The 143,085-nt window shown below is 42.5% G+C and overlaps 6 protein-coding genes across 7 annotated transcripts in view; 3 read left to right on the top strand and 3 right to left on the bottom strand.

The window, feature by feature from the left end:
* The first annotated feature begins 35,021 nt into the window (after window positions 1–35,021).
* On the top strand, window positions 35,022–77,516 carry CASR (calcium sensing receptor). Its single transcript, XM_042031208.1, has 6 exons — window positions 35,022–35,455; window positions 43,517–43,823; window positions 46,666–47,547; window positions 67,675–67,905; window positions 71,323–71,446; window positions 74,340–77,516. The coding sequence occupies exons 1-6, from the start codon at window positions 35,271–35,273 to the stop codon at window positions 75,788–75,790; spliced, it is 3,180 nt and encodes a 1,059-aa protein (XP_041887142.1). The 5' UTR covers window positions 35,022–35,270; the 3' UTR covers window positions 75,791–77,516.
* Window positions 77,517–79,713: 2,197 nt separating this feature from the next.
* Window positions 79,714–84,955, top strand: LOC121666116 (cystatin-B-like). Its single transcript, XM_042031215.1, has 3 exons — window positions 79,714–79,890; window positions 83,660–83,761; window positions 84,134–84,955. Exons 1-3 carry the CDS (start codon window positions 79,825–79,827, stop codon window positions 84,260–84,262), a joined length of 297 nt encoding a protein of 98 aa, XP_041887149.1. The 5' UTR covers window positions 79,714–79,824; the 3' UTR covers window positions 84,263–84,955.
* A 211-nt stretch (window positions 84,956–85,166) lies between these two features.
* Window positions 85,167–91,436, bottom strand: LOC121666115 (cystatin-A-like). The gene is made up of 3 exons (XM_042031214.1): window positions 91,293–91,436; window positions 87,148–87,249; window positions 85,167–85,380 (listed from the first exon to the last, which is right to left on the bottom strand). Exons 1-3 carry the CDS (start codon window positions 91,356–91,358, stop codon window positions 85,252–85,254), a joined length of 297 nt encoding a protein of 98 aa, XP_041887148.1. The 5' UTR covers window positions 91,359–91,436; the 3' UTR covers window positions 85,167–85,251.
* Window positions 91,437–97,882: 6,446 nt separating this feature from the next.
* On the bottom strand, window positions 97,883–105,908 carry MIX23 (mitochondrial matrix import factor 23). Of its 2 annotated transcripts, XM_042031212.1 has the most exons (5): window positions 105,825–105,908; window positions 104,668–104,793; window positions 104,032–104,178; window positions 101,686–101,745; window positions 97,883–98,179 (listed from the first exon to the last, which is right to left on the bottom strand). In XM_042031212.1, exons 1-5 carry the CDS (start codon window positions 105,873–105,875, stop codon window positions 98,129–98,131), a joined length of 435 nt encoding a protein of 144 aa, XP_041887146.1. In that variant the 5' UTR covers window positions 105,876–105,908; the 3' UTR covers window positions 97,883–98,128. The 2 variants fall into 2 exon arrangements, with proteins under 2 accessions (XP_041887146.1, XP_041887147.1); XM_042031213.1 differs by lacking the exon at window positions 101,686–101,745.
* A 16-nt stretch (window positions 105,909–105,924) lies between these two features.
* On the top strand, window positions 105,925–114,265 carry LOC121666113 (protein FAM162A-like). Its single transcript, XM_042031211.1, has 5 exons — window positions 105,925–106,201; window positions 107,233–107,352; window positions 109,574–109,682; window positions 112,788–112,896; window positions 114,002–114,265. Exons 1-5 carry the CDS (start codon window positions 105,925–105,927, stop codon window positions 114,086–114,088), a joined length of 702 nt encoding a protein of 233 aa, XP_041887145.1. The 3' UTR covers window positions 114,089–114,265.
* Window positions 114,266–115,695: 1,430 nt separating this feature from the next.
* The window catches only part of KPNA1 (karyopherin subunit alpha 1), a 41,770-nt gene continuing 14,380 nt past the window's right edge, over window positions 115,696–143,085 (bottom strand). The window contains exons 6-13 of the mRNA XM_042031210.1: window positions 141,697–141,785; window positions 140,310–140,409; window positions 139,583–139,746; window positions 138,353–138,431; window positions 136,015–136,140; window positions 123,319–123,446; window positions 122,416–122,594; window positions 115,696–121,493 (exon numbers count right to left, since the gene is read on the bottom strand). Of these exons, the coding sequence (XP_041887144.1) occupies window positions 121,306–121,493; window positions 122,416–122,594; window positions 123,319–123,446; window positions 136,015–136,140; window positions 138,353–138,431; window positions 139,583–139,746; window positions 140,310–140,409; window positions 141,697–141,785 (1,053 nt within the window). The 3' untranslated portion in view covers window positions 115,696–121,305. The remainder of the gene's footprint in view (window positions 121,494–122,415; window positions 122,595–123,318; window positions 123,447–136,014; window positions 136,141–138,352; window positions 138,432–139,582; window positions 139,747–140,309; window positions 140,410–141,696; window positions 141,786–143,085) is intronic.

Genomic DNA, 143,085 nt, shown 5'->3' on the forward strand with positions numbered 1-143,085 from the left:
AGACTCCTTTCCAGCAGCTGCTGTCCTCTCTCCCAACCTGCTTTGGACTGAGTTACTACTGCATCTGGGCATCTGATGGTACACAGCTGAAAACTGTAACAGCCCTTCAATCAAACAACCCTCTTACAAGAGGAAAGTAACTGTTTCTGAGCATCTGTGAGACTCCCTCGTAGCTTCCCAAAAGATCACCCACTGACACCGCAGGTGTTTTTCTGTCACAAGGGACCTGCTGCAACTTGACAGACTGGCCTGACAACACAGCCTTTGATCCTTTGAGATCAAACCCTGAAGGCCACAGTGCAGTAGAGGTGAGCACGCTATCGTGGAAGCCAGAAAGTCTCTTGCCATCTCAGCTTTACTCTCCTTTATCCTTAGGTCTGATAGTCCATCTCAGCCCTTCCCAGCATTTCCTTCTTTAACCGCTTGTGGTATTTCCAGGATATACTCAAAGGTAGGCTTGACTTGTAGTTTCAAAGGAACTAAGGTTCAGTAGTTCTGTGTATTCCTTTTCCTTTTGCTCTCACATGTGCCTTTGAAGTAGAAGTGATTCTCAGTATTTGTTGGTATCCTCCTTTCACAGGCATTGTATCACTGAGCTACTGATGCTGTTTAGTATTGCAATAGAGAAGGAATTAAATAAAAAAATAAGATATTTTGATTTTACTTGTTATTTTTATGCTGTATTTTAAGTGTTTGTTGTATACGGCAAAGGCAGAGCAAAACTGAGATGTAAAGACTTCCAAATCAGGTCACTACTGAAACTGGCTTGGGTCCAGAGTCTCTACTAAAAATGTCAGCTTCATCTGCAAAGGGCAATAGAGTCAAACCCACAATTACTGTCATTAGCACAGGACTCAGAGTGTTAGTATTTCCCTGGTGTAAGTAGCTTACTCTTTCTTTTTCCTCCCACCTAATTCAAAGTAAAAAAAAAGCCATGTGAATCAAAATGAAGGATAGCATGGGTTTGAAAAGGGCAGCATAGGTAATTCTTCCTCTGGAATGCTCCATGGCCAGCTGTTTAGGTCATTTCCTTGCTACGTGAGAGATGTGGGTTCAAATGTGCTTAGACACAGAAGGAGCTGAACCTTCTACATCCTGGCTGGGCCCCCCAGAACACTGGGATCTGAGGGTACCCTGACAAAGTGCATTCTGGTATGGCCTGCTTGAACTCTGTAGGTGAGAAAGAGGAAGAATGCCTGCCGTGCTGCTTAGGCTTAAATACAAGGGCCCTGAATGGATGTCATCCTACTACCTTGGCTTCTGTTGATGAGTTCTAGAAGGCAAAGAGTTCTCCAGCAAGATCAAAGACTGTCCCAGTGAGCTTGTCCTGCTGCCTCTTCCTTGTCTGAGTTTTATTGGTGGAAACAGTTTTTGTTCTGTTGCTATTATCATGGTGGAAGAAGCCATTGCAATGTGATAAAATTAAAACTAATGGGGACATACAATTAATATTGAGAGAAATTAAAAAATAAAACTTTCTGTTACCTTGTTTTCTATTTGATACAACCATGCATGAAGTACTGGGCCACAAAACCCCTGTGGCATAAATTGCAAAGTTGGCTTTGTGGGGGTAGTGCAGCAATGAATATAGCTGATTTACAGATTTACAGTGGAAGAAGTTTGAAGTTTGCCATTTTAAAGGTTTTCTTTCATCTTTTCTGTCTCTGGCCCACAACTACATGATTACTTAAAATAACCAGCTTCCTGTTCTCCTCAAGTTTCTTCACAACAAGAGAACGGCCATAAAAAAAAAAAAGTTTAGTTTCGTTGCCATGCTACAGCATAGCCCTGAAGAACCTGAGTCCAAATACTTGGTGTATAAAGAAATCTGTACTGTTTCTTCCAACAAGATTTTATTTTGATTTAGGATTTGAAACATTAACACTTTTGACTGCTGCAGGGGAGTGTTAGGTTTTCTTGAGGCTGTAAATCAAAGTTTAATATAACATTAGTAGGGAATTCTCTGAATTTGTAGACCTTGTATCTGGAACCATCTCCAGTTAAGCATAATTAAGAATTAAGAAAGCTATTTTTTCACCTTTGGAATCAGTAATTTTTTTTTTTTTTTAATCTGAAAAGTATTTGCTGTCATTTTATTATGATTCTGCAACTATACTGTATTAACTATCATAAGGATGAAGATCTATTTCTTGAAAAGTTAGTGTACTGTAGTAGAAGTAGGAAAGGAACAAAATTAGCTCCAACATAATACATGAAATGCTATTTGAGTACCTAAGTGACTTCAAGTCTGTGGGTAATTATACAATAATACATCGATTATACACAGACTAAAGTTAGGTCTCATGGATCTCCTTCAGAAATAAAGCTCTTCAAGGTGAAAATACAACACACTTTTAATACATTCTAAATGTCACTCTCACCAGTATACTGCAACTCTAACAACATTTTTGTTGCTATTATTTGGCAAAGGAAAACTGTATTTCTCAGGACAGATCCAATCCTCTAAGGCTGGGTTGCAGAATGGCACCAGAATCTGAGTATAGGGCTACATGCTACATTTCCTTAAAAAAAGCATTTTATGGGGTTAAGAGTTTTTAGATACAAACTCTATAATGATCCCAAAACACAGTGTTGCTCTCAAACAACGTTGACAGATTTTTGGGCTTGGAAAGCAGTGTAATAGTGTGCTACCATATAATAATGAAAACATTTTGTTCTCTGCATTTCAGTTCTTAAGATCCGAATCAACTGGTGGGTATAGCAGATCTGTAGCTGTAAAAATCTGCATAACCACATCACAGTTTAACTGTACAGAGCAAGATGAGGATTTTCATCTTCAAGAAATACAAGTCTCTGATGCCTTTACTGTGCGAGCTTCAGGTACCAGGAAACAATATAACAGGAGATCAAACTTTTTCATTGTGAGCTGGAAGAAGACCCCAGTCTTGAAAACTAAGCGAGCAATGCTTTCTTCAATTTTTTTTTCTTCCCTCATAGTAGCGTCCTGCTGCAGGGTTAAGTACCCGTGTGCCAACCTGTCGAGTGCCGCTGCACGGGGAACCGCGGGGTCAGCCGAACCCCGAAGCCTGGCTGCGGGGAGGCTCATGGAGAGGTATCCGACTTCCCTGAGCCTCCTGGGCGGTACGCGCGGCGCCCTGCCCGGGGACGCCGCTACCTGCGGGGCAGCGCGGGGCGGCGCGGAGCGAGGAGCGCCCGGGCGGATCCCCGCGGTCGCCGCCACCGCCCGCCCCGCCTTGCGTGGCCCGTGGGAGCGGGCCCGGGTGCCGGAGGCGGCGGGGAGGGCTGGGACGGGGCCCCGGCCAGGGGTTTCTCTCTCCCCCACCCCCTCCTCCCCTCGCCGCCGGTTCCCGTGAGGCTGCAAGTGCCGCCGCGGCAGCTGGGGGGCCGGCGGGGGATGCTGATGCCGCTGCCCTGCCCAGCGCCGGAGTGAGGGCAGGAGCTGGTGGCGGCAGGAGCAGCCCCGGCGGCGGGACGAGGTGAGCGGGGCGCGGGCCCGCGGGGCAGGTGGGTGCGCGCCTGGGATGGGAGCGGGGCCGGGGCGGGCAGCTCTCCCGCCGGGACCAGCCCGCCAGCGCTGGGGGCACACGGGGGAGCGACGGTCGGGGAGAGCTGCGCAGCTCTGGGCTCTGGCTTTGGGGTGCAGAAACCTGGAGCAGCAGAGCCCCTGGCCAGGCGGGCTGCGGAGCGAGCCGAAGGCGGCAGGGAGCCGGGGGCACTTCGGGCTGAGCACGGCCGGCCATGCCAGAGGCAGACGTAATTCCACGGAGGGACCCCTCCGCCTCCCCTCCCCAAATCTTGGGCAGGGTGGTTTCTGATACATGTAGGATCAGGCGAAAGGAGAAATTTCCGTAGAGCTCTGAGGTGTTTTCTCTGGCTGAAGTGATCTAGAAATAACATTGAAGGGGAAGAACAGTAATTCGTAACAAAACTTTAAAGAGCAACAAGTTGTTTTACTGAAATCACACGCTCCGGGAAAAACAAATCACCTCACTGATCCTGATAGAAAGTAGCTAATGCCAGGATCTTGAAAACCGATTTATAACACAATTACGAGTTTCTGGAGCCCCTATCACTGCTCAAAACAAATTTCACCACGTGTCTGAAGAGAGTTTTTGAGAAGTCCTGAATCTGCCCTTGAAATCTTCATTTTTACCTATGTAAATATAGGATATGATACTTAAAATTATTTTCGTGTTTGTTTGAAATGTTTCCCTCTTTGCTGATTTTTTTTTTTTTTCCTACTTGAAACAGGTGGTCCATTTTGCACCGCCCTCCTGCTCCCTCTCAGGCTCTGTCCCCCAAAACCACCTCTGTGTGCCTTTCTGTGCGGTCATGGTGCAAACTAGATTAATCTTGTTGGACACTCTGGGCTGGATTCAGAGGAGCAGAGGAGGAGGCTAGTAGGGCAAGCAGCCCTACGTCTCCCAGCCCTGGCCAGTGCAGTTCTCCTGTTTGGTCATGTATCATGGAGGAGAGTGACTTTGCAGGCTTTTCCCGATTTCCCCTTTTGAGTAGCGTCTCTATCACAGTCGAGACTTTTTTGCCTCCTACTCGAGTTTCACCACCTGGTGTAAATGCAGAGAGGATGTGCTGGGAGGGGCAAGGTCAGGGGAGTATCAGTGAGGCGTTGCTAAGGCTATTTCCCAGGCACTGTAGTGCCCCTGAAGGTGTTTATGCTAATTGTGGAAACTAGAGCCCTTAACTCCTGTTCTTGGTTTAGTCTGAGGCTGGGCACTCTTTTCATTTACTGTCCTATGCTTCTCCCCTCACCATGCTGTAGGACTAAGCTCTCTTTTCAATGAGAAATAGAAGTTCCAGCCCCAAGAACCAAATCTGTTTCTGTGGTCTGTGTATTCACTGGGGTCTGGCTATTGATCCCTGTGTTGTGAAGACTGAATTCTTACATCTCTTCTAGCTGTGAGAGTGGAAAAATTAGTTGGATGATTATTAGGAATATGTTTAACTGAGCAGTGGTGGTGGCTGTTCAGATAAAATGATAAAACACTATGCCAAAATCTAGTTCGCATTTAATTGATGTAATTGAAGTTGTTAAAAAGTAATTATTTTTAAAGAAGATTGACTATGGCAGCTTAGTGACTAGAAACCATACAAAGCATCCCAAAGTAATTTCTTTTATTCTAGGACATGACAAGGCTGATGTTTGGAGACATCTATAAAATTATTAGATCCTAATGCTGAGCCCAAGTGTGTGTCAAATCTCTTCCCAGTATTTGACACCAGACTGTTCTACCCTTAACCTCTCAGAAAGGTCAGTGATGGAATGGGTGATATGCAGGCAAAATTCCGACATCATTCTCAAAGTATCAATAGAGAGATATTGACAGAAAAGGTTGAACAGCTACCTCCTGTGTTAAACTTTATGGCTCAATGGAAGAATTCAGATCCCAGGTCTGTCAGCCTGACACCCTATCCACTATTCTCAAACCCCAGTATTTTCTTAGTATTTGATAATATTAGTAGGATTATCTTCTGAATTATGAGCAAAAATGTCAAGTGAAAGAGGGGGACCTTTTCAGTTCGCTCTCATTCCATCTGCATGTTGGTTGGAAGCTGTTGCATCTATTGTTGGTTTCAAACAACCTCTTCTGCATAAATTGACAGCTTTTCTCAGTCACTTATTAACTGCAAGAGTGCAGAATTCTTTACCTGTGCTAATTTGTGCCAACGATTTTAAGAACATTATTGACACCAAGTAGACTGAGGGAGGACATTGACAGAGAGGAGGTAGCTTTAGAACCAAAATCTTCTCTGCTGATGTTTCAGGGCTAATTCCATGTAAGCACATTTTTTTGTTCAGCTGAGAAAGTTAGGTGAGATGAACTGCCCAGCTCACAAAACAAGAGAGATTATAACCTCTTCATGCCTACATGAAATGATGGTGAAGGCAACATGATCTAGTGACTCAGTGGTAAAGGCCTTTCCAGAACCTGTTCTGGGCTTGGACACTGACCTCGGACAAACCATTTTCTTTCTGTTTTCCTGTTTCAAAAGTGAGGATAAGAACTGTACCTCACAGGGCCTTGTTAGAAATACCTGGGTTAGAAACAAGGGTTTCTAAAGCACACTGGAATTTCAATGCAAAACACTTTGCATTATTTTATGGTATGGTTGACATATGAGAACAGGCAAAGCAGAGGGGCTCAAAAGTATCTGATCCTTTTTCCCTCCATTTTCAGGACGATTCAACTGACTGTTGTGGTGCAAAAGGGTTGGTTGACCACTTCTCTGATGTGCAGCCTTCGGGTGGTCCTTATAACTAGAACCCCTGGGTCTGAAACCGACTTTACTGATCTAAATCCATTTTGGAGTTAGAGGGAAAACTTTATGGTACTGAACTTTTAATTTTTATTAAAAATTATTTAGTTATTTTATTAATAGTTAGTTTGGGGCACTTGGGGTTGGGATATTAACCTGCCTCTTCCTCCACGCCTGGAATAGAGACTACTTAGTGTTGAATACTTTGGTGGACAAGATACAGAGCAGCTGGGTGAGTGTCTGATATGGGTAAAGCAGTTAGTAAGTGCCTGGGTCGTGATTTTTGATTCTTGAACAATACCGGGGGGGGGGGGGGTGGGGAAGGAAGGGAAGGGTGTATAAAACCCAGCTGTGACATTGCAGATACAGATATGCAATATTCTCTTGAGCAGAAAGTGAGGGCCATTGTGTGCTCAGTTTGGAGACAGACTTGAACCAGTGCTCCTCTGGAGCTGTCAGATTGCAGTACTTGTGGTTAATGGTGGCACTGTGCATGCTACAGTGACCATTCCGACACAGTGCACAGGGAGTGGGAATCTGTGATGACACACGCAAAGAGAAGAAAAGGAAGAGAAAAGAAAGAAGGATGGGGAAGGGAAAAGAGACAGAAGGCAAGGGTGGCAATGATCCTAGCAAAGGGAACATTTTCCAGTAAGCAGTTCTGAATGTGATGTAAAAAATAACAACTGAAAGTTTTATTTTACTACACAGAGCCCAAATTCTTCCTTTGATCTCTGTACAAGCTTCCTTTTGGCATCTGTGGGAGATCAGTGGAGAGTAAGGAGTCTTGAATTTATGATGCAGCCTGTAGACAGTCATGAAATGAAATTCAGTCCTCTCAAAAAATGATTACATAGCTGTGAGTCAACCAGAAGGTACATGCATGGTTCTGAAATAAATAATAAAAGTCAGTCACCACAAAGACATCTCGCAACCAAAATAGGAGGTAAGTTTGAGAATAGTCTGTTCATTGCAGCCAGACTGTTGGCGTCTGTTTGAAAAAGTTAACTCGGTGACCATGATCATGTCTACAGGGATTCCTTGATGGACTTTTTTTTCTGTAATAGTTTGCACAAATACACTATTTTTGAGACATTAAACAGTATTCAGCATCTAAAACCAGTTATTTCAGCTTAATATGTTTAGGAACACATTAAGTGACCTCTAATGAGTAAAAATAAATTCTCTACAACACTTTCTTAAATTATGGGATCTGTGTAGTAAATTTTAATAATTAAACTTGCTACTGGAAAATAGCAATATAGGAGCTTTAAAAGATAGATAACAGATGCACCAACCTGTCAGCACACCAAATACACAGGAAATCATTAAGAGAGTTGATTTCAGGATTTTTTTCAAATGTTTAACATGAATAATCAAAATATATATAGGTCTATTAATCTACAGAAAGATCACTTTTACTTTAAAGAATTTGACCTTTGATGTTTCTCTTTGCCTATTGGGCTGTTGCTATACTTGAACACTTGATGTCTTGAATTAAAACATTGAGAAACTAGGAGTCTTTACATACATCCTATAAGAAGCAGAACACTTAGTGGTAATTCAAAGTAAAATCTAATATTGAAGTGTTGCTATAAATCATTCCTGCTGTAAGCAGCTCTGCTGACTTTCTGCCTTCAGTCAGCAAGTCCTTCCAGCACCACTACGCTGCTCGGAGTCTGCTGGGTTTTGTAAGCAATGGGGCTGCTCACCTGATACTTGTCTTCACTTAGGAGAACATATTGTAAACTAGAATAGTGGTCTACAGTATGCTCCGCAAACAGAAAAGAGAGCTGGTTCCTGCCATAGAGTGCTGAAGTTGTCTTAGGCAGATTAGATTAAGGAGATTAAAGACTCTCCATCTTTCAATTTCATGTCATCTCCACAAGGCAAAGCTGAACAGTTGTTGTCCTTTCCTCCAAGAAGTACTACCTAACCTGTATTTTCTGCTTTCTGTTCTCTGTGCTTTCTTTTTACCTTGTAGCCCTAATCTTCTGGAAAAGGAGGACATTTATTCCCCATTCCTGTTTTTCTACCTTCTGGCTCACCCATGGCCTGGCAGCATTAATTAAGCATTTACTTGTGAGGTTTGTTTGAGAACTGCCTGTGTAAAGGAACATTACTAAAGACAAGTTGTTGAATGAATGTAATACTGTGGGGGGATTTCCTCTAGCCCCATTATTCTGGACTCCTCGTCTACCAACTAGACATGGAAGCATAAGGGGTGGGAGCAGACTGGTTGTTCCAGTGAATGCAAGAGATATTTGTCTCTCATACCCACTGTTAGTGTCAAATTGTTCACCAAACTCAGGAGCTCCATGGAACCATCTTCTCATGGCTGTGTGCACATGAGCCATTGCACAAAACTCCACAGTGACAAGGGAAAAGAGAAGTTGAGGTCTGGTGGTGATGGAGTTCATCAGTGAATTTACAGATTAAGGACCTGGGTATCACACAGGTTTTTTGCACCCTTTCATCTTCACAGAAAGATTCAGGTACCTTTAGAATTTTCAGTGAGTACCATTTCAGGTGCAGAGAGTAGGTCTTTTGCAGGTCCTGTGTCGCATCTGTCAGATGCTGCAGTTATCTCTGACGTTCTAGCAAGGCACAGTGTAGGCAAGTTTAAATGTCTGGACTAGTGCCTCAGTAGCAGGTGCTTGCAGCAGGGATTACTTTGTTATTCCCATTTTCTTCCACTTTTCACCTCACTGCTGCCTTTGCCACACACAAAGCACATTTCTGCTCAGTTCTGTGACACTGCCTGTAATCCTATTGTGGGAAGTCTTGACTGAATGGGTCCACGTGTACCACACTCGGTCTGCTAGGGTAGTTGCTTCCAAGATGACCCATTTAGCTCTATATGTTTTTTAACATTTTGAACTTATACCTAATCATAATTGGTACTCACTGGGACCTTTTGACTAACCCTGGGCAAGCCAGCTGTCCAAGCCCTGCAACAAAGATCCAGTTTTCAGATCCCTCTGTTACATTTTAGAACATGTTCTACATTTAGCCTTTGAGGGGAATTTTACCTAAGCCAAGTACCAAGGAGTACGCTCTACACCAGATACCATTCTTTCTATTTGAGTGTTCTGTAAGTACTTTGAATTGTGGAGGTAGTTCCTTACAGGAACTTTGTGTTGGAAAGACAACAATCTGCTCAAAGGACAACTAATCTATGCCACATATAAGTCCCACACATATTTTATGCTTTCTTCATAGCCATATATTTTTTAAGACTGTCATATTCTTGCACAAATTATTAAATGTCATACCCTGCTGATGAATTTCCTCCATTTAGTGGCCTTCAGTATAGGAAAAACACATAGATGTATAAACCAAGCTGTAATACTGAATCTTCTGCTGCCTGTGTTTATTATTTCAGGGAACCTGCCTACAGTCCTTATCTCTCCTTAGGGCGGCAACTGTAATTCTCCTGGTTTATGTATTATTGAGATTGAAAGGGCTGGATCCAGTTAGTGAATGACAAACTGAGTATAAAAGTCTGGTTTCTAAACAACAGAAATAGGTTCCACTTTTTGTGCCACAATGTCTTTTAAGTACATTACTCCATATGATATCCTTGTCTAAAGCATTGTAATGAGGTTACAAACACAAACATCATCAGTGAAGTGTGAATATATATATGAGTGTATAAATACAAATTCTTCATATCATTTAGACTTCTGTCTTTAATAAATGCACTGATGGCATATTTTGCTGCTTTTACTTCCCAGGATAGTCCTGGTTTGAGTAATTTCAGCAGCTAGCTAGGGTACAATTACTGCTGCTTTCATTTCTTAGGAAGCAGTGTTTACATAGTTAATGGCCTCTGGTGTGTCATGTCCATTTTCATACTGAAGCCTTTGAAGGCATCAGTCGATCAGAAAGCTGTACTTAATCTTAACCAGGCCTTTATCCTCCCTTCTCCACAGTTAGACCACATACTTTAAATACTCTGCCTGGGAGCTTTCAGCTGAGAGATTTGAGCAGTGTCTCTCCACGAAGTGGTGCAGGATGCACAGTATCAGTGTACTGGCTTGCAGAGATGAGATCCCAATCCTCCAGGCTTAAGTAGCAGCTGAATGACACTTCTGGGGCTGGAAAATTCTTTGTGCCTAAAGAGGGTGATAAGTATCTCAAGAACTTTCGAGGACCTGAGCTTCAGTTCTTCAGTGTTAATAACTGCAACCCCTTCCTCTTCTGGAGCTTCTGCAACACTTGCTGTATTTGTTTTACTCTACTTAAACACTGAAGTTTTGGTTCCCAGCCATGAAAGGCAGAGGTTTCTATTTTTAAATAGAAAACTGAGGTTCAAATGAAACACATGTTGTCTGATCACCCAAGTCACAGGTACATTCTTGCTGAGTTTGGGCTCTGACCATGGGTGCATCAGGAACTCTGTGGCTGGAATCGGACGCAGGTGTGACCAGTCACCGTATACTGGGAATAGCCAGAATGAAGTAGATTAAGTATTTGGTCGTTGTTTTGCTTTAGTTATTTTCATTGCTTCCATAGGGTCTATTTCAGTTTTCAGTTGGTAAACAAGCATTTTATGAAGGACAAAAAAACCTGGACACTCTTAATGGGAAGGAACTCAGTACAATCAGAAATGTCCCTACCTTCTGGTTGTTGTCAGAGGCGAACAACATGGAGAGAAATGCAGTGGTTCTCTTGGACTTCCTGTGTGCAGTGACAGAGCTGAAAGTATGAAGGTAGATGCCTGGATCAGGCCATTTTCCCCTACTTGTCATACTGGAATTGCTCTAGCTGAAGTAGGACATGTCTGATGTTATATCATCAGCACACAGCAGGCAGCACAGTGCAATGAGAGATGCTGCAGAGCTAGCACTGAACTCAGCAGCAGTGAGAGGATCTGGAGCACATGTGGAGACCTGACAAGAGGCAGCAGTGGGGTGGGAATTGAGGCAGACAGAGAGCTGGCACTGTCTGCTGTCTCACAGACCTGCCTAAGGGAAATGTGGGAAGAACACCGTCCCTGTTGGAGTGAATAGGGTCAACAAGGTGAAACAAGGGACTGTGAGGTTGAGTGCTCCCCATTTGTTGTTTGTATGAGGATGAGATGCTTTCCCTATGCCCATTTCCTTTCTCCCCTAATAACTTCTTTCTTGCATTATGCATCAAAATATATTTGTAGAAATAGACTTATTGCCTGCTAGTGACGCTGAGGCATAGCACTTAATTTTCCTTGGTTCTAGATAGGGACTATTGCTAGTTATAGCTGCAGATGATCATATTTCTAAGAACCTTTAGGTTGGTGACGGTGCCCGGCAGATGACACTGACAATCCCCGTGACATTCTGTGAGAAGAGACCATTTACAAAGATTGTTATTGAGGAACAGATTATTTTAATGCCACAATATCAAAATAGTGTAAATGACTTACCCTAAAATTATTTCTTTTTCCTTGAAGTGTTACAGTTTTGCCAAAATGCCTTTCCTATACGCAATGCCATGACATTGTTAATATTTGCAGTTTTTAAAGAGAAAATCTTATTCTGGAGGGGATTTGTAGCAGTCTCATTTTCTTACTCAATACGTTCATTGCGATGTTTATCAGGGCTATAGCTGCAGTTACTAAAGTCTAAAACAAATCTTGGTACTGTAATTTCTATTAACGTTGCAAAACAGGCAGAGCTGACACAACGATTTATATCCTCTCTCTTCCTGTACCTTGCCCAAAGAATTACTGACTTGTAACTGAGAACTGTTGACAGTTGTGCCAACAACCCGGGGGATGCAGAAGACTGTAGGTGACACCGAGGGTGCAGTTTGTCCTTACAATTTCCTGTTGCTGTTAGCAATTTACAAACTGGCAGGTAGGTTTGGAGGGATGTCCATTAAAAACAATAACATCTTGTAAGTTATAAGAAATACACTTGCACGCAACACATGTGGACTATTAAGACTTTGTTTTTATAGGCAGTGTTTGAAACAACCCTACATTATATGGCCTTGTTTGAAAGGTCTCTCATAGTAAATCAAAACACATTGAAATAGCTGTCTCAGAAATAAGAAAGCTTGACTTGATAGAGCTAGAATTTAAACATACAATTCCAGACAGTAAAAAAGTTGACAATAGCTTGGCACCCAGATATTGTGTTTCATCCAGAGATCTGAAAGAGCTTTTAAAAATGTCTAATTACAGTGTAACAAGTTCCCATTTTGTATGAAGGATTATCAAAGTAGAAAAAATGCACAACTATAATTTTCAGGTTCAGATTTCTATTGTTGGGTGCTTAGGTTCGCATTCATGTGATTGATCAAAATATAGGTTTAAATGGCAACTTACATTCAATTTTGAAAAATGATCTGATTTCTAGGCCCAGAGATTGAAAGGAGGAATTTTTGATAAGCATTTGAAACATGCAAAAGCCTAAATATTTTGTTTCTCACTGGGATTCCTCCTTTTTTCTTCTTTTCTTTTGATGATTTTTCTCTGGCTTTAGACAGTAATTGCCAGTTAATGTATCTCTGTGATGCTCACACTAATATTACACCACCTTCTTCAGAAGCAAAGCAACTATAAAAATCATTCAAGTATCTAATAACCTTACAGCTAGGAAGGAGAGTTCATAAGTCTCAGTTAAGCATGGAATGTAGCAGTGCTGCTGTGTACCTAACAATGCACATTTCCTTGCTAAATTAACAATTTTAGGTGAGCAAGAGCTCACATCCTACTGGGGAAAGGGATTATGAGACCTGCATCTCTTAATTAAGAGAACATGATTTCACTAAAAGAGCTGGCAGTAGGGTTAGATAATTCATGGCTCTCATCTTTTCCTTTCGATCCTGAGGGCTGATAGAAATTGAACACAGTGACCTGTGGAATCATGGAATGGTTTGGGTTGGAAGCAGCCTTAATGATCATTCCATTCCAACCTCCCTGCCATGGACAAGGGCACCTCCCATCAGACCAGGGTGCTCAAAATCCCATCCAACCTGGCCTTGAACACTTCCAGTGATGGGGCATCCACAGCTTTTCTGGACAACCTGTTCCAGTGTCTCACCACCCTCACAGGGAAGAATTTTTCCCTAATATTTAATCTAAATATTTTTCAGTTTAAGACCATCTCCTCTCCTACGGTCACTACATCCCCTTGTAAAAAGTCCCTCTCCAGCTGTCTTGTAGCCCTTTTTTCACTGGAAGGCTGCCATATGGTGGTCCTCAGAGTTCCCTGTTCCAGGCTTCTTATGTCAGAGGCCCCAGAGCTGGATGCTGCACTCCAGGTGGGGTCTCATGAAAGTGGAGTAGAGAGGGAGAACGATCTCCCTTGACCTGGTGGCCAGCCAGGATGTGGTTGGTTGTCAGGGCTGGAAGTGCACATTGCTGGGTCACGTCAGTCTTCCCATCCACCAACGCCCCCAAGGCCTCCTTGAGCTGCTTTCAGTTGCCTTGCCTGTGCACTCTGCCTGTCTTGCCCATATACTAAGCCTAGTTTAAATTAAAGTGCTCTAAGTTAATATTATGGCATTGTTTCATTCAAAAAGTTCATGGAGGAGAGTTTTTCAGTTGAGATGTTTCTAAAATCCAGAGACCTATTTCCTTGGTACTAGCTGGTTCACTTAATGTTTCCTGTACTTGGGGAAAACACCTGAGGGAATTAAAGTTCACCTTCTTCCTGTGGTCCTCAGTTACCAAATACCCTGCTGGAACCACAGGCAAGTGGGTGATTGATAGAGCAGTCCTGTCGCTACACTGTGGCATGCAGGGCTGGGGCTGGCCTCTCTGTGTGTTGTTACTTTTGGGCAACTACAAGGATGACATAAAGCTATTTTTGTTTCACCTTTGCTGGTCTTATGCCAAGAACAGCTTGGAGAACCTGGGCATGACTTGTACAGCAACATTTACTTCTGTGTAATTGTTTGCTGCAGCACATAGTCTCTTCTCAGTCAACTGTTTAAACTATGGGTGGTAACAGATGCTTAGAGTCATTGCTTTCTGCTATCTTTAATTTTTATTAACAAAGCAATAAAATCCTTATCTGTATGGATTGTGTAAATCATAAAGAGGCAAAAAATAAACCCCTCTTCCACAGTTTATTTAGTTTGAAAAGCCCTCTGCAGTCCTGACATCTGTTTAACACGGTGCATGTTTACAGTGCAACTTAAACAGTTAAGACTAATAATTACATTCAAAAATATACAGATGTCCTTACTCTGAACAAAATTCATAACTATATCAAATTGCAAACCTTATCCTAATTCTCACTCACTATATCTCTGGTTTTCCTAAATGCCTAAAGAAAGAGGATCAATTTGATAACTGAGCTGTCCTTCTTACATTATCTTCTTGGACCATTTCCATAGAAATATTCTGCATGTTCCAAGACTCTACATTGATACATATAAAACTACAGTAACAGCTGCTTGACATGATATTATTCTAGGAATATTTATGACTGTGTAAACACAGATTGTGTGATAAAGTGGCTCTCAGTTGAAAAATCAAAAGGTCATTCTCGTTCATTCTATACTGAGATGAAAAAAATTGATGAATAGAGCAGTACAGACTTCAGCTCATGTTGTGAAAACGAGCTAGTTATTTCTTCAGCCCAGTCCTAGATCATGTGCTTCCATGACAGAAGTTATTTCAACTCATTTATATAAAATAGCAAAGTAATCCTTCAGGTTCAATTGTGATTTGAGGAAAAACTCCTGCTCCCTGGCTACAGGGTGATTTAATCACGCATAAGTAATTGGGTAATTACAAAAGAAATATAGGTAAAATTGAAGGCAGGTTCTGAAATTTTAATTAGCTTTACACAGATTTTAGTATTTGTTTAGAAATTTGTATTGGGAATCAATTTAGTATACAGTTCTTCAGGTAATATTAGCTTTTCCATGGTCTTAAATTGTTGTTAGTTTGGAAATTAGAAAGCATGTGCATGACTAGTGGATCCTTTTAAATCACACAGTATCAAGAGAAAGGAAGCTTGTCAAGTGTTGTTTGTCTGACATCTCTTTTGCACTCACAATTAGAGCAGAGTTTGAACCTTTGTTCAAAGCTATGTCCTCTTTTAATCCAGCTCCTGGCTTCTGGGACTCTGCATTTTTCAAACGCTGCCCCTGCATTTCCTGTTGTCACACCTTCCCCACACTGCAAGTTTGATTCAATCCTCTTGATGTGTGGTCTGACCATTGGCAAAGCATGTGTGGAGGTTCATGCTCTGCAGGTAAGATATGCGTTCTTCAGCCCAGGTTAAAACACCAGTTTTTGAGACCTGAGCCAGGCACCTGAGCAGACTGCCAGCATATTCACAAATCAAAACAGCAGATTCTTGTGGTTCTCTCTGAATAGGAAAGAGGGAGACTGAGGATGTTGTGGATTATACTGCTCCAAAGAAGAAGTGAGGGTAGGATTTGACAGAGAAAGCGAAATTATGTAAATCAAATCGTGGAAGTATATAAAAGTTATATAGGGAATTTCTTACTTTCAGGTAATTTCTTCATTTCCTATTATCAGTCACTGTAGCTGTCTTTATTCAGCAATGTGTTTTGCTGTTGCTCTATTGGAAATAGATCTATATTTATAGATCTACACATTTATAGGTCCATATAAGACACTTTGGCTTAGGGAAAGCTGATCTAACAGCAGTGATTGATGCGTTTCAACAGGTGTCAAATGCATTAACAGTAAATGGTGCTTAAACAGAAACCTGTCTCAAGGCCTGAACCTCTTAATGTGATGGACCTGTGTAACCATACTGATTTGGAATCGCTGCCCTTGCAAATGAGACATTGGGGTTTTTTCCATAAAAACTGTGTTGTTTTAAAGCTGCAGGTTTTCCTAGGCTGATATGATGCAAACTTTATTCAACATGGCTACATCCTAGAAGATGCAGCAGAGCCGATAGGAACAGGAGGCTGACAAGCACTCAAAGACACATTGATAGGTTTATGCATTTCTAAATACATAAATACACGAAATACCTGAATATAAACCTATGTTTATAAATTCAGAAATATTAATCAGCCAAATACAAAAATATGAGCAACGGTGGAGTCTGATTCATAGCTCTCAGTTGAAGGTATGATGACAAACAGCCATGGTAAGCACAATTGACTGAAAATTTGTTCACCTTTGAAAAAGAAAAAGGAGGAGTTGAACTTTGGTTCCTGGATTTTAGCAGAGCAGTCCTCATTTTTTGTCTCCTGAGTACAGTTTGAACATTGAGTCTTCCTGATGGTCTTAACATGTGCACAGTAATATGGCTGGGAAACATACCCAGCTACGTCCTTCAGTCAGGTTAGACAGAAAATCAGTGTGGGTTTTTGAAAACACCCTTGATATGTATGTCAGTAAGTATGTCAGAAAATTTAACCACTGAAAATTTACTGGCCCAAGAATACGGCAGGCTTGCCAAAATGGGTTTTTTAAAAGTAATGATGTTTAGTCATAGCAGTAAGAATATTCATTGCTAATGATGACACTTACTGATAGAAACGTGAAGTCCTTTTGCCTCAGTGCTTAGAGAACTTAAAACTGTTGGAGATGATGATGGGACCTGAGGTGGGAGGTTAACTATCCCAGTTCATTGTGTCTTGTTCTGAAATGAGCAGTGATGATTTCTGCCAGAGAGAGAACATGGGCAAGTTATAGATAGGTGAGAATACATTCTTTTTTTTTCTGTTTGTATATAAATTTTGGTGTACACTGTGATACTGGGAAGCTACTAATAAAAGTAATATGCTCTTGTAGTTGTCACCTCTTAATAATCTCTCTCTAAAATAAATCATGGATTTTTTCTTTCTGGCTCTCCAGAGAACTCTTTGCTGTTTTCCTCTAAACTCTGAAGACAAGATCCCTTGATACTGATGTTCCAGACAGAGCTATTAGATCTGAGCCTCCAGACACAGAAATTGAATTTACAGGCTTGATATTGTAAGGCTTCAAAGAGCCGAAGGGGTGGAGAGAGAAATAGTACACTTTTTCTCAGTTTCACTTCTGGGAAATTAAATAAACATTTAGAAATAAAATCATGAAAGCATTTTTTTTAATTAGATGTGCAAGCATTAGCTGTTCATTACATTCTCCCACTTGCAAACAAATTGTAGCAAAGTATCATTTGTCTTCCAAGAGCATGGTGGCAAGGATTAATTTCATGTTTGTTAGGAAGTCTTAAATCCATGGAGAGAAGCTATGAGAGGTGTACACAGATCATTATCATAATTTTATATATAATAACACTGTATCCTTCTATTTTGCTGAGGAACAATTATTCAGCCTCAACATCCTCCATCCTCCACAAAAGAGGTCACAGCTAATTGTTAGCTATTTATTGGCTAGGGAAGCAGAGCTTTCTTTTGCTGCATTCAACATTGCACAAGAAGTAAGTGACTGAGCAAGAAATTAAGCTGCCAAGAAATTAGGCATATATGATTTTGAACACTCAAAATCTGCTGATGTAGTTGTTTACTGAAGTACCTCCTATTACTGTTTTTTAGCAATGTTTCTGTAGCTAATGTGTTTAGTTCAGAAAGAGGTTACAAATGCTAATGGTAGTTTTGAGCTCTCCTTGATTCCTTGCAGAAGGACCCATAGGGGGTGCTTTGTTTTGTTTGAAATTGTTGCCTTCAGCTTTGCAGATAGCGAAAGAGGCAAATACGCTGTCTTCTGAAATTTTAGGAGCAGTCTGCCTTGACATTTTGTAATTTAGAAAGATGATATCATTTAGTCTCTAGCAAGACTCTTTAACAATATTGTCTGACATAATCAAGGTTAGCAACAACAAAAGGGTTGAATGATTTGATTAAAATTTGCTGTTCCCAGTCACTTTGTAAGCGTTTGTTGCCTTGACTGTTGTGGTGGTGCTTTTTTACTGCCAGTCTGTTGTTTTAATAGAGTTTTCTAGTTTACAGAAATCCAGATTTGCTCAAGTGCATTCCTGTGGTACACCTTAGCCCTGTCTTTTCAATAGTGGGAAGGGAGATCCATTATTAGGTTAATTTTAGAAGTATTCCCTTCCACCTTGTAACATATTGCTCTTTTAGATGGCTACAGATCTGGTAGGTTTGGTCTTAGCAAGGGTGCATTTTGTGTATTGAATCTGTACAGTCAAAAGCAAGAGAAAGTCAGACATCGCTTCAGTGAGTGTTTGAGAATACATTTCCAGGTTCAGTGTTTGCTTATCCCCTTGTAAGTGTGGGCAGCTCTCTGAAAAGTGAGTTATCAATGAAATAACCTCTTATTCATCTGTATTCATTCTCCTTTGGAGGCCTTGTCTTTGCTCTTCAGGTGTAAGTCAAAACAAGGCATCACACCATTGCTAACACTGCAGGTTTAGCCTGCTATCTGAACATCAAACCAGGCTTGTTCTGCTTCACTACAGTAGCACCCACAGGAAAAGGCCTCTAGATCTGGAACTTATCAGGGCTTTTTGTTTATGCTTGAGACAAGTATACATGTGACCTAAACTTCAACTTTTGCTGTGCTGACACTATAGGAAACAGTTTCCTTGTCGGTAAGCTGATCTGTCAACACCAGAAGTAGCTCTAAATAGTGGCTACTACTTTTTAGCTGGTTTTCTGGTCATTTTGGTTAGATAGACTCTAGGAGGATTGCCTTAAACAGCTGAAATATCTAAGTGAAGAAATTCCTCAATAACCAATGTTTAGATGGTCTGCAGCAGAATTCAGTATCACATTGTTCTCATTTTATGACAGTGGCACATCTACAGCACCATCTCTACACACTGTCTTTCCTTGGGTCCTGAGGCTTGTGTTGTGTCCTGAGGAGCTCTCAGTACAACTGTTTTAAGATGTACAACATCACACATACCTTTGCCTTACCAAAACACTATGCATGCCTTCTGCCCCACACTGACTCAGGAGAATCAAGCCTCTGAGTCATGCAGTGATTGCATCCCCTGAAGAAATATGTCCCTTTTTATTTTAAGATCTTGTAAGTCTATTAAATCTCTGGGTTTAAGTTTGTTATTTGCATCTCCCTGTACAAGTCTAGGGAGATAAGGAGAGAAAACAGTGAGTTAGCTGCACTTGGGATTCTCGCCAGTCTTTGTGGGATGGAAAATTCCTTCCTAATTCCATATCTGACTTTAAATTTGACCCTCAGCGTGTGAGCAAGTTAGACCAACACACGCACTTAAGAAAAAATAGATCCTTTGTGTCCTAGCAGGACACTGGTGCAACTTTTTCAGGGTCTCAGTCTAGCTACTGCCAATCAGTGAAGCTTTGTCTTCTTTCAAGCATCCTAGAGCGTGTGGGTAAACTGGGCATCAGAAAAAAGAGCTGTCCTCTCCCTCCTGCAGGCTGTCCACAGAAGCCTTGAAACATGAGATTGAGTTATAGAGTTATTTCAATGCAGAGCCACCAGGAAGATGAATATGTTGAGCACAGTGCCGAAAATCACTGGTGCCCAGGGGAAAGCTGAGTTTTGTATATGCCAACATTAGTGATCAATCATACATTAAAACTGTCTTCTTCACTGCTAGCTTTTGTGTTTGTATCAGCTTTAACAAACATGGCTTCATTTTATGGTCTAGAGGACTGATTAAAAAATATGGAACAGGTTCAGAATGAGATTGATCTCTGAGTGGTGTCTTTAGAAAATACTCCTCTCATTGATACCATCCCTTAAACAAAACCTTTAAGATCTATCCATAAACTAGTTTTGAATCTATTAATTGCAACTTTTAATCTGGTCAGTCATACACCTTGGACATGTCCATGATATACTCTATATAGTTGTCTGTATCTAGTTCATCATTTCATAAAAAGAACAGTGGGATATTTTAAAAATGTGGTTAGAATTAGTAATATTTTATCCTCATTGATTTTTAGAAAGAATGCTGTCTTAATTCATTTCATTATTGTACCCAGATTGATATTGGGATATGCTGCCTATAATTTTCTGGGCCTTCCTTCTTTATTAGTTATTTAATAACTGCATACACTTGCAGTTCTCTGACCCTTTGAAATTTTCCCATTTTTCCATGAGTTGTTCAGTATCAACACTAGTGATTCGGAGAACTCCTCATTTAGTTTATGTAAGACTCCAGGCCTGTTGATTTGAAAACATTTAATTTTAGCAGATCTCGTCTCACATCTCCTTTTATTACCTACGGTGAATTTTGTTGGGCTGACGTAATATGGGATGATACATTCTACAGCTTCATTCCAAGGACAAAACAATGTGCGAAGGACAAAATGTTTATTCGATATTTCCGCCTTTTTTGGATTGTCATTTACAGTTCTACCACCCGCATCAAGCAATGGGCTCATGGCCACTCTCAGGCACATTTTATATTTATAAAAATATAATTTTTGTCTCTTTACCTCTGTTAACTATTTAGTATTTCCTTGATCTTATAAACCTCCCTCATCAATTCCCTGCATACTTAGAATCTTAGAATTTGTTAAGGGTTTTTACTTTTCCCTTTCTTCCATGCTACAAATAAGTGGGTTTTAGTATTTTTATTACCAAGTTTTATTCCAGACAGCTTCTGGTTTAGTGTAAATACTTTGGTACCTAGAAATGCATTTTTGGTCCATGATTGGATAGGCTTAACACTTTAATTTACATTTCCCATTTGATTTTGCACTACTAGTCAGTGGGTGTGATGATTGTCCTATTTAAAGCTTCAAGCCTGGCTGGAACCAGCCCCCTCTTATAGGCTGATGCCACATTCTGCTTGCACACTGTAATTGTAACCACATCACCAGTATTGGTACCCAGGCAATTACTAGATGAAGGCAAGCACTTAAAATTTCTAGTCCATCAGAAACAATTCTGTGGCTGAGCTGTTTGAGCTCCCACAGGGAAATTTTTATGTTACCGCTAGACCCCTGGGAAACTTAAAAATCATCTTGTTGCTGGCCACTTGACACATACATCAATTCCCCCTCAACACAGTTTTTTTCAAGTTAGCAAGGAAATTGTAATAAGAAGCACGCAGGAAACGTGAGTAAAAAATTATTAGGAACAATTCCAGTGAGTTTCCCGAAGGAAGCATGAGAGGTTGCCTGAAAATCCTTGAATTTTTTTTCCTCCCACTGGCTGCTCCTGCTTGCTCCATGCTGTTTGCTGCCCCTGCTGTTGTGTTAGTGGAAATGTTTATAGGGCTGTGCTGTAAATAAGAGCACCAAGGCCCAATCAGACGTTTGAAATGTTACCAGTGAGGATGTGTTCTGATTTACAGCAGAATCCTCTGGAAGTTTTATCAGCCAGATATCTATTCTTGGAAGTTTTAATACTAGACATGAATAAAGCACAGGATATTTTCTACCAGTCCCCAAGGCAGAGAGCTAAAATAGATATAGGTTTTCCTTTACACAGTGGCAAGTATAGAGCACTTCTGTAACTTCAATACTGTATGAGCAATTTTGGCTCCAGCTTAAGGAGACTACTCTGACATAATATAGGACTCCCACTCAGAGAGGAAAGGGAGGAAACAAAGTCAGGTAAACAGGTGGGATCTCGTTGGGGATGGTGAAAGCTCATAAAAAAAAGGCCATCCAGAAGGAAGGCTGCCCTTTCCACCGTGAAATAAATTTTTTAGTTTATCTTTATTACTTTAGGTGAAGGGGAATCTGGTTCATCCCCTGGTCTTACACTCTTGTTGCTGATGAAGAATAGATCCTTAAAGGAAGAAGTTCCTCACCTTTCGAAACTTGTATTTCTTTCTTTCTGTCTGAGATTTTCTGAGGCAGGGAGTACCATGGTATTCTTTGAGTGGTTTATGGGATGCCAGTAAAAAATATTGGAATAATTCAAAAGAGGATAGGATGGTTTTCTTTGGGTAGGTAGCAAGATTCCTCTCGGGAGAGGGGGAAGTATGGCTGAGAAATGGTGAATGGACATTTAGCTAATTGTATGAGCTGCTTCCTTTGCTGTTCCTGAAATGGTCACTCTTGTCACCTGCCTTTCCTCTCACCTTTTCTCCCACTCACCTTTCCTCTCCCACCTAGATAAGGAAAGCACCCATTATCTCAGCCCTCACTAAGAACTAAGTGGGGATGGAGTGAAGCCCTTTGGGTAGAGGGCTGGCTGCTGTAGAAAATTACTGAAAATTATCCAAATCTGACCTTCTCCTGGTACTCCTTCATTTGACACGTTAATCCTGCCACCTACACAACTAGTCAGCATAATGCCCCATTATAAACAAAACTACACACATAAATATCTAGTCAAGGTAGAAAATGTGGGGTTTCCTTTCCTTTTCCTTTCCCTGCCCTGCCTTCTCCTCTTCTCTTCTCTTCTCTTCTCTTCTCTTCTCTTCTCTTCTCTTCTCTTCTCTTCTCTTCTCTTCTCTTCTCTTCTCTTCCTCCACCTGCTGAAATAAGCACAGCGGAGCTGTTTCTTTATCATGCTCCTGCATTTTTGCAACCCAATTAGGCCATTACCAGGGCTAAATGAGGCATAGAGCCTCCAAAAGTCACACCATCGTCCCGGAGATGAAGCGCGTAGAGCTGCAGAGCTGGCAGGCAGGCGAGGTGGCTGGGGCTCACCGGAGTGTGACCCCAGGTGTTTTTCTGCTTCAGAAAGATCACCTTCACAAAGGAATGAGGGGGAAGTCAAGAAACAAATACTATTTTTAGAAGTGCTCTGTTAACAAGAGGTGTTTACATTGTGGTCAATTAACACCGTTGTGTTTCTCAGGGATGCACAGAGGAAGTGGGTGGCCACGGTGTCTTCTGATTTCTGGACAGTGTGGCAGAAAGGGCCATGAAGACCATGAAAGCTTTCATGTATCTTCCAGTGGTTCTGATATCAGTTTTTTGCTTGCTGGTCAAGAACTCCATCCTTGCCCTTAGGTTTGTGGTGGGCAATTCTGCTCTCCTGACAGACAGCTGGTACTCCAGCATCCAGGCTCCCTATCCAGCTGAGAGCCTTTAATCATTCGTATCATGCCAGTTTGTGCAATAAAGCAGGGTGGTCTTCAATTCTTTCTGTGGCACAAACCCTGTATTTGCTTCTATTCCCAAGCTGCTTGGAATTCTGTGTTGGATATGGAAATGATGCAGAGGAAGTCATCTCTCTTGCCCTGAAGCTCTGCTATCCCTCCCTAATTATGTTTAAATTATGAACTGGAAAAAATTATATTGTAATGTCTAACACAATGGGAACACGCTTTATTTAGAAAGGCGTAGGACACACAGCCTAGCAATTCAATTCATTAAAGCCTGGGATCTCCTGCTTTATTTCAGAGAGGAGCTTTGCCAGAAAGGATGATAATTTTCCATCATATGCCCTTTCAAGAACATAAGGTGGTGTGTGCTGAAAGAAAAATAACGTGCACTTCTATGGATTTTATTTTCAGACAATGAAGAGAATGGATTAAGTACTTTGTGGTGAATACAGATTATTTTAGAAGCTAAATAGCTTTGCTTGTCCCTACCTTCACTTGAGTTCTGTCTTTACTCTCACTGAGCATCTCATCTTTACTCTCATCTTTACTCTCACTTAGTTACCAGCTAAATCATATGAAAATTCCTGAAGAATGTGATAGTAGTAATAATAAATTCCCAACTAAATAAATCTAGAAGTGAGAAAGGTACAATTCCTAGCCGTTTTCTGGTTTAGGAGCATGACAGTAGACTTGTTGAGATAAATGCAGTCATAAGAAGCCTACACTTGAGCATTATTAGACATGTTCCTTTGGATTTAGTTATTTGAGGTGCTATTCTAAAAAGACCATGCTCTTAACCTGGGCAGTCTTCCCAGCAAGTGCCACGCTCCTGGTCTTCCTCAGTACCAAATCCAGCTGATCTGGTTAATTGCATGATCACAGCAGTTTAACCTAAACTGCCAGAATTTGCAGGAGAAACCTAAGGTTCAAGATCTATTTTGATGACTTTTTGGAGCTCCTTATGACCTCCAATGATGATGCAATAAAAAATCACATGACATTGTGGTATCTGTGGTGATTGTATCAGCTGAGGAGAGTGACAGGGAATTTCCAACAGGGGAACATCACTCAGGGATATATATTTTGTTCATGGGAGCGTTTGATTTTTTTTTTCTTTTATAAAATTAAGGCTGGTTTTCACAAAACTTTGTCCTATTTGCATAGGACATTAATCAACTGCTAGCTAGTGGAACTAGACATGCCCTTTATAAGAAACTTGCCCTGTAATTGTCTAACACAACATTTTTGAAGCAGGTATCACTGAATACTGCTGGAGGCTGGTTCTTATACCAAATGGACTGTGATTTGAATCTGGATGGCCATTTCCAGCATCCTCTTATATTATAGGGCAGAAAACCTGCATCTGTAGGGTTCAAGATGAATTCTGTGAAAAATTGAGTAAAGTGTTTACATTTGTTTACTCCATCTTTTACAAATCATCATGGAAAGTTTGCTTCCTATGAACTTATAAATAATATGATGTATCCCAGAAGAGGGCAGGTGGAGCAATAGGGGAGAGCGATGCTGGCTGCTTGCAGTGGTATTGCTACTTGCCAGTACTGGCTGCAAGTCACAGGTCTGTGGTGTCATCTTACTGTCATCTGCAGCTGCAAAGTGCAGCCACACAGGCCCAGCCAGCATTTCTTAGGTGAATAAAGTAAATAATCGTAACTCATAAACAAGTTCTTGCATATCACATTGATTTTCCAGCATGTTGCATAGGCAGATGAGGGTCACTGCTCCAATTCCAGGCGTCAGGGTATGGCATACAGTATTGTATTCCTCCCTGTGCCCCATTCCATGGCACATGCTAGCACGAGCCAGCTCTGCAAAGAAAACTCAGCAAAACTTGCCTTCTCTCACTGTAGGACTAGAGTGGGACATGTGCCTGTCTGTGCCCATAACTCACCTCCCCTCACTCCTGCAGTGCTACTCTTGAATTCCTTCTGTGCCTTTCACTGATCTATTTTAATGATTTTATGGGTTTAGCAGAACTTCTGTCCTTGCTAGAGTTTGATACTTCTGATGACCTTTCCAAGACTCCCTTTACATTGAATCTGTTTTCTTCTCCTGGGGACCCTATTCACTCCTGCCTTTTTGAACAGGAAGAGTTACACATAGTGTACAGGCAAAAAAAATATAAAAACAGAAAAGAATGTTTTGGTATTAGAATGAAAGGAGGAGAGAGAAGAAAACTGGTGAAGGAACAATAATTATTTCGTTCAGAAAATCATAACAAAGAGAAAATAAGCAATGAGAAAACATTAAAAAAAAAAAAAAGAAAAGGCAGCCAGTGACAGTGGAGAACTAGAAATATAAGAGAGAGGATTAGGAAAAAAGGCCACCAAAAATCCATAAGAATTTATTAATAAATCATGCTGGACTCAGTATAAAAAGAAATTATCCAACACAAAGAAAGTGTTTATTTGTTTTTAATAGTAGTATAAATGAGAAAGGAGCAACCAGCCAGAGGCTGCTTTGGTCTCTGATTCAGCGAACCACTAAAGTACATGCTAAGCTTTTAATATCTACTAAATTTCATGAAAGACGAGTCTCACTAAAGTTGAGCACATACTCTGAGTGTTTTTTCTGAATTGGATTTATGTTGAAACTGGCTCAGAATTACAGTTGTCCTTATTGTTTGGTTCACTGAGGTTTCTGCAGGGAAAAAAATGTGATCAAATAAAGCATTTTACTTAAAGCGCAGATGTTTTTTAAAAATAAAATCAAGTAAAATTAAAAGAAATTACTAAGCAAAATACATTTCCCCCTTGTAAGCAATTTGACAAAGCTGGATTTGAAAAAGTGTTCAGCTCTCAGATCTGTTTTTTATTTTTTTGCTAGGGAAAATCCTGAATCAGCCTTGATTCAGCTGATACTCAGTATGACATCTGTTGACATGGACAAAGCATAGTTGCAATATCTTTCTAAAATTATTTCTGGACACTATTACAAGTTGGGAAGCAAAGTCTCAGATAAAGAAAGTAATTGGCATATGGCTGCCCAGCCAGGCAGGAGAAAGAAGCAGGTATCGTGTCAAGGGTCCTTCCGCACACCAGCTGTGGGAGAACACCACTTCCAACAAAACTGTATCAAATTGTAATCAGAAATATTCCAGTTTATTTAAAAGCTGCACTTAACAGACAGGTTGATTTTTCCAATTGCACTTAATCTTGATTTATCACAGGTTTTGGAGATAAGAATTTTGCTGATACAAATCCGATTCTTCTCATGTTTATTTACATGATCTGAGCTTATTTGCTCTTGCTGTTTTGTAGAGGAATGATCAAAAATTGGTTGATTAACTGAGAGAAATGCAGAAAGATAACTATACATTGCCTTGAGTATTCTTCTTCTGTTATTTCATGTTCCCTGACCTTTCAGCTGGCTAACCAGCAGATCTAATGCTGGCCAATCAAAAAGTGTGATATCTCTTTTGAATAACGCTCCACTAAATTGCATAATTTTAACTATTTACAAATGACTGACTACTTTGGCACCTCCCTCACCCCTCCTCTGTTCTTTTCTGCCTCATAATGTAGCACAGAACAAAAGGCAATTCAAAATGTCCTATCCTGGTGACCAGTCCTTCTAGCCTATTATTTTCTAAAGCAAAGATAGAGAGGCAAATATTAGAGAGAAATGTAAGTATAGAGCATCCAGGAGTGGATAGCAATGATAGTTCCTCCTTATTTTTTTCCAGACAGACTACAGAAACACAGTTTCATAAACTCTATTCTTTTTGTTATATTATATCATATTAAAGAATTAAGCTGAAGACTCTTTTCATTTTCTTGTAGAAAAGCTCATCTTAAAAAAAGTGGCCTTATGCAAAGAGTGTAACACAATCATGTTGTTTTATGGGCATGCTGAGCAAGGAAAAAGGACTTTGCTGGGGGGATTCAGTCCTTTTGTCAGCCCCAGAGATGTTTCTTGTAAGAGAGGAGGAAGAGCTGGGAAAGATGAAGAAACTTCCCAGTTACCTTTTCAGGTCATTCCGCAGTGGTGGACTTCACTTCTGTGGGCTGTGAACACAGCACCTGTTAACACTTCTGTGTGTCCTAAGGCCAGACACACAGAAAAGATGAATTCTGCAAATTAGGAACTAAGAGCAATTCAGCTGGGTGACACTTGCTGGCACAGCTCTGCATTGGATGTCGAGGAAAGGCTTGCTTTCAGTGCAGGAATGTACATATGATATGCAGGAATGTAAGGTGCCCTGAAAGGCACATAGGGTAAGTGCATGGCTGTTTCACCTGCAGGCAAAAGTCTGAACAACTCAAATTTCAAAAACCACATCCCAGTGCCATATGCACCATGCCACAAGGATGTAGATGGTCTTCATTCTCTAGAGTATCCCCCAGGCATTCTTTCTCCATCTGTTCAGGAGGGTCTAGTCACATCCCAAAAATAGGGGATGGGGCAAAGTATCTCTCACTGAAATGCACACTCCTTAGCAGGGTAGCTGAGACTTTCTTTAGGAGCAAGGAAAGGTAATAGAAATGAATTTAATAAAAAATCTTACCGTAGCAAAGTATTTCACTTCCTATTTAATTGCAACTCTTAAGGGTCTCCCTTAATCTCCTCCATACATAAAGACAAAAATCATTGAAACTACCAAGAAGCCTTTAGATTGGCATTATATCAAAGGCATCTTTTCATCTGCTTTGAACAACTGATAAAATGATGGGCTTTTTAACAGGAGGGGTAGGAAACAATCAAGTTAGCAAACCATGGCACAGCAACAGAAGGTCGGAATCTGGAACACAGAGAGGGAAAACAGGACACCTTTAATACGTAGGCAAGATGGATTAGTAGTATCTAAATCTGAGTAGTATCTAAATCTGAGATTGCTCAAGGGTCCAATGCAGCTCCCAGCATAAATTAGAGTAATCAGTAACTGGTGGGTTTATGGCAACTTCCCAAAAGGCTGACGATGAGCTGCTGTGGCTCTGGAACTCCCTATGACTTAGAAATCCCTCCAAGCCCACCTGTTCTTCATGGATCCTGTTTTGTGCTGGAGCTCCTTGTCATGTCTTAGCAGTTCTAATGAATTTGTCACAGGTTGTTTCTTGTCTGAGATGCCTTGATAAACTCATGCATTTCAGTGCTCCCTTGGATGTGTACACACATGGGCTTTTCACACTTGTACTGAAGAAGGCACAGGAGTGGAAAGATGAGAAGTTGTAGAATGTCTTACTCTTTTCCAGTATTTGTTTCAGAGGTTTGTGATACGTCTTGTAGAAACAAGCCTTAGCTCTTACTGCAGAAACACTTATCCTTCAGAGGAGCAAAACCAGTCACACCTGTAGGGTCCCTGGAGCTGCTTCTCAGGCTGACTTACAGCCATACCTGTGAAGAAATGACTCCAAAGACATAAGTCACCCTCCACATGGATTTCCACCAAGCACTCACCACTCAAAAACCACTTACAGCTCTGTGTTTGCTTATGGTGTTCGCTCAGTGCATCCAATGAGTCTCTAAGGTATTTCCTATTGCCACTTCTGGTTTTTGCTTCCTGCCATCAGCCAACACAGAATTATTTCCACAAAGGGATATCACATCCCAAATCACACTGATCAGGGATACTGAACATGATACTGATGCAAGTTACTTGAGAAATATTATGTGAACCCCAAAGCCAGGTACAGTCCTGATGGAAAGGTGGTTGCTACAAAGCTGTGCAATCGCAGCTACATGGCTTGGCATGGATTTGTGTGCACTTTGTGAGCCAGTGCTGAAGTGAGAGGGAGATCAGAGGCCTTGTAGTCCCATGTTAAATCTGCACACAGTAAATGGTGCCTCTGGGCAGATTTGGATTTTTACTTGATTATGCAACAGTCAGGAGCCGATGCTCTTTTGACTGCTGTTGCTACAACCAGATTTGTTTGAGACTCCTTGAAACAAAGCGTTCTGCTTATTCCTGGTTCCATTTTCCACATCTGCAGTTCTCAAGGGTCTTGGACATCAGCCTCTAACAGTTTAGGCTTCCTTGATCTCAAGTTTCTGGGTTGAGCAAAGTGTCAGCAGTGATGTCCTAGGCATACTTCTGTCACTCTGGTATTTTGTAGTGCTAAACAGATCAGGGTGTGGCTCCACACTTTCATAGTAGGTTCTGTGTTATTTGGACACCAGTATATGACTGTAGGAGTAAAGGAAAGCTAAAGATATGGCTGCTACATAAAAAAAATCTTATAGATATGAAAATTCTGGGAACCTAAATGGTAATTCTCGAACAAACTTGACAATGTTGGGTTTATCAGATGTAGCAGAATTAAATCTGTTACAATTGCCAGGTTTATTACATTGTTTTTAATATTTAGTTTATCCTGGAGAATTGAGAATGTTACTCTAGAACAAGTGGTCAGATTTTTCCCGGCCAAACTAAGTTCTTAGGCCTACCTCTCCTCCTGCAGTCTCTTCCTCCCTGTGCTAAGTACATGGCTTTCTTCATTTGAACAGGTCAACTCTTGTTATTTATGAGCTTCAGAAGCTTCTTCAGTACTGTGGTTCATTTATGTGCTGTGGTTTTGGCCTCGTCTTAGAATTTGCAATGCCAGGTGAGACTGTAATGTATCATTTTTTTAACACACATTTTCTGTAGTGTAAAAGTATATTAATATCTTGATTTCTGCCAGAAAAATTTCATCTGTAGCAGATAACATGCCCTTAAGCTAATAGGAGGGCATGGAAATACTGTCCTGGTGACCCTGATGGTCTTGATGATTTTGTAAAACCCTTTTTTTTGTTAGAACTCTTCAATTCATGTTTAGTATTAGCTCAAGACCACGTGTGTGGGTAGTGTTTTTAGAATAGAATCGTTGTTCTAGATTTGAATTTTTCTCTACACTCATATGAACTCTCCAAATTTTTCCAAGGCTGAGATTCCATCTCTCAATCATGCTATTTGCCCAGATAAAAATCTCCTTATTTTAGGAAGTGTGTTGTGTAAGAATTGTCTTTTTCTGCATTGGCAAAAAGTTCTTTGTAGTAAATTTTCAGTTAGCACTTGCCTTGTTTAAAGACAGAGCAGTTTACAAGCACAGCTCCTCCTTTGGAGCATACCAGCACTTTGGTTTTGATTGCATCTTTGATGCCCTTGTCCCTCATTTTCACCAAAGAGGGGCAGGAAGGTTGAACTAATGCCTGCTCTGGTGACAAATGTGAACAATTTATTTTTCTCATCTTGTCGTGGTACCTCAGTACTAGAAGTCTGATCTGGTCTTAGAAGTGTGAAGACTTACATCCTGTGTCCATTGTCCACTTGACAGAAGTGTCATTCTTCAGCTTCCTTGGGGCATCCAGGCCTCCCAGAAGAAGAACAAACCTGCTGTGTGGGAGGCCAAGGTCTCCTTGAGTCTGGGACAGCCCTTTTTTCATGACCATAACCAGGAATCTTGTCTGGCTCTCTGATGTAAATAGGTCCTGAAAAGCCCAGGAGACTTAGCTGAGCTTCTCCATGCTGGTTCCTTGTTGGTGTCCAGGATGATCATGTAAAATTTAGCAGAATCTACCTTTGAACTGAATGTGAGGGAAAAGCTTTTGGAAAATGATAATTTCTTGCGAGGTTCCACGGCCTTGTGAATATAAACATGCTGAACTTTGCTTTCTGTTCAGCTGATGATCTACCATAAGTTAACAATATCTTGCTGTTCCAAAAAAGACAAATGCCATGCTGAGATGTACAAACAGGGCTGTAGCCTGCAAGACACACACAGTAATTCTACTACTTTACTCAGTGCTTGTAAGGGCCAAACAAGGACACTGTCCATTTCTGGGCATTGGTCTGCACTAAATGTGGAGACATGCTGGAGAGAGGCCAGAGAAATGAATTAGTTACAATCTGAGCTCAGAAAAGCATCTTTATGAAAAAAAAAATTAAATTAAATTTGCTTTGTCTAAAAAAAAGAGTAAAAGGGGAGGTGAATCAAATCCCAAATAAGGTGATTATGAGCAGGGAGGCACTGGCCTGCACGTGGTAGATGGGAGAAGAAGACATGCTTAAGTTGTAACAAAAAGCACTAAAGGTAGATGTGAGAGAACGTTTTCTTTGTAAGAGCAGAGAAGCCTTGCAGCAGGCTGCCCTGAGTGTCTGATGGGTCTTCTTCCCGACAAGGTTTCAGAGAAAATATGCCTGGAACTGCACTACTATTGCTGAGCCCTTCTTGGGCTAAGGGGCTGCTTCATGGTCCCTTGAGATCCTTCCCATGCCAGCTATTAGATGAACCTGAGTACTGCTGTTGAGAGTTGTGGTTAGTTACTGTTTGATTAGTAAGTACTTCATAAGTAATGCATGCCATGAGTGTGCCAGTCAGCTTTTTCCACCCAAAATCCCAAAGATGTATTGAACATTTCTGGCTTTTCTGCATGATTTAGTCTGACAACTAAAACTTTCATTCAACTGGCAAAATGGTACCGGTTGCTGCAAGCTTTTCAAACCCACAACTCTACCCTGGGTACCATCCCTCCCCACCTCAGCTACTGCTCCTGCCATGACAGTAGTTGCCTGATAGCACATCCTGTTCCTGGAACCAGTTCAAGTTCCTCCACTGAAGCTTAGAAACTCTCTTCCAAGACAGTTCAGAACAAAAATGTCAGATAGTTGACAAAACAGAGTGGGAAAACTGTTGAGGATTATTTTTAAAAGGGAAGGGGGATTAAAAATCAGGCCATGTTAAAAAAAAAAAGAGAAAATTGCTATTCATTTTTTATATTTTTCTTGCAAAAGTAATCTTATGGAATTGTATTTGCTGAATATATGTACAGCAAAAATGTGTTCTGCATTGAAGAGTTCATAATCAAAGAATTTATGTGCTAATACTAAATAATGTTTTACATGCAAAAACATTCGCAAAGGAAAAAAATAACAATGGATTACAAACTTCCATCTTAATTCAGTTGCTTGTTAATTTAATCTTTTTTTTTTAATTTATTATCTGAAAACTGCAGGACCACAGTAATTTGTTCTATTAGTAGTATAATTTCCACCTGTAGTATACTAAGTTTTATGTCTGGAAGCATACATCAGCAGGTAATTCAATCATTGACTGTGTAATGCTCTCCTTTAATAAGGAAGAGGCTCATAATCTTAATCTAATTGAAGAAAAGAGAACTGAAGAAAAATTTGCCACAACAGAAGTTGATACTGGAGGATATTATCTGGGCCACTGGCAGCAAGCCCACAACTATTCATCAGGAAACCAGTATCTTCAAATATTTTCATCTTTAGATGTGGAGGGTACTTGAAAGCAGCTGGCAGTCCCATGTCTCCCATTAAATGAGAGGTTTTTTTCCAGCTATAGCTGGATTTCGGTATGGAGAGTTGTACATTTGGACACTGAGATTTATGAGGAGCTGAGCATACACTTAGTTTTGCTTTTTTGTGCCAGTGCATCTTTGGACATTTATCCTTCAGTTTGCTGCCTCAGGGATGTGCTTTATATATACACAGCCCATCTTATTCCCAGACATCACCTCTGATGTTATTTCAACTCTATGTCCTCCCTGAGAACTACGAGTTCCAAATTATACAGGGGGATACCAACTATTGCCCTGTACCATGAATTAATAATTTTGTTTTCATTGTCTCTTCCACTGTCATGCTCTTGAATGACATTTTGGACTAATAAGTGCTGCAAATGCTGTTTTAAAATTGAGTGTATTTTACCAGTTTGGATCTTTTGACTTTGTCTGCTGTGAGAAAAGAGAAATAAGAATGTGAATTTAATTTTTCTACACTTCATACTTCAGCCATGTACTGTCTGGTGGTGAGAGCTCCTAAATATTCAGTAGCATCAGCCCAAACCCCTCCACAGCATCCCAGCAAACTAAATTATATTGTCTGGCTGCTGCTGATGGAAATAGTTTCCTTTTTCATAAGCAAATAACCCCAAAGGCAAAAGAAAGCCTTATTAAAGTAAAAGCAGAAAAATAGAGTAGTAAATCAGCAGGCTGTGGTCTTCCCACAATATGTGGGGGAGTCACTGATCCCATCCCACCTTGGATAAGTCCCACACATGGTTCCTTGCCCACTCTCCAGAGACCCCATCCCTGCACCTGTCGGGGCATGCAGTTCCCCAGGTCCCTGCCATCCCAGAGGGAGCTGGGGGAGGGCATGAGCTGGGCTAAATAGCATTAGTCAGACCACCCCATGCCTTTGCAGTGTCTCTTTAGAAATTAGTCTCCCTCTTTTAAACGTCTCACCTCTAAGTGCTGGCCTTGCCTGTGCTGGTCCTCACCTCAGGACACTGTATCAGCACTTCACTAGTGTTTGTATCTTTCCTGAAACCACAGGTGATGGGAGGAAGATGACATTTCTCTGACTGAAATATAGAAAAGTGTTTTGTTCTTTATTCTGTTGTGCACTGAAGGAGCCAAAACCACTGTCCATCTGCCAGGAAAGATCAAAACCCAAACCTTCGGGACACTCACTCGTTGCGCAGCTCTGTCCCTTCCTAATCCTGTTTCTGGTTAAAATTCTATCATCCAGCTGTTAAAGGGCCCCATGCCAATACCTAGACATATTTGGATATCTAGCCAAAGATTTGATTGCCCTTGCCAATAAAAATGCACTTGTTCAAGCCAGGGCCAAAGGATAGTTTAGAGTGGACCCGCCACAGAGAATTGCAGTGTCTGCCCAGCTGTCTAAGTGCAGTGACCACAGAGGCATGAGAATAACAGGAGCTTTGTCTCTCCTCTCTCATTGACTGCTGCTTCCAGACCTTCATTGTAATGAAAATGTATGAAATAGTTCCACATGCTTGGTGGTCATGCAACATGCATGATCATCCAGACAGGCTATCAGAAGAAGCCTCGTGATCACAGTTTTTCCCTGCAGTAGCTCTTTTTTTGACCTAGGTGAAGATCAAATCCATCTCGGTGCATTTAGTGATAATAAGTCATCCTCATAAAAAGGTTCTCAGCACTTAAAAACTCTTGATGACTTGCTTCAGAAATTAATTGTCCTCAGGATTAGCAATTTATGCCTAGCTTCTCCTCTAAATTTGACTAACTTCAGATTTTTGCTAGTAGCTTTTAGACCTGTTTCAAATAGGCTGAAGAGCTGTTAATTGTGAATTTTCTGTGCCATCTCCTCTCCTGTAGCCATAGTCATTTTCATATGCCATAATTAAGTTAGTTCTTCATTTGGGAGGCCTGTAGATGTGCTGCAGAGAAAATGTATTGAGCATGGAGAAGCTGCAGTTATTTTTCATCCCCAGGAAACAGGCTTCAAAGGCTGCTGTAGCTAAGCTTTCAATGGCGTGATTACCAAACCTTTCAAGCCTTCATGATTTATTATGGAGAAGTATCTTGGTTTCAAATGCTTCCCTGGAATTCTTTCTCCTTTTCAATGTGGAAGAACCCTTTCTGGTGACCCGGTTTTATTTTCATCAAGGATAAGTTCAAACCAGAGGGTTAAGAATGATCAATGGCCAGGAGATGATGGATCAACACTAAAAGATTATTATGGTTACTTGCTTAAGAGAAAGGCTTGATTCTTACTATTTTTGATGCTTCCTTATTCCCCAGTTGCCCACCCAGGTCTCCTAGTGTGCTCTACTCATGGACATTGATCACAGGTTTTACAGCATCCGCTATGGCCAGAGTCACACAGAACCGTAGGAAGATTTAGCAACCCACATTGGGTATGCAGCAGAAAAACAGGCATCTGACATTGAGGAGGTGTGGCTGGTGTCACCGGGGTGCCTGGCTGACTTTGCCAAGGTTGTGATATGTCCCAGGTGGGTTGTTGAGTGGGGGCAGCTTCAGGGGCATATTGAGGGCTTGGTTTGACAAAGCAGAACCATCATGGCAAAGTGGGGTCCTGGTGTATAGCTGGAATCACTTTTCAAATCTTTCTCTTACAGTTCGCAGAGATGGGCTCTCCATAATACTTCAGTTATGAAGGAAGAAGGGCAGCTGAATTGTTGTTTTGCAATGGAGAAGACAGAGGGAGAAGCACCAGCACTGTGGCACCCACCTTGTTGCTTATCTCCCTGCAAACATGTGCCCCAAATCCTCTCCGTGCTGTATTAAGGAAAGGAAAAGCTTCAACATCTGCTCTCTTACATCATCTTTTCCAATTTTGCATCCTATAACCCCCTGGTGAAAAGAGGAACAATGACTTCATATAGCTGCTGCTTGATTCTTTTGCTGTTTACCTGGAACACTGCTGCCTATGGGCCAAACCAGCGGGCACAGAAGAAGGGAGACATTATTCTTGGAGGATTGTTCCCCATTCATTTTGGAGTGGCTGCTAAAGATCAGGATCTAAAATCAAGGCCAGAATCAGTGGAGTGTATAAGGTAAGCTAGTAAAAGGGAAATAAAAAGTTCTGGTGGGGAAGTCTTCACATTTCTTGACTTTAAATTGTGTAAACATGGTCTGTAATCTGATGCTTGCAATTGGAGGGTATGATGTAAATAATAGAAAAAACAAGTGTGCTGTTAAACAGTAACATAAACAATATTTGGACACTAAAAGAGGCCAGCTACCTGGAACTGCCAAAACATTAATATACTGATGTATCTGGCCATTCACAGGGAACATTTGAATAGTATCTGAAAATGATCTTTCCTAGCAGAAGGACAGAAAATTACCAATAATGCCCTTTAGTTCATTTGATTAAAGTAATGCATGGCAAAATAGCTTAGAAATAATTTTTTGTCCAGTTCTGCCTGTCATCTTCTAAGACTTTACAAACTGATTAGTTGCCTAAACAAGTGAATAGGTGAGAGTGAGATAGGTCATGGCTTTTGAAAAATCCCACTGAACAGATAAATGTCTCTTTAGGAGTTTGTGAAAGTCCCAAACTTGAGCCCAGGCTTTCCTCACCCAGAGTTCTTTTCTTTTGTGTAAACAATGCATATATGCTTTGTCTTAAGTGTTTGGCAGTTAACCTTGGAAGGAGAAACGCACATGAAAACAATTTCTCTTATTATTAAAGTGTAGACATTTTTTGATGAAATGTGAGGACTTTTTAACCTGACAACCCTGCACATAATACACAGAACAAGTGGAAAATGTGACAGAACCTGATTGCAACTGGAACATCATATGAACGAAATATAAGAAATTCATGTGGAATTCTGTCATGGCAGTGCATGGGAAAACACTTCAGTGTTATGGGACTTCTGTTGCCATATGTGAAAAACTGTGCATCTGGAATTATTTGGACCACTCATCCTAGACTGGAGATCTAATACAGTTTTGTTGCAGATGACAAGGATGGCTGAGAGCATTCCTGTTACACTCAGATTTCAGGTGTGGTTTCCCACTGAGACACTGAGCAAGACACATCCTTCTAGGTTATGAGATCATCCCCAGGACCTGTCATAGGGAGGACACACAAGTGCAATTAAGCTGGGATTATTTTGGCTTCTTCTGTGTGTGCACAGGAAAGTTGTGAAATAAATGTGTGTGCAACGTCTACTTCATGGAGCAAGAATCTCTGCCAGCTTTTCAGCATTTTTTTCCTTCCCAAATGCAGCATTTTACAAGTGGAATGCTGGAAAGCAATGCATGTTTTCAGCTCCATTGTCTTCTTCTCCTGCTCCAGCTGGCAGGCAGGACAATGCAGATATTTGCAAACTAAACAGCTTTCATTTCTGTCGAGTCTGGATCAGCTTCAGTGACTGTCTTGACATGGTCACATTATTGGAAGAGATCATTGGAAAATGTTCTGCCACAAGTACTACAAGTGTGTGATTGCCAAAAGGCATGTTAATGAGGTAGCATTGCCAACAACAGGAGAATCCTGAAAAGCCAGACTAGCTGTTTTAAGGACACAATGGGAGATCATTCTGGGTGGCATTCAGTCGGCTAAAAGGTATCCTCCAGCTGAAATCTGCCTGGATAAAATCCCTGTTCTTCTTACCCCTGCACCAAGAACATGCAGGTGCAAAAGAGAAAAACAGTGGCTGCAGAGGCAGGCATTTGTGGCATATATCCTTCAGGGAGCTGGATGAATTGTGAGTTGATAACATAATGCTGTTGGAGAAAGAATGAAGGTCAGAGATCTAGCTGCAGAGGTAGTAGAAACTACAAAAGGAACAAGGGGATGATTGGACCAGAAATGACTGGAAGTAACTTCATTGCACACATCTTTACCAGAAAATGTCCATTTGCAGGAAGTGTTTAATTCAAAAGAGGTTGGATTGAGTCATCAGGTTTTAATAATGGCGATGATAAATACATGGGAATGTTTGTGTGTATTCCCTGTTATTGGTCAAATTGAGAGCAGAGGTATTTCCTGAAAGGATTTTCTATTTTAAGCAGTACTGAAGTCAGAAAATTCCTCCTGCTGGAGTCGTACAGAAATGTCTCAACACAACCACGGTGGTCCTTTTTGGTTTTGGACCCTGTGATCAGGCATTAGCCCACGGCAGGGTTGTGCATGCTGATCTAGGAGTCCAATACATTCTTCAAGGTATTTGGTAGAATCTCACATTATCACATGTGAGTTTCCTAAGTTTCAGGCAATTGACCAGTCTGGAATTATCAAACTTGTATTTTTGGGGGGAGAAAAAAAATATATGTTCTAGTTTCTTCACAAAGTAAATCTCCCAAGTCTTGTAGTGTCAAAAACTTCTGTAGGGTAGGAAATCCAATAAAGAGGCATAAATGTGACTGTACACGGTCAAACCAAAGGTGCTAAATCTGTCCCATACCTTTAACTCCCTTGTTGCCCTTCTCTGAGCCTTCTCCAGCATTGCTGTATCTTTTCAAAGCTGAGTTTTATGCCTGCCCCCTTTTCAGACAGCTGCATACAGCTTTTAATCTCTTTACAACATAGAAAAACATGTCTCATATCATGTAAGAAAATTAGACCCAGATCACTCTGGGAGTATGAGCATCCTCTCTCTCCTCATGCTCTCTCACAGCAGCAAGTCATCAGACCATATGAAAAGCTCCACGACAAGACCTAAGGATCCCACTGAAACCCTGTGGGTGGTTTGTTTTAGAGCTCAGTATCAAACAACTAAAGATAACATGGTTTTCCTCTCTTTTGAGGACTGTTCAACCTGATCTGTGCTGTTTGGACATTTTCCCACACATTTAGCTGTGTTTAGTGCCATCTCTATGCTCCCAAACTGGGCTTCCCAATGGATAGGACAACTTTCTCTCCACTTTTCTAGTTTTTATGTTCTTCATGCTCTTTAGGTGGTTTAGCACCTTTCTCTCCAGCTCAGCAAACATGCTGGCCTGAACCTACTGTGCATGCCTGGCACATGATTATTCAGAAACCACATACATAACTCAGCATTGAAAGGAAAAGGGAACAGTAACAATCTGTTCTCCATTCTTTTTGTGCTGTTGCTACTGAAAATGCATCCTTGTGCCCTAAACACTGAGTTGCGGAGTCCGAAGTGAAAACATACTCATGATTTTGCCACACTAAATGTCAGAAAGGAATACACAAAGCAAGAGCAGTTTTGTTTCCTGTTTACTGTTTCAGCAATCACGGATCCTGCACTTGATATAAATACACTTCCTATCTTTGTATGCCTCAGGTGCTGCTGCAACAACTTTCCTTATAACATTTGCTGATGCATATCTGATGTGTGCAGTAGAGGCAGAGACTAAGCACAGCACCAGCAAGCCCTGACCCCCATTCCATTCCCTGTCAGCACCCACAGAAGCCTATTCATAACCTGATTTCTCTGCCCTTTCTTGATTTCAGGGAGATTAGCAGTACTCCTGTATTCTGATCATCAGTCTAGCCAAGGTCCCACACTGTGACACAAAGCTTTCAAGCTGTGAAACTGTGGTGAGACACCGTCCCCACGTCCTAGTGCAAGGCTCACAGGGCATGGCTCCAGGACTCTTTAGCCCACTGAGTTCCTCTGTCCATCTGAGAGAACAGAATTTTAATTCTAGCTCTTGCAGATGTATTTGCTAATCCCTTTGCAGACCTGAATGTATAACAAGATATTTAGAATTTCTTCCCTAGGATGAAATTACATCCTTTTCTCTCTCTTCCATTCACCTTCTGAATTGTAATTTTTTAATTTTTTAATTTCTTTGTTCTGCATAATTCCCCTTGCCCACAGTCCTTGATTGTAAGACTGGTAAGCAACTCATTATACCCGTGACTGCAGGAATTCAGCAAATGACTGAAGGTCTCCCCTTTGCATAGCTTAGAAATAACAGTGGTAGTAGCAGCAATAACATGCAATTAATGTACTGGAAATCTAGAAAGAACTGAGAAATTAGTATGTGCATGCAGCTACTAGAGAAAGAGGGGTGCTGGTGTGATCGAAAGACATACGCAGGCTCTGCCACCATTTCTGAGTGTAAGTACCTGTCAGATATGGGAGGGTAAGTGAAAGCTGTATTCAGAGTTTTCACATCACTTTCTCCTCTTTTTCCTTCATATTCCATTGCTTAGTCCCTTGCAAGTATGATAAATGAAGGTCATGAATACACATGAGGCTGTGAATTATTTCTTTATGGAGACTAGCAAGAATCAGGACCAATTTCCCTGCCGGATCCAAACAGTAAGAGCTGTTAAGACCAAACCGTACAAACAAACAGGGGATGGAGCTATGAGACACTTAAACCATGCAGAGAGCTTTGTGTCCCTTAATTTACATAGCCTTGCTTTGGAACATTTACTCAGACTTTTAAGCCATCCTGAGCACCATTTGACAGACATGTTTGGTATCTAGCAAACTGGTCTGCTGCACAGCTGTGCTCTGCAGATGTGACAGTTACAGTGAAGTATTGTTCCCGATTTCTCTCTCCCTGTTTGTGCTCCTCCCTGGGAAGAGAAAGATCGGTGGGTTGAATACTCTGAGAGGTGGGAGAACAGGCATCAGAAGGGGAACTTTTAAGGAAGGAGTGTAAATAAAAATTCCCACCTGCACCTGTGGGCTCTGAATTATTCACATTAAAATCTCATTTAGAGCTTAATGGCCACTTTTCGTAGCACCATATCTCAGAAATGTTAAAATGTAAGACTATGTGAACATACCTGTAAAGTAATATGGCAGAAAATGAGCTTTGGAGCCTGCTTCTTTTCCACCAAGAAAATACCAGTGGCTATTTAAATATTCTGGAAATCTAATGAAAGCTTGTTTCTGATAGTAAATCCTGTACAGTTTCTTTGTGGAAATTACCAGTCAGATTTCTGCATGGTTGACAGAGCATTCCAGTGACTGATCATATTAATCACAGCAGCAGCATAACACAGGAGGTCAGCTGCATCAGTGGGACCTACTGCCAGGTTCAAAGGCTGCTCTTAGCAATCCCTCATGTACACACCAAGCCAAGAGGAACCTATCTGCAGCCCCTTGCTGGGATCTTACAGTACAGTGGGAGAGAAATTATCCACAAAATATCCATTCATAGAAATTGAAAGAATCTTGTTTCATTTAGAGCAGTCTGGCAGCACTGCCTTTGTCTGACCATATCTGTGTTACAGAACTGATTACAACACTGTCTCAGATGACTAAAAGAGAGCTTGTCTGAAGCTCTATCAGGTGTTGGAGCAGGCAGAGTGAGGGGTATTGTCTTCATCCCACCTGATCCTGTCCTCCTGAGCTGCTGATGCTGCTATCAGGAGAGGTGCAAGTGAAGAGAACCGCATGTCTCCTGCCTAGGTTAGTTCAAGATAAATTATTGAAAGCATTTCAAAAATATTTTGGAGTCTGGCTCCCAGAAAATAGCTCCTACTCTCCTTTCCCTCCAAAATAAAATTAATCCAAATGCAAGTACATGAAGTAGAGGCTTTATATGGTAAATATACACTAATCAGGAGCATTTGTCAAAAGGAAAATAAACTGTGTATCGTGGGCCTTAGTCTGCATTTACTGAATTAAATGCCAAATATTTCTTTGAAGTGAAGTATAAGACAATCCAGTTCACTGCTTTCAAAGATACCCTCTCTGAAGATACCACCTTGTGGCATTTAAAAACAATAAAGCCAAATTCCTTTCAAGCAGGTAAAATAATTTTGTGTCATACTTTGCCTGCATAATTTAAAGTGAGCAGGTTTACATTTGCTTTTACATATACTCAAATGTGTGAAGCTTTTCCCAGTAGTATAGTGGTATCTTTGAAATTCCCAGATTCTCAGTAGTCTTCCCTTTAAATATAGAAAATGCGATCAAATTTTTCTCTTTTACATCAGGAGCCTGAATATGGCTCCTTGCTTCGAATCCTATTCATATTAAAAATATCTGTAAACATGTGTATCTTTTTAAAAAGAAGTGTCACAAACCCCTTCCTTGTTTCCATTTATCCCAGTGCACATTACTGACCACGTGAGGTAACACTGTGTGCTGAACACATCTTCTTCCTGTGCACAGCACTCACTGACTCAATCCCTCTGAGACTTGCCCTTTTATTTCAGAGCTCTCTCATTGCATCTCATCTCTTAATGGTTTGAAACTAGACCAAAAAGTATTCTAAATTACCAAATTACTTGTATCAGTAACCCACACTCCCATGCTTCTAAAGGCTAATCTTAATAAAGCTAACTGTCTCTTTGGTAATAAGTTATAACTAAGGACTCAAACTTTCTGACCTGAGGAGATCTGTACTGAAATTGTGCTGTCTGGGCTTTGAGGTACAACCTCAGAGCTGAACCTCATTTGGAATTTGGCCAAAGATGTCTGGAGAGGTGAAGTCAAGTTGAATAAATGAAGTTTTTGAGACTTAAAGATAAACCTTAGATGTGATATCTTTAGAAATTCTGATCCCAGATGAATCAGATAAAACTCATGGAATGGAAGTAATGTGGCTTTGTTCATTCAGCTTTGAAAAAGTCAGATATAGCTAACATCAACTTTGGAAGCAATTAATTTAGTCCAGCAATTAAAAATGTTCAGGTCATATACCTCAGAGACTGGAAGGTTGCAATTTCGTGAAGCTTGTCTTTAAAATCTTCACCTTAGTAATGGAAACATTTCCCTAAGCATTTCAAAATGTAACTCATGTGAAACTTACAATTTACCATTTCATATAGAACCTGTTCTTGGGCATGCTATTTCCCCAGGCTTTTCCAGTTTTGGGGCCCATCACCTTTCCCAGTGGATCTCAAGCATAACAGCATTGATACTTTCCTGTTTTCACCTGCAACTCAGCACAAAACTGCAAACTAACTGGTATCCTGACCCATAGTGCATTCCAAGGAAGGACAGGTTTCAGTTCATGAAAGTTTCTGCCATTCCAGCTGCATTGCCCTAAAACACAGCAGCTCCTCAGGCACACAACTGGTTGCCAGGGCAGCTTTATAGGAGAAAACACAGTAAAACTTCAGAATAACGTGTCAAAGGTACTTTCTTCCTCCTGCTTTCCTCAAAGAAATTTTTCTCCTTTTTGGATAAGCAATCATCCTGTTTCAGATTCTTCCACTGCCTGCCTACTGATGCCATAAACAGGGACTCCCAGCTCCTGCAGCACATTTGCCACCAATACACATCTCCGGGTTAGCTCCATGCACGGGTGCGAGACAATCAGAAAACTCAGCTTCTCCATCTTAGGGACAAGAGAAGGCTTCAAAAAACCAGTTTCAGTTTCACAGGCCAGCTCAGGGGGCATCTTCTGAGTTCATGTCTAAACCAAATGTGTGAGAGCACCATAATAATGAGAAAAGTTACTCCTTCAGTGAAGGCACTGAAGTATCTAATAAACGAGTTACCAGTTTACACCAGGATTTATATTTATAGCTTATCTCTGTTCTCTGGTATGAACAGTGCGGCTGTGCTCTCTCTCACAAAGTGAAGTGTGTCATGTGAGGCCGAATTTCCCTGAGCAGAGCTCCCAGGCACCTCTGCATCCAGAAGCATGCCAGTGCTGTGGCTCAGCCTGCTCTGCCTGCCCAAAGCCAAGAGGAGCTGACACACTCCAGGAGTATCCCTGAGCCTAAGTCCCAGGCAGCATCAGCACAGGCTTAGCAGACACTGCCATCTGCATTCAGAAACATGTCAGAGGAGCCTGGAAGCAAACCTGGTAAGTGTAGCTTTGAGTCAGAGGATCACAAGTGATCCATTTCCTCAGGCATCACAAGATCAGGTTTAGGGTCCTGAGCACAAGGGACAGGCTAGAGTCATCAGTCCACACATGCTGTCTTTCAACTTTCCCAGATTTTAGGGGACTTAGAAAACTTCACCTCTGGAGTGAGGTCCTAAACTGAAAAGTTGAGAGCCAGAACTAAACCTCATAGCATCAGGGCGCCTCTTCTGTAAACACTGGAGACAAAAGTAAAACTTTCCAAATTTAGTAGGATGAAAGAAATAGTGTAAGTTGCTTTTGCCTTTTTGTATCTGGAATTTTACCCTCTGTCTTTGCCTCATTCCTGATCTCCTCTTCTTGATTTTCCTCCTTCTCACTCTATTTTGTTTTTAATTTTGCTCCCCCAGGTATAATTTCCGAGGCTTCCGCTGGCTCCAGGCTATGATCTTTGCCATAGAAGAAATAAACAGTAGCCCAACTCTCCTTCCCAACATGACCCTGGGATACAGGATATTTGACACTTGCAATACAGTCTCAAAAGCCCTGGAGGCCACCCTGAGTTTTGTGGCCCAGAACAAGATAGACTCCTTGAACCTGGACGAATTCTGTAACTGCTCAGAACATATCCCTTCCACCATTGCAGTCGTGGGAGCAACTGGCTCTGGCATCTCCACTGCTGTGGCCAATCTGCTGGGACTCTTTTACATACCTCAGGTATGGTTCCACCTCACTTGTTTAGGTTACAAGAAGTGGCCTGCTTCTCTACTCTGCAGAGGTTAAGTAAAGATCACTTAATCTTTGCCATTTCCAATAGAACTTTAAGGAGAGAAACAATAAAATGGGGGTTGGGAGGGGGGTGGGTGTTGTTATGATAGAAATGTGTCTTGCTAGCACTTTGCAGTCCCCAAATACAAGTGTTACTGAGCAGCCCGTAACAACATTTGGCCAACAGCAGCTTAGTCTAGGAGGACTGAAGTCCTCTAGAGTGGTTTAATCTGTGAATACAGGTATTTTAGGTCAGCCAATGACAGTTGCCAGCCCTGACAGCTTAGTCATGCTGTTACTTCACAGTGGTGACTCTCTGGTCTGGCCCAGCTCCCACAGAGAGCCCACTCAAGGCAGAGTTCAGTCGCTGCCAGCTGCTCTTTAGGTCTCTCACCATCTCTGATCATTCAGATAGGTGACCTGTAAAGTTGTTGCTTATGCTGATCAGGTGCTGTGGAGGTTTCTTCTGCCTTTCTTTTGCCCTAGGGGACCCAAAACAAGGTTTGTGAAATCACATGGATATGCCCCTTTGTCCTGAGGTCCTCCGTGCGGTGATGTGGTTGTACCAATTCCTGTGTCACAGCATCCTTCGGGCTGCATTCTGACTCTGCTGGGGCCAGTGCCAGCCTCCATGGTCCCATCCTTTTGTTTAAGAGGCTTGTTGCTCTGCCAAGACCTTAAGCAAAGTACAAGGCTGGCTTAACGTTGTTGCTCTTGACTTTAGATTTCTACACTGAAGTCAACTTTGGAAAAAATGCTTGGCCTTATCCATTTAAGTGTTACCTTGTATAGCCTAACACTTCCAATTCCTCTTCTAAAATTGATACAGGTGCCAGAGCTCACAAGAGGCCTTATAACAAGATTGTGTCACAATGTGCTCTCAGTCTGTCCTGAGAGATATAACTTCGCTTCACCCAGGGTTCCAATTCCCATCTGCATCATGAATGAAGAAGGAAGGATTGCCCTGTGCACAGTAATATATCTTGTCTGTTGAGTCTTATCAGTCTGACTTCTTTGCAGGAGTCTGAAAAACTGGACATTTGGTCTCTAAGCAGGGCAGGAATGGTTTAAGATGTGATAGCTGGGTATTGCCCAGAGTGGCATTAGAAGTTGGCATGTAATAAACACCCTGATGACATCTTATGAGGCATTGTTGATTTACACACCACATTACCAGGTGAACAAGGGCAGCCGAGAAGGGTTGGTGAGTTCAACTGAACATAAGAGATGTTTGCAGTTTGCAGACTTTCTCTTTAAACAGAGAATGACATTTGTCCTGTGAGGCAGTAGCCTTATCTAGAGGCTGCAGAAAAGGGTAGATGTCAAAAGGTTCCGTTCTGGAACGAAGTCTCAGCCAGGTGGTTGAAGCATGACAACTGAAAACAGGCTTTTAGACTGGCAGTTGTCAGGTAGAATTGTCACAGCCATTTTTAGCAAGGCCATTAGCAAATCCAGGCTTGTTAGGCATTGCATTTCAGTACAAGTTGAAGGTGTATTTTACAATTAATGTACAGCTCATTACTCATTCTGTTGACGTAGACACTGAAAATGTTATGACTTCTGCTCTGTTTCTCAGTACCCCACCTTAGTGTCCCCTCACAGCACGTGTGGCAGTGGGACACACTGCCTGTACCTTTTGGCAAAAGGTTGAAGGGCCTGAGAGTAGCACTGGGCAAGAGCCTGTCCAGGGGGGAGTACAGCTCTGTGAAAGGAGGGTTTACTCCTGTGGCCCTTGAAACTGCACTGGAAGACCTCCTTTTCTTTCTTCTTGCAGAAACATTAAATAACAGAGTTTAAGGAGGAGATAAGGTTTTCTGTAAATTTCCACTTTGTACAAAATGAACTGTTTATAAAAGACTTTTTCAAATGAGAGTAAGTCTTAAAGAATTCAGATACCAATCTCAAAATACATTTTAGAAGTTCTTGAGATCTTTAAACAGTTATTATCTGGAGTTTATGGATTTCTTCCTACTTGTAGGTAATTCACATTATAACTTAAGAGCGTATGGCACTTGTTCTGATTAGGGAAAATAAAATATTTCTTGGTAGTTTTAGAAAAGGAAATAAAATCCAATTTAAACCATAAAACATGGTGGCTTATAAAGCATGGAATGCCCACTGGCTTCTTTGCTTATTCTGGCCAGCAATCAGGAAACGCTGCTAAAGTAGCATTACCATAACATTCTGCAGGATCAAAGGAGCTGATACACATCACATTCTTCTTATGCCAACTGACAGGGATTGTATATAAAAGGCATATGGTGCCTGATGGAGCCTGTTTAAGGATAGGGATGGATGTCAAATCCAAGGAGAGACAGACGGAGTAGCTTCAGGATGGCAGTACCACTGTGCTGTCTCATGTCTGCTTCAGAACAGAGAAAACCTGTGGTTTGTCTTAATTAAGTGCATTGCCCTCATTTATCTAGATGGCACATTCTTTTTATTTCTGGATTTGACAGAAATCTTTGCCATTCCTCCAATCTAGTGTCTATTTCTCTCTCCCTCAGATCCTTGACCTTGCAGGTGGGCATAAGCTGGCATAAGGTCTGAGCAGCTGCTCCTGTGTGTGTGCCTCTGTAGGACAGGCACAGCTACAAGAACATGCAGGCTCTCGGAGTGGATCACCTGCAAACACAGACTAAGAAAATGGGGCTGCCAGTGTGGTGCTCAGCTCCCTCCCTGCCCCATCTGGGGTTACACAGGCTGACAGTGATGCTAGGTAAATGGATGTAATTTATTTCTAGGCATTTCACTTTATGGTGTGTTTTGCTTGTTTGCTGTGCTCTGACAGGTCAGCTATGCCTCATCCAGTCGCCTCCTGAGCAATAAGAACCAGTTCAAGTCCTTCCTGCGCACAATCCCCAATGATGAGCATCAGGCCACAGCCATGGCAGACATCATCGAGTACTTTCGCTGGAACTGGGTGGGAACAATCGCAGCTGATGATGACTATGGCCGGCCAGGGATTGAAAAGTTTCGGGAAGAGGCGGAGGAGAGAGATATCTGCATTGATTTCAGCGAGCTCATCTCCCAGTACTCAGATGAAGAGGAGATCCAGCAGGTGGTAGAGGTCATCCAGAACTCCACAGCAAGAGTGATTGTTGTTTTCTCCAGTGGCCCAGACCTAGAGCCTCTCATCAAAGAGATTGTCAGGCGAAACATCACTGGCAAGATCTGGCTGGCAAGCGAGGCCTGGGCCAGTTCTTCCCTAATAGCCATGCCAGAGTTCTTCCGTGTGATTGGCAGCACCATTGGGTTTGCACTGAAGGCAGGACAGATCCCAGGCTTTCGTGAGTTCCTGCAGAAGGTGCATCCCAAGAAGTCCACCAACAACGGCTTTGCCAAGGAGTTTTGGGAGGAGACATTTAACTGCTATCTCCCTGATGGGTCCAAAAATTCTCCTGCTTCAACTTCCTTCCACAAGGGCCATGAAGAGGGGCTGGGAGCTGGAAATGGAACATCTGCGTTCCGACCTCCATGCACAGGGGATGAGAACATCACGAGCGTGGAGACGCCGTACATGGACTACACACACTTGCGGATATCCTATAACGTGTACTTGGCAGTGTATTCAATTGCCCATGCCTTGCAGGATATTTATACCTGTACCCCTGGGAAGGGACTCTTCACCAATGGGTCCTGTGCAGACATTAAGAAGGTGGAGGCGTGGCAGGTAAGCCCTTCATTCTTGTGCTTGTGTAATGTATCTGCAGAAGGAAAGGCAAGCTGTCCCAAATGCCCTTTAGGGTGCCTTTCATAATCCTGGGTCTCAGACACAGCATAAGGCTCCTGGGTTGCAGTGTGTGACTGTGTGTGAGGTAGGTGCATGCTCCCACCCCACAGGAAATGTAAGGTAAGTTGGATTAGGCCTGCAGTGAAAGAGGCTTAAACCAAGTTAAATTTTCTTGCATTTGCTGCGGGCCAAAAGTGCACACACAGACAATTACCACAGCCTGGCTGACGCAAGGTAACTTGATCATATATTGAGCCTTACATAAACAAGAGGGCCTGGAGAGAACACATAAACAAGGAAAACAGTTTTTAGAGTTCATTTTCTTTGGCAAGCTTTACATCTTTTGCAATCCCATGACAATTTTCCATACAGGCTGTATTTTTTTCCTCACAGTTTTAAGCTTATATACGATCAAACTAAAGAAGATTGAGTAATGAAGGAAAATAATGTGTGGCTCCTGGGCAGAAAATAGATAGCTGCTTTGATTTGGTAGTGGTATTTGTGAATTGATGAAATTATACTAATGACTTAGTCCAATCTACCCATTCATTCAATGCATTCTGCCCAATGGCACATGGATCATATTCTGGCATTTTGTCTCCTGATCCTTTATGAATGCTCTATACCCTAGTATGTGTTTGATCGTGCTATCCAATGTGGTATTCACTTTGTGGTTTTAATATCTACTTCATTCTTAACACAATTAGCATGGACTATCAAATGATGATATGTAGCAAATTCTGTCTGCCTCATTCTAGTTGTCACAAAATGCTTGAGTCCAAACATGCCTGAAATCAGAACAGCACAGGTGAATAAATGGGAAATCACCTCTCCATTTGCATGGGTAATTTCCTTTCTTTGGGATAGCCTAACCAAAACAAAGTCTGTCCTTGCCACAAACTGCAGATGTCAGGTCACATTCACGTGGGAACTGCAGTTTGGTTCCTGTCTAGTCTCAGTTAACTCAAAAACATAAGCCAGATCAAAGTAAAAGGCTTTGTCTTGGCATTTATAGGAAACCTGCACTGCTCTAGGTGCCTGATTGGGTTTAACAAAACCACTTCACTCAGAGTTGATGAGTGCAAGGTTTGACCCTGATTTAGAGGAATCCTGCAATTGCTGGCTGTCTCTGAAGTTTCTGTCTTTCAAAGCTATTCTGCTTTTCAGGAAAATACTGGTAGAAATGGGCAAGTTACAGACAGATTTAGCTTTCACTGTTGTCAGTAAAAACGATCCAGAATAAATGTAGTTCATTCCTTTATGCCTTGTCAACTTGGAAAGTGGAGCTGGATATTCATGCCATTGCTAAGTAAAATAATGTGTTTGTTGAAGATTGCACAGTTGGGAAGAACAACCTCTCATTTCTGTGTTGCTTGTCAGGTGCTGAAGGATATATGCATCAAAATGTAAGGCATCCTGCTGATCTAGGCATTTGGATATACATACTTGCCTGAGAGGAGGGAATCAGCATCAAGGATTATGTAGAGAATAACCTGACTGGGCAGGAATAGGGAGTGCTACAGAGAATCAGGCTATACTTACAATGACCACCATCACATGTGTTGGCTTTCAAGCCTACTTGCACATTTTTTTCACTTTGTTTCAAAATCAAACACATGAATAGCAGGTAAATGCCAAATTTGTGTGCACACCTACTTCATACTAGGCATTGCAGCTCATTACCCTCAGGAAGCTTTCCTCAGCCCTGGGAGTAATGAGTTCACCTCACAAACACGCAGCCTCCAGCATCTCCAGAGAGTGGTTTTCTCACAACCATGCAGAAGAAAATCATTCTAGTAAAGTTAATCTCATTTGCAGTGGTACTTCTGCCAGTGTTCACTACCTGCTCCCTTTTTCACAATCAGCTCTGTGTTTTCTTGATGGGAAGTGACCCAAGAGAGCAGGGACAGTGTTATGAGGCCCCCATACCTGTCACTGGAGGGCAGCTGCTCACAGTGTCTGCACTTACTGGCCAGGTGCTGTGTGGTACAAATAAGGTGAACCTGCTGAACTCGTGGCTCCATTAGCCTGAGCTCCTGTCCGGAGCAGCACTTGCCAGCAGGGTCGGTGGCTGAGGAGCAAAAATGGTACATTCCACAATTTAATTATGTACCATTTAATTTTGTTGCCTTTCAATGGCAACAATATTAACACATAGGAGATTTTATTGTTGTCTGCTAATTGCTAATTTTATGTACTTATAATACAAATCTTTTGGGGGATGTGTTCTATACCATTTGTGGAGGGTGCTTGTGTGGGTCCATATATAAACCCAGCATTTTTACCTCAGTGATCAGGTCGTTTGAAGTGGACAGCCTAACAGAGAATCAGTGCGAGCTGGTTAAACTAAGTGAAGTTCTCCTATTAAGAATTTACCATCTACAGTTTAAGAAGGCTCTACATATATTTCAGGATGAGGAGTTTTTTTCAGGATTTTTCTGTCTCCTAAGCTGAAATATCATATACTACCATTTTTCATATTTACTTATTTATAGCTACTTGTTTAAGGAACTGTTTCCTCATTTTCTCCACCTGAGTCAGTGATCTTTGACAGATCCTGTCCATAAACCCAGTCATGCTTCCTTTTGTTTTACCAGTGCCTCTGAAGCTGGCTGTGGACAGTTCCACTGGAGATGGGACTGTCCGGCTGCCTTGGCATGTGCAGAGATGCAGACACAGGCAGAGCTGGTGAGCAGGCAGGACGGCTTCCAGGCTGTGCTCAAAGGAACCTGTGCCACTCATTCCACATGCAGAGCTGGCCAGGGAATTCAGAATCCTTTATCTGAAAATGGGACAGCTGGCACTTCAGAATTCTGCAGACAGTTGCAGATTTTATTAGGATGTCTGTGCTGCCCTTACTCTGGGCCATCTGAGCTGTCTTAAGAATCTGTGCTGCTTCAAGGCAGAAGATAATCGAGGTGCACACCTTCGCAGGATGCCTTGCAAAGGGCAGACAGTATTGTCTGCATGTGCCATTGTTGTGTCCTGCACAGTATTGAACAAGATCAGATCAATTACTTTTTGCACTGTTTTTCTCAGGTAACAAAAAGGTGCAGAGCAATCCAGAACAAAATGTATAAATTCTGTCGCTTTGGGGCATGACAAAATTTTACAAAAAGCACTAAGAATTGAAGTGCATGAGTGCAAATAGTACAACAGAAAAAATCCTCCTAAGGGTTTCCAATACCTCTGGCTGTCACAAGACCACTGTCTTCTGCTGAGGGGTTGTGACTTTACAGGAGACCGTATCAAGTAGAGCTAATTCTGTGTGTTGCTCTCGTTCATGGACTTGCCCAAACACAAGCTCCCATAAGCTACAAAATGGAAGCAGGAAGTTATGGCAGGAGGCGGGCTACCGGCTCAGAACTGCTGTACTGATGTTGCCTCTTTGTCAAAATTCCCTGCATTTTCAGCCTGTTTCTCCATAACTTCTTTAACAGTCTGTTTTGAAGCCCTTTTTCTTAACATCTTCCCTCATAAGATTTCTCAGCTCCCTCAAGTTCCTTCATTTTCTTGGTCTCTACTCATGAGGCTATTTCCATGGTCACTTCTAGGAAAAAGTCCATCTGCTCTTTTTTCAGTTCCCCTCTGAGCATTTACAGGAGCCTCTCTGGTGTCTCTATCTCACTTCAAGCATTGTGTGATCCTGCAAAAAAATAGGGAGAAAACTAATAGGGAATCCTAATCTGTCCTTCAGGGCAAATATTTACTTCTCCATATTATTAATGTGTGAGAAGATGAAAGACCTGTCTTTTCTTCGGACTGAGTTCACTCGGTTTCTGCCCATTCATCTGGATTCTTGATGAGCATCTTTGGGCCTCTCTTTGTGTCTTGCATTAAAAGCATTGTGATTAAATGGGGAAGACAGGCTCCCAAGGATTTGGGAAGGCAAAGATGTGCAGTCACAGGGTCATTGAGCAGAGCATCTTTGGGTCGCCTCCCAGACAATTTGCAGGTTGCTGTTAAATTGGAGGCTGTGAACTTTGGCATGAATGAAAAATGAGAGCTCCTCTAGGCACCAAGGCAAAGCACAGTGCAATGGGTGAAATATGTGTTGTGCTAATGACTCACAGGTTAGAGACATACTCATGCATTTTTCTATGCCTGGAAATCTGATTGATCTCAGACTTAGTAAAAAGCTGCCATATGCTGTTCCACAAAATAAAATCAAATACAATTTGACTTCACCTAGCAACACCTAAAGTCTTTTATTACACTTGTGCACCTCCCAGCCAACAGCTCCTTCCTCAGTGCTGGTGATGTGCATTGTGAAGAGGCAAAAATGGATTGGCACCTTCTCCAGCTTTACATTTAGGCATGTCTGCCTGGCTGGAAATTGATTCTGCAGGGCTTTAAAGAAGAAAATAATGCCTTAGATGACATAGACTTTGAGCCTAATGGCTTATCTAATCAATTTTTGTGTCTATTAAACTATAGAGGCCTGTCTGAACAATTCAAAATCAGCTGCTTTGTGCTATACAGAATTAAACAGTATCAGAACCTCTATTAACTATGGCTGGTGTGAACATTAGTCATTTGGGAAGAATCTCAATGAAAACAGAGGAAGCTGTTGAATGTCAGGCAACTGCAAAACCTCGCCTACTCTGCATTACAAATGCACTGAAGATGTATTTGTTGTGAACAGAAGGCAAGAGGTGTGCCTTTGTTGTGGGAGACAGAACTGAGAGGGACACAACTTGGGCCATGCGCAGAAATGTTGGGGGTCAATAGAGCAAACACAGATATTTCCCTACCAGGGCAACAACAGGCAATTGCTTATTCATCAATTTGAAGATAACAACTTGCCATCAGCTGAGAGCATCACTTGAGAGATCTTCCACTAAGCAGACAACAGATGGAGTATTATTTAGATGTCTCTACAGCTAAAAGGAGAAAGACCTAACTGGACTCACCAGTAGAAAAGGTGCTAGGAAACGATGGCCCTGACAAGGCTGTTAGAAGAAGGGTGAATGACCTGCACGCAGCAAATACAACAAAGGAGTTATGGTTAATAATTCCTAAGTAAAGAATGGCTGAGATTCTTCTGAGTTGGGGTAGGACACACTGCCTGATGACCAAACCCACAGTATTCTTGTCTGCCCCTAAACATGTTGAATTTTTCATAAAAGTCACTTTCAATAGAGTCACTTATGTGCTGCTTTACAACAGAAGCTGTATTTGAAAAGAACTTTTTTATATTTATGAAGCTCATTTATGAAGTTCTTTTGTCAGTTGGGGAAAAGTCAGTTTTGCAGCCTACAGTGGGAATTTTAGGGAAGGCTCCATTAAATGCTCCTATAATATATCGCTGTAGCAACTTCAGATAACAATTATCCCTTGAATTACCAAGACATCAGACACCAGTATCTGTTATAAAGACACAGCATGTCTTTGTTACAGAAAAGAATGTAAAGTTTCTTCTGGCACTGATACTACTCACAAATGGAGCTGGTGATAAAGGGCACCTTGAGAGCTTCCTAACAGCACTCACAAAGCGGGATGAGGAAACAAGTGGATTTATAAAAAATTTCCATTTATCCCAAGGTAGGGTTGAAGCTATCTTCAAAGGCATGATACTCATAACATAGTTTATTATTTCATTTTTTTATGGGTAGTCAGCCATCTTCACAAACGCTTTACTAACCAGCCACAGAGTTTTATCCCCAAAGTGAACTTTCATGCACTATGAAGGACTGGTGTTGCTCCGCACACAAGTTAGAAGGAATGAGAACAAATTACTTTTTATGGTGACCCTTTTGTCTTGCAGAATTATAGGAGTGGTCTTCCAACTGGACTAGAAGCAATACTTTGCTCTGAAAGGACTTTCACTCGTGTTTGTAGGAAGAATGACATGAAAGACTGAAAATCAAAGTCTTGACATGAGATTTCTTTGTTGGCCAAGACTCACGTTGGTAGAGGAAATGGAAAAAATGGATGTAAGCCAGTAGCCAAGTGGAACATGTGCCCAGACACAGTAACTGAATCCCCTGGAACGTTAGTTGACCACAGATGGGACCTATGACTGCGCTTGCCCACTCTGAATGTCTGAAACACTTGCATGAGTTCAGTCAACTCACTGTGACTGCAGGAAACTTAGGGACTCTTTTTTTTCCCCCCATGGATAGTACTTCTTGAATAGATTATAAATAAGCATTGAACCCAGGTTTCATGAATTACCATGGTTTTGTTAAAAGAAATGACTCCTTGAGTGCAGAATCTGTTGGTTCTCATTCCAACAAAGAGTTTACCCAAGCATTGAAGTAATTCATCCTATAGCTCCAAATAGGAAAGAATTTACAGTCAAAAGTTATGGCATTCTCCTGGTCTAGAGAGCAGAACAGTTCTTCAAAGCAGTATCAGCAGTGCTTTGTGCAGGATGCAGTTTCAGACCTCATTGGGACTTTGAAGACACTGATCCATAAAGGGCTGTTTGAAGAAAGTGACAGCAAAGGGGTGTAAAGGGACACATGTACACAATTGTTCTCTGCACAGCTGCATAGGGATGGCATTAAACACCTTCCAGAAAAATCATTTCAATCAGACTTCAATTACACAAGACAACATATGTGAATTATACTACTTGAAAACACTGAGCACTTGAACTTTTGAATCTATTAGTAGCTTTAATAATATGACAATTTTAAATGTATTATTTAATATTAAACTTAAATTAATATGAAGAGCTCTATCTTAAGTTGTTAGATACTTCACCATAACAGTTATTGTGCAGTGTGGTGATGTCCCAAGAGCATTAAAGCATCATTTACTCAGTTAGGACTTCTGCCAATAGATCCCTCAACGTTAGTACACAGCAACCTGGGCTATCGTACCCAATGGATTTCTCCATATTATATTTGCTGCAAGTGAAAACCAAAGCAATTATGGCAGTAAGTCTAGACTAAGTGGCTCTGATTTTTTTTCATGTCATGGCTGTAGGTAAAGACAGGAGCACACAGCACAAAGTACCGTCTAACAGCACTGACAATTAGTTTTCATTGTACCTGTACAATTATGTTTTTCTGTCCAGAGACCATCCCTCCCCACAAAACCTTAACAGAAACCTAAAAAATGTTCAAATGGGGTCACTTTCCAAATGATCATGCAGCTTGAAATCCTTTGTATAATTAACTATGTAAATTTATGCCACGTTCAGGAAAGCAAGTAATCTTGATCCAGCTGAGAGCCGCTTCACATTGGATGTAAAACCTAGGTATTTCACTTCTGAAGGGCTGTGTTTGACAGCCAAACTTGTGTTTAGCAAGATTTATTTTCCCCAAAGACATGCTGGCTAGTAGACCTTTTTTTTAATTAGTATGATCCATGGCAAGCCACATCTCTTGTCACAGATTGTGTCTGATTTCCAGTTGGAATTTACTGACCTTTAGTTTCATTGGTCCTTACTTGGGCTTGCTTTATTAGATTTAAAAGTCCAGATGAAGTATGCATCATTTTTCTCCATATAATATTTATGCACATTGATCAAATTATCCCTCAGTCTTACCTTGATAATTTAAACAGAGTGGACTTTTAGTCATAAGGTAGGTTTTGTGCTTTAGTTCTGTATCTTGTCCATTCACTCATCCTTCTTTTGGCACGTATTCAGTATTCCTTCAACAGACTCAGCACAGCCAGACAGTGAAAAAATCCCACATTTGCATACTCCTCTTACTTCCTCATTTGTAGGAGCACAAGGTGCCTGACCCTTCCGTGCCGCTGCATGCAATGGAAAGGTCACATTTAGTAGCCAGTAATACTTTGCAGCAGATGGTACCCTTTCTGTGCCTGGTGTGAATTCCTTATGCCTTGATGCACAAGCCCAAATTTCTCTGTATTAAACACAGATGTTTGAAAGCAATCTGGGGGCCAGTGCTTTTTCTTGAATATTATTTACCGCTACCTTAATCCATGAATTTTCTGCGAATTTTCCCAGCAGTGCTTTTGTAGCTGCTGCCAGAGTACTGATGAACATATGGTTACTGAGGCTGGAGGAATTCCCCATGAACTGATGATCTGCCTCTGTTCATATCTGTTGGGCAATTCTTGATCCACGTTACATAAATTGTAAAGCTCAGTTACTTCACTTCTGAAGGGCTATGTCTGTCAACCCAACTTGAATTTAAGAAGATCTGTATTCCTCTAATGTTATTAGGTGGCAGCAATTATGTTTTAGACCAATAGTTTTGTATTAATTGCTCCTCAGCCCTAAACTCTTGTTTTCCATTGTTTTTCCTGTGATTGATGTCAGGCTAACCAGCCTTTGGCTACAGAGGACATCCCTCTGCCTTTTACAGTATTGTTTTTTCTTGGCAGCCATTGCAGCCCACCAGAGGCTGACACGGAGCAGAACTTTGGACACAGGGCTGGGAATGCACTATACTCGCAGGTGTAGCAAAAAGGTGGATTGGGGTTGCTGTGGAATAAGATTAGATAGCATATTGGCTTTATCATTCAAAGCCAGTGGCATTTTTATGTGTATATCATAAACCTGCTGTATTAGTGCTCTCTTTATTGCTTATGGAGTGCTGTGATGAACTGTCTGGTTCTGTCAGCCTTTTAGATCCAATTTATATTCCTCAGGCTGCCCTCTAATCCCTCTTTAAGGACCTTCTACCTCAGTTAATGTCACATTATGGTTCCAAAACAAGTGCCCTTGAGATAAGAATGTCTGGCTTTTTTTCTGATAGTAAGGGCACTAACATATCATTCATTTAGTTCTCCTGCTTCTCCTCAGCTCTCTCTTTAGCTTTCCATCCTCTTTAGCTGTCTCTTACAGCCTTAATATCATGAGGATCTGGCATACATGACACCTTTCAATTTTAATATGTACAAGGAACTCCTTAATACATTGCCTGGTGATTTTTTTCTTCTTTGTTCTCCAGGATTTTTTATGTTCTGCTTTCTGCCAATACAACACCTGTGTTTTTCAGTCTTATTTGGATGTTCTGTGTTGGATTAGTGCTTTTAGAGCCCACCATAATAAATACTGCTGTTTGAGCTCTATTTGTATGATGAGGATGGCATCAAATTACTCCCTAATTAATGAGCTTTTATTTCAATGAACACAGGCAACATTCTGAACTGATGAGTTTATCATGCATAAGGTACCATCAGTCAGTCCCTTCCTGTAGCTTGTCCATGGATTTTTTCCATTCCGTGGAGTTCAGAGGCCTCCATCCTCACTGTCCTATGCTTGTACATCACCAGAGCAGAGACTAGTCAGAAGCCTCTTTGATTTTATATAGCATTATATCCTGCATCTAGGGGTTTTCCACAGACATTATTTTTCATTTTGCTACCATTATTTTTGTCCTGATTCCTAGGAACTGAATTAATGCTTACAGGATTTGTAAGGAGGGGAGAGGTGCTGTCACTCCAGCCATCTCTCCCCAGAAGAAACTTACTGCAGTCAGTAGATCAGATTAAGTCTGTTTGGAATGGCACTGAACTGGGACTGAGGCTACTCCAGGATGCCCCAGCTCCTGAAGTTGCATGTAGGAAAGATTTTTTGGACTCTAGGGAACTAATATTACAACATCATGCTTTGGGCCATACAAATATGTTGGGGTACCATCATACAGCTGGGTCTTGATTTAAAACAGAAAAAGGGAAAATGTTAGCAGTAAAAAGTATTTTGTCATCTCTTTTCTACTCTAGAGCTAATCAAACTCACTAATTGCAGTTAATGGAAACATCACTGTCCAAACCAGCATTTTGACAGACTCAAAATGAGTTGTTTCCCCTTTTTTCCACTAAAAAAAATGTAATTACAGTTGAAAATGGAACCAGCACTTGAAGGTCACATTTTTGAGTTTGACTTTAAAAAATATATTTGTACTGAATTTCATTTGACAAGATTTCACATGATGTTTTCCTATGCAAATCTTTGGTCACACTGAGCCAAATCATTATTCTTTACCATGGCACATCTGTGTGAGGTGCTGTTTGCTATCAGCTAAGCATTACGCAGTACAGGCTCAGGACTGGTGTTCTATGGACAACTGCATTTAGAACTGTAGGTGTGCACAGGGCCAGCAGGAGTTGTGGAGGACCTTGGGGAAACAAAATATCCTGGTCCCATCCTTACTGTGTCCTGCCACCTCCTAACTGATGGTTAAATCAGTCTGGAAAAGCAGCCACACAATGCCAAAATGTTGCAAGATCATTTCTTGATTCCTTTGGGAGCCTCTGTGACTCATCAGACAGGTCTTTCAGAAGCATTTCAGACCCAGATTTGTAATGGAATTGAGGCATCTGCAAACACCAGTAAATACCTAATGGGTTTTTCTGAAGTATCTCAGTTGGACCTGACTTGTGCAGCCTCTGTTGTGAAATCCACTAGGCCTGGGTTTTGATTTCTCTCTGGACATCCTTGTAAATATGGTACTGTAGTAAATCTAACCCTAAATCAGATTACTCCCATTTTTTATCAAGTTCCATTTAGAAATGCTTGCCTTTGACATTTTTGGTTTAAGTTGCTTCTACTGCTGTAGTAGTAGCTATTAATTTGTTAGTTTTGTCACCTTTCATCATCAAGAAAGCATCAAAGCTGCTGCAGGTTTTAATCAGCAGAGCAGGCTTGCTGGGCTGCTGGTGAGAAGACACATAAACTGACCCATCAAGTCCAGTTACAGGCAAAAAACTGGTCCTTGTCTTTGGAAATTCTAGGCTTCATCAGTTTCCACGCAGACTAAGCACTCACAGCACCAAATGAGACAAGGGAAGCACCAAGCACCTTCTTCTGAGCAGAAGGTGATGGTGTTTTCAGCGCAGTCCACATGAGTTCCTTCCTCTCCCAATTTCTGCAAGTTTCTGTTGGAGATCCTGCTTCTCTCTCACAAAGAAAGGACATCCCATATGTATGGGTCCCCACATCAGCACCAGTGCTGCCCCTCCTCAAGGACAGGGCATTGGTCAATGGAAGAGGCAGAGAGAGATCCAGCCCCCATCTGCCCAGGGATCATATCCTTGACAGAAGCAGAATGGAACCAATTGTCAGTTACAATATGACAATCAGCATGTCTTGTCATGTCAGCTTGATATCCTGTACCTCTCTGCAGACCTGAATAAAGTCAGTTGCTTTTGCACAGACAGGGGTCTCTGCTTCTGTGAGAATGTATCACCTCTCTCCCACAAGTCACTACATATTTCATAAACAATTAAATAATTCTATGCTTTCATCTCTCTTGAAATGGAAGACTGACTGTCCAAGAGCTATCATCACCACTTCTGAACTTCTCTGATCTTTCTTTAATTTTATTCTTCTTTTCTGGTTAAATGAATAGAACTAAGAGCTTTTTTCCAGAGGAGACTTGTACTACTGGCACTAGATTTTCAGTATCATTTTCCTTCTTACTTTCATATCCTAATATTTTGTTTGTTCCTTCTGCTGCATAATGCACAGAGTGTTTTTACTGACCTGCCTACAATAATGAACAGGTCTTTGTCCTCAGCAGTTAGTTAATTTTCTTCAATAAAGGTTATGAATAGCTTAAATTATTACTTCTAACATATGGCACATTGTTTTTGTCATACACATTTAATTGTGTTATCCAATGACCTTCCTAGATTTTACAAGGAAGTCATTCTGTTCTTATCAAAGCATAACGACATTGAATGTTCTTGAGTTATTCTCAGGCTTCACACAGCTATTCTTGAGTATTGAATGAACTCTTGCTTTCACTCTGTTTTTCAAGTCAGTGCAGATCTAGCATTTCACCAGAGCTGAGATGTCCATCCCATCTTGCCAAATTTCCCTTGGAGTATTGTCAGTGTATCTCTGGCTGACTATCAATTCCTCTCTCTTTGACACCAGCCCTTCCAGAGTCTGTCTCCTTTTGTTCATCTGCCCTGTTGCCAACCTGACAGTTTCAATCCCGGAGTACAGCCCAGGCCTTGCACAGTAGGTGCTGACTGGTTTTCATTATTTTGGCATTAAGTGCTCAGTATCCCAACTACACACCAGGCATTCCTTGTGCATGAAGCTGGATGTGTGTGACAGGAAGACGTCCAAGTTTTTTGTGAGGTATTTACAGTGAGAATCATAGCTCTGTTCCTGGGTCCCTTTCAGCTTCTCCACCTGAGTTACCCTTATAGTGATAAAAAGTATTAACAGTCACTTCTTCAGAGCAGAAAACCAATAGAAAACAGGCAGCTTAGGTGGAATCTGGTCACCAGAGATAGGAGTTAAGAGAATGGGCTGAAACTGTGTCAAGGGAGGTTTAGATTAGATATTAAGAAAAGATTCTTCACCCAGAGGGTGGCTGGGCACTGGAACAGGCTCCCCAGGGCAGTGGTCACAGCACCAAGCCTGACAGAGTTCAAGAAGCATTTGAACAACCCTCTCAGGCACAGGGTGTGACTCCTGGTGTGTCCTGTGCAGGGCCAGGAGTTGGACTCGATGATCCTTGTGGGTCTCTTCCAACTTAGAATATTCTATGATTCTGTGAATATAGCAAGTGGTGTGAGGCAATGAATCACATCCTTCACTGGCTGAAGAATTCTGTTGTCTTCTGAACGGCCTTTGGAAAAATGTGAGATTAATGGTGCTGGCATATTCTGGCAGCTTGGTTTTAAAAACAAGATCAGCACTACAACACTACTGTCCCTCTTGGTGTACAAAGGGCAGCAGGGAAGGAGGAGAGGTAGAGGGGAAGGAAGGTGCATCTCCTGCTAGCAAGAAGAATGCTTTGGAGAGAAGGGTGAAATTCATCTTCCCCTGCCTCAGGCTTCTGGAAACAGGTGTTACTGACACAAGGGGTCAGGGCCAGCACCTTCCTGTCTGCTTGGGTCCTGTGTGTCAGGACTGCTTGATGCTTTGATAACAGCACTACCTTTCAGAGAGCCTAAGAGTTGGCCCTACATAAAAAACCAGGCAGAACAAGATATTCCAAAGTAGAGGATGCAGCAGGAGTTAAGGATTTGATACAGAAACTAAAAATTAGAGTTTTGCTAGCCTGTAAATGAAGATTGACACATAGGTAGTTGAAAGTGAAAGGAAGAAAGAAAAAAACACCAAAAAACTATTGCTTCAGATAACATTTCTCTTAAAGCATTTTACAAGCAGCTGGGCCTATTTCTTCATGACACTTGACCACAGGCAAAACCCAAGCCCTGTGCACCATGAGCCCTGGCCTAATGCAATAACTGATCTCTCAAGTCCTTACGCCTGTTACAGAATTATGAAGGCAGCTTCTCCATGTACTTGATGAGGGATCCAAAACAAGAAAGGGGATTGGGCTCTCTGCAATTCAAAATGAAAGTCAGGACTTGCCATCTTGAGGACAGTTGCCAGCTTTTCATCTTCATTCGCACTTAGCCATTACATGGTATTGTTGGCTGCAGAAAAACTTTTGGTACCTATCAGTCCAGAACAGTTTTACAGGCCTGCAGAGGGATAGGTAGACAGAAATTAAAACTTAAGTGGGAAAATGTATATTAATTGTTAAGACAGGATTGCTTGCAACTGTGTGTTAGGAGGGGAAATTTTTTGTCCTTTATGGTGACAGACACCTATAAGGTGCCCAGGTTCTCTTCCATAGCAGGACCATTTGACCTAGGGAGGAAACACATCAGAAAGTAGCTGCAGAAGGAAGCCAAGGATATTAACCCTTGACAGTATATGGAGACTAGTTAAGGACCTGGCACAGATGGGACAGCTCATAGCACACCTAGATACTGATGTTTATTTACATGTATTTAAGAATTAAAAAGACTGCAGCTTTTAACAACTTTTGGTACCTCACACACTCTTGCTCTCCCCACAGCTCTACATCATCAAGTCTTACCTTCCCTTCCTGGCAGGGATATGATGGAGGTTGGCCAAGGTGGAAGTTGTCCATTTATGCTGTGCAGCTCCTCTCAGTTGCCTTTCCTTGAGCATTACTGGCCTAGGTTACTGAGCATCCCCCAACATTTGTCTCCACACATCTCCTTCATCTCCAAGATCTTTCCCTACTTCCAGTGTTTTTCATGCAGACATGATCTTTGCTTTCTTGTTTCTAGCTCTGAGCCCTAGGTTTTGGTTGCAATCAGCCTCCAAACTGGGGGATCTGTCTCCTATCTTGTTACTAATTGGCGTATTTAGGACACGCCACTATTGTTTAGTCCAGCTGCTATCAAAATGTCCAACTAGTCCATGGCATGTGCTTCAGAGGACAGCTCAAAGTTCAGCTTTAGGCATGCATACACACACAGAGTTCTCTGCTATCTGACAGCGTTCAAAATTTTAAATGGACATTTTTGCCTGCCACCAGCCTCAATACTAGTGACAGAAAGTAAGTGTATACTGCAGATCAAGAAAAGGTGGAGAAAGGAAGCTGGCAAGACAAAACAAAGGTATTAGGTGGTGTTTGTTAAAAGTGAGGACAGCATCTTTCAAATAAATGAGTTATGTCCAGTGAGTAAAACTGGAAGATTCATAAACTCTGGCAGGTTAAATGTAAAAATAAAATAAGGCAGATCAAAAAACCGAATGAGCAACAGCTTGTAAATGGGGCAAAAGCTCATAAATCCTTTTTTAAACATTTCAGGAGTAGGACTGTCTGTTGAGCTGTAGATTATCACTGCAAAAGACAAGCTAAGGCCATGACAGAAGAAAAGTGTGCTCCTCATGGACAAACTTAAGAAGGTTTATTTATTTATGGGGAACTTTAGAGGATCTGTCTAATTGAACTGACTATAGAAGAAAATATGGTACACGAGCAAAATGAACCTTGATACTTCAGGGCAAGTGAACAATATTCACCCAAGGGATCTGCCAGAGCTCACAGAAGAAGTAGCTGAACAGCTGGCTGTTCAGCTGAGGTGTCCACCTCCTCAGACGTGAAGAGTGTTAGGCCCTGAGGACAAGAAATGCGACAGAAGTGACATCAGTTTTCTAAAAGGGTTGTGGGGGAGATCCGAGGAACTAGCAGAGCCTGATTGAGCCCATTATTAGAAACTGGGGTAAAAAAAAAAAAATCAGGAAGAAAAAATGGAGTAAAAAAACAGAGGAAGAGTGACCATGATTTCTCTAAAGAGAAACCTTACCTCACAAACTTCCTGAAGTGCTTGGAAGACTTTGGGATGTGTATGGATAAGGGAACTTCTATTCATAGGGTTTGCTCAGGCTTCTTAAAGACATCCTCTGGTAGTCGGTCACCAAATTCAGAACTTACGTGTATGTTGGTTGAAAGATACTCAGCAGAGTATAAAAATAAATTATGAGACCTGACTTATCTGAAATGAAGTTGATCAAGTCTATGGGTGGATCCTCAGGTCTGTCTGAATAGTAGTCAAAAAAAGCAAACACACTTCTAAGAATAGTCACACTGGAAAAGGGACAGAGAGGTAAACAGAGTGTCCTGGGGCCACTTTCTCAACCCTTTGGTGCATCTCACTTCAGTATCATGTGAATGATGAAGAAGACTGGGAATGTTTAGAGAAGGATTAGTGGAACATCTTCTGTACAAAACGTAGCAACATCAGATAGGGCTCATCAACCTGAAAAAGAGGTGTCTGAAGAGAGATCTGACAAAGGTTTGTAGAATCGTGAGAGGCATGGAAGAGATGACTGGCAAATGACAGTTCTTTGCCAATATAAGCATGAAGGTCATCAAAAGAGATTAGTAGCTGCTCTGTTCCAAAAGAGATGAAGAGGTGCTTGTCTCATAAAATGTTGGTCTCTGTGCTGTAGGGGGTTGTGGCTGTGAAAAGTTTGCACAGGTGCAGAACACAAATGTGCAACATCATGGAAAAAAAATCCACCCAAAGGTTATCAGGTACAAAGCCTCTGGCTCAGGAAGTCACGGAGCTGCAAAATACATGAGAGTGTTCAGGGGTAGTATCATATCACTGTATGCTCCTGTGTAGGTATTTGCTGTTGGCCACAGTCAGAAACAGGTCCTGGGCAGGTGAGCTGCCACCTGCTCTAATACAACTGTATTTATGTTGTGGCTTTATGATCCTCCTATAAGAGTGGAAACAACATGTCCCAGAATATCTAGCCTGAATAAAGCATGGGGTGCTGCATGGCTGGGAATGGCCTTACCAGGAATTATGGGAGGGTGAACTAGAGGGCAGCTTGCAAGTCCTTTCAGATAAGAGGTGTTTTAATTAAAAGGCATTGCAATTCAACCTGAAGTCTGTGACAGAGAGAAAAGAAAAGAAGGAAAAATTACAGAAAGAAATATCTGAAGACAGCAGCTTGCACAATGCTCTCCCTGCAGGAGCAGCTGCTCCACCAGCGGCTGATGGTATATCCAAGCCACAAGGTCAACACTTCTTCCATAAATTCTTGGTTCCAGGGTATGGTACATGTACCCCTGACACATGCTCTTGGCCTGGCTGAAGCAGAGTCTTTTAGGTCTTTGTAGATTGAGCCCTGGTTATTTATGTTTCTATCTTTAGTTACAAAACATAGTGACACATTTTTAACTGAAAAGCCTTTAGCTAATCATTGATAGTCTGGTGACTATAAAATAGTGCTGTAGTTATTCAGAGCCTACAACTTCCTCTTTCAACATTTAGTGCATATATATTCCTTGTCTGCATTTTCACCCTGTAAAGAGCAGAACTTGTGAGATACAGAGATATGATCCTGGGATCTTCTTGCTCTCTAAAAAAGGAACATGTTCTGGTAGTTGTTCATTTTACAAGCTGCCCCTCAGGATTTAGATTTGAAGCAAAACTTTGGTGTTTCCTGTAAAGAAAAAAACAGGCTTTGTTACTTCTGTTGTTCCTGCTGCCTCTCCATTTGGGATTTTAATCAAGTCACATGCCTTTCCTGCATGAACTGATACATATTCTTCTGCTCCCTACCTACAGCTGCAGAGCTGAAGCTGCTATGCTGTGCCTGGGGAAAGACAACATTAATTGCAAATCAGTGCTTTTATATGAATTAACAGTCAGATAGACATATCAGGTCATACATGAAATTATTTATAACCTGAATCCTCAGGTGTAGAGTGTGTGTGACCAAGGGAAAGATCCTGTCAAACTAATCCTACAAAACCCCACTAAAAGCCAGGAGTACGTACTGCTTTTGAAGCAACCTAGTGTCAGGAGGGAAGGCAGACTAATTGAGGTGAATGTCATGAAATTAAACAAACAAAAAATTGCATTCAGGGAATCCAGAAGTTCTTCACCATTCATCTTGTTGACTCTAAGACCAGTGAGCCTCCTGCTGCTGCAGCTGACCAGGAGAGGCAGGACTTGAACTGAAGAATCCTCAATATCGCTCTTGCAAGATTGTCTCCTAGTGTGTGCAGCAACTGCAGTCAAAACAAGGGCAAGGTCTCCTGTCTAAACAGGTAACAGTCAACCCAGCAGTGATACCCAGTCAGGACATCCTGGTGTCATTCAGAAGGATGCAGTACTGCTCAGAGAGAGTGCCATGCTGAGTTGGAGTGAGGAGAAACACAGCATTAGGCTCAGTGTAAGGACAAACCTGATCTGGACATCAAAGCTGCAGCTGTTACCCTGTGGTAGGTGCCAGAGCCTGCAGAGGAATGTGAGCTGCCCTGCTGAGCACCTGCACTGCTGATGGACAAAGTTTCTGGTAACAACCAGGCCAAGACTGCAGCTCCCATGCAGATGAGGCCAAAGGGAGGTGAGGCACTACAACACATCACTGTGCATCTGCAGACCCTGTCACCCGTTCTGACCTCAGAGCTGCTTCTGTTCTGTTCTCACTGTCCCCTGATGGAGCTGGGCAAGTAGCATCTTCCTGGGTACGGTACCCTGAGGTAATGAGGGGAATGAGAGGGGAGCAGTGTGGGTATTTCCTTACCCACAGCAGGCAATGTCCCAGCTCTCCACAGCAAAGTCCCAGCACAGAGCACCTTCTTTTGCTGTGTCCACCACAGGGTGAGATCTTCCAAGGACAGGTCCTGGCTCTTCAGTGAGATCATTCCAGCTGCACACCTTATGGGTGAGCTGGTCTGCAGAGGAGGGGCAGCATGGATGAGAAAGACAGAAAAAAATCCTGCCTTCTCTGTCTCACCCATTATTCAAAGACTAAATACTGTGGAAATATTTTTATATCCTTCCATCAGCATCACACAAGCTGAAAAGGTATTGTTGGCCACATCCTGTGTAGTACTACAAAGATTTTTCCGGACTCTCTCAGGCTGGCAGTGATATAGGCAGTGAGAGGAGGGTATCTGTGGCTCTGGGGATTTTAGCTTGAGATAGGAGGATCCCAAAAGGAAACAGCAAAAAATGAGACAATTTAGCAAAACTGACAGGAATTAATGAAGTGATTCTGTTCCCCTGTCCCTGTGTTTCCAGGTAAAAAGGATTCATCAAAACAATATTGTCTGTTCTGTCTGTGGGGTGAAGAGGGCTCTGCCTGCCCAGACAAATTGATTTAGTTTGGTTTCCATTACATTTTGCCATCCAGAGTTGTATGTTTGGGCACTCGCAGGTGGGGGGGTTACTGGGCTTACAAGCTGTCACAGGTAGTAGAACCAGAGCAGCAACTATGTTGCTGTGGTCTAGGGGCAGCTGACAGCCAGATGCCCTCACAGTCACCTCATCTTTCCATAGGTGAGCACGGGGAGAAATGTGGTAAGTGCATAAACCAGTAAGTAACTTTTGAACAGCAATACAGTGTGGATGAATTGTATCACAGTTGCCAGTACAGGCTTGCTTTCATGCTGCAGTTTCTTAGGTCTACTTGTCAGGCTATCTAGATCATGAACTCTACAACTGCAGCTGTCCCTGGGATTAGGGACATGCAGCATACTGATTGAGAGCCAGCTGAACACGAGCCAACTGTGCCCAGGTGACCAAAAAGGCCAATGGCACCGGGCCTGTATCAGCAATAGTGTGTCCAGCAGGGCCAGGGCAGTGATTGTCCCCTGTACTTGGCACTGCTGAGGCCACACCTTGAGTGCTGTGTCCAGTTGTGGGCCCTTCACTACAAGATGGACATTGAGGTGCTGGAGCACATCCAGAGAAGGGCAACAGAGTTGGTGAAGGGTCTGGAAAACAAGTCTGATGAGGAGTGGCTGAGGGAAGGGGGGCCTGTTTAGCTGATGAAAAGGAGGCTTAGGGGGACCTTATCACTCTCTATAACTCCCTAAAAGGAGGTTGTGGCAAGAAGGGGGTTGGTCTTTTCTCACAGGTAACAAGTGACGTGATGACAGGAAATGGCCTTAAGTTGTGCCAGAGAAGGCTTAGATTGAATATTAAGAGAAATTTCTTCACTGAAATGGTGATCAGGCATTGGAATAGGCTGTCAAGGAAAGTGGGACAATCATTGTTCCTGGAAGTGTTAAAAAAATGTGTGGAGATGGCACCTGGGGACATGGTTTAGTGGTGAATACAGCAGTGCTGGGTTAATGGTTGGACTTGATGATCTTGGAGATATTTTTCAGCCTTAATGATTTTGTGATTGTATATGACACTTTAAGGCATGAGGTGAAAATTACAGGGAAGGACTCCTGAAAACAGGCAGAATGTAATTACTTTCAACTATGCAACCAGGAGACAGAAGCCAAAAAAGTGGTAAGAATTCTCCAGGTCTGCCGTAAGGCAAATGATCTTGATTTATTGGAGTTTTCTTACTGAAGTGCATTGGGCTTGGGTCTTTTCAATCCAGAGTCAAGTCCGAGTTGTTTCTCAAGCACTCCTGTTTCTGAGTGATTGATCATTCAGAGACTAGAGATACCAACTGAGAGCATTTATGCAGTGGTTTCGAGAGCAGGGTGGGAGCGATGCATGGGTGACTGAAACACATCAGAGGCTGCTGCCACTTCTCTTGCCCTAAGAAAGAGCTCTGGGCTTGCAGAGGTGACTCAGAGGACCAAAGAGGAATGCTAAGTGGATGATGGGAGAGCATCAGTAAGTGTTACAGATGGGTTGCCAACCACTCTGAGGGCCATGATACCATGTGTAGTCTACAAAGTTTGTACAGGCTGTGTGTGTTCATGTGATAGAAAGCTTCCTACTGCTGTGAGTAAAACATTTGGAGAGGTTAAGGTCTGTAGTAAAGAGATTCTTCCTGGTTCTCTCCCCATAGCAGATGTGTGCTGCGGTAGGGTTGTAACACACAGGCATTCATAGTGTCTCTCTGTCTCTCTCTAGGTTCTCAAGCACCTGCGACACTTAAATTTCACCAATAATATGGGGGAGCAAGTGGATTTTGATGAGTTTGGGGACCTGGTAGGAAATTACTCAATAATCAATTGGCATCTCTCTCCGGAGGATGGCTCAGTCGTCTTTGAAGAGGTTGGGCACTACAACGTTTATGCCAAGAAAGGGGAGAGGCTTTTTATCAATGAAAACAAGATCCTATGGGGTGGACTGTCTAAGGAGGTAAGTGCTTAAATCCTCACAGCAATGTTTTCCAGGTTTCCACAAGCTGAAATTTGAACTAGCCCTGCAGACTCCTCATATTATGCCTTCATGTCTCATTAAAAGATCCATTCACATTACTGTATACACAGTCTCTACCACAGTCTTTCATACCCTTCTTATACACTGAAATAACAGACAACATCTCCTCCCCTCCTGTACATTTGATGACCCTGGGTGTTAATGTTTTAAATGAAGTCTTTTTCTCCTTGCCCAAACAGATAGAGTAGAATTTTATAGCACTGTTTCAACAGGGATGAGAAATTCATTACCCAAGTCTGCTTGTTGACTAAATCAAGTTTTCCTGAGCTCAGTAGTTTCATTGCTGAAAAGAACCATCTCTTTCACTCCCATTATCTCTGTATCGAGAAGTGTCTCTTCTTGCTCTGTTATATTTGCAACTCTTTCTGCTGGCTTCACCCATCCAGTCTCAGAGCCTTCCTCACACCCTTGCCTTGCAAACCAACAGAACAACCCCTGTCAATCTGCCTGGGTTAACTTGGACATGGTGCTCAAATAGTGGAAGATGCCAACACCTGCTACCTTTCTTTTTATTCTCCTTGAGGGTGCTTCTGCAGTCTCATAAGCAGTGATCTCAAGATGTATTAATTGACTTCAGTCAGGCCTAAGTCCTTCTCCACCATCCTGCATATGTTAAATCTTTTCAGCATAATTATTGTCACTAGGAGCCAGGCTGTGTCTGACCCACAGGCTGGAAACATGGTGCAGACATCTCCAGACAAGAGCCAGATGAACTGCAGCCATAGCTCTGACTCACAGAGGGAATACTGAGTGGGCATATGGTTTGTGGTCTGCGAATTGACACAGGGAGTAGAGTATTCACTCAGAAATGTCACTGCCAGGCCCTGCCGCGATGTTTAGATGTGTTAAACCAGCACCTGATTAATGAGCAAGGCAATTCACTTCCAGGTGACTACTCACATTGGCTGGCAGATCAGGTAATGCTTCTGCCTTAGCTACACTTGCCCAAAACAGCTACAGCATCAGTTCAGCCTTGCCTTTACTCCAGCTTCACTTCTGGTTCAAGTGCAGAGCACTCTGAAGGAGGCATGAATTGAACAGAGCATACTACCACAGAAATACTGAGCTCAGAGCTTTTCTAAGCCCAGCTGGAGACTCTAAGCACAAACTATAAGTGGAACTTTAAAAACCATGATATTCTAATCCCTCCTTCTGGTTGTTGCAAATGAAACTTACTTACTTTTCCAACAGTTAGGATTTACTGTTTTTTACTTAAACTGAATAATTGTGTTCTCTTGGTCTAAATATTTCTAGCAGTGCAATATTTAACTTCATTCTCTGTCCTAAACTGTTGAAGATGTGACAGGATGTTGCTGAGTGTAATGCCAGGGCATGTAAAATTTGCGCAGTGGAGGGGTTTGCGATCCCTATGTCTGCAGCATTTGTTTTCCAGTTTATAGACTTCTAATTTCTTTCAGATAAAAGGACCTGTTCAAAAAGAGTAGTCAACACTTCACTCACTGTGCCTCTTGTCATCCCCAACAAAAGTTTAAATGTAGGTAATTTTAACATAGGAACTTCAAGCATTGGGCAGATTTGCAAAAGAATGAGTTAAGGAGTAGGTAAGATAGATAGGTTCATTTTGGCAGAACTTGATAAAACTCCCCACAGAATACTTAAGGATTCAGCCAAAGCAATCACAAAAGTACTAGCAATTCAGCTTTGAGAAATGTGGAGGATGCATGATGTCTCAAAGGATTAGAGAGTAATCGTAATACCTGTTTTTAAAGCAGTTACAGGAGAGCCAAGGGAATTACACACAATTGAGTTGAATTTCAGTAACCTAAAAGACTTGATAAAAAAATTGAACAGTTTATAAACACTTAGATGATAATAAACTGATAAGAACAGACCAACATGTATTTGTCAAGATAAAATCATGCCAAACCAATTTAATTTTCCTCCTTAGAAGCTCAATCAGCTTAGCAGATAATGGGGAAGCAGTGTGTGACTTGAGCCAGGCCTTTGATTCAGCCCTGTTCAAAATCACTGTTGGCAGCCTAGGGAAAGACAACCTAGACTGATGAAGTCCTCTTGATGGATGCACTCTCTGCTCAAAGACTGTCCCGAGGAACAGGAACACTGTGTTAATAGCAATAGGCACTAACAGCAAAGAGTGCTTCAAGTGGGGAGCTGCAGGGATCTGCCCTGGGTGTGTGTCCATCCAATCAATCATGTAATCCTGATGAACAACTTAGGAACAGCATTCCCAAACTCTGCTGCAGCTACATTTCAGAGTGAAAGGCAACAGAGCCAACGTTCACCTGAGCCACGGAGCGGTCATCTTTGCATAGGAGTTGCCATTACTGAGGGCTTGCTTCCCCTAGGGCTGAGGTCAGTGCCTGCATACAGGCAACCTCCAAACCATGCCTAGGACTCATTGTGTAAGTGCATCAGCACAGGAGGTTCCTGGTTGGCAACGCTTGGGTAAAGTAGCATCAAACATCCAAAAAGGTGAATGGAGGCTTCCAAACAGAACAGCCCTTAAGTATGTATGGGTCATGGTACAGTGCTAGCAGAGGAAAGTGTAGGTTTAACCCTTCTGAGCTGAGAAAGCCATGTTCTGTGTCATCTGTCTTTCCTTAATTTAGTTGGGGAAAGGTGAGCTCAACCTCAGGTCATGACTCTGTGTGACAAAGGCCCAGGCTTCCATTTATCATGCTGAAGTCCTTGTGTCAGTGCACTTCAGGCATGCAGTGAGTGTGCCCATGCAACCACTTGGTGCCAAGACACGACAATGCTCACGTGGGCTCAGGCACAGCATAAATGCACAGCCAGCAGTTGACATAATTTACAGCAGCAGAGGTCTGGAAACCCTTGGATCTGTATAGCGCTACTGATTTGCACCTTTACATGCTCAGTGTTCCTAAAGAAGAAGTGAGTTTCAGAAAACCATTTCAATTTCCATAAATTATTAGCAGACAAATACGCAATATACAGGATTGGGGATCAGAAGTCAGAGCCCATCATCTCCAAGGCTGACTCAAATTCCTGTCAATAGAGATTGATTGTCTTTTCTTTTAACCATCTAATGACTGTTTTTGGATTATGTATATCATGGTCACATTCCGGTTTGCAATGCCTACACAGCACAGATTACAAAGGTCTGCTGATCTTCTTTACCATCCCTTGATGTGCTCCTTCGAAGAAATCCCACTGTAGTGGGTTAGGGAAGGACTCTTGTGCAAAATGTCTGTTCTGGCAGGGAGAAGAGGTAAGCATTTGAGGCTCTTCATCCAGCATGCCAACCAAGCAATAACACCCTTGGAAGAAGCCCAAGGTCTTGCCATAGAAAGGCACTGGCACCATTAATCTGCTTGGGCTCTTTTCTTGCAGGTGCCTTTTTCCAACTGCAGCCGGGACTGCCTGCCAGGCACGAGGAAGGGCATCATTGAGGGGGAGCCCACCTGCTGCTTCGAGTGCGTGGACTGTCCCGACGGGGAGTACAGCGACGAGACAGGTAACACCCACAGAGCTGCTCTGGGCCTTGAGCGAGGGCGGTGCCTGCCAGGCATCGCCTGCAGTCGTGCTGAAATCGCTTTCCTGCAGTGCTGGGCTGGCGCCTGCCTTGCCAAGAGGCTTCACAGAAAGTCTGAGGGACTTCTGAAAAGCTTACAGGAGATGAGTGCTGTGGTCCTCAGGTCCTGTCTACTGCTAAGCCTGATTGTCCCTTCTGCTCTGCATTTGGGAAATTAAGGCAGAGAACTTGAAAAACAACTTGCATATAGAAAGCCTCTCAGGCAGCCACAAGCAAACTCTATTGCACAGTAGCAGTAGCTTTTCTTCCTCCAAAAACCTGGAGGAGGGAGATATTCCCCATCCTAAATTCTGTAGTTACGTCTGCCTCCATCTTTTCCTCGTGTTACCGGGGTTTTATTTCATGCTTTACAAAGAAAAAAAATTCATTACATCCCAGATTTCACATGCAGAGAGGAATACTGCCCTTTATGGACTCAACAACTACAGGTTCTGTTGATCACTGGCACTGCAAAAGATCAGAATCTGTGGATCCTACCAAGCACCCACAGACATGCTTTTTGTTTCTTTTGTTGGTAGCTTGGATCAAGCCACTCAGGTCCAGCAGTAGATGGAAAAGGTAACCTCAGTTTTAGAAATGGTTGAAAAATTTTGAATTTCCAACACCACTAATGCTCTCTCAGTGTTGGGCACTCCCAAGGTAACAAAGGCAAGTGAATTCTATCAGGATATCAGTCGTCCCCACGCTGTAGGGCACTTGGGACCTCCTCACACCCTGTCCAGTGCACTGGTCCCAGCAAACACTGCAGACCTTCACCGAGATGAACAATTCGGTAAACTGCTTGCAAAACTGTACAAGTGTTCTTTGGGAGAATCTAATTCGTGTCCTATCAGACAGGAATGATATTTTTTAGCATGACCATATAGTACTACAGGATGCTTGAAAGCAGCATTTTCAGATTGAATAGAAGCAATTCTGGTCATGTGTAAAAGGGGTCTTCTGGTGTTTGTCACATAATTTTGGGAGCTAGCTCTGGTGTGGAGGTGAAATTTATGGGGCTGAGGTGATGACTGTCTTCTGCCTCTACAGTTTCCTGCTGCAATTTCAGCTGACAGTAATGGTCTTTATTTCCTGAGCTTGCCAGTTTTATAGGCATAGAGAGCAGTTTTACAACCAGTTTCATCCAGCTGAGACGGGGATGCTACCAAAGGAAACAATCTGTCCTTTCCCAGCTGTTTCCTCCCACCCTTTGTCAGGGGGCAGTACTGGTGCTTGTGCAACCATAGAGCAGGTCATTGGATCAGGTCATTGGAGTTCCCGAAAACAAGCTCTTGGGAGGCTGAGTTTCCAACTAGAATGATAAGCTGCACGCCCTCTAGTGTTACCAACACAAAAGAGGGGGCAAGAATGAGCAGCCTTGCAGGAGGAGGGAGACCTGGTTTACTCCCTTCAGTGGCAGCACGGTCTCTAAGCCACCACAGGGCAGCAGTGAAAGCGTATCTTTAGGATGCAGTGCTAAATAGCTGTCCCTGTCACTGGTAGAGGCAGCTGGATTCCCTGCTACACAAAATTAGCTTTGTTTTGTCTGCAGCTTGCAGTTTGCAGTGAGCTTTCAGGTAAAAGGCACAAGAAAAATAAGAATTATTGTCTGAATGGATGTAAATGAAATGACCTGGTGATGACAGCTTCTGACTGAGCTTTTGCATCTAGTGCCAGGTTTTCAAATGAACAGCTTAGGTGAGGCAAAAAGTCCTTAGGAAAGCAGTACCATATCAGGTCATGGATGTTCCAACCACACCTCAAGACCAAGAGGGCTTGAAAACATTTGCCCTTGTTAGCTGGGCATTCCTGACTTTCCCATTAGCATCCACCTCTGCTCTGGAAGCTATGGTCAGAGTCTCTGTCTGTGCTCAGGTGCAAAGCCCAGAGGGTGCTTGCTGTCAAAGGGGTTTGTGAACTCACCACATCCCCTTGCCATCCTGCTGGGATCCCAAAAGCAGAGGTAATTTGAGACCTCCAACTCTCTGCTCTTAGCCCCTTTCTACTGCCATCAAAGGAGTCATGACCCTCCCTGCTGGACCACGAAACCCATTTGAATTAAAGAAGAAGAGCAGAAGCAGCAGGTCTTCGCTTTTTGATCATGCCAGCCATTGACATGACCATGCCATCTCAGCAGGCACAACTTCTTTCATGTAGAGGAAGGAGATGGAGGCACCAATTTGCCCTTTGCAAGTGTTAATGGGACATTTGCTGGGTGTAGGGAGAGTGATATCATTAACACACATCTTCCCCTGGCATTCCAACATGAAATGAGAATGTGCTGGGAATCAAGGGCATTGCCTGCCTTCAGGGAAGAGCAATTTAAACACTAAGACTTGCCTCCATGGAATATGAAATAGGTTCTCAAAAGCATTTAAGGAGGCAAGAACGTTTTTAATTTTCTCTAGAATAGAAAAAGGCAGGATATTCAAATGATGATAAAAGTGTGAGAGGTATGAAGACAGACAGAAGTAGAAGATAAAAGTGAAGGAACAAGGAAGAGGGAAAAACAGAGCCTACATAAGAGCTGATAACAATCGAAGTTTGCAAAGTTTTGCCAAGAAATGGATTACAAAAAACATGAGTGCAGGGGCAGGACTTCTTTTAAGCTGGAACCAAGTACACTTCGTGCTTTGCTCTGTAGCCCATGGGAGGTTGGTTGTTTCAGCGTAAGAAACTCAGACATCAATATATGACTCGGGGGATCTGCAGACACAGGAGTGGAACACGCCTTGTGTTTAAGATCAAGGCTGGTGCACAGCTGCCATATATGTCATCCCATATTTCAGCCTCTCATTCTGACAAACCTTCCCTCTCGTTATCACTTCTTTTTCAGATGCAAGTGCCTGTGACAAGTGCCCTGAGGATTACTGGTCCAATGAGAACCACACGTCCTGCATCCCCAAGCAGATAGAATTTTTGGCCTGGACTGAGCCCTTTGGGATTGCTCTGACTCTCTTTGCTGTGCTTGGAATTTTCCTGACTTCTTTTGTTCTGGGAGTCTTCACCAAATTTCGCAACACACCCATCGTCAAGGCCACAAACCGGGAGCTATCCTACCTCCTCCTCTTTTCCTTGCTATGCTGCTTCTCCAGCTCATTGTTCTTCATTGGCGAGCCCCAGAACTGGACTTGCCGTCTGCGGCAACCAGCTTTTGGCATCAGCTTTGTCCTCTGCATCTCCTGCATCCTGGTGAAAACCAACCGTGTCCTGCTCGTCTTCGAGGCAAAGATCCCCACGAGTCTCCACCGAAAGTGGTGGGGCCTCAACCTTCAGTTCCTCTTGGTCTTCTTGTGCACATTTGTGCAGATTGTCATCTGTGTGATTTGGCTCTATACGGCCCCACCATCCAGTTACAGAAACCATGAACTGGAGGATGAGATCATCTTCATCACCTGCCATGAAGGCTCCCTGATGGCCCTCGGCTTTCTCATTGGCTACACCTGCCTACTGGCAGCCATCTGTTTCTTCTTTGCCTTCAAGTCTCGAAAGCTGCCTGAGAATTTTAACGAGGCCAAGTTCATCACCTTCAGCATGTTGATATTCTTCATCGTGTGGATCTCTTTCATCCCGGCTTACGCCAGCACGTACGGCAAGTTTGTGTCTGCTGTGGAGGTGATTGCAATACTGGCTGCCAGCTTTGGGCTTCTGGCCTGCATCTTCTTCAACAAAGTCTACATCATCCTCTTCAAGCCCTCCCGCAACACAATCGAGGAGGTGCGCTGCAGCACAGCTGCCCACGCTTTCAAAGTGGCTGCCAGGGCCACGCTGAGACGGAGCAACGTGTCCCGCAAGCGCTCCAACAGCCTGGGGGGCTCCACCGGCTCCACCCCTTCCTCCTCCATCAGCAGCAAGAGCAACCACGAGGACCCTTTTCCTCTACCAGCCTGCGCAGAGCGGCAGCGCCAGCAGCAGCGTGGCTGCAAGCAAAAAGTCAGCTTTGGGAGTGGCACGGTGACCCTGTCGCTGAGCTTTGAGGAGCCGCAGAAGAACGCCATGGCCAACAGGAACGCCAAGCACAGGAACTCGCTGGAGGCCCAGAACAGCGACGACAGCCTGATGCGGCACCGGGCCCTGCTTCCCCTGCAGATCAACGAGCCCCTCGGGGCTGAGCCTGGCTTCCAGGCAGCTTCCAGCCCAGAGACCAGCTCACAGGAGTCGGTGGTGGGAGACAACAAAGAAGAAGTACCAAGCCCTGAGGCGGAGCCTTCCCTGCCATCGGCTAACTCCCGAAATTTTATAGGCACTGGAGGTGGCTCTGTCACAGAGAACACAGTACATTCCTAACGAAAGAAAATTGTGAAAAGTACACCAGCCCCTAAGAGGAACTTGCTCACCTCTTGCTTCTGAATGGGAAAGGCAACAAAGACACACCGCTGTGACACAGCCCCACCACACCTTAACGTTAGCGCCGGCAGGGTAACACATGTGCCTCCAGAGGAAGGACTGTGTCTGGGGAGCCTTGGATTGAATTTGCATTTGCTTTATTGAAACCAGGACATCTCAGAAGGACAAGTGAAGATCCCCTCTGGTGGGGCTTAAGCAGAAGTCTGCATGCTGCCTTGCCTCCATAAGCTTTTCCTGCCAGACTGCAACTCAGCTGACTATGGGAGGCACTAGGCAATTCCACTATACCCTGCTTTTACATTTATGTATAATATTCCTCTTTCCCACTATGTATAATATTCCCTCTTTATCCAGTATATGTGATCTGTAACCATGTGCATCAGGACTCTCAGCTCTACAAAAGCAAGGTACACGGTTTCACTTCAGGAAAGCACAGTCATGGGGAAAATAAAAAAGCCCCCAACATCCTGCATGCTGTGTACAGCCAAGGGTGTGAGCATGTAAAGTATTTAATGTGACAGAGCACCCTGCTATTTATATTTAGTGATGTCCCAGTCTCTCCTTTCTGCCCAACAGGAAATATTGGACAATACTCTCCACAGACTCCATTGCACTAGACCAAGCTACTTAGGTTCCTACCAGTTCCCTCCAGCTGCAGTAGCTTTACCTCCAGCCTGCCTGCTTTGGTGGAGGGGGAGAACAGCTTGTAAATCCCTCCCGGAGAATGTTTCGAGAGCACAATGAGATGTATCCCTGACTGATTATGTCGCTAGTAGTTGTATGCTTAACCAAGTGTTGCTGCCATACTATCCCACAAGGCATACATGGCTAACCCTTTCACACCATAGTCAGTGTTGTGCTTTGCCATATTAATCTGCCTCACACCTACGCGGAGCATTGCGTCAGTCCTGGCGGTACTGGTGGGCCTGACACAGCAAATGAAACAAGGAGAAATGGAGGAGTTAGGAATGGAGGAGGAGCCCCCAGCTGTGGTAATAGGATCGCCAGAGCGGGTGAATATCTGAAGTGTGTGTGCTGGTAGATGACTGGGTGAGAAAGACATTCAGGCCTGGGTTCTTGGACACACATAGAGACAAATGGATGAACTGGATATAGCTTGGTGCCTACAGGCCACCTACTAGGTTATTTCCCATTTTGAAGAGAGGGCACCTAGCACAAGAATGAAAGAAAAACAGTAAAGACTTCAGCAGAGAGCATAGCAGAACTTCATTAGTCTTGTCCCACTCTTCCTAAGGCAGACATAAGTGCTCCTGGTTTTGCAAGGCATGCCTGGTTCTTTTTGATTCATGCTGGAAAAGTTGAAGAGAGTGATTAGAAGAGAGATTTGTCACAGCCTGGTGAGAGAAAAAGCACCCCTGGACAGCCTGGTGGGAGGGGCTAGGGTTACATTGCAGAATTTATTTCCCTCTTCCCAGATTCCCCATGCAAGAGCAAGCATCTGTCAGGAAGATGTCAGTACCCTCCCTCATTAAGCACGAAGGTATTCTAGACCTCTGTGGAAAGGTAGGTGGGCCTGCAGTTCAGTGTAAGCAGAGACAAAAGGACTGTGTTCGAATGCATTGGGGAAAACACCACAATTCTCTTGTTACTGTTTTTGCTTGGTTGTTGTTTTGCCAGGGCAGGCAAATAAAACTTACAGGTGACATTACTGCATAAAAACTTTGTTTTGCCACCTCCACTTGTTGTTGACAAGGAAGAGACGTTTTGACTTAGGAGAGCAAAGTGGAAGTCCAGAACCCCAAGAAGCAGACTGTTCAGAGAAGTTACTTTAACCCTTTTGTTGATCTGTTATATCCCCCTTGGAGTGCACTCAAATTTTAATTGCACCACATAAGAACCAATCAAGCTATAACTGTAAGGCTTGCAAATGACAATATTTGATTAAGACTATGGCACAGATGGCTGGGGGGGGGGAAAAAAGAGTGAGTTTGAAAACACGAATCCTTCCAACCTCAATTTTGGAAAATGCCTTCTACCCCTGGACTCAGTAAGAGTTGCTCACTTCTTCTGAAACCCCGGTCCCTTCCCTCAGCTGCTGGCTGTGGTGTGTGGGCTCAGTTTAGGGTACAGAATTGAGCCCTGAGGTCTCCCGAGTCTAACTGCACGAACAGGGATGAGCACTAGATGGCAGAAAGGGCTAAAAAGAGCATTTTGGTTATGGCCTACACTTCCCAAAATTCCAATAGCTGAGTAGTTTTAGTGCTAGTGAATCATTCCTATTGGAGCAAACCCTGCTCAGTAGCCCTCGAAGTGAAACTGACAGCATTGAAACATGTAAGAGTTCAATGAGTGAAATGAAAGTGATGCAATTTACAAACCAAAGGCTGTGTACAAACACAAGCAGTGTAAGAAACAGAAAGTCACCATCAGCTGCCTTGTTCGGAGAGCAATATTCACTAGCTATGTATACAGTAGATAATATTGACATTTGGGTGCTTTTCATTCCTTGGGTGTTCTTCACTCTTTACATTTACTTGAGAGGAACTTATACCTTGGCACACAATGAGTCTCCAAGACCTGCAATCATTTTTTAGCACAGCCAACTGTGTTGTATTTGCTGGGGAAGTCTCACCCATCCTCCCTGCTCTCATAGTTGGAGCCCTAAGCCTCCAGCTCCAATGCTGTGTGAGAGCTGCTGCTGCAGCTGATAGGTGTGACACACACCTGGACACAAGGGAAGTTCAGTAAGAAAGGACCCCTTTGGGAAGGTGCTTTTTAAGTAAACCCTTTTTCCCATGCACAAAGAGGGGGATATGTTCTCATCTTGCCAAGTCCAGGAGAAGAGAAGGCTTGATCAGGCACCTGTCCAAAAGCCTGTCAGTTTGTCACACACGACAACACTGATGAAGACACACCAGGGAACACTCTTCTATTGAAAGCATGAGCCTGAGAACCTCCACTGACATTTCCTACCAGAAGATGCTCACATGAATGGCTGCCTCATCCTACCCACCATGAATCAAAAACCCACAGGAAAGCCTGCCCCAGTGTGGGGTTTCCTGAACCATCCAGTAGTGAAGCAACAACAGAGTGTGTCACATGGAATTTCCACTGGAAAACTTGGGAACCATCCCAAGCCTCCTCACAAACCTGGCAGAGCTCTGCCTATGCAAAGCCCCAGCAGAGAATTTATCTATAGATGATACCAGGAAAGAAAACCTTCCCCATTATATTGCATGCTTCTCACCGTGTCCTCCTTGTCAGTCCATGAGCTCTGCTCAGTTTGCAACACCTGCTGTTGTTAAATTTAGGTTTATATTGACCAATTTTACCAAGGGGCGTTGCAAAGCGGGAGGAGGAAGGTAGGTGTTTGTTGCTGGTTTTGCAAGGAGTCTGGATGTTTAAATTGTGGGGAAATTTAGGTAAAGACCTGAACATTTAGACTGAAATATCCCCAGGGAATTCAGAGGCTGGGTAATTCACCACCACCTTCAGCTTGCTGGCTGAGGAGCGGCACAATCAGCCTGGGAGAGGGAATGATGAACGAGGCGAACGAGGGAGTCCGGAGATGGAACTTTCCATACGGCTAAAGCGAACATGCCGCTGCTGAAAAAGGTGACACACGCAAAGGGAAAACGCAGAGGCTGAGGGCAGCCCCGTCCTCCCGCGGGGCTGTCACGGAGGCGCCGCTCGCTGAGGAGCGGCTGCAGCCCTTCTGTCCAGGGCGCAGAATAAATTCTGCCGGCAGCTTTCACTGCAAGTGTCGCTTTGCGCTATTTTTGTCTTCAATCAGCCCTCGGGCCGCGATATCCCCGCCAAGCGTGGGCAGCGCTGGTGCCGCTGGGCCGCGCTGAGGCCCCCCCGGGCTGGGTGGTGCCAGGCCCGAGCGCTCCCGCCCGCCGCCGCCTCGGGCTCTAGCCCCGGGCCCGGCACCGCCCCCGACACCGCCCCGGCACCGCCCGGGGAGCAGGATCGGCCCGGAGCAGAGCGGGGAGCACCGGAGCGGTGCCACCATGTTGTGCGGGGGTGTCTCGGCGGCCCGGCCCGCCACCGACGAGACGCAGCGGATCGCGGAGCAGGTGAGGGGCCGGGGCGCGTCCCGGGAGGGTCCCGCGGGCGGGGGAAAGGCCCGTGCAGGGCTCGTCCGGGGGCCCAGGGTGTGCTCGGCCATTGCTCTGCGCGGCCGAGCGCCGAGACACCGCCCCGCAGTGTGGAAGGTGGAAGGAATGGGGAACGCACGGAGCAGTGCAGTGGGCAGCGCAGTGTGCGCGGGGAGAGCTGGGATGGAGCCAGCGCCGGCCCCGGCGGGGCGGGGGATGTGCTGCGACCCCCGGGAAGCCGCGCGCGGCCCGGCCCGGCCCGGCCCCGACAGGGCCACTGGCTCGGGGAACGAGCTCCAGCGCGTCCTACAAGGCCTGAACCTCGTGCACACGTTGGGGTTTGCGTTTTGGTTGGCTTGAGGTTTTTGATTTGGTTTTTTTGCTTGGTTGGGTTTTGGGTTCTTGGGGGTTTGGTGTGGTGGGGTTTTTTTTGGGGTTTTTTTTGGGTTTTTTGTTTGGTTGTTTTTTTTTTTTTTTTTTTTTTTTTTTTTGCGGAGGCGGAATAGGGAATAAGCAAGAAGGCTTCTTCACTGCTTCTGCTTTTCCCCAACACAGAAGTCAGCTCCAACCACTGCCAGCTCCAAATCCTGATACTACTTACTGTACCTTAGATTACTGCTCGTGTTATTGGAGCACATGCTTTTACTCTAAAAATGCCAGTGTGCAACTAAGATCTTTCAAAAGCACATGTTCATCTTTTTGTCATGGAAGCTCAAGTTCCTTCTGCTTTTTGCCTTTGTTGGCTAGGATGTGATAAGCTAGAGAGCAAAGATGAAGGATGCAGTCCAGCTTCTGACACTCTTTGTCATTGCCCGCGTTTGTTCTCCAGGCTGCACTAGTCACTGAAATTAGCATTTAGCTTGTAAAGTCTGATGATTCTGTGTTTTTAAAAAAGGGAGAGATGTGCATCTCCTAAGCACCAACCTGAGTTTGCAGTACTAAGCAAATGATTGAGAATTGCTAAGGGAGTCACAAGTATTGCTTTGACCTGAAAAGGCCTACCTGCCACGCTAAAGGTAATGCAAATATGCAATTAACATTGCACGTGATCCTGACTTTCTGTTTTGTGGCAGACTGCAGTGAAAATACAAAATCCCAAAATAAGGGAGTATGAAAATGAAACCCGTGGGGTACAGAAATGAACAGAATTAACCAAATATATTGTATTTTCATTTAAGTCACATAAATACTTCAAAGTTTGGCCAGCTTGTTTTGACTGGTAGTAGTTAAAATTACTTTATTGAAATACAGGTGGGAACACCCAAACCTGGAACTTGTCCATGCACTCATATCCTCATCTGGACACTGCTGGAGAAAACATTAGTTTTGTTAAATTGAGGTAGACTTTTCAAATAGTTTTGTTTGCTTAAAGTCAGATCTTTGTGGAGATTTATTAGAGCCTGCAAGTTTGCTTGCCATAAACATAGTTCCTATTCCTGCTTTTCCAGTTCTTGCCTTCATTTTACAGTTTCATAGGAATCCTTGTGATGGCCGAATGTTGTTCAGTTTTGTGACCCAGAGCAGGTGTAGTGTCACACAGGGCAGGACAGCTTCCTTTGGCAGTGTCTGGCTTAGGAATCCTATAGGAACAGCCTCCTCACGGCAAGGATTTCCACCCAGGCCTGTTCAGCTTTGGCTTCTCAGTGGTGACTGTGGCAGAGCTTATTCAGGGTGATTCTGAAGCATCTGCTTTTTAGTTAACTGCTCTGGGAGTACATGACAAACAGGCCATGCAGGGCAGTGCAGAGCCTTCAGGCCGTGACTGAATCATGGGTTGTTTGTGTGGGAAGGGACTGCACCTCCTGCCTGAGCACAGGGTCAGCATCCTCAGGCTGCTCAGAGCTTTGTCCTGTCAGGTCTTGAAAACTTCCAAGGATGGAAACTGCAGTTTCTCTGAACACTCCTGCTGTACTGCAGGAGAGTCATCAGGGGAAATGTTTCTCCTTATATCCAGTCTGAACCTCCAGTTTCAGTTTATGACCATTGTGTCTCATTCTTCTGCCATCATCTCCCTGGGAAGAGCCTGGCTTCTTGTAGATACTGGGAAGTTTTCCTCAAAGCCTTTTCCTCAAGCTCATTTTCTTCTCACAGCACAAGTGCTCCAGCCTCCAGCCATCCTGGTGTGCTCATGGAGTGCTCCTGGCAGCCCTTCACTGAGCTCACTATGGTTTATTGGTGTCTGTCTTGTACTGGGGACCCAAAACTGGACACAGTATTCCACATTTTCTAACAAGGGCCAAGTAAACGGCAATAATCACTCGCCTGTCTTCTGGCTAGGCTCCTGCTGATGCAGCCCAGTATGCCATTAACTTTGGTACCACCAAGACAGTGCTGGCTCCTGTCCTCCAGGACTCCCACATCCAGACTGAGATCAGGAACCACGTCTTTGGGAGAGCACTTCTGTCTGGAATCTCCCTCTCCACACTGACTCAGGATGCTGGTTTGTCACATGCTGTGGTGACTCACTGCCACAAGTGATAACACCCTGATGAGCTTGCAGCTGCAGGACTCTGAGCTGTCTGCACGAAGGGCCCAGTGTTTGGCTCGCTGGTGGAAATACAAAATGTGCTGAGCTGGGGTGATTTAGAGACCTCAGAAACTAACATCACACGGTGCCTAGGATTGCTAAAGCAGCACAGGACAGGATAGGGTCAGCAGGATACTTATGTCTGCCCTGCTGCTTAAAATTTACAGAAGTAGCTCTAGTGATGAAAACTGAAACCACTTGCTCCATCCTTTGACTCAGAAGAAGGGGAGGAGATAGGACTGAATCATGGTGCTTTCTGGTGCTGTGCCCTTCAGTGCATCTTTAGAATGCAGCTTGGATTTCCATATGGCAAAAAAAAACAAATAGAAAAGTGTCCAAACATCATTATCTTGCTTGTGACATACTGTTCATAACAGGAAGTGTAGAGGTATGGCCTCTGAGAGAAGATAAAAAGCATGGACACAGCTCCCAGGGACAGGATGGTCACTGGAAAGGCACCAGAGTTCCAGATGTTGAAGAGGTGGGAGAACATACTCTGTTGCAGGAATTGTTTCTCTTCCTGCTTCACCTACAGCACCTGAGCAGTGGCAAGCTGGCACTTGTTTTTCCCTAAGGAAGCATGTGGGATTTAGGCAGGAGAGCAGATATATCTATATCCCTTGAATTTGGGAAGAAGTACACCATATAGCTGGAGAATCTACTCATTGCTGATACTACTGCCCTGGGAGTGAAGGGAGGGCTAAGCAATGATGCAGTGCAGGAGGTACAGCCTGGAGCAGGCAAGGACTTGCAAGCAAGGACTCCAGGACTAACTCATCTTGCCCTGCAAAACAAAGGCTGAAACCTTCTGCTTCCCTGACCAGGAATTTTCCATATTGCCACAATGTTCTAAAGGGCCAAGGGCGGGAGAGAGGAGCTGCATCTCAGGAGTTCATGGCTCCCTCTAGGGTATTGGTCAGGTTATTTTGACTTCCTGAGCACTGATTTGCAGTTTGAAAAATAGATTCCATGCTGAAAGAACTGTCAAGTGTTGTCCAGACTCGGTGTCAGCCTGTAGTGACTGACTCCCACCACGGTTTTAGCTTTGCCACCTCCCTAGATTCCTGGTCCTGCTTTCACAAAACTTAACATGATTCATTTTGATCTTTTAATATCTTGGAAAAGCAGGAACTCTGTGTCTGGGAATTCAGCAGCAATGACCTGTAAGCCTTAAGTCCTAAATACTTGAATCAGTCTTAAAGAACCTGTTGTTTCCTTAAGGTAAAAGCTCAGCTAGAAGAAAAAGAAGGGAAAACCTTTGATGTCTTCACTGCAGTGGAGTTTAAAACTCAGGTGGTTGCTGGAACAAACTACTTCATCAAGGTAGAGGACACTGGGTTGTTTTTTTTATATTAATGTGTATAATCTTTGGAATGGTGGGGGATTTTTTCTTTCTTAACTAGAAGAGAATGCTTATGATTTGGCCTTAATAAGAAAAAAATTGTGCATTAAAAAACTGCAAACATTCACCTCCCAGCCCCTCTCCCCTATCTGTTAAGTAGAAAGATTCTCTTTTCTCCATTTTTATGGGAAGATTAGGTGGTATTTCTGCAAAGTCATGGCTCCTAGCCTGGTTTAAAACAAGCCAATGGTTTTTCTTACTGCCTTTCTGCTGCTTCATCCTCAAACCAGCCCAGCCTCTGCCACCCCTCCTGCTGCAGGCTGCTGGATCTCACTGGGTTTCATGCTTTGCAGGTCCATGTTGGGAATGAGGAGTTCATGCACCTGCGGGTGTTCAAGAGCCTCCCCCATGAGAATGAGCAGCTGAGCCTCCACAGTTACCAGGCCAGCAAGACAAAGCACGATGAACTGACTTATTTCTAGCAACCTCTGCTGTGTTTCCCTAACCTGGTTCTTATGTGCATTTTCTACGGGCTGCAAAATGTTGATTCCTGTGCCAACAAAGGCAGAAAAAAGTGTATTTTTTTTAACATAATGCTGGAAAAAATCAATTTCTTTTATGTCATTCCCTTCCTGTAAAATCTCTAAATCTGAGAGTCACAGGGCTCTCCTATTACCTACACTAATGTAAACCCAACTTTTGTTGCAGCTTAACTTAGACTTTAGTGCAACTTAACCAGAATACTGTGCCTGAGTTCTGTTTGTGGACTTCCTCGGTCTTGGAAATTGGAAGGGGAGTGACACCAGCACTCATATATTTGCAGCAAGGAACAAGAGGAAAGCCTGTCTTTTCTGTGCTGTTTTGCAACTGTGAATATATGTGTAGATTTAAATTGTACTTTGTATTTTATGGGCAAAGACCTGATGAGAAACTCGAGCTGAAGCAATTTTGCAAGGAAGAGAAAGAGGCTTACAGTAGTTTAAAACAAACATTGCCGTGGTAATCATGCTCATCCTCTTGCAGCAGCAGCATGTAATGTCCCATAGAGAGTGTGTGAGTTTAAGATATCAAACCAGCTTGCTTATGTTCTCAGTCCTATGGAAAAGTCCTGGAAAGGAACTTAAGCTGGACAAGCATTTCTGCATTTATAACAATAAACATTTCTTTTGACTTGAGATGGCCTCTTCGACTGGTGCTTTAGTGTTTTCACTGGTTTTCACTATTGGTTATTATCTTGCTAAGCTTTTTTCCTTAAGTGCTTTTTATATTCCAAATAACCTTATGTTTATTCTATACCTTAATTAGAAATACTTTATTTTAATCTTGTGACAGACATGAAAGATAACTTCTGCAGGTATATCAGCAGCAAAAGGAAAATATGGACAATAGCTTTCCAAACTTATTTTATTTACAGTCACGGGCAGAACCCCCATAGGACTTGCAGAGGTGAGGCCCTGCACCTCATCATCTCTCAGAAGTAGGTCAGAGGGTCATCTCTGGTTTTGCCAGTCTGAAAACCAACAAGGCTGGGGCCTTGGTTCTCATAAGGAAGACTCTGAAACACCTTTAAGTGGACATATTCGTCATCGGAAACTTGGACCTAGAGACCAAAAGAGTGGGGAAGTGAGGATCACAGGCTCAAAGCAGGTTCAAACAAAAGGCTGTTCTCTATTTCTTGAAAGAACATCTTTGCTCTTTCTTTTCAAAGAAATTCACCTTTTCCCCCACCCCCGAAAGTCATCACACAAAGACTTGGTAGGAAGCTGTAACATTTCATTCTTAAAGAGCCAAGCACAACAGGCACTAAAGTCTCCCTCGGAGGTACGTGGAAACTGGAATGCCTTATGCCCCAGGAGGTTTTTGCACGCTTTCCGGTGGCTGCAGTGTGGCACTATGCTTGGTCTGGGTTGCAGCTCAGCTGTAAGTCTCCTGGTAAAATATCAGTGATGTGGAACACTCAGAAATGTAAAAGACTGAATCTTGTGGCAGAACTTCTTCCAGTTAATGCTAAAATGAGTAACTGTTTTCCATCACTGGTAAAATCGGGAAAGAAGACACAAATCATCCATTTTGAGTGTTACAAATGGATTTCTTCCGAGTTCAGTAACACACCAATTTTCTTTTCAGAGTAGTTTGGTCACAAGGCTTAGCAGGGACAGCAGACAAGTATTTTACATTGCCTAGGTCAGCAATAAGACGGAACTAAGCGTAGAAATCCAAGCAGGCCTGACTTCTGGCTGTACCTGGAAATTGTTACTCTTCATTACTCAGTGCTTTGGCCACAAAGTGAAAGCACATTTCACAGGAGCGAGGGAAGGATAAACATCATTCATGTAGGTGAGACTCTGATTGGCCACATAATAGGTAGCCTGTCAGTACCATCCCCTGGTGCCCACAGAGCACAAATAGCAAAGTTATTTTAAGGAAGCACCTGGGAAAGAAGAAGGTTTGGCAGCACCTGTCCTTCCTGAGATCAACTAAATATGAGAAGTGTGGAGCTAATGCTCACAGTGTCTCTCTGCAGAACTACTCGCCCCCAAACATTCCAGGCCAATTTCTCTAATAAAAGAACTCTTCCAATTCCCATGTCAAGGGAGTGTATCCTGCCAGGCATATGTCCACACACATGTGGGGCTTCAGACACAGCAGTCACAAGCCATGCCTGCCCTGCTCCAGAAGGCCAGCCTGCTGCTCAGCAGTGCTTGCTAGCCTTCAGGTGCAAAATACATCCAGCCATTTCTTCTGTGCTACTTCACAGAAAGCTGCTCACATCCATCGGTCAGGGCTTCCAGTAAGAATGAATGGTGCCATCAGAGGGCTGATTAAATTACCCATTCTTCCTCTGCAGCAGAGAGGGAGTTTTGAAAATACAGAAGAAACCAGCAGGCAGGCTGTACCTCTGCAGCACCTGATGCAGAACCAAAAGAACAACACACCTGCTTGCATGCAAAACTAGTCAGCAGAGATGCTTGCACTGCATTACACAATTGACTCTATCTCTCCATCAGTTTCTCAAGATGACTTCAGTTTCATCTGACACTACTTTGCCTTGAAAGCAAACAGGAGACCAGTTATGACTTGTTTAAATCATTTGAGTTGGGAAGGCAATCTATAGTCCTTGAGGGCGATGATCCCAAGAAGCCTACCAGTCACATCTGAATAGGTACAGGGCATGTTTTGTAATATTTCTATTCCTGCTTACAGTAGTGCCAAACAGGAATTTTATAAGTATTTGGAGGTAGTCCCCACTTCTTTTACTCACATCAGACAGTTTCCTATGTTTGCTTCTCTTTCTAGCTGTAAGCCACTCTGCAAGTCACCTGTATCATTTAATTCCAAAACACTCCCTCCTAAAATATATACAAACCTTAATAAAGTAGATTATCCCAGCAACTACTTGAGTCTTATATTCTACGGCTGCAAAGACAACACAGTTCATGTTTGCCTGGCTTTCAAACTGCACCTTCACCTGTAAAAAGAAAGGGAAAAATTACTGGCAGGTTGATATTTAGGGATTTCTTTCACATATACCACTCCCAATTTTCATCCTTTCAAACATACTCCCTTAATGGAAGTCTGCCAAGTGACTGAGGGCACCCTCAAACCCCTCATCCAAATCATCAGTAAAGATATTAAACAGGTCTGGCCCCAACACTGAGCCCTGGGTGCACCACCTCTGCCCAGCCAGATGTAACTCCATTCTCCACCTCTCCCTGGGTCCAGCCATCAAGCCAGTTTTTCACCCAGTGAGCAGTGCTTCTTCAGGAGAATGCTGCAGAAAGTGGTGTCAGAGGCTTTACTGAGGTCCAGGGAGACAACAACCACAGCCTTTCCCACTCGGTAGGATCCCTGTCATGGAAAGAGATCACGTTGATCAAGCAAAATCTGCCTTGCATGAACTTGCCTTGCATGAATCCATCATGGCTGGGCTTGAATCCCTGGTTGCCCTGCACATGCTGTGTCAGGATGAGCTGTTCCATGACCTTCCCCAGCACTGAGGTCAGCCTGACAGGTCTGTAGTTCCCTGGATCCTCCTTCCTGTCATTCTTGTAGATGTTCTTTTAGAGGAGCATCACATTAGCCAAACTCCAGTTGTGTGAGACCTCTCTGGTTCACCAGGACCTCTGGTAAATCACGGACAGTGGCTTGGAGAGCTCTTCCATGAGCTCCCTCAGTACCCTCAAGTGGATTCCATCCAGCCCCATAGATTTATGCATGTTTAAGTAGAGAAGCAGGTCACTAACTGTTTCCTGCTGGATTGTGGGAGCTTCATTCTGCTCCTTGTCTCTGTCTTCCAGCTCAGGGAGCCGGTACCCTGAGGACAACTGGTCTGACTACTAATGACTGAGGCATTAAGTACCTCAGCCTTTATTTTTTGTAGCAATGATTTCCCTAGCATCCAGCAAATGATGGAGATTCTCCTTAGCCCTCTTTGTTGCTGATGTATTCATCAAAAAGAATACTTTTTGTCATATCTTTTGGCAGTGGCCAGACTGAAGTTCTGATAGGGGTTTTACCTTTCTAACTTTCTCTCTGCATAACTTCACAACACCTTTGTAATCCTCCTGAGTTGCCTGCCCCATCTTCCAAAGCTCATAAACTCTATTTTTGACCCTGAGTTCCAGCCAAAACTCTCTGTTCAGCCAGTCCAGTCTTCTTCCCCACTGTCTCGTCTTTTGGCACAGGGGGACACCTTGCTCTTGCACCTTTAGGATTTCCTTCTTGAAGAATGCCCAGCTTTCCTGGATCTCTTTGCCCTTCAGAACTGCCTCCCAAGGGACTCTCTCAACCAGTCTCCCAAACAGGCCAAAGTCTGCCCTCCAGAAGTCCAAGGCAGTGGTTTTGCTGTTGCCCTTCCTTACTTCTCCAAGAACTAGAAACTCTCTCATTTCATGATCACTGTGGGACCACCACCCAGAAAGCAGAAACAATCTTTCCTGGGCTGGGTGACGCGGTGCCCTTCTGCACATGACACCCACCCTGATGACTGGATGCATTACTGAGTTTGGGCAGAGAAGCAGCGTCAGTGTCAGCCTGCTCAGGCTGCCCTGGGCAGGGCCAGCAGCACCTCAGTGCTTCTCACCACCCACCTGTTTCAAAGGAATGCACAGAATTAATTTGGTTTCTCAGCACATGCACCTACAGCTGGCTGCCACTCCCATGACATTCCTTCCTAGCAGGAAGGCCATGGAAAGCACCCAAGGAACATCCAGATCATTTCCAGAGAGCCAGAAATTATCATCCGATTCAGCTTCCTCATGATCTCTTACTCTGCTCTTCTGCTGAGCAGCTTCCACAAGGTTTCTATCCCCAGGAACCAACAACTGTACTTTCAACTCAAGAGCTGCTAACTCTGGCAAACCTGGGAAACTTTAATTCCAAACACCCTTCCAGCTGACTGGGGCAGGGGCCTCCTAGAATGCTCCTAAGTGGCAACTTTTGGTACATCATATTCCTCTCTCAAAACAAAACAAAACAAGGCCACTTCTGTCCAGTTTTGCTCTCTCTCCTCTGGCCACTGTGTCCCCCATTTGTTATTTACAGACTGAGCCTTCAGTAAAATCAAGCAGGCAAACAGCTCCTTAATCCTCAGGTGAAAAAATAGAACATTCCTAAACTCTTATCTAACAGCACTCTAAAGCCAAAAAATTCCTCAGTTTTGGGCAACAGCTGTAAAACAAGGAGACCAAATAAATAACATTCCCCAGCTCACTAATGATGGCTAGAGACAAGGCACAGGTATAAGTAAATAATTATGTGCTCCCAAGAGCAGACAGACCTTGAGCACCCCAAGCTCTGCAGATGCTCTTCACAACTTCACTGGAATCATAGGAATTGCTTCTCTGCTCAGCAGAGCATAAAATCCCACAGAATTGCTTCATAAAAGGGTGACACTTATGCTGGAAGCATAGCAGGATTTCCCCAACATAAGGTTTCCATAAGAATATTTTCCTTAGAGAACTATACCAATGCCTCTGCAAGGGGGGAAAGGACCAGGAAGAGTGCTCTCTCCCACTGTCAGCACAGGGCAGAAATTTCGCCTTGCAGAAAATAAAGGGCAAAGAACAATCTGTTTTCATTTTCCTGAAGCTACTGAGAACAAAAGAACACTAAAATTAGGATCAGTCCTTTTCTGGAATCAAACAGAAACTCTGTACCATCCACATTTCAGATTCCATATTTGCCCTGTACCCCCTGGGAGCATTAGCACTGCCTGAAACCAACCTTCACATTTTTTAGTGCCTGTTTGCTCACGGACACCCAAGTGCTGTGCTTTCACCTCCAATACACACTGCAAGATTTCTGATCACCCATAAATAACACAGCCCAGCATTGAAAATGAAGCTCAGTATCTGGCATGGGTGCTTGAGGCATTTCACAGACTCATTAATTAAATTTCACAGCCTCAGCTGGCCCCATCTTAAACATGAGGAAACAAGAATGGCAAATACACAAAGGTGCTACAAGTCCCTTGCTAGGGTCTCCCTTCCACAGGTAGAAGGGAATTTCTGATCTCTGCAAGTGCTGCTCCTTCAAGCATTCCTGCCAGCACAGAAGGAACAGTGATACTGCTCCCAAGTAATTCAGTCAGTGTCTCCCAAACAATTGTAGATCACCCATTTCTCTTTCTGGTCTACAGTAAATCATCTCTCCTCTGACTAACCTGTTATCCCAAACTCCAGCCCTCCCCCATGTACGTGTTCCCCACTCTGGTGATCCCAGCTGGGACTGACCAATAAAGCCCTGCAGTGGAAGAAGGCTCAGAGGAGCTGAGGAGGGTGATGTGCCACCCATGAAACTCAGGGAATAATGCAGGGTGTGAATGACCACAGCTTTTGCAAATAAGCTGACTTTATCTCAACATAAAGGTTGAGCACATGTGGTTTAGATAGTCGAGAGGATCATGTGGTGGTGGAACTCCAGGACAGGAGCACTGCCTGTAACGTGGCAACTGGGCTCACTCGCTGGCCTGCCTTGTGCCAAGCTCACCTTGCTTCACCAGCAGCCCCTGCATCACAGCTGTGACTCTAGAATATAAACGCTGAATGCCAGCAGGCAACACACAATTTTAAAATAGCTTTGTCCTGCATATATAATGCTTTGCTGCATACTTGCATGTGGTTTGTCCTAGGCAGCCCTTCACTGAGGTATGAATTCTACCAGGTACAAGCTTTTCCCTTCCAATATGCCACCTCTTATTTCAAAAAGGTGACCTCAGTGCTGGCATAGCAGAGGTAGGCTTTGAATTTCACATGGACATTAACTGAAGGTAGCCAGTACCATGCCCAGCCATGGACAGAGGAGACAGAGAAGTGGTTTGTCTCAGTCTTACCAGGGCACTGCCTACACAGAACGCTGAGAAAACACTGCCAGTCAAGGGGATTCCCACTTTCAGCACAGGCTTCTTCAGTTTAAACCCTGGCTCAGTCTCCCAGGTTCTACACAAGCTTCAGGAATGACATCCCTGCACACAAGTAACTTAATCTACAGACAGGGTAACAAATAACTCACCTGGTTAGCAATCTGCTGAACTTCTGGAGTAGCAGGCTTGGTGTCAGATAAGCCCCCAGGCATCATAGTGGCAGGTGACCTCTCTGAAGTGACGGGTGGCTCTGAAGAGGGAAGTTCAGTGCAGTCTGAGTGGAGTCCCCGGGTATCTCACATATATACACACACACACGTGTCATAGAGTCATGTGACCTGCAACACATGGAGCCTACCATTACTGAACAAACGGGGAAGAGGGGGGAAAAGCAATGTAAAGCACTGGCAATATTAATAATAAATGTAAAAAGCACTTAAAGAAGTGTTTATGGTCTTCACATCAAAAAGAAAGGCAAACATCAGCCTCCAGTCACCCCCATCTTAAAAGAGAGTTGGTTTGGGTTGCAACTGGAACCTTTTGCTCTCCACCCATGTGCAGATGACTAGGCTGAGCTCTTGGGAAACAGATCAAAGACACACCCAGTATTTCCCAACACCTTTCCTGATCAGAGGAAAGAATGCAGTTATTTCCTTAGCATAGGTCCCATTCATCTTGAAATTGTATTGTCTCAATATCCTTCTAAGTGGGGAAATGGGAGCAGATGGCATCTTACATTCAGTGACTTGACTTCCCTCTACCTCACCAGACAGGTGCCAAGGTAAACACCAGCACCAGAAGTGGAAATAAATTCGATCCCAGATTCAGGTAAGTACTGCAGATAAGGTACTTCTGCTTCTTTCCCATCAAACTGACAGGTGCATTCAGGCAATCACAGTAGCGACAGAATATGCAATAAAATCTACTTTTTAACTCTAGTGCCAATTTCCTGGAAGACAAAGTACAATCCCCCTCACTAGAGGAGTAGTGTGTACACAAAAGCCATCCTAATTTCAAGGTATGCTGCTGAAACACATAACATGAGAATATAGTTTAAGAAGTATTCATTCTGTAGTTACAGTCACATGGCACAGTCACATTCGTGAATGTGAATATACAAAGCTCAAAACCTACTGGGGGAAGGCTAACAACTCTAGCAGCCCTCCCTGGTAAGGGAGAACTAACGCTTCAAGACCACAGAAAAAGTTACTCCCTATCAGTATTCCTGACATTCCATCAAACACAAGGAATGTTGTTCCAGAGAAACTACCAGAGAAGCAGCAACAGACCAGACACTTTTTAGTCTCTAGGGGTGAGTACATGGGAGCAGGTGAAATGAGAATATGTGCTGTACACAGGCAATGGGCATTTCTACTGGAATCAGCATTAGGGAATTTGCTAGGAACAGGTGGGTTTATGGCCACAGCAAAAAACTTATCTCTGTCCTACCCATACTACTGACCCTCCTCTTCACAGATAACCAGTGATGCAACAGACTGTAAAAAAGTACTTCAGATCTGACTTCAAGGCCTGGTTTTGGTACAAAGCCCCTGAATTTGAGAAACTGGGGCTGTAGGGGCCCTACACTCAACAGTATTGATGGATATTGCAGCATGTTACTGAAAAAAGATACTGCAGAATTTTGAGCAGCAGTGTTATGGAAGTGGACAAAAAGCATGTGAGGAAAAACAATTGTCCTGAGACAACATTTTTGTGAACCAAGAGAAAAATCCTTCCAGTTCTCAGGAATAAAGGGAGTGGCAGCTCTTAAAACCAGAATTCTGCCACTTTTACCAACATCTCCTCTCCAGATAAGGAGTTCAAAGCCCTCTTCATGGAAGTGATGACAACTCAAACCTTCTTTGGCACAAGACCCTGCTGATTAACTCAAATATATGCTGATCATGTTCCACCATTTGTGCCTTACTCACACCCCAGGACAGATAAGGAACTGGAAGAGCCAGCTCACCTTACTGAAGCCAGAAGTCAGAGAATGTGTCCAACAACTGCGCAGCTAAAACAGGGTATTTTATAAACCTGTTGTACTAGTTTGAAAACAAACCAATGGGAGGCACCAAGTCAGTATAACAATTTAATAGGGAAATCAAAAAACAGGCAGAAAACACGGGGTTAAACTGACAGAGTCAGGATACAACCTGACACCCTGTTAGTCAGAGTGGTGGTAGCAGTCCCATAAGATGGTGGCTGCAGTCCTCCTGAAGTGATGGATGTGGTTCTGTCGAAGCAGTGATCCTGTAGAAGGGTGATCCTGTAGAATTCCTCAGAAGGTCCAGTGGTGGTTATGTAGCTACTGTCCTCTGGGAATCCAGTGGAAAGGGGGCCTGTGGTGTTCAGAAACTCAGATTATATCCACGATGGGATGCTTGGTTCCTCCCTCTGGGTGGATCATCTCACAATGGGATGATGAGGCCAGGCGTTGATGGGCTTATTAACAGAAGATAGTCCGGAGGGAGTTCTCTCTGAGTCTTGTGGCAGGACAATGATGGGCCATTAACCGGGGGGAGGAGGCAAGGAAACACTGCCCCACCTGGTTTCAACAGCTCACGAGGATGGTGATAGAATACACTGCAACCCAGGACACCTGTCCACTCACCAGGATACAGATCCTACTAACTTACTTGGGAAGGGATGTTAAGATCCCCAAGGCAGCAGTACACTCCTGGAGAACTCTTGATTCTGTCTAACAACAAATACACTGAGCACAAAGTCTAGGAGCGTTCATTTATAATCTTGGAAAGACTCTAGATGTGAAACTAAAGATGCTAATGTGAGGAAATCGTTCACCAGACTCTGTATTTCTCGGTTTGCTGGGTTTTGACTTTAAAGCATAGCAACTTCTTTTTCCCCAAAATGCACAGAGTTGTGCAGAAGGGAAGGAAAATCAACACTAATTGTCAGCAAGTTGATGCTGAAGTTTACAGAGGTGAATTAGACTGTTTCCTTTCCACAGCAGCGCTAATTATTGTCCCAAAATCCAGTGATATTTCTAAGACTGGAATGCAGTGCTTATCCTGCACAAGAATTTCATCAAACCACTTCGAATTGCTGATGTTTCACAAACCTGTGATCAAAGATGATCAGTGGCAATTGATCAACCTTATCTCGGGCAACCCCCACCTCCAGCCCTCTCTACACTAAGTTTTGGATGTAATGAACCAGGAGCTGGAACACTGCCATGAAAAGAACAGCTGCCCCTACTCCATCTCTTGCACAACATGGATAAGCTGGTGAGTGTCCCCCCGTAGCGTTTGAGACGCAGCTGGTATCGCGTACCAGGCCAGCCTACGCGCTCCATCGGCACGGACGGCAGCTTCCCCTCACCTCACTGACTGCTGTTATCTTGGAGAATCTCTGCTGGGACACCACCACTGGCATTTCTGTACAGCTTTGAAGCTGAGTAACGTTGCACCATGTACTATTCCAACACAGAAGGAACAGATCTTTACAGTTTGCAGGCCACTACTCCCTGGTGTTGTTTAAGCAATTTTAAGAGGTACAAGCTACAGCTGATAAAAACACCAGCACAGTAACAAAATAAAGCAAACAAAATATTAAAATTAAAAATAATAAAATTTTTAAAATTAAGAAAAAAACACCCACCAAAATCCAAACCCCAGGGTTATGTATTTGCAAGTCATTTTTAAACCAGGAATGAAGTCAGCTCTGTAGAAATGACTGTGAAAGCCAAGTCAGTAAGGCCAGTCTTCTGGTTTCACAGTGATAAGACATGTAACTGTGACTGGACATGACACATGGTCTGAATGTCTACAAGAGCTTCTAGAGGAAAGCAGCCCTCCATGTACCAGCCAAGGATCTGTTTTCATCATCACAGGAACAACAGCCTTGATTTTCAGTGTGCTGGTCTGCAAAAAGGTTTCCCCTCCTGCTACACACCCTGATTTTGAAAGATTTCTGACATCATACATGAACAAGGATCAAGAGAAACCTGACCTTCAGCAGCACAAAGTTACCATAGCCCAGCCTATGCTGAGCCTCTTCCTCTCAGTCTGCTTCAAGACAACTGAATTCTGCTGTTGAAAATGTCCTATAAAGAAATTACCTGTTTCATCAGTTTTTCATGCCTGCAGGTTGCAGAAGACAACAGCACTGAGTGCCAGAAAAAGAACACCTCTTTCTGTTTCACGGAAGGAAATGCGCACAAGCTTGAGAGGACTTTCCAAGCAAGCAGGATCTGCCCACCTCTATTCACCACTTGCAAGCAATGGGAAAGCCCCAGCAGGAGGCAAGACACCCACAGGACTGTGGACAGGGCCCCATCAGTTGTGCTCAAGTGCCTTTACTTGCAGAAATAGAAGTTAAAACCAGGGAAAGGATGAAATCCTGCTGTTTGTAGGGTCCACTATTTGACCCCCATATGACAGCAAACAGCCCAGTAATTTTGTAACTAGCTCAGTGGTAACGTTGAAGCAAGGTTCAACCCCTGACTAAGCAGGATCCTGGAATCCTCAGGGGTCCCTAGACACAGAGCATTTACCTGCCTGTGTTCAGTGTGGCACACAGCTCACACCGACGCCGTCTGCACACATCACAGACCATCCCACTCCACGCGCAGCTCTGAGGCGCTCAGGGAACAGCAGAGCCGCGTGCTCCTGCCCCGAGCCCCAAAGTGTGGCGTGCAATTCCATCCACTCACCTTCGTGTTCCATCGAGCTCAACAGCAACATTCAAACAGCTTCTGAGCCACCTGATTTGCCATGGACTACTGTAAGAGACAATCCTCTGTGCTCAGAGAAAACTAAATACAGCAATTCAACTTCTTAGTGCAAGCCTCTGTGTGCCAGCTGCCAACAGCCAAAGAAAGGGATCTTGGGGATTTAGGAGTCTTCTCATGGTATCAGTTTTTCATACTCAGGTTTGTATAGGACTACTTGCTTGGCCTTATATTCAAACTGAAAATAATTCTATGTTGGGCTGATTTTTTGGGGTTGCAGGTTTTGGGGTTTTTTAACCGTTTCCTCATAACAAATGCAAAAAAAAAAAAAAAATCTGTATCACATCCATTTCACAGGTCATTTATCACAGCATCTGCTTAAGTGAAGAAGCTTTCCACAACAGCTGAGCAAACATCTGGATGGATAAAGGAAGACAATAATTAATTCTCATTACAGTCTCTAGTTTATACAGAATAAAAGATTATATTTCAAGACTATTGATCCAAGTCTATACACACTCATAGAAGTTTCTATCATACAACTGGCTTAAAAGGAAAATTTGCCCTTGCAGTTGATCCAAACCCTAGAGAGAACAAATATTTTAGACACCTATACTAGAGATCAATATTAAAATACCAACTTTGAAATCAAAACTGACTGTTCTCAGCATGTCATTAATTGATGTGTCCTGTGGAAATTACATTAGTGCCAATTCAGCCCAGAGTTCTGAGCAGTATTTGATTGACACTTTGATGATAAACAATTATAAGAATTTAACAGTTGAAGAATGAACACATTTCTGCTTTCAGAGTAGCAGAACAACAATAAGAAATATTCAAGAATGAGTGCTCCAACTCAAGTAAAGTTCTCCATAAAGCAGTTGCAGTACCTTGAGAAAAAAATAAAGACAAAAAATGAAGTTTGAACATTAGGATTTACATCCTCAAAGACTTAAAATATGTTTCTGCCTCATTCTCAAAAAAAGGTGAGATGAAATTACCCTGGTGTCTAAAAATAAAAGGCCCCCAAGCAGTTGAGTCTCTACTGCATAAACAACAGATAAAACAGATGCTGCTGCACACATCTTTGCCAGCTCTCAGTAACACAGGTACATTCCTCCATTTATTTCCCACTCCCTATATATGCAGAGCTTTAGGGATGTGAGAGTATATCCAGTAACCTCATTGCTGTTGCTGAATTCCCAAGTGTTTGCAAGACAGGTCCTGTATTTTTAGGGCTCTGTTTAAGTTCAGTGGTTCTTAAAGTCATATCACTAAGTAATAAAACCAGCTGGCAACCACACAGACCTTGTCACTTGACTGTCAGCCAATCTGAAATAAATACAAAATAAAAAGTAAAAATGTAAAATATACAGGTGTGATTGCAGCAATTCAGCTTTCCTCCTACTTATCTGCTTTTAAATGCTGTGTTACTGCAGGGGTGCTGCATTAAAACTTTCTAAACACAACACCATGGCCAGGATCAACATGATCAGGTATGCACAGCTGCTTCCTCAGCTCAAACACAATTCACCTTTACAACTGATCTTAAAGGTTCCAAGGAAGGGACAAAAAAGGATCCCTGGACAGTCTCATTCCCAAATGAGACACATCTTCAGCTCCAACCCAAAGTGGTTTTAATCTACACCACATTCCCTATATAAAGGAAAACTCCAGAACTTGGTAACACAGACCAGAAGAGAGTAAGCAACAGATGCTGCCTGTCAGCATTGCAGGAGCCATGGCAAACCTGTATCCACACACAACACGGGGCCACTGCTGCTTGTGTTGAGCAGTTCAGAACAAGGCTGGTAACTTCTTACTTTAAGCGATGCTGAACTTACTACACTTGCTGATCAGTCTGCAATTTTCATTTCCTTTCAGGCTGTAGCAGATTATTTCCACAAAAAGACCATGTTCACTGGTATTTTAGTAGGCACCAGCTCAGGGAGAGCCTTGTTCTCCCTGCTCAGGATGGGTTTTACTGTTTCTTTCCCTCTGGGATCACTGCAGCTGTGGAAGTTCAAGAAAGATGCCAGTTTTGCATTGCATTTGAAAATTGTTTTAATACTATAAAACTCATTTGTTCACATATTTTGTACAAAAGATGAGTTGTTTTCTCTTAATTACAGGAGAATCATTTCAAGATTGAGAATTCAACTAAGTAGGTCCAAAACAAAACAAGACTGGGTTCTACTGGTTCTGGAGGGTCCCAGTTCAGCTCACCCAAGGTCTCTTTCCAGTTTGGCTCTCACAGTTATGGACCACCTTGATGGAAAATACCCCACATCATCATTGACTCTTCGGAGGCTTGTAGTGAATTCGGCACCGCTCGTTAAATACCTGAGACACCAAAACAGAAGAGCAAAAGTGAATCAGCCCCATCCAGGAAATGAGCAGAACTTCACAGACAGTTCAGGCAACTACCTCTTCATGTAGCACCCATCTCAAGCTGCCCAGCTCTGAGGTATCAATGAATGGCACTTACCAAGACATCCATCTCCATTCACCTTCTCTCCTGGCTTTAGTAAATCCAGAGTTTGCAGCCTAATGCTGGGACACTGCACAGCACTAAGTGTTCTCCCTCAGATAATGCAGACTCTTAATCCTGGCAGCCTGTTATCATCAAAAATGGTGTTTTTAAACATCATTTTGATGATGTTATCATCAAATTTTTTTGTTTTTAAAAGGGAGGGAAATAATCACTGGAAGGCTCCTGAATGGTAGTGTTCAGTCAGGTTCACTCTGGCATTCAAATTTGGACACTGCATTCCTGTTTTTCCTGAGCAGGCACATTTTAGATTGTCATGACAGCCAAGAAGAGGGGCAAGGGCTCCTGCAAGCCACGTGCACACTTCCAATGATCTGCCTGCCTTTGCCAATGCTACCAGCATGCCCTGCAAAGGGCACACCACTCCTGCCTCACTCACCTCTGGCGCCTTCTTTGGGTAATATTTAGCCTACAGAACTGGATACTGAGGATCGTGTATATTTAGCCTGAACTGCTGCTGGCCTGCCCTGAGGAGGGCCAGTAAACGTGACTATTTAAAGTAAGGCAGTCTGAATCCAAAGCAAAACACACAGGCTCCCACCAAGGCTGCAGGTGCTCTTCACAAGCCATTTTGTTATCTATCAGTTTTTATCCAAACTCGTCCAGCACAAGTCCTGAAAGTGACACAAGCACCACCCAACACCAAGCTGAGGCTCTGGCAGGTATTGGTTGTCCCAGCATTCCCACAAGAGCGTATTTTGCCAAGCTGTCCAGGGATTTGGCAGACCCAAGTGCCTGTGACGATCAGGATATGAAGTTTCGCAAACTCTCCAATTGGCTTTATGTGCAAAGTGAGTGGACTTGTAATTTTGGGAAAGTTATCCAACACTTTATATAAATACACTATTTCAAGCTCTATCTTCCTACCATCTTCTACAGCTGATCTTCTTACTCACAGTTCAGAACCTATGGCAATTTCAGCAAAAGCAAAGCTTGGAGCATGCATTAGTTCTCAACAATTTTGGAGTAATTTTCAAGTTCCTTTCAAATTTAAAAGAAACAGACATGTATTACAAACTGCTTCGTACTGCAGAAAACAAAAGCTGTGATATAGTTTCTTTCACACATAGAAATTGTGCTGCCATTATGTTACCACATGGAGTAGACACCTCTGGAAGGGTTCAGATGAGGTAAAGGTTTGAGATCACTGATAGGAGGGAACTGTAGAAATTAAGAGCAACAGGGGGTTCCAATTCAGAAACATTTTAGTACTAAACAAATTGCACCATTTTTTGTCTGCTGTCTGTTAATGACATTTTAATGGCATGTATGTCTAAAAGGGTGCTGGAAATACTCTCTAAAGCACCACAAGGGTCTCTAGCATCAAACAACACACCAGCTTGCTTGCTATCATGCAAACTTTTAAAGTGTCTTTAACAGTAACTCCACAACCTACGGAAGGAAGATCAACGCTGCAGTCTTACTAACACTGCCTCCTACTTTTAGGATAATTGAATCACAGATCTCCAGTTACTCAGGCCACTTAACTCCATTGGTCTACCTCTGAAGTGCTGTTCTCATTTTTCAGATATTTTTCAGCAAAAGCAAGGGCTGAGAAACCTTAACATTCATGTTATTATGCAGAAGTTTAATTTTGCTGGCTTTTACATATTTGTACAAACCACTCCAACAATAAACTCCAATGTGGAGGTGCTGGACAGAGACTAATGCAAGTGTCTTGTTTGAAAATCAATTCCTTTTTGGTATCATCCAAATTCCACTGCATGCATTTCTGTAAAGTAGCATCCTTCTGTATGCCACTATTGCTACAGTCAGCCAGCATTTAAAAAACTGTTTCCTAATCAGATTTTTCCAATCAGTTTTCAGTTGTTTAGGGTTAATGGAAATACACAGGTGTACTTTCCAACCACAAGTCTGCAAGAGTAAAACACCAGCCTGCACACCAATAATCACTTCCATGTAACATTGCATTTGGTCCGCAACCATGACTGGTTCTAATTCCATTAGTGGCATTTTCACAGGCAGCTAAATGAGCCATTTATGTGTATATTCAGAGCACAGTATAGCAGAGCTGGAGATAAAACCCAGAAATATTTATCTCTTCAAGCCCCACTCTGAACACTGGCTGAGGAATACACTAGCAGGCTAAAGTACCCCTGCACCATGCATACCTCACTGTTTATAAACTCTCCATCTTCATGAAAAATTAGACAGTTCTGTCACCAGTAACAGCTTAATGCAGCTACAAGAAACCCCTGGGATCATTACTAAATCTGGTGCTTCAGAATGAATATCAGGGTGGGGGCTGTTCCCCTATAGCAGTGTCACCATAAAATATTTGCCCCTAGTGACCTGCAGCACATTGTTGTTAAGGCTGTGTCATTGCTTAACCAGATCTGAGCAGGTTTAAAATTAAACTGAAGTGCATGCTTAGCTTTTTGGGACAGTACAGAGGTGTACTGATGGCACAGCGTATGAGGAAAACTGTGTAAATGCTAATTTCATCAGCCTGCACTGAGGTTACTGAAAAACACCCAAGACTTAAAGCTGTATTGGTTTTACACTGGTGCAATCTAGGGGACTAAAATCATGAAGTTGGGATTAAAAAGGAAGGTGCAGCTAGTACTAGCTATTTGCCAAAATCCTTTTTGCATTTAGAGAGGAAAAGAGGTTCTCTCTGCCATATTGAAAGCTCTGAAAAGCTACACCAAACCAGAAAAGGATGCCAGATGTGAGATGCTGCAGTGACACAATACAGCCACTTCAGAATTTAAGCTTGGTGTTAAAATCACCAGCTAGACTTCGGGGCCATCAATCCAGAGGGTGACCTGCACCCTCTGCTGACACAGGAGAGCAACGGCAAGGCTGCCCTTTGCACCAGGGAGTGTCGGTTCAGGCCTGAAAAAACTCCATCAGGAAAAGGTTCAGCTTCTACAGCCGTACCCTCCCCTGGGCTCTGCTCAGAGTTGTGATCAGCACCAGATACAGGCAAATGTGAAAGACCCATCTCTCTGATGCCCAGCAAAGCTTCTCAGAGAAGTTACCACAGAAAAGCCTACAAAGTCCTCAGCCACTGGGCAAGGGGGAAAAAGTGACATAGGGAATAATCCACAGTCCTTTCTCCCCCCAAAATCAGATGCTTTTCTTCCCTTGGCAGTGCAACTGAAAAGCTTTGATCTCTGCATCAGAACTGGGAAAATGACTGACTTGAAGCATTTGCCCCAGCACTGCCCTCATCTATTTCTAGTTAACCTGCTTCATAAGGCACCAGTCCCACACCTGGAGTGCAGGACTGTCTGTTGGGACAGAACATTATCACTGTTAAATCACTGAGTACCTTCCAGCTTCTGTCGTTTACCACTTCTTCAACATTGAGCTCCGACTGCATCAATTTCAACTGCAGGAAGTAACAGATAAAGAGGTTATTGTCAAACAGGTCTCCCTGCAGCCTTCAGTATTTACTACCATTGCAACTTTCCAGCTCCCAACCCCAGCACCAGGTGCACACCTCCTCTGATGATGCAAACCAAAGGGCACAATGTGTAATCACCCCGGGAGCCTGGCCCTTCCAGTCAGCCGGTGCTTGGGGCACACACAAGTCTGCAAGGGCACAGTGAAGGCAGACTGGCAAAGCAAGCCTGGCAGTAGATCCTGGTCACTCGTGCTCTATTCCTAACTACTGCCCAGCAAGATTTGCTAGCAATTAACTGATTAACATTGATGGCTTCACAGGCATAAATAACTGCACCTAATTCAAGCACTCAGCACAGAGAATGCCAGGGCTGGGGAAGGCTCTGCAGCCTCGAGTTGCCACTCTTGCATTATTAGAGTCATACACGGAGCTGGCAGCAAAGCTAGGAACCCAGCTAGGATTCTGGATTTAAAACTAAGGTTATGAACAGACCCTCTCTGCTTCATTTGCCATCTATTCAGTGCACTGACCAAAAGGGGTCTGCAGTCTGATCACGTGTGCTCGTGCTGTCTGAACCAGTTCATATTTTATGCCATCACTGCAGAATAAATCAGCTCTACACAGATGCAAAAGCTCTGGCAAGAACTACCACAATACACAGTTGTTGAGCACTTACTTGACCCGTGAGAAGGGTTAGAACCTTTTCACACCTATTAGAAACCCCAAGGGGCAGGTGTGGCAGTTGTGTTCAGGTAATCTGGTCCTGAAGCAATAGTAGGAGATACAAGAATCATCTGCCATTTCCTCCCATATTTAGGATGTATTCTTGTTGGAGTCTTTAACACAACAGACTAAGAGTCAGAGTTTATCCATTTTCAATACGTGGTTCCAATTAGAGGCCTGGTGAACAAGTGCAAGCCAAGACAGCAATCCCACTAAAAACTTTCCAAGTAAGATATCCAGGCACACAGAGTTGCTACAGCTGTTGGATGGACTTTCCCCAACTCAACAGGACTTCAAACTGTTTGAAATAACAATCCAGCATCCACAGAGTGACTGGATGACCAGGATAAGTCTCTATAAAATAAACACTCAGAGGATCTTTCAAAGAAACTGTTACTCCAAGTTCTCCCATTCAATGCCCCAGAAGTAATAATTTTGCATAAAGTCCTCCAATTTGTACAATAAGCAGGATGAGAGAAACACATATAACAAGGGAAAAAAGATCTGTATTGCAACCAACTGAATAGACATTTGAAATTCTCAGTCTTAAAACTAGGATGTGTTCTGTCAAGATAGCATTTCCGACTTGTAGAAAAACACACCTCTCATGGTGAGCCAAAAAAAAAGGCAGGGGGATCACACCTCATAAGGTCCAAGTACAAATCTGAGGTGATCTCATAATTCTGAGATGTTTCTAAATCATGGATTGCTTTTAACATTTGAAGCTACCTCTGATCATAAAACACTATCATAGTGACCTTCCCAGTGCTTTCAGTGAGAAGTTTTGGGCTCAGTAACTAAATGATTTAAAGAATTGGTTCTGCCAACAAAATTTGTAGAAAATATTAAGCTACCATTCTAGTTTTCCAAACTAGTATCCATCCTTGTTAGCAGTTCAGTAAGTGAGGCTTTAAGAATAAAACCACTCACTGCCACACGGTTCTCTCAGTATCCTTTTCCTTACAAAGGGGCCCTGGAATTGGGGTGAGAGCTTCAGTGGGGTTCCTTTCTCCATTTCTGATACTCAATCACCTCTGGTCACCTCTGGTAAAGTACACTTTCCACCCAGAGGCCAGAAGGTTGAGAGGGCATTTGCACATTAGAATTCTGTAGGCAAACCCAGAAGTTTCTCTCACACCATCACAAGGTACTCCAAATATTAATCCAAGAAATACCAAACAGCAAAGAAGTGGTGTAAGTGGAATTCAAGGTTGCCCAGGAGCATCTTGTAGAGGACAGGAAAAGTTAAGCTGTGCCTCAGTGGTGTCAGTCAGTGAAGGTTAGAATCCACCATGGGGAAGAACACGTGTTTTTCTATGGCATTTGTGTAAAAGAATCTCAGAAAATGCTCCACTTGCAGGATGAAAGCAGCTCTCTGCCTTGAGGCCTTGGGATAATAGTTCTCACAAGACCCAACGAGAACCTTGGAAAAAAGACTCCGTGACTCAGGATCCACTTTGGGTTCTCTCCATCACACAGGTCCTTCCATTTGGGAAAGATACCGTCTTCTTCCTCTCTAAGTGATGTCTAGAAGGCTCCACCACTCACCTTTGTCTGCTCTTTCCTGAGTTGCTTTAATAATGCTGCATCTTCATGGGCCTTTTCCCTCTCTTCTTTGAGAGTTTTCACTACAGTAGAAGTCTGAGAGATGCAGTTTTTGATGATTCTTTCTCTACTGGTGTGAGCATCCATCAGCTAAGTGGGGAGAGAAAGAAAGTCACAGTGACTCATCAGGGAATAGAAACCTCTAAGTTACAAGTTTAAAGAAACACTTTCTAAAGTCATGGTATTGGAGTTCATAATCCACATGTAGGAAACAACACTGCTTTGAGAAGCAGCTACTCCCAACTCAGACTATTCTGTGGTTCTTGTTCTTATCAAGTTGATCAAAAGTCAAAGGTAAACATGAGAAAGAGCCTTGCACACCAGTAGGAAAAGCAAGCATCCTTTTTAAAAGATCCTCAAAGGATCAGTATTGCAGAACAAAGAATTTCCCAGCATGGTTTTAAACTGAAGCAGTTGTTACATACACGGGTGTGTGGAGATGTTGAGCAGGACAGTTAGGAATACACAAAGCAGGATCTACCAAGGCAGTTTTCCTCACACACTGAGGATGCTTTACTGGCCACTGCACATGAGAAAGCAGCAGGAAGGGAGCTGGAAGTGGAAGGCGTGTGCACTCACAGACTGATACAGCTCTTTACACGTCTGGCCAGGATCAACTTTCCCCACAAAGGAAGCTGTTGGAATTGTAGTGTTTAATTCATGGACAATTCTGTCATCGATTGTCCTCATCACCCTGAGCAGCTCCTGTATTAAAAAACAGAGAGAGAGATACTTGGTTATGAGAAAAGCCTACTACAAAAAAATTCGCATAGTTAAGCATTTTAATAGAAACTAAACAGGATTCCTTACAAAGAGTAGAAACACACCAAAGGAACAATCCCACATGCAGGAGTATGTGCTGCAAACCACGGAGTTTCCCTGGCAGCAAAGGCCAGAGCAGGGGTGAGTAACCGGTGTCCCCTGAAGTCCCCTGGCCCTGCAGGCAGCTGAAGAGCCTCTGCGCAAGTCCCCACCCCCGTTTCCAGATGGGAAACTGGGCACAACCTGCACCAAAACGGCAAACTTTAAATAAAACACCCCACCATTCCAGGGGGCGTGAAGCTGAGCTGGGGGAGGTTTAGGTTGGAACACACAAAAAAGTTTTTCACCCAGAGGGTGGTTGGGCACTGGAACAGGCTCCTCAGGGAAGGGTCACAGCACCAAGCCTGACAAAGTTCAAGATGTGTTTGGACAACGCTCTCAGGCACACGGTGTGACCCTTGGGGCGTCCTGTGCCAGGTCAGGAGCTGGACTCGATGATTCCTGAGGGTCCCTTCCTACCCAGGATATTCTGGGATTCTGTGTTCGAGGAACAGGCCGGTTCCCACCGCCCCGCCGGCCTGGGCCCTGCTCGCACCGCTGAAGACACGGGTGGCAATTCACGCTCCGTTAAACGCCGCGGAGGCGCCCACGGAGCTCCCGCCGCCCGCGGGGGCTCCCGCGCCGCGAGCGCTCCGTCCCGGGAAAAGGACCCGTGGGGAAGGGGAGATACCCGGCCCCGCTCCTGCCGGAGGGATGAGGGACGGGGAGCGGCGGAAGGCCGGACCCTGCTCCCTTCCCGCCGCATCCCGCCGGCCGCGAGGCGCGGGGTGACCTCGGTCCTCCCTCCCGTGCGCCGGGAGGCGGCGGGAGCGCGCGGGGCGCCGGAGCGGGGAGGGGGAGGGGGAGGAGGCGGCGGCGGCGGCGGCAGCGCCCGGCCCAGCCCGGCCCGTCCCCGCCCGCCCCGCGCGGGTTACCTGGAACTCGGCGAAGTCCTCGCAGCCCGCGGCTCCGCTGGGCGCCGCCATCCTGGATCGGCCGAGGGCGCGGCGGCGCCCAATCCGGCGGGGAGCCGGGATGACGCGCGGGGCGGAGCGGGGCGGGACCCGCCGGAGCGCGGCCCCCGGCGCAGCGGCCCCCGACGGACATCTCCACCGGCAGCGGCTTCGCGGCCCCTTCGCCTCCTCCAGCTGCTGGGAGAGCTTCGGTCGCCCCCACCGGAGGCGGTCCCGGCCTCGGCTGCCCCGAGCGTCCCGCGGCGCGGCTCCCTCCAATCGCGGGCCCGGGGCGGGGCCCAGCGGTGACATTGAGGGCGCCGAGCAGGGCCGAGGCAGCGCCATGTGGGGCCGCGCCGGTGAGTGAGGCAGGGAGGCACGGAGTGGCCGAGCTCTGGGGCCGGGCCCGGCCGGAGCTGCCGCCCGTTCGCCTTCTCCCCGGGACCCCGAGGGGCCGGGCCCCGAGCGGGGTGGCCCCGGCCGGCGCTGTGGCGGGGGTGAAGCCGAGCGTGAGGGGCCGTATCTGATGGACTGGCGTTAAAAACAATGATAGGAGTGGGGCTGTGCCCACTTTTCTCTGAAGAGCTTGAAAAGAGTCCGGTTTCGTTGGGGGCGACGCCTGTAAATGTAAATTACTGGTTTTTCAGAGCGGGAGTGTGTTATACCTCGAAAGTAAAGGGCCTTAGGAGAGACACCTTCAGACAGCATAATGAAGGAAAAAAAGAACTCATTTTATATTTTTTAAAGTGCCCTATTTGCCTTTCAGAGTTAGTTTGCTTGTTTCCTTGGGGTTTTTTCCAGAATTTTTTCATTATATTAATTAACGCGTTGAAGTGCCTTCTTTAAAGTATGCTTTTGTATATAAGGTGCCCTGGCCTTTTCTAATGCACTACAAAGTAGTTGCCTCTTAGCGCTGCAAGATTCTGCTTTTTTGGCTTTTCCCTTGACTCTGTCAATGGTTTTGGGATGTGACAAGATTGGTAGAATGCTGGTGTGGGGTCCTTGAAACAGCACCATCCAAAGCATATGTATAGATGAGTTCCCGGAAACTGTGATATGTAATGTGTTTTAGAAATTGCTGGTAGGATGTTATCTTGCATTTTTTTTTTTTCCTAAATGAATTTAATTGCACTGACATTTTTCTACATAAGGTTAATGAGCAAGCTCAAGGCATAGCTTATAGACAAGTTTTAATTTCTTCAGTAAGCTGTTACAACTAACTCTGGTACTTCTTGTTAAATATTACATTTGTACCTATCAGTTTTCTTTCTTGTCTTCCTCTTGCGTTAAAAAAAAAACCCCGAATGCTTCCATTGAAAAGCTGGTATTCCCACTTTCTACTACTCTGAGTTAAATTTGGCCTCTTTGCTTCCTCTGCTTTCTCTTCCAGACAGGGCTGTTAAACTGCTGGGAAGAAATATTCCCTCAGTTCTGAGGATGACTGAGGGAGTGGACCCGAAGATAAGCAGAAGGCTGTGCATTAAACCCCAGCAAGACCTTCAGTCAAAGAGTAAGAGTCTTTGATAAGATCCTGGAATGTTTCCTGCTACGAAATACTCACATATCCATGCTGCAGTTATCAAACAGGAATTTAGCTGACATAGATGTTCATATGATTTTGTGAGAGCAAGTTCTGATCTTTAGACTGAAAAATGGAGCATTCAATTTAGTAAAGTCTTGTTTTCTGACAAAGCCAGGGGTCAATATTTCTTCTTGTGACGGTCACAGAGCTTTCACTTTGTAGCAGATCACCAGGACCTTGTCTGGCGTACACTCCTACACTGAGGCTCTTCAGCTGTGCTCTGGAACTGTCTGTTCAGCCTCCTGTAAACTATTCATGTTTAGGAATGTTGTGTGAGCTAAAAGACTTTTGCAGTTTTTCAGAGTGCAGCCAGCTCCAACTGCTCCAAAAATTGAACGTGCCCTGCAGGAAAGAGTCTGAATTGGTTCATGTTTAAGGGTGGAGCTGGCCAGGGAAAGCTGAGGTCATGGAAATTTTTTCACTATATATGGGACAGTTACTCTGCTCCCTGTGTCGCAGGTTCCTTATGGCGCATTTGGCATAATTCTGTGTTAAAAACAGAATTCAGCTGTACTGGGACAAAAGGTGTCCTTAAAAGTGTGATGTCTCCAGCAGGGGGCCGGTAAAGGAAGTCCCTTACATTTTTGTGAAGACAAGTGGGAATGGTGACCTACAGCAAGAACCTAAGGAAGAGAATAGGAAGAGGGCTCCTCTATACCACTGTGCCAGAGGTGGCATCTTGGTGTTTAATAGTCCTCACTGTATTTTTTTTTTTCCGCACAAATTTGCCCAGTTTCTTGAAGCTGGATGTATTTTTAGCATCCACATTCTCTAAGAATGTGGATGCTAAAATTCTCTAAGAATTTCTTCTCTAAGAAGAAATTCCTCAGCTGAACCATGCTGTGAGAGAGCCAGTGCAGTCTTGTGGGTTTTTTTCAACCCGATGTGCACTGTTTTATAATCTGGTTTTCCTTTATTCAGTACCCCTTCCAAAACAGGACCTCATTATAACCCACACTCCCAAAGTCTCTTAGCGTGCTGTGTTGGGCTGAAGAGAGCTTCAGTCACTGCTTTTCCACGCCGAAGTGTCTCAGTCTGTGACACTGCTTCTTACATGGTGACCATTCCATACCTGTGGCTATCCTTACCAGTGTTCTCTGTGCCTGTTCTATTTCAGCTCCCTCTAAGTATTTCCCATGCTTTTCCAAATGCTGGAGTCACAGTTTTACACAGAGGCACAGTAATGCTGTTGTGCTTGTCTGTGCCTCTGATCATTGCCAGTTACGCTGTTTTCCTTTCTGTTACTGAACATTTTGCCAAAACCACTGTGAAACCCCGAGGCCTTGCTCAGGCTTAGGTAATGATTAATGACAGTGAGGGTAGAGTCTCCCATTTGTGTGTGAACTGGAATTGCTTCCTGTTTATATACTAGGGAGTTCCCAGGCCAGTTCATTGACTCTGGCTTCTGAAGCCCACAGCATTTTGGGCTCAGCCCTCTTCTTTATGTTTTTGAATAACGTGGCATTGTCAGCAAAACTGTGCATCCACCCCACGTCCTAGATAATTCGTGAATCCATGAGGGAGAACACAGCCATGCAGGACACTGCCCGTTGTTTAAAAGAAAAAAGGAAGAAGCTGTCTATCTCTGCACTTTGTTTGCTAGATTTTAATGGTACGTTATATATGAAAAGCTTCCCCTGTTACATTATGAATATTTTGTATATGGAGTTTAAAAGACTGAACTGAAAATTATGTGTCTAATCTTTGCCTATGGTCATCTGTTTATTTATACCTTCAGATAAAATCTTACACTGCCTGAAAAAGTTAACATTCTGTGATGTTATATTGGCTTTTCTATCGCTGTTCCATTTATTTTTTTTTTAACCTTATTTAAATGAAATAGAAAAACAGCACCTTAGGATGCTTAGACACTGGAGCAGCTTCTGCATATTTAGACCTGCAGATACAGAGGTTTTGGGAAGGATTTGGTCTCTCTTACATGGCTTCATTTGAATCTACACTTACACGTTTGTTAATCTGTGGTACGGTTTTCATTCTCTAACCAACTCTAGCAATCCTATTGAGAGTTCTGCATTGCTCGCCCTAACTGGTTTTGTTACAGCCCTGGCCATCCAGCCTCTCTGACTGGTGTTTTTGGTGGTGTTTTGTTGTTTTGTTTTTGTTTGTGCGTTTTGTTGGGGGTTTTTAGGTCGATCTGCTTCGGGGGTGCCTGGATACAAGCCTACAGATTGGGAGAGAAGGTTTTTGTTGTGGGCAGGCCATTTCAAAAAGCCAGAGGATATACCAGAGACTGTCTCGTAAGTGTCGGTTTTGAAGCTGTAAAAGACTTTGTGCAGAAATAAGTTACATGAATGCAACTCCAGAATAACTTTTCTGAAAAAGCATGGGTTTGCACAGCTGAAAAATCTTACCCTGCTGTGTTTGGTGTGTCATCCTTGTAGATGAAATGACCTGAGCAATTCTCTTGTGCTAAGATAATGTGTCCCTCTTGATTTTTTTCCCCCCCCTTTTTTTTGCAAAGGGATGACCAGTATTTATCAGTTGTTTCATTACAAAAACGTGGCAGATCCGTTCATTGTTACTCTTCTCTCACAACTTGAAAGCTTTTTTCAAACATTAGTGTGAGCTTTTTCTAGTGTTTTTCATTATATGTCAGTATCCCGCTGTGGGAAACTTTCATATATACAGCTATAAAATAACTGAAACTCATATGAAATACTTATTAATGAATACCTAAAGGGCATGGGCCAACTTCTTTACAGCTGGAATTTAAACTGACAAACAGTGTAAAGGCTCCCTAACCAGATAGAGTCAAAATTTCCCTGTTGTTGCTGAGTCCAAATGTCAAAGCTTTGTCCAGTGTGAAAAGTAGAAAATAAAACTGGATATTCTGGTTTGCACATGAAAAATAAAGATCAAACTTATCAAAAATAGACAACTATTCATTTAAAAAACATTCCCAGTGGTAGTATAGTTATCTTTTAAAACATGCTCATAATGCTTTTAAATACATGTATTTATTTAAATTAAAAAGAAACAGTAAATCTTGCACTACTTGAGTAAGAAAATGATGTAGCTGCCCTCTAAATATTTTGTCTGTCTGGATGCACCACGTGAGAATTGAAAATCCACCCCTGTATTTAAATGTATCACAATGAATGAATTCTGTTTAAGTGGAATCCTTCAATTCTGTATTGAATAATTTCTCTTAAAATTACATTTGAAATACATACAGGAGTAAATTATTATTCATATATATTTGTATACCAAGCATTTGTTATGAGTGTTTTTAAGAAAACAGCGTTAGCAAGAGTGATTGATTTCAGTAGTTTATTGAAAGGACAAACCAACTTCTGATAAAAGCTGACCATTTTTGCAAGTGCAAAGGGAATTCTTTTTATTTAGACAAGTAATTCAGCCAAATCTGAGAAGACAATTGAGAACTATAAAAGCACAAAAACTTGTTTTCATGTTCTGAGATTAATTAATCTGAGGTTAACTGTGGGTTGTAAGGGCTTGTGATTTAACTCAGTAATCTTGTAAAATGTGGTGAAGCAACCTATTTATTAAACAAATGTTAAACTTAGCTACTGAATTGATTTTAAAATGCAAGTTTTGTCCAGATATCTACCTTTTGCTCTTGTAAATTCTTAACACATCTAAGGTATTCCCAAAATTAACTAGCAAACTTTTTTTAATCCTACTACTGTGCATTTCAGCTTAATTGCAGCCTGCACTCAAGGCTTTCACTGCAGATTATTAGCAGAAGCAAATAACCTGGATGCTAAAATTAACCATTAGTTCATTATGGATGGATGTGTTTATTCCCTACGATCAGAAATCTTGTACTCAAATCAATATTCTGACAAAAACAAGAACAAAACTTCTCTCTCAGGTCCTGTGGGATTTACCACACTGAACTGTCATGGATCCTTAAGTATCTTTTTTTTTTCTTCCAAATACAAGGGTCAAAATTTAGTAAAATATTCCATATTCACTCATGTTTATGTTCAGTACTAATTTCCCAGTTCCATTGAATTCATTTTCCACGTTAGTTTTGGGGTATAATTAACCTAGTTTGCCTTTTATTCTTTTCATCACACTATGTTGGTGCTTTTCTAGTCTTCTGGAATTTTATCATGTGCCAAATGTAATCAGTGAGAATATCAGACCTCCTTGAGAAGGGAGCCATCTGCTCTGTTCTGCAAGCAGAGTTAAATATACAGGGTGTAGGTCTTTGGTTATTGTGGAAAGCACTTCTAAAAAGCATTAATGTTTCACTGGCCCTTCTTGCACTGTTCTCTCTAACACAAACTTGAAATCTGCCGTAACCAAGATGGCATTTGAGTAGAATGTCCTTCAGAGTTTAACTCAAAATAAATGATTTGCTTTTTACTCTTCACATGTACAGCTGGAAGGTGTTAGTAACTGCTACTCTTCCAGTGGAAGACTTCTGGTTTTTAAAAGACAACAGCACAATAGGCAACAGGTTTCCCAAAAGGGTAGTACAGCTACTGGTGTGGCTAGGTAAGCCCCCTGGAATTAAAAAAAAGTTAAAAAAATTTAAAGAGTTCCTCTGTCCAAAGCTGATGTTGGAAAGCTGACGATCCTCCACACCTCCTTAGCTTCTCAGGAAAGCAGGTCACTTTAAGACTATTTACTCCAGCAGGAGTGGGAACCACTGGTCTTTTACCAAGTTCTCTTCAGAACTTCTCAGGAGTGCTGCATTCAGCAGCCTGTGTGTCACCTATAGCACTGTCAAGTCCTGTAGCAGAGGAAACACCTTGCTGGAAAATAAGACTGCATCATAAATGAAACCATTTTGAAGTTCAGGCAGAAGAAATTGCAAAGCTGTGATAATGCTTCCCTCTGCTCAAGGAACTCTCAACTTAAAACACCCTATTTTGGGTTTTACCATGCTTCTGCTATTGAGAGAAAAATGCATGTTTTACATGTTAAATACCTCACAGTTATAATAAGGATGAGTTCTCCCTGACTTTGCAAGTATTGGAAGGTGGTAGTGAGCACAGAAGGAGCAGACAGTAAGAAAGATACTGCATTAGTAAAACCATCCCTCTCTTTTTCCAGTTCTTTCCATAATGAACATACATACTTAAATACTGCAGCCTTCCTCCTTTGCATGGCAGTCAAGTGGTCTGCAAAGGCAGTATTTTAACAGCTGAGTAACCAAAGCTTAAAACTGGGTTTGTTTCCAGCTTTGAGAGGAATGCCTTTGTGACCAAGTATCTCCCAAGGTACTTAGGGATCAGCGTCTCCTGTTCTTGTAAGACTTTTAGCATTATACAAACTACTGAGACAGCACGCTAGGAGAAATTAAATAATTAGCCAAGTGAATTATTTGGGTCTCTGATGATGAGTCTGTTCTTTTATTCTTTCTTGAGGCTTGAAACAGTGAGAGCAGCAAAGACCACGCTGCGTGTGAAGTTCAGCTATGTCATGATTGCCTTGACAATACTGGGATGCATCATCATGGTGGTCAGAGGGAAGCAGGTAAGCACAGAATTTGGGCTGATGAGGGCAAATAAATCTTCATATAAATTTCTCAGTTCCTCCATGGATTTTTAGTCCTGTCTTACTTTGGGGGTTTGGGTTGTTGTTTGGTTTGGGTTTTTTGTCACTTTATCACTGAACAAAATTTTAACAAGTCCTCCTGGTTCCCCAGAAGTGACCCTCATTGACTAATTCCCATCAGAAAAGGATGATGGCACTGTTAAGATACTTCCTTTAAAAAAAAAAACCAAACAAAAAACCCTGAGTGTAAAGCATTTGCATGGCAGAAGAACCTTATTTGTTATGCTGCCTTTCTCTGAAGCCTTTCTTCTGATGACAATGCTCAGGTCTTCTTTCTATGGACTGCTAAGTGTTCTAGAGAAACCTTAGAAGGAGTGACAGTCTTAACCCCAGCACTGTGACCTACTGAATGTCACCTGACATTTCTGTCAGGATTTGTCTATTAGAAAGAAAAGGATGCAGCACTCTTAAATGAAAACAGTGGAAGGATTTTTCCTGGTTTTAACAGCAGAGATCAAACACTGATGGTTGCCAGAGCATTTTCCTCTGTACTGGAGTAGTATGAATGCAAACACCAGGAAGAGAGGACAGCTGCTTCAGAATCCTTTTCAAAGCAGCTGGAATTGTTTGTGTTTCCTGAGATGAGCTCAGTTGGCCAGGTGCTAATAATGCCAAGGTTGCAAGTTTGATCGCCCTGTGGGCCATTGACTGAAGAGCTGGAATTGATGATCTGTGTGGGTCCCTTCCGTGTCAAAATATTCTGTGAATCTGTGACTGTTTAACTTTTGATTTGTTTCTAGTAACTCTGTCTTGTGAAAATCAGATCAGTATTACATTCTGTGCTTCTGGTCATTATTTATCTGTAAGTGCCTTGACAAAAGGGTTTACTTTATTCCCAGAGAAGTAATTTACTTTCAGCCAAAATAATCTCTCAATATTTTATTTTCACCCTCTTGGCTTCCTGGTGTTAAAACTGACAGAACTGTGCCTTGGTAAGGACAGGCCAGGTATTCTGTAAGTTATTGATTCACGCTTCAACTCTGTGGTCCTTCAGGTGATAACTGATGATCTTATCACGTTGTAGGCTATGAAAAGACATGAATCGCTTACGAACATAAACTTGGAGAAGAAAGCCCAGTGGAAAATGGAAAGCACATCTGCTAAACCTTAAGGGGAAAAAATGAAGAGACCAAGGACTGGGGTAAAAAAGCAAAGTCCTTTTCAGCACTGAGAGGAGGATATAGTCACATCTTTCTTGTCTGTTAGTTCTGTACACTCATGTTCAAGAAAGAATGAATACGTTGTCCTGTAATCAATAAAACCAGAACTACCTATTTTCTTTTCCTAATAACTGCCCCTTTCTTCCAAACTCTTCTCTTCATGGTTAGTGGGACAGGACACATGAGCACACTGAATAAGCAATGTAATTGTTTCCCACGTGCTGTGCACCAGACCAAGCATCTTTTGAACTACTGCAGGACCTGCACCTGCATTCTTGGTACCAAGCCCCTGTGTGAAGTCTCATGTTCTTACTTACCCCTTACAGAAAGGTCACTGTAACACAAAAGGACAGTCCACTTGGTTTCCACTTGTACATCTGTGCTTGTACAAACAAAATACCTTCACTGGCCAGTCATCCGCTACCACTGGCTATTTCAGGTCCCCTCAGCAAGAATGGAACTGTATGTATTCTGTACTGGTACTGGCTACTTCAAATAATCCACATGTTCTTCTTTGTGCAAAACAGAACAATTATTAAGGGAGCCCTTGAACCAAGAGTTAATGCAAGTCAAACAATAACATCAGCAAAATGATCCTAAGTTATTAAAAAGCCTGCTTCCCTATTGTAGGTCCTATTATTCTGACTCTATTTGTTTAAGTGAGGATAACTTTCTGTGAAGAACTGCCTGCCTTCAATAAAACAAGAGGAAGAGTGAAATAGCATTCCAGAGAACCACAGTGGTGCAGCTGACACCCTAAGAGTGGTCCCACCAGAGCTGGCAGTGAGATGAGAGAACATCCAAGCTAAGGGAACAGAGATAACTATTTTGAGGAATACTGAGCAACAGCTTCAACTTGTACTGTCAGATTTACTATTTAGAGGCACATTAGTATCAGAAAGTCAGTTAGTTCCTGCTCTCTGCTACTAAGTTCTTTCTTTACGAATCTCATTTAGATTTATACATATTTTGCTCTTTTAAATGGTTTAAATGTGCTTTCACGATGCTAGGCCCACCTAGAGATCACCTGCCTCAAGAGTGCTATTTTTGGCATTGAGCCCAGTCACACACTATTCATGTTGAACAGCCTGCAGCAACCAGGGAAAGTATTTTCCTTCTTCCTTTCAGTTCATTTGGAAGGAAATGTAGATTGGAAGTGTCAGCACTGCTCAAAACTATGTTCCTGCCCAGCACTGCCCTGCTGACTGGCCCTGGGGACTCCAAAACCAGAAGAGACATATAGTTTGCCAGAATTATCTTGTGAACTTTCTCATAGTGGGAGGGGGATTATTTTTATTGTACACCTAAAAATTAGCAGTATTGCTGAATAATCAAAAGCCCTACAAAAATGCAGGGTAAATCTTCACTAACTGCTGCAGTCCATCTATGAATTGCATTTCTGAGTACCACAATGAGCTGTAACCCATCAGACAAGCTGTGTAGTCAATTCCACCACAGAACTTACAACCTTTAGGTGATACAATGACCTGTCATCAGATTCTCTGGGTGGAAATTATCATAAGTACACTGTCAATCAAGCAGAGCAGGATTCCACAGGTTTGTCCACTTAATGAGCACTGAATCCAAGCCATGTTTAATTTCACTGCAGGTATGTGAACAGATTTTCCATGACAATTCTGGTTCTTTGCCACACCAGTAGGCACACAGGTGGGAACCAAAACAAAAATCTTGCCAGATTACATGCCTGTGGTCACGTATGTACTAAATGACACCAAAAAAGAGAACGTGCATTTCAGACAGCATTTCAGCTTTCTATGAAGAAAAACTTGATTTATGCTTGGTGATGGCAAAGCTTACAACTGTGCATCTCAAAAATATTACCCCTTCAATACACACCTCTGAGTGCACTCTGTGAACAGAACCGGCAAGTACCTCTTCTACTTTTGGAAATAAAACTATTTGGACTCATCCAGCTGGTAAAGTACTTCAAATAAAAATATGCAAAATACCATTTAGAAAGCAACACTTCAGAGTAGCAACAGTCACCAGTTTTTCGTTTTACTTGAATTTCTATAAGCTTTATGCCATTTACTCAAAAACTGAAGTCTGGTCCAGTGGTTTGACAAAAGCTCCACGTATCTTTCTGTCACCCTGGTATCTCCACCATTTCAGTATCTGCCATAAAGACTCTGCATCACTGCCCAACTTTGTGTTTTCTTTCAGCTTCTGTGTAGGCTCAAGTCTCAAACAAAAGCCCAAGACAAGGAGCTTTGTGTGGTCTCCAGCTTGCTCCCAACCACTGCAGTATTTTCTTTCCAAGTAGCTGGGTACTAAAAAGTAATGTAAATCTTTCTCAGAGAGGCAATGAAAGGAACCACCTCTTTCCTGGTGTGAGGGCTTCCAAGAAGCACTTCTAAACACAGACAGTGGTTACAAAACCAGCACACATTTCCAGCCAAAGCAGCCAGTCCAGCTGACCAGAGAACTTAACACCCCTCAGATCACTGACAGCTCACAGCTTCAGCCCAAAGCCTTTCAACAGTGCATGATGGAAGGAACATCCTAAGCCCTTGAATGGTATCTCATTTTCTTTTTCCCCTTTGGCTTGGTCTGTAACACCATTCCCATTTATCCAGAACAGTCCAATTTATCAATCCTATACCATGTGCCTTATTGCTGTACCTGGTCCAAAGGCAACTGAAACTTTCTAATGCAATAATCACCTGACAACTTCAACACTGCCTCAGTGGAACGTGCAGGAGCCCTATGGACACAGCTATAGCAGTACACAAAGAGGTCTTGCTTACTTCTCTACTAAGACTCAGGCAACTGAAGAAAGACCTTCATGTCTAAAATTGGCATGGGAGAGTACTAATGGTGTGTTGTGCCAATTTCCAGAAGCAAAAAATAATCATACTGGAAGAGATGAGGATTTATGTTAAGCTGGCATAGAGATCGAAGTGCACAGAGGTAAGACAGCTGTTCTGGAAGTCCCCAGGGAAGCAGAGAAGTGTATTGCTAGGAGCACTGTCACATGTAGGATGACATTGGGCAATCTAGTTCTTCAATAGCCTTGCTGCTGACAGCAAAAAAAAAAAAAAAAGCAGGTACAAGATCACGTAGGTCCAGGGCCATTGCCTTCCTTCTTTTAACATTAGGCAAAGGGCCTTCAACCACCTGTATTTGGTTGGCATCAAGGAACAAACACAGGAATTTAAGAACAGGCTGAAGTCTCTAGGCAGCAGTTGCCTCAAATGATTGCGTGGTGTCTTCCAAGGAGCCCCAGGTGCTGGTCCTGGCTTAGTTACTGAGCTTTCGATAACCTGCTCCATCATCCTTTGTATCCAAGACACTGTATCCAAGACACTGACCCTGCCTGCCATGTTCCACTGGGAAATTCAGCAACAGAAAGAACGATCGCTCCTGTCTGCTGCCCCAACAAAACCACAACTTTAATGGCATTACAGATCTGTGTGCTGGACTGCTAGATAGCAACCCCAGGCAGTCCTGCATCTTCCTTTCTCCAACACCCCATTTAAAACAGACATTGTTAAAACCTCAGTACAGTGCTTCTACCTCATTACTGATGTTTCAAAAAGCATTGAATAAATTCTCATTACCAGCCTGTGGGGCTTTCGGAAGGTGCTTAGATTGTGTCTCCACAAGCAGACAGAAACCAATGAGAGGATTTCAATTTTGAAGAAAATATGAGAACACTTTTCTAGCATTACATGCTGTCTCACAGAGCTAAGAGAAGAACCCAGGAACTCCAAGAGCTCCCTCAACGACCCTCTACATGAGACCACACCACCTCCTGTTTAGACACAAACCAACAATAGGTCATTCAAAACAGCGTGACCTTCACACAAGTAGCAGCTAGAGGTGTTCTCTGAGATGGTCCCTGTCTGAGCACATCCTTCAGGAGAGCAGAGAATACTGGTTTCAGTGTTCCTAGCAGGGGACACAGCCACCCAGAACTGTGTTAGGAAGCAGTGTTCAAGCAATATGGTATAATGATCCTCATACTTTCAGTGGCACTTTTCCTCCAAGAGAGTCCTTCATCTGTGGCCTGAATGTTATTTATTACATGGGTAACGTTACACTACATGTTTGGCTCTGTTAAAATCCAAGTAGTTTACTTGCCCTTGGCTTACCAAGTAATTCTGATCAGTCTGTATAAGTGAGCTTTTCCTTTCATAAATCACAAGTCTAATCTCCCTTCTGTACCCATTTAATTTGCAGCCTTTTTTAGAAAGAGATATTGTTTCTTTTCAACCTATTAATAAAGCTAAGTAAAGCAACACCAAGAACTGGTTGCTGGAAGATCCTGATGGAAATACACTCAGTTAAGCACCATTTAAAATTACATTGAGACCTATGAGTTAGCCACATTTTAATCCGTTTAATGTGTGCCATGTTGATTCTTGTATTGGTGTGGTTTTCACTCAAAATATTATGCAGTACCAGTCAAATGCCTTACACAGTCTAAGTACTTATGACAACAATATTACCTGTGTCAACCAGGCCTGTCACTTCAAACAAACATACCAAGTTTAAAGGTTTATACTTATCTGCTCTGAATTCACATATCCACGGCAAAAGTAACATATACTGGCCAGGCTCCTTACACAGGAAGGCACACCAGTCAGCTTAAATGGACTCTTTTTTAATTCACTCATTTAGAGGCAATTGTCATTACTTTCTTGAGGGGCAGGGGAGGGAAACGCCAATGCACCACATTGTTTTCACTAGCCTGGAAGAGAAAACACTTATATATATAGATATATAGGTATGTATATATATACACACACTTTGTGCATGTGTGTATATATATATGTGTGTGTGTGTATATATGTATATATACACACTAGTGTATATATACACAGAATATACATATATGAATATACAGAATATATGCACACACACTTTGCTCAGATTTGTTTACAAAATATGTAGCATTTTTATACCATCCAATAAGAGGTACATGGTTTTAAACAAATCTTATAGAAATGACATGTTATTGGAAATTTACACGTAAAAAAATCCAGCACAAAAAAATCCAAAAGCTAAAACAAGATTTTGCTACTCATCAGTGCTTCTATCACCCTTCAAGAAAAGAGAAACACAGTTATTTATATGTGATGTAAAGGCAACACTGAGGGGTTTTTTTGCTTTTTTAAATTAACCACCAAATTTAACCCCTAAAATTACAAAGAATTGAAGTCCATTTACAGATCAAGTGCAGTAAACTAAATGTTCCTTCAGCACAAAGCAGCACTAGAGAAAATAACTGGGAGAGGGAAAGTGGAGGCCAACTGGCTTAGCTAGGGAGGCAGCAGGTGGCTTCTGCAGTGGCCACACAGGTCAGAGTCTCCATCCTGAAGCAGAGACAGAACAGAAGACTTTATTTAAATAATGGTCACACAGAGCTGATGTTCAGGCCTTTACCTAGCTTCTTTCAGCAGTATGACAAGTGACTTATGTGTTTTATAACTCTGTATCCAATGGGCTGGTTTTGCTTTTGCAGTGGCTTATCACTGAGAGGAGTCATGAGGATCTTGACAACAGTTCTGCCACAAACATTTACCACAGGTACATGACGCTGCAGTTGCCAGTGGCAATTTTGAAATGTTTACACTGGACAAATGTGTGTTCCAAGCATCCAAAATGGCTTGAAAGAACATAGCCCGATGCAGGAGGGAGCGGACGGCCTAGGGAATCCATTGCATTCTCTGAAATGGAACTACCACTTTCAATCACGTGGCATCTCCCCAGTTGTGTGAAGAGTTTGGTGTCAATGTCAGCTGAACTCAGTGAGGAGTGGCTGGCCTTTGCATCAGAAGTCTGTGATCCAAGCAGGTTGCGGAGCCAAGAACATGCTGCTAGCAGAAGGGCAGTCTCCAGCTGCGCGCAGCAGCTGCCATGCAGTCAGCGACGCCTTACAGATGTCACCTGGAGGAACCATGCGTTCCATGCTAATTCACCTGAAGTCTCATAAACAGCAGAAGGGAAAAGTGAAATGAGAGGCCAGGTGGATCCAGATGTAATAGTACTATCCTGCGAATGTAGTGTCACTTGAGTTGTTAAATAAGGGCCTTGACCAGGAGGACTATATTCCATCAGGTGAGCTGGAGAGGAAGCTCTTGTCTCGTGAAAATGAAAAGGAGACCTAACGCTCCTTGTGCTAAGTTTTACAAATTAAGATTTCTGTATTCAGAAGTTAACTTTTCAGAAGACAAATTTGTTCAAGTCAAGCTGTGTAAAAATGTAAAGATGCAGACAGGAACTTTTCAGCCATAACTAGAATACCAGGGACCAGACTGTGGAGCATGGAGCCAGAAAGGGCTTGATTTTTAAGGAAGGTCCAGCTGGATCATACTGTGCTGGCAAGCAGAAGTGGGGGCAGTTTCTCCATTCTAGAAGCTGTTTTGGAAAGTCATTTCTGGGGAGGTGTTAAGAGTGACCTATTCACAGGTTCTTTTTTTGTGGATGGAGAGAAAAAACTAGGAGGGTATACAAATCTCCACAGTGGTCTGCAATCCAACTTGGGAGCTCAGTGTTGAGACGGGATGGGGCCAGATGTGTTCAGTATTCCTAAGAACCACAAAACATGTCCGTTGCTGCCTGTTGTTGCAGGGGATAGAGAACTTACTCCATTGTTTGTAACGTGTTCCTCATGCCAATAACCCCAGCTGGCACATACAGCAAGGTAGATACATCGCGTGTGAAGGTTTAACGCATCTCTCGCAGCCATCCAAAGAGGCAACCATGGGGGATGAATTCAGCTACGTTCTCAAAAGGCTGAATGTCTCCCTGGACTGCAGGCACACTCTGCAGCAAATACAAGAGAAAGGCAGCCTTCTCTTGGATGCCAGGAGTGAGGGGCCAAGTGGAGGAGGGATTACTTTCCCGTAATAGGAACAGGGAATTTCTCAAAGTATAGAAAGGTGCCTCAACTCCACAAAGATGATAGTGGAGAGATTCAGAATCTAGAGGAGAAGGGTGATTCTGGTGACCCCTTGCCAAGGAGGGGACATCCTGCCACGGAGAGCCAAAAGTTTTCCAGACGTATGTAAGAGCATGTGCACAAGGCAAGCGAATGAGCGCAAACAGGGTTATGGAAAACATTGAGAGAATCACTCCACGGGTGGCTTGTGGCTCGACAACAGGATTGGCTAGGTAGAGGAGCACACAGCACAGGGGCACCTCAAAGCTGGAAGCCTTCCATGGGAGCCTCACACTGCTGGAAGATGTACTGTTGCTGGTTGATATCCACTTGTGGGGCAATGCTGCTGTCTTCATCCTCTGTTCCAAAGTAGTGCTCAATCAGATCAAAGGCCTTCTGATAAATCTCTTGATTCTCATGGCTCTGCAGGAATTCGATCTTGTCTAGGCCTGCAGAGAAAAGTAGTACATAGAAGTTACAGCTCAGCAAAAGGACATTACCACAGTAATTTCCAGTCTGTTCCATGATTCTCCCCACCTTCAGAAAGAACAGGCCCCTCTATGGAGACCTGCATCCAACTTGTACCCTCCAGAACCAAGCAAAGCCAGTTTGAACTACAGAGATCTCTGTAACTGTGTTATGTCCTTCGCACTTTGTCTGCCTCTACCCTTTCACTCAAAAATTAAATCAACAAGCTTGAATGGGTAAAGAACAAGGACTCAAACTCCAAGACTTTTTCTGAGGAGACTTTCAGGACTGTGTTTCCTAGAAGTGTGTTCACAGTGCTTTCTTTATGAAGACTGTGACTACAGAATCACCTAAGTGTAAGCTGAAATAGACTTCTGATAATCATCTAGTCCAACCTGCAGCCCAGCCCAGCAGTACTAACCAACACCAGATTAGATCTGATGCGTCTGAACAAGTATTCCAAACTGCCAAGGATGGAGACTCCATTTCCTAACCTGTATAGTATATATGTATACAATGCAGTTAAACTCAGGCAACCAGTTTTTGGGCAGGCATTAAGCAAATGGGCAAACTCAAGCCTTGTAGTCAGATACAAAGAAAAATAATACAGCAAGGAATGATGCTATAATCCAAGTGTTAGCCATTCTAGTAAATCTCTACTATTGGGAATTGTAGTGGTTTTCTTGTTAACACCTTTTACTCTGTATCAATCAAGAAAAGAAGATCTGCACATTCTGTCTCCAATCTATACACAGACAAAGATAATGGAGAAGATGGATTACACTGGAGATTTATCAAAGAACACGTTATTTTCAGTCACAGTGATAACTGGGCCTACTGAGATTCCAGTGGGTTTGTGACCATTGCTGTATCCCCTGAGTCCCCCAGGTGTTTTGCTCCTACCATACGCTTCTTCAATAAGAGCGCAGTAAGGATTAATGCCAGTGCCACTGCGTTTGGATTCCTGCTCTCCAAGCCTCAGGATGTTCTCCAGCCCATTCAGTGCTACTTGCACAATCTTTGAGTCCATTACTGTAAGGAGGTCGCAGAGTGGTTTGATGCACCCCAGTTCTACTAAATACCTGAAAAATATCACATGGAATCCAGTAAATTGTCTGCAAAATTATAATTGGTGTAGCCATTTAAGTACTTAGCATGAAGGTCTAAGAATCAAAACAATCAGATAAAATATCAATTTGACTGGAAAAACTAGAGAAATTACACACATCTATTTCTATCTAGTCAATTCTGCTGAAACGATGACAATAACTTTAAAAGCCTTTCTCTGTCTCACTCTCTCTATATAGCTATGAAATACTAATTTATTTTTTGTACCATAATTTATATTTCTATAATGGTAACTTATACATATTTTCTATAAAGAGCAATTATATTAACATGCTTACAAAGTAATTTTTCTTTATACAAAACTGCATAGAAGCATAATGTACTGGTATAAGCTAAACAGGAGAAACAATGCATGTCATGCCATTGTCCAAGGGGCTTCCTCTTCAGACTGTTACTGCACTGTTACACTCTACACCACTCAGAAGTTAATTTAAAAGTTGCATTTAGTTTTTTCATATAAGACAAATGGTTCAATTATTTAAATAAGTATTACAGCTGAATACTTTTGTGACTTCTCCCTGGAGGGATGAAAGGCTCATTCATAACAAGGACATGGTCTCTCTGGATACAACACTGAAAGCATACTGAAAGGTTTTGCAGTTTCTAGGCTGACAGTTTGTTTTCTTGCACAAACACTAACTCAGTCAATTGCATTGAAAGATTTAAACTATTTCATACTTGATCTGTTCGGCAGAGCCTCCCGATGTCGCATTTGTGATTGCCCAAGCAGCTTCCTTCCTTGTCCGAAACTCAGCCGTTTGCAAAATGTTTATAAGAGCTGGGAAGATATGGGCGTCTATGACTGTCTGCAAAAATAAATGACATAGCAGGGTCATAATAAAAATTAGAAATAACTGCTTTGTCCTGAGTTAATGTCCATGCCCAGCACAACATATTAAACAAAGAAATGTCACTTTATCAAACGTCAAAACTGATAAATCAGTTTTCAGCTTTACTTTCAAAACCTTAGTTATTCCTGTAGTCTATGCTTGTCCTAAATGAATTCAAAACACATTCAGACTGAAGTGACTGGCATATTTAATGAGTTACTTAATCATACCCTGACAGCAAAAGAATGCTGTACTTCCCTTATTTTATCAGGTAGTAAGCCACTCAGCTATGAAGTCAGTAAACCATTAAGTCATTAAGATCCCCATAACCTCAGAGGGCTGTGTGCTATAATACATTTCCACTGGGAGAGACAACGGAGCAAAGTTGTTCATGTAAGAACTGCTCAAAACAAGCAGCCACCTAGTGAAAAGACGAAGCACTGATGGTTTGGCAGTGGGTTGGCTGCTTAGCTCAACAAAGTGATAGAAGTCAAATGAGCATTTGGGCAGCAACTCTAAGTTTCTAGTAACTCCTTCTGAAAATGGCCTTTTGCAATAAGATAAAAACGAAACCAGTTTTGTTACACGCCTATGACAAGGATTTGAAACACTTCGATAAGGATCACTCAAACAAGCAAGATCTCAGGAATACTTTTTTAATCTACCGCTTTACAAGTATAAATCATCTCAGAACTAATGAAGGAAAATTTGAAGAAAGCCAAAAAGATCCTTTTCACAGAGCTCTGTAGAAGAAAACAGATTACATACAGCAAAAAGCTACAGTCAATTCACAATGTGAATGGCTAACCCGGTAAAAAAACCCAATTGTTTGATTTTTTTTTTATCCTTCCTGTTTGTCTGGGCATCCACACTGCCTCTGCTTTGTAAATCCATACAGCCTATCAGTTGTATCAACAGGCCCATGAACACTGTCTCCTATGCCAAAGAATCCACACTTCTAATACAGCAATCTGGGGTCCTCAAGGAAAACTATTACTTCCATCATGCCAGGTTGTATTACATTTGTACGTTGCCAAGAATATTTGAAAAAGTATCCTTCACTGAAAGTTTTGAACATGACTGCTGAAAGTGATAGGTAATAAACAGGAGCCAGCTATTAAAAAAAAGAACCCTAAAAAGATAAAAGAAAGCATCTTGAAAAGAGATGCATTTTACCTCCTGACATATTTTACTGCAAAAAACCCCAACTGATTTGTAAAATTATCACTGTAAGGGTATGTGGAACACAAGACCTCCTGTTTCATTACGGTTAACAGATCAAGGACCTTTCCAGCTCAAAGGCAGATACAAATAACAGGAAAGTAATGAATAAAACACACAGCTACACAAACCTGATAGACAAGGGATAAGAGAAACAATCACAAAGAAAAAGTTCCAGTCACTAATTAAGAGGTCATTAGGAAACTACAGGCAAGAGAGCCAGCCTGGACTTTGTAACTGATGACAGGGACAAGTACAACTGTGCGAAACTGAGTAACAAATCTTACCTTAACTATTTTACCGTGTAACCACTCTCTCTATCCCACCAGAGCACTCTAAGGATTACGTGCTAGCAACCCAGCACAACTCACTTTGGGCCAGGAATTGGACCAGACCTCAGGAGAACCCCTTGTGTCTGTAGGGCCAGCAGCTAGAGTGGGTGGGTAGATGTCTCAGCATCAGTAGCTGGAAGGGCCATGAAATCAGGTCCCATAAAACGTGAATTTGGGGCCAGCAACTGCTGTCAGGCCTTGGACGAAAGGGCCCCTGCAACTGGACCAGGTGAGGGTCCCAGCATCAGCCACTGGGGCAGGATCACAACCTACAGGGCCCATGTACCTGGACGCCAGCTAGTAGAGGGACTGGAGCGAAATTAAGTGAAGATCCCAGCACCTCAGCTGCAATGGGACTCCAGGTCACAGGACCCACATGCCTGGGCACCACCTATGTGTTATCCCCAAAAGCAGCAGTGGGTGTGGAAGATCCCAGTGTACTTAGTTTGCTGGCAAACTGACTGAGCAGCAAGTGGGAGGCCCAGGATCCAGGCATGGACAGAGGGTTTGTGCTGATATTCAATGGGTCTGCAAGTGTGGAGATACCCAAGACAAACGTGTGCATCTGTTTTTTTGCCAGTGAGAATCAAGCTGAACCAGGCAGTGAGTAGAACCCCAGCACGGAGAGTTAAGAGAGCTCCTGATCCAGCCATGGACAGCAGCTGAGCAGAGCCCACACTGGTACTTGAGACATCTGTGACTGTGCATCTAGAGAGTGAGAGCATGAGTGTTTTCACTCATGAACTTCAGTCCTCATCAGATGGAGAGGAGAAAGGGGACTTTTCAGTCTACACTTTGCTTTATGTGAGTCCAGAGAATTCTACACAAGGGTGTTGTTGAGGCAGAAACCCTCACCAGAACAGTGTGTTACAGGATATCAAGCACTGCCTACTGAAAGAGCTTGATTTGGATCTAGGATAGGGATATTTGAGGGCATTAGGATTTTACGATTTTGGCAAAGAACAAGTCAAAAAAATCTCGTTATCACTTCTTAAATCCTCTCCCCAAAAAAACCCATCTACAGGAGATTTATTTCCTTAGAAAATGTCTTCTTAAAACCAATTTCTAAAACAAGTACTAAAATCAGAGTATGTTACATGATAGCATGGAACTAAATCAGCATACCTTACCTGACAGGCAGTAACTAACACTTGAGTCTTCTTACTGCCAAAAACAAATGTTACCTTAAAATGTTTCAACTTAAAACTTGTAAAATAGTAAGCAAATTCCACAATAAAGGGAACTAGCAACAAGATGGCAATTAAGTGGGGGAAACACGAAAGATAATTACTGTTTTTCTTCTGGCTCAATCAATTTTGAACTCTGCTTCAGTGCTTGGATGCTTCGGTTCAGTGGGTAAAATTACTCTTAAAAGCAGAGAAATATGTATTTGAACCTTCTTAGAAAGAACTGATCTCACATTTCTTGGGTGAGTACTCTTACTTCTGTTTCTATTGTATAAAAGGCTATGGGGACCTTGCTTAGTTTCTGCTCTACAATGAAGTTGACTATCTTTACCCAAGCAGAACAGGTTAAAGCACCACAATGAATCACAGCCTCTTGTAAGGCACTCCTCTGGAGGAGACTGACTCAAGAGAGATTACCAGTCAGTATATTTTTATGTTTCCTACTGCTTGAGAGGCAACACAAGTGCTGCCACCTCGCCCTAGCACAAGTATTAGTTAAAGGTTCTCAACTGTCTGTAATAGAGCCAAGCTTTTCCACTAGCACTCTCTCGACAGTTGAAACTCTCAGTGCTTACCTTTAAGGAAAAAAAATACATTAACTAGGTCAGAAAATGGTCTGCTTTCACCTTAATATCTTCACTAGATTTCAAAAGTCTAGTTAAGCTCAGCAAGGGTGGAAACAATGAAGTACCAATACAGAGTAAGTTCTTAGCAGCATCTATTATTTATACCCTGCAGACTTGCAGCCTGCCCACAGCAGTTACCCTTGAATGCCTAAGGATTCCTATCTCTATGATATTTTATGTGGGAACAACTGTTACTGTGGAAACAGGTCATGTTTCCCTTTCAGTTAAACTTCCTTTAAGTGATAAAATAGTAAATGCTAGAAGACAATTGGATTTTGTTGGGTTTTTTTTCCTTGAAGAAAAGCAAGCCTCAGGCAGAACAAAACCTTAAAGAGCTGTGGCAGGATGAAGCAACTTAAAACTTACAAGGATTTAGATTGGCTTAATTCAAATTACTTTTTTAGCATTCCTATTCTGCATGTGCCTGACGTGGAAGTGTGTTGAAGACCAAAGTAGTGTTTGTAGTGCATAGAAAATACTCAAGATAAGCATAGCTTTCAAACAAAAGAAACAGTTAAGGGATTTCAGTTCAACAAGAACTTGAAAAACGTGAAGGAAATAAAAATGTTTTAGGCTGCTACTACTAGGCACTGAGGTGCTATCTGCAAAATACATTAGAAATCTCTTTTTTGCACAATAGGTAATCCAAAGCCCATCCTTCAATACATTAAACTAACACTGAAGCTTTTGCCCAGCTGCATCCATTGGTATTTGTTGGAACTGAACCCCCTCTTGAGTTGTAACCACAAGTCTTTTGGAAAACCAAAACTGAATTTTAACTGAAATTGAATTTTTATTGAAATATGGACTTTCAGATTTAATTTGTAATGCTCAGTACTTAGCAAATCTGGCCCTCACTTCTAAAGTGTCAACTTTTCTATGTTTGGTTTGGGATGTGTATGTTTTTTTGGGTTGGGGGCGATATTTTTAATAGTTGGTATCCCTGTGGTGTAGTCCTCCAAGAGGGCTGCCCGTCTCTTGGAAACATTCTACCTGTCTTATTTTAATCAAGCTTCTTCACTTCACAGTATTTGATTTTTAAACAGTGAAGCTAGATTAAAAATTGAATTTTTGAAGTACCATTACACCTGCATGGATGTTTAATCTAAATATGTTGTAGCTGCTGTTAGGGAGGCCTTCAGTCATAGTATATTAAATTTGTATTTTGAGCTGGTCAGTACCATGTGAGAATTTGCTTGTCCCCCTTTGGGTTCCCACACCTAAATCACTTGTGATATGCAAACACACACATACACATTTAGTGTGCACGTACTGGCATCACATGTCTACATATCATTCATCACATAAATGTGAAAGCAAACAGGTCGTAGACTGTGACTGTTTCCCTGCTCCTGCAAGCTCTCTCATTACCTTTAACAAATCAAAATTACAGTCACCATATAACTGGCAGCTGCAAATACAGCCCTACTGCTATGATCCCCCCTCCTGGCTGGAAATTTTAGTTCATAGAGGCTTCTCAGTGACTTATTTTCCAGTTACCTTGTTTATTTATTCAATTTACAGCTCCTTTATAAATAACATAGCAAATATTTGTAAGCTAAAACTACTTCACACTATGGCATGAGTACAAAAAACCTCTGCCTTCCTAGAGCTGGAGAGGAAGCACTTCAGATCTCAGTTCTAGTGAACCTTTATGTTGTTGACACAGACACCTAAGCCTATATACTCCAAACTGCCTATAAAGCAAACTTCTAGCCAGTTTACACAAAGCTGTTATTGCTGTCAGGAAGAACCTGCAGTATAATGACCAGCACCTTGTTGAGCTCTCTCCTGCTTTTAGGGTCAGTCAGTCGTAAAAAAACCAAAACAAAGAAAGAAAAAACCAAACCAAACAGACCAACCAACCTCCCAAATGCAGTAACACACCACTGACTGGTGTGGTTTTCAGCCAGAATAAAGGAATTAAAGATGTTCTAGCTCTGCTGCCCTTAATGTGGTATAAGGTATGTAGAAGCCTGAAAACAGATTTTGTACTTAAACACAAAGTTAAACCTGAAAGAGATTGATCTTTGACTTCCCCTAGTCTGCAAACTAACATGACTTTGTCAGCAATGCCGTATTTTGCTCCTACTGGATATACTTTTTAAAGTTCTACTACCACAAAGAGCATGTTAAATTCTTAGATTACTTATGCAAACTATGACATAAACTAAACACACTTCATATTTCAGGTAACTTGATGCCTGTGTAAACCCCAGCTCTGTGTGAACCATGTCATACCTTTTCCATGTCCCTAGCACTACTTTTGGAGTGGTCCCCAGTGGTCCTTTTGGAGAAGAGCCTCTGACAACTCTGAGCTTGTAACTTTACCACATGTTGTAAAAATGCATTTCATTCCAGAGTTTTTAAAACTGACAGGTAATACATCATTTGCTACATTTGCCCATGTCACCCTTCTGCAAGGTTAAGAAACCCTAGAGGAGGAAAAATATGGCACAGATCCCATTGCTACCATGCCTAGCCATACTCAGACTTCCAGATGTTCTTGTGAAAATTCAAGGTATGTTAGAAAAGAAGTGATAAGTTTCTTAACCTGTCAAGAGCAGAGAACTCCTATGATGTCTTCACTGTCAGACATGGAAGATTGTGTCTGATGTACTGCCCTTCATAGCTTTTCAACGGGTTGCGAAGTTAAGACACACAGAACATTTTCTGAGGTATGTGATAGCCTTTCATACCCTTCAGAAGGGTCGACAGTCAGGATTAAGCTTCAGTTGTGCAGTTCTCCTTCTGACTCCCAGGAAGATGTAGTTCCCCTTCTCCCTGACTGGGGAAGCTATCCACTGATGTACAGCAAAGCTGTATACAAACTAGGAAATTAACAAACAAAAACTATACTTAGTGACAATCACGACTGCATCAGGATATACACATCCACCCCAAACCTTGAAAGCACAGAAATAAAGAGGGGAAAGACTGCTGTATTCCACCACATTTTTCTGTTGCCTAGGCACTGTTGATAACACACTCTGAAAGGCTTTCACTTCCACCTTTGGTGGGGAAATAAACCCAAACCTCCTGTGCTTTAGTAAGAGCCACCAAAGAAAGTCCAGCACGCACTTTCACACATTTCATGCATGTTAATTTACACTGCCTTAACACTAGAAAGAGTTTACTTGATTGTGTTGGAGTGCAAATCTAATAGTGATAGGCTGCTGCCTTATCTTTTAGAAATGGCAGTGAAAGCCTTTGGAGTGTGCCACCAAACAGCATCATAGGCAGTATGGAGATGGATATAGAAGTCCTTCCCTCTGACTTTATATTTCCATACTTTATAGTGGGTGGATGGAGGGAGTGCAACCCAATGCAATCTTAAGCACTAAATATAGTTCTGTCTGTTAATATTGGTTAGGTAAAATACCTGTCAGATCCACCAAAATATTTTAATGTCTCCTTGGTGTGCAGAAGGGACTGCTAGATTATGGCTTGAGCACTACTCAAAGTTTCCATAGTATTTCAACATCCCAACTGTTCTGGAGCAACAATCCACTAGTTAGATCAGCTGGTAACTCACAAAAATGTGGGTTACTATGCCAGACAGATGTGAAAAAAATTATCATGTGCTGAAATCATTCTTGTTTGATTTCTAGCTAAAGACTGTGCATGTTCAAAATCTGGTAAATATCACAGATAGGGGAACAGACCTGCTCCAGTTTATGACCTCTAGTAGCAGCTCTTCAGCAATTTAGAGGGACTGGGAGGAAAGGAAAATAAATAATTTAATTTAGAGCTGCATCTAGTATCTTGGAATTCCTTCTGTAAGGAAGACCAGTTCTCAAGAAGTAATGTTTTAATTCTTCACAACAGGAAATAATGTAAAGACAAAAAAAAAATCCTCAACTCACTCATGAAATAGGTTCACCCATGAACTTAGTTAAATCAAGTATTCATCCCGATGGGAATTGTCCTTTATCATCACTGCTATTAAAAACAGACTACACTTTTATTCTCCATTTTAGCATATGACCACCTTCAAGAAACATTTTATCAAACGGCATTTTTCAACTTCAGAAATTCTTTTTTCAAGTGCTTTTCAGCTCAAATGTTTACAGTGATTTTGCCATTAAATAGAAGTTGTCTGAAGTAATACCTCAAAGGCGTTTTCTGAGAAATGCAGACTTATCAGCTCTGGAGCTGAAAGGAGATTTCATCACACCTTGTATCTCACTCAACATTCTCTAAGTTGAGACTAGAAACTAAAGAATCAAGGGTCTTTCTGGAACTTGTTACACATCTGTGATTGAGTTTCAACAAAAGGTAATCACTGCAATCACACCTGCAATTGCCAATTTTACTTCCAAGAAACACTGGCTTTGAGCTCTCCAATCAAGCATGTTGTAAGCATTCTCCACTGTGCTTTACTTCACAACTTTCCTCTAATGGGCCATCTTCTGCAGTTCCAAAAATCAAGGCCTGATGACGGACACGACTTGCAGTATGTCATCATTACCAGGATAGTTATATTCCACTCACAGTCAGATATACTGTTTTTTAATTTAATTTTTGTAACTGTCAGTATAGATTAAATTGGGTATGTACTTAGGGCAGTCAGTGTTTCACTACAAAGCCTGTGTGTGCTTGGAGTTTGAAGGCAGATCAATTACTCTGAATGGGGCCCAAGGGACTCTTAAATGAAATACAGCTTTCACTTTTGAGAAGATGCTTCTTACATTCTTTTTCCCTGGACTTGCATAATGCACCAACACACTTCCAACCTTGTCTGTGACATATCCTAAGGCAGCTGCTTTTAAGCTGGACTCTTTTAAATCCACATGTATTCTGGTGATTTGTTTCACACTGTTTTCTTCTTGATACAAGACTCCTGAGAAAGAGAGCTTCTATCCACATAATCACAAGTATTTTTGTATGCATAGTTAAAGAGCTTTTTATGCACTTGTAAAGAGCCACTGCTAGAAATGAAGATGCAATACTAATGGCTCATAGCATTAATTTCCCTCTCCCTACCTTCTGACCTCACGTTTTCAAGTCACCTTGCAATTCTGATCTGTTCTCAATAGCACAGCAGCTGACCCGTGATAGAACACCCCAAAACATTTAAAAATTGCTAAACACACACATGCATAGACTAACAATTTTGTTCAGGTAGATTAGGCAAATTCTGTTTTAAAAGAGGAGATCATTTTATCCTTACTCCTTTTCAAATAAAGATGTGGTAACAGTTTAGAAGACCAAGGATTACCAGGGATACAGTTAAGACTCTCCAGCTAAAGCCTCACTTATGCCTGAGTAATGGATACCAGGTGTCAGAGTACTGTGCAAACAAGGACATTTCATTTGAAAACATGACAGTGTGGTACAGTGAATACTTATGAAGAAGTTACAGAAGTGAATACACTACTGCAGTAGTTTCTGGTGCACTAGAATTCAAGTTACCTCTATAACTCTTCATAACTGTATCTTAAGTAGATCAAGAATATGAAAATAGAGAGCCAAAGTTTTGAAAAAATGTTCCAACAACAAACTACTTTCCATTGTCACTTCTGATACATCTTTATTGAATGACTTGTATAGATATCTGGCTTTCTAAAGCTCTTCTTACATTTGGAACATCTCCATACAATTACACATCCTGAAGCAACCCTCCAACAGACTTGAGAAAAAACACAAACTTAAGACAATGTATTTGGCTGGACTGTTCCTCAGAAAATACTCTTAGACTTTCCAGAAAAAGCAGAAATGCCCTTCTAGAGAGCAAATACTGGGTTTCAAAGGTGGTAGTTGAAAGGATAAAGAGCCAAAAGACTCTCTACTGCAAGAAAAACAAAGGCAAAAACATTTTTACCTTGGTACAAGCAGCAGTAACTACCTACTCTGCACTGCTACTTGCACAGCAATTACAATTGCTGATGTGGGGAAAAAAACAGTGGTACAGCTGCTGATTTTACACAGCACTTTTCATTAGAAATTCAGCTAATCCACGGATTAACACACAAACCACAATAAAAGCAGAATCAAAATTCTTGGAGCTCTACCAAGGTTAGAGTGAGTAACCGTATCGTTCTCCATATTTGACAAAAAACATGAGCTCCAGTGGTAAATACAAAATCCCGACTGAGAAAGCCAGAGCAAATACCACTGCAGGGGGTTCCTTTCCTCACAGTCCCACTTCCATCTTAAGTCACATCTTTACATCAAACAAGAAGGACCTACAGGGCTTCACAAGTTTTTGGGCTTTGCATACTCATTTTCTAACATAAGGATCTCTGAATGTTAAATGAGCGTTCGCTCTCATTTTCAGGAATTTCAGGTAGCTTAGCAAAGACTGAAATATCTTTCACAAAAGTATTAACTTTACTCCCTATGCTTTCTGAGATGAAGCCCTCATTGATGTTATTAAGGCTTTATGCTGCCCCTTCGGCAGCTGAATGTTCTTTTTAAGGAAGAATGTAAACCCAAAAGATTCCAAGTGTCACCTGCAAAGGGTACAATACACTTATTCCTCAGGAAAAATATGCAGCCTTTTCATAATCTTGTGCAAGTTTTCTGCAAAAAGAGAAGTAATTCCACCCCATAGGTGGAGAGGGTTAACCACTTCATGCTAATTATGATCATATAGAATGACTAATCCAGACTCATCATTATAAGAGCAGCAATCAGGCTGCCTTCCAAGGAAAACAGAGCTAACAAGTACGCTCCGGCTACTCTGCCAATATATTAAGAGGCTTGATTCACTTTCTGTGTAAACACTGTTTCTTCCAGGTTACTAATGAGTAAGACAAGTATTTCAAGAGTCTAATATTTCTGACATTTATTGCCATTTCTCAAAGAATAAATGTCTCCACCCAGACTTTCATGCATCCTCTGCAATCTCTGAAAATACTTTCTGTATCCAGTGAGGGACAAAAGAATTGAAAAATGTAACCTCAGAACTAAATTTGATTTACGTAAGACTGTTATTTGACTGCCTTGATGGAAACACTTGTATTTATCAGATCAAGCCTCGTTTCAGGGCCAGGTTGAACAGGGCCATGGGCAACCCGATCTAGTGAACGGCATCCCTGCCCATGGCAAGGGGGCTGGAATGAGATGATCTTTAAGGTCCCTTCCAAACCAAACTTTCATGGTTCTATGATTCACTACAATCTCTTTTCCCAACACTTCTGCAAAAGAGAAGGAATGAGGCAATGTTCTTTGTATTGGGTTTGCATGGCAAGGTTTTGGCAGCAGTGGGGGGAGCTACAGGACTGGCTTCTGTGAGAAGCTGCCAGAAGTTTCCCCCATGTCTGACAGAGCCAATGCCAGCTGGCTCCAAGATGGACCTGCAACTGGCCAAGGCTGAGCCCATCAGCAACAGTGACAGCAGCTCTGTGATAACTTATTTAAGAAGGGGACAAAATTATTGGGTAAAAGTAACTGCAGCCAGAGAAGAGAGGAGTAAGAATATGTGAGAGAACCAGCCCTGCAGACACCAAGGTCAGTGCAGAAGGAAGGGCAGGAGGTGCTCCAGCCACCAGAGCTGAGATTCCTCTGCAGCCCCATGAGGCAGACCATGGTGAGGCAGGATGCCCCCCCTGCAGCCCATGGACGTCCATGGGGGAGCAGAGATCCACTTGCAGCCCACAGAGGACCCCAGAGCAGGTGGATATCTGATGGAGTCTGTGACCCCATGGGAAGCCACAATGGACCAGAGTCCTGGTAGGACTTGTGGCCCTGTGGAGAGAGGAGCCCACACTGCACCAGTTTTGCTAGTGGGACTGGTGACCCCAGAGGGGACCCATGGTGGAACAGCCTGTTCCTGAAGACTGCACCCCATGCAGTTCATGAAGAAATGCAGCCTGTGGGAAGGACTCATGTTGGAGAAGTTCCTGGAGTACTGTCTCTCATGTGCAGGACCCCATGCTGGAGCAGGTGAAGGACTTTCCTCCCTAAGGAGGAAGAGCAGCGGAAACAACCTGTGATGAACTGACTTTATTCTGCACTACCAAGGGGAGGAGGAAGAGAATCAGGGATAAAGTTAAGTCCAGAAAGGAGGGAGGGGTGGGGAAAAGGTGCTTTTAAGATTACTTTTACTTATCATTATCCTGCTCTGATTTTGATTGGTAATACTATTTATTTCTCAAGTCGAGTCTGGTTTTGCCTGTGACAGTAACCGGTGAGTGATCTCTCCCCGTCCTTAACCACAACTCATGAAATTTCCCTTGTATTTACTTTCCCCTGCCAAGTTGAGAAGAAGAGTGATAGAGCAGCTTTGGGGGACACCTGACATCCCACCAAGTCAAACCACATCCCTGAAAGACAAGCAAAAAATTCCCTAGTACAGCTGTTTTTAAACAGAACTCCATATTCAGGGAAAACAAAATATATTAAGCTGTTTCTTCTTTATCTAGCCAAAGACTTTTCTCTGGGGAAAAGATGTTCCATCTCTCATTTATACTACCTGGAGACAAGTCCTGGGAATTCTTCCTGACAACTGACACTCAGTCCAGACTCAGAACAATGATTTGATCTTTTGGAGCCTAATTATAATGACTGATATAAGGGAGTGGGAGGGACTCATTTGCTTCTGTGTGCTATCACTTAATATGAAGGGACTACAACATTTAGTGTAATCAGAAAGGACAAATCCCACGCCAACATGTTAGATAGCCTCCATTATTGTTCAGTTTAATAAATAGCAGATACAGACTTGGCTAAGCACACATGCCTAGAATGGGGCATTATAAGGCCCATTTATGGAAGTTATACAAGGAATTTTAAGAAAATAGAAACAGAAATAAAGTACTTTCAAATATAGGTGTCTGTATCTGATGGTGAAACCAAGAAATATGTGAAGTTATTTGATTCTCAAAGTTTGTAGAGTATTCTTTTCATACTTCAGAATTTCTGTATTTTAGTTATTGTCAAAAGCACAAAGCAAATTATTTAAGACGAAATTTTCTTAGCCACATTTTGTCATTTTCTACCATGACAGTCTTCCCCCTTATAATGTGCAGATGACTAGAAAATGAAATTATTTTAATTTGGAGATGACTGGGACATTGAAATATTCTAATTATACACAATAATATATTTCTTGTATGTAATTATATATCTGTGACAGTGCATACACACAAATACGCATTTTATACACAAAAAACCACCTGTGTTCCTTCTAGTCTGAAAGACAAAGATTACTGATCATAGCTGAAAAGGTTACCTGGATCTGGGCTTTGTTTCCAGCTGTTATATTAGATATTGTCCAGCATGCTTCCTTTTTGATAGATTCTTTTGGGCTGCTTAGCAAGTGCAGTAAGCTCTGCAGGGCTGAACAATTCAGAATTACCTGAATACAACAGAAAAAAACAAAACAAAACACACCTTAGAAGAACTTTAGGATAAAGAATCATAGGAACAAGGAATACAGTGTCTTGAAAATCTAAAAAGCATACCCCCATTAGATGCTCCCAGAGTTTGTTTTTTTTTTAAGAACCACTAAATACACACAAAACAAAAAAACCTGCAAGAACCAAGAAATAAATGTCTGCAGGAAAGCTAAAGAGCAAAACTACCAAGTCATTCAGGTAAGAAAGCACACCTTCATAATGATTTCAGTGTGACCTGAAAACAAGAAGATACTAAGCACATTATGACCAAACAAAAACAAGATGATGGTATCTTCCTGTATTTTTGTACACTTGTAAGCCCCAACTACTTCTGTGTTCCCCATCTGCTGGCACGGTGGTGCATACTGTGACCAGTGTTGTATCCAGTGACATTATGAATGGGCAATTCTTATTTAAAAAATTACAAAAATTGTAAAAACCCTGCAATTTTACAGTGCAGAAAAGGTGCAGCAAAATTTCCATCTCCTAAATAACCAAAGTACAACAGAAAATGCCCCAGAACTTAGATGTTGCAAGACAGCACAGTTGATTATGTCATGTGTGATAGTGAAGGACTTTTTGACCACCTAAAAGGGCCTAACAAGATTCAAAAAATGAAAAATTAATGACTTTTTTTTTTTTTAATTCCATTCCAACTTCTAACAGTTAAGCCAAAAATTGGGAGAGTATACCAAGAAGCACAGTAGTTTTGCCTTGTGTGGCAAAAGCAGACACCTTAGAAAGAATAATGTGCCATAGAATTTTATGAGAAATACTCCAGTCAAGCTGAATCATGGTCATGACTTCTGATCATGGAATTTGAGGACTTAATTCCCTTGCTTGTATCCCCCCAGCTCCATATTCTTAAAATCTTTGTACTCCCCACTAAGATTAAAGAAGAAAAGATTATGGTTCAGGATTTTATCAGGTGTCTGCTGGGACAAGCTGGTTTTTTTCTTCATGCATACTATCTATGGTTTTGGCCATCTCCAAGCACTCGCATTGTTAATACCTGAAAATGAGACAAAAAGTAAAAGCAAGTTTGTGCCCCAAGGTTTTACAGAGAAGTTCTTGAAGTACTGTCTTGTATGTTGCATTCATATTCAGAAATGGATCAGCTCTCAAAGCTGGCCTCTTCCTTCTGATTACTGATTTTTATATTCATCCTGTAACACTTTTTAGCATACAGCACAATCTGCAGGCAGGACTATCAAACTATCCTACTTATACAGTTCTCTAGAATTTTAGGAAAGCTCATGGTATGCTCCTCTGAAAAAATCATGTACAACAAAAACGTTTAAACTAATTTTTAATTAAAATCTAAGGTTTATGCAATATTTAATAACCTGCATTGCATGTGAATTAGTGATCCCTTGTGGTTTTATCTTTAACAAAATTATGAAATCACACCTCAATCATTCTTTATGACTGATCTGCGAAACAAATGCCACTGCAAAAAAATAGAACAATGACTCTGCAATTCAGCTACACAAAATACATTGTAACAATCAAAAAATCATGTTATCTTCCTCCTAGCAATAAGACATTGAAACAGTGCCCTGGTGCTGGTAACACATCTTTAATTCCGGTCTCAGAGTCACAGAACTACAGAAGCATCCCAGTGACAACCTAGTGCCTCTGAAGAAACACATTTCCTGCCTTCCAATTTAAATCTAATACAGTGGTGGGAGTCACTGCCTCCTACTGATGCTTCTCCAAACAAATCCCCAGACACAGCTACACACCATCCAAAATCTGACCAGACACTTGTTCTTCCTCATAAATATGATATATTTTCATCATAGATATGATATATTCACCACAGATTGGCAATAGCACTGAATGTGACAGGCCTTTGATAGCACTACCAGGGTGCATCTCTCAGCATGAATTTCAGCCTAAGAGACAGATTTGCTTTAAATAAACCAAAAACATCCCACCCTTGAGGGGTATTGCACGGCTGCCCAAAAGTCCTAGACACAGCTACCTAAGAATCATCACCAGTTCAGGACTGAACAGGAAAACTGAAAACCACCACATTTTGAAGTAATTAGTATCATTAACCTTCACTTTCAAACTTCAAAAGGAACAAGAGGAGGTGCTTGTGAACAGGTTACCACAATTAACAGAAAGATGAACTGTGATACAACACAAGAGAAAGGTAATCCATACCTGGGTCTGGATATCATCTCCTGTAACGATGTTTCCCACAGCTCGTAAGGCAGGAGATACGACTTTGTAGTCATTGTGCCTAAAATTGACAAAGAAAAATATAAGTATTAACCTTCCCAAAGCATCTCCATCTTCACATTCTCAAGGAAGGACCATCTATCAGCCAGGGGAAAACTTCCCTGATAAATCTGACTTTCACTATCTAAATAGACACTGATTTTCAACAAATGGTAAGCCTTTCCAGGGTTTCTAAATATTTAGACCTTTAGATGTCACTCAGCAACATAAAAATAAAATATTAAAAGGATAAAAGTACTTCAGAGTACTTCCAAGCATCTTTGGGAGGAAAAAGTAATTAGCTTTAATAATAAAATACACTTAATGTAGCACACACAAAGGCCAAGAATGAGACAGAAGAACAGGGGTAGAAGTTGTGTGTTTAACCCATAGAGCTGTTTGATCATCTTCTGTCATCATATGCATCCCTCCAGCATCATCGTTAAATCAGGACTGGAATAGGAAAGGTGAAGTAAGGAACTTGTTTCTCAAATGAAAACACTTCTTTACAAAAAAGCTACTTAGAGGCAGTATGTTCCATTAATTAATCCAGCATCACATTTGCTCTAATGTTAGAAACCTTAACAGTCTTTTTATTTACATCACTGGAAACCATTATTCCTTGTTCTTAGGCCATTGAATGGTCCATGTCCTGACCTTGGATCTGAAGCCATGGCTCTGAACAAGGCCAGCCTCAGCGACCCCAACTCTCACAGCTACACTTTACTGACCAAAGTGTGCATATACTCTTCTACAGCAAGGGTTGAGGAAATTACTTATATTTCAAGTCCCTGGTACTGTCAATTCTAGTAAATTGAACTATTTCTTACATTTTTATCTTTGATATCCTTAGGTAATTTCCTTGTTAGGTAACTATAATATGGACTTCAATGACACAAGGAAAATTCCAATGTATACTATGGATTTTACAAAAATGTAGCTCTTAGGTGCAGGAAAAAACCTCTTAAGAAACAGCAAAACTAGTACAAGAAATGTTCCATTGCTTTTGTTACTCATGACAAATAGAGAACACTGAACAGACGGGTAAAATTAAAACTCAAATCTTGCTCTCTGGAAATTACATCATTTCAAGGCATATTTAATTAAACTCCTTATTGGTATAATCTTGATTTCAAGGAAAAGAGTGACGCTTGCTTGCAACAGATTTCTTACATCAGCAGTTCCACAAGTCTTCTGCAGACTCCTGCATCAATCACAGCCTGGATTTTATCATTGGGGCCATCAGACAAGTAAGACAAAGCCCAGCAGGCATCAGCTAATACATCTGTATCATTGACAAAGAGCAGCCAGGAAAGCACACTAAGACAAGGTGAGACCTGTAAGACATTAAGAGGAGATACATACAATTAAAAGGGCCAGAAGATCTATTATTATGTCAGCTTATTTTGTATATCATTATAGGACTTGGCACTGGAATCTTAAGATTCAACACTCAGAAAACTTCAGACCTAGCTAGCACTTCTATGCAGGGCTGTAGCTATACAAGCACAGAGGAGCATTACTGCAGAAAAGTACCACAGCAACTCTTCAGCCTCTACAGAATGACGTCTGCCAGTGAAACTCAGACTTGTCCACTCAGATGTGCCACCTGCTGCTCTACAGCAGCCAAGATGTAGAGTTTTGTTCTGCTATGGGACAGTCATCTCCAGTACACGAACAGGAACAAAAAGTTACAAGGCAGCTGTGTTAAAACAGCGGTTGTGAATGTCTGCCCAAAGGACTAAAAAAAAACTTCAAAAAACTTCATCTGTAAGAAGCCCATCAAATATTTCAGAATTTCTCTGAAACATTACTTCTGTTTAGTTTAAGCTTCACCACCTGAAACTAATAATTTCGCTATCACCACTTCACAACACATTTTCATTCAAGCATCTCTTACCTTGGCAAAATCAGGAGGTGGATTTTTCCCTCTGCAGAGATTGGACAGAGCCCATACAGCATTTCGGGTCATAGTGAGACGATTCTGTTTTGAAAGCAATCTAAAACAAACCAACAAAAAATTCCAACCCTTGCTTTTAAAAAATCAAAGCCAAGCAACCCCATCAACTGTATGAATCATTAAAACAAACTCTTTTTAACATATACCAGGGCAAAATGTGATAGATTTTTTTTTTCTATAAAAATACACCTGAGGAAAATCATTCTTGATGGCTACTAACACACATGCTAGATACAGGAATCTAGTATCCCAACAAGAACAGTAAACATTACACTAAATTTCTCTTAAATACTTAGATACTGACGTGGCAGATTAACAGTCAAAAGCTGCAGGAATTGTGACAAAATTACTCTAAGGAGGAGGACATGCAGGTAGTTTTGGAGAGTATTTTCTTAGCTAAATTGCATTTTTATGACCGCCTCAGACTATGAGTCCTACTTTGGCCTAGGAAAACGCAGAAAGGAAAGACCTAATTTTCCCACAAGAGTAACAATTCAGGTTTTTTTTCTCACAGCCATCCCCCACTGTACCACTGTCTATGACAGCACTGGAGAACTCCCCTGCTGCAGAGTCTGCAAAGGACACAGACTGAGTAATCGTAATTTGGACATGACAACACAAGATGGTGTCACTGTTTCAGCAATAATATGCTTCTTAAGCAGAGGACCATCAAGATAATTAGCAGGCTAGAGAAATGACACGCAGTGGGATGTTAGTGACCTGGATTTGCTCAGCCTTAGAAGGAGATGGTGCAAGAGGAGATACAACTGCTGCCAACAACACTTTAACAGGTGGATACAGAAAACAGGAAGCCAGATCCTTCTCAAAGGTGCTCAGTGACAAGACAAGAGGCACTGTCACGAGGTAAAACACAGAAAATTCTGATTAGGTATCAGAACACTGTGTTTCACTATGCCATGGTCAAATACTGCAACAGGTTACACCAGGTAGTTATGAAATCTACTTTTGATGTTCCAAATTTGACTGGTTAAGTAGTTGAGCAATCTAATCTGATCTCACCTGCTATGAAGAAAGGCTTTGACTAGATGACCTCCAAAGGTGCCTTTCAACTTAAATTATTCTCTGACTCTAAAATAAGCCCAGACATTCACCAACACTGTAGAATAAAATAGTTCTAGCTTAGCTGCTTCTAAAGCATGTTTCCATTTTAGCTTCATTACAAAAGTAGTTCAGGACTCCCCATTAAAAACTCTGATTAGTCCACAATAAAAAAACCCGATATTATTATTCTTCAAGGCAAAACCCAAATTTCAGTCTTATCAGACACTCAAGCAAAATTCTGGAAAACACATTAAAACATACTTACTGCAATAAAGGGGGCAAGATATTACAGTCCAAAACATAGTCTCTGCACATAGTGCTGTCTCCAGCAATGTTGCCAAGAGCCCATACTGCCTGTAATGAAAAACAGAATAATAATTGCTTTTATTCTCAAAATTCCACCGGTTTAACATATGTATTAGAGTTGGGAGACAATCTGTTCTCACTGTTAGGTCCTGGACAATGTACAGAAGGGGAATGCATTCTGGTTGCATATTACATGTATACACTCAAGCTCACTATATGATTCAGGAATATTTATGGAGATCTAAGAAGAACACCATAACAGCAAACATGTATGTCTCCAACGATTGTGCAGGCAGACATACCCTTGCTCTGTCCACAATATAAGAGATGAGCTCAGCTCCTCAGGCTTATGAACACTGTAATTCTACACTCCTTGTTCACAGCTAATTTAATCCCAGATGTTCGTAGCACAGGTCAAGCAAGTCTGTATCTACCCAAAAATGTTTGTATGGAACAGCCCATATTAGTATTTACTACAAAGCCATAAAAGCATGCATTGTTTACACAGTCATAGATAAAAATGAGAATCTATGTGCAAGATAAACCAATATTCAGAATTAAAGAGTTCAGATGGGCATTGACATACATTCTTTAAAATAAAACTATATGAGACAGAACCACTGTTGCTGATTAAGTCACGTGCATGGCAAAATGTAAGGGTTTGGACATCAGTACTACCCCTAACACTTCACTTTGAGAAGATCAAAAATACCAGAATTAAAGCAGCATGAAATCCATCTTCTGTAATATGATGAGAATAGAAGATTTAATTAGTTTTGATTTATACATTTGGGCCAAGTGCTGTTTTTTGTATCACTGTCCACTAGTATGAGAGCTATAACTTAAAAATTTACAAGTAGTCTATGTCAAGTATGAAAACGATTTTACTAATTCCTTGCAAATTACAATATTTTGTCACACAAGGAAGCTTATGAAGTTCACATTTGCTATTTATTTCAAGTTAGCAGAAGACTAAGTGTCATATCAAATAGATACAAGTATCTGCTTATTCGGTTGGTTTATTTGCCTTTGGGCTTTACAGATACATGTATCTGCACAACCACTGGAAATACTTCCAATTATGCATACAGAGGACAAAAGCAATCCTATTTGTCATGGATAGCAGCTGAATGTCCTCCCCAAATTTCTCTTCAATTGAAGGCTATGTATATAGCTGCAGTAGAACATGTTAGAGTGCATAACTATTTCTCCAATTGAACAAAGCAAGTTCCTCACACAAAATGAACATGTTTTTTCCTCTCCCTATACCTATTTGAAATAAACTGCTCCTCTAAAAAAACTGACAGAATTGCCAAATTTTTTACCTAAAGGAAATTTTTGGATAACC

This window comes from Corvus kubaryi, unplaced genomic scaffold, assembly GCF_017639235.1.
Source record: "Corvus kubaryi isolate FWS band 111438036 unplaced genomic scaffold, C.kubaryi_AGA036_p1.0 37341, whole genome shotgun sequence".
Taxonomy (NCBI): Eukaryota; Metazoa; Chordata; class Aves; order Passeriformes; family Corvidae; genus Corvus; species Corvus kubaryi.

What these genes read in the sequence shown, in the direction of transcription:
- CASR (XM_042031208.1), top strand. Translation starts at nt 35,271, where the DNA reads ATGACTTCATATAGCTGCTGCTTGATTCTTTTGCTGTTTACCTGGAAC. An exon ending in GACTCTTTTACATACCTCAG is followed by an intron (nt 43,824 to 46,665) that starts GTATGGTTCCAC and finishes GTGCTCTGACAG; the next exon opens with GTCAGCTATGCCTCATCCAG. An exon ending in GGAGTACAGCGACGAGACAG is followed by an intron (nt 71,447 to 74,339) that starts GTAACACCCACA and finishes CTTCTTTTTCAG; the next exon opens with ATGCAAGTGCCTGTGACAAG.
- LOC121666116 (XM_042031215.1), top strand. Translation starts at nt 79,825, where the DNA reads ATGTTGTGCGGGGGTGTCTCGGCGGCCCGGCCCGCCACCGACGAGACG. An exon ending in CGCAGCGGATCGCGGAGCAG is followed by an intron (nt 79,891 to 83,659) that starts GTGAGGGGCCGG and finishes TGTTTCCTTAAG; the next exon opens with GTAAAAGCTCAGCTAGAAGA. An exon ending in GAACAAACTACTTCATCAAG is followed by an intron (nt 83,762 to 84,133) that starts GTAGAGGACACT and finishes CATGCTTTGCAG; the next exon opens with GTCCATGTTGGGAATGAGGA.
- LOC121666115 (XM_042031214.1), bottom strand. Translation starts at nt 91,358, where the DNA reads ATGATGCCTGGGGGCTTATCTGACACCAAGCCTGCTACTCCAGAAGTT. An exon ending in TTCAGCAGATTGCTAACCAG is followed by an intron (nt 87,250 to 91,292) that starts GTGAGTTATTTG and finishes TTCTTTTTACAG; the next exon opens with GTGAAGGTGCAGTTTGAAAG. An exon ending in GGATAATCTACTTTATTAAG is followed by an intron (nt 85,381 to 87,147) that starts GTTTGTATATAT and finishes TTTGGTCTCTAG; the next exon opens with GTCCAAGTTTCCGATGACGA.
- MIX23 (XM_042031212.1), bottom strand. Translation starts at nt 105,875, where the DNA reads ATGGCGGCGCCCAGCGGAGCCGCGGGCTGCGAGGACTTCGCCGAGTTC. An exon ending in TCAGGAAAGAGCAGACAAAG is followed by an intron (nt 101,746 to 104,031) that starts GTGAGTGGTGGA and finishes TACTTCCTGCAG; the next exon opens with TTGAAATTGATGCAGTCGGA. An exon ending in TAAACGACAGAAGCTGGAAG is followed by an intron (nt 98,180 to 101,685) that starts GTACTCAGTGAT and finishes TTGGTGTCTCAG; the next exon opens with GTATTTAACGAGCGGTGCCG.
- LOC121666113 (XM_042031211.1), top strand. Translation starts at nt 105,925, where the DNA reads ATGACGCGCGGGGCGGAGCGGGGCGGGACCCGCCGGAGCGCGGCCCCC. An exon ending in GCAAGACCTTCAGTCAAAGA is followed by an intron (nt 107,353 to 109,573) that starts GTAAGAGTCTTT and finishes GGGGGTTTTTAG; the next exon opens with GTCGATCTGCTTCGGGGGTG. An exon ending in GATATACCAGAGACTGTCTC is followed by an intron (nt 109,683 to 112,787) that starts GTAAGTGTCGGT and finishes TTCTTTCTTGAG; the next exon opens with GCTTGAAACAGTGAGAGCAG.